This window comes from Oryctolagus cuniculus, chromosome 18 (assembly GCF_051225735.1).
Source record: "Oryctolagus cuniculus isolate XC-2025 breed Fujian yellow rabbit chromosome 18, ASM5122573v1, whole genome shotgun sequence".
Taxonomy (NCBI): domain Eukaryota; kingdom Metazoa; phylum Chordata; class Mammalia; order Lagomorpha; family Leporidae; genus Oryctolagus; species Oryctolagus cuniculus.
Window position 1 is genome coordinate 706,076 of NC_142884.1, and position 144,179 is coordinate 850,254.

Consider the following 144,179-nt stretch of genomic DNA (forward strand, 5'->3'; position numbering starts at 1 on the left):
TGGAGGCTTGAGATGGGTGTGGCCTGAGAGCTCTGCTTGGTTCTTCTGGGTTACGGGTGTGCAAAGGTGACACCCTCAGGTTATGCGTGGTAAATCTCTCTCTCTCTATTTATTTATTTATTTAATTTTTTTATTCAGGAGGTAAGTAATACCGCATGGCTGTGCAGAATTGATGGTATTTAGCTTCCAGTCTCTGGCTTCTACCCAAAGAATCTGTGCGGGCTCAATTTCTCCTGTGGACTCCCACTGGGTTGCCTAGGCTACTGAATTGTAGCGCCTCAGTTCCTTAGCTCTACCCTTTTGGTATGTATATCCAGAGTGGGGCTTGCTCTTTCCCTCTTGCTGGCCCTTTTTTTTTTTATTTAAACTACTCTTTTTATTTATTTATTTATGTTTTATTTTATTTTTTTGACAGGCAGAGTGGACAGTGAAAGGTCAGAGAGTGAAAGGACAGAGAGAAAGGTCTTCCTTTTGCCATTGGTTCACCCTCCAATGGCCGCCGTGGCCAGCGCGCTGCAGCTGGCGCACCGCGCTGATCCGAAGGCAGGAGCCAGGTGCTTACCCTGGTCTCCCATGCAGGTGCAGGGCCCAAGCATTTGGGCTATCCTCCACTGCACTCCCTGGCCACAGCAGAGAGCTGGCCTGGAAGAGGGGCAACCAGGACAGAATCCGGCACCCTGACCAGGACTAGAACCCGGTGTGCCAGCGCCGCAAGGCGGAGGATTAGCCTAGTGAGCCGCAGTGCTGGCTGATAAATTGAATATTGACATGTGTATTGTTTCTATTGCATTTTTTCTGTAAATCTGAAATGAAATCTGAAATGCTGGCCTTTGCAAGGTTGGCAGAGAGAGAAACTCGCCTGTACCCATACCCCCCCCCCCCACTTATTTTTTTTTCCTTCTCTCCTGTAGTCAGTCTGGGGAACTTTCCCGCCTCAAGCCCGCTTCCCTCTAGATTCTGTCCGCCGTTTCCCCGCCAATGTCTCGGGTTACTGAGCTCACCTCCCCTTCCAGCGCCGATGTGTGGACTTGGAGCTGTGGGCATCCCTGCTCTCCCCGCTGGTCGTCTGTGTCACATCCACTCCCCTTCCAGCACTGGTGCAAAGACCCTGCGGCTCCTGCAGCTCGGCTTCCGCATGGTGGGTGACCTTGCTCTCCCCGTAGGTCCTCCGAGTCACTGCCACTAGATCCAGAAGAGTTTCCTCTGCAATTATTTCCTGATCTTTTTTTCTGAGGGTACCGTAACTCCATTTTTATTAAACTAAATTTTCCTGGACTATGGGTGTGCGCCCTCACTATTCTGCCATCTTAGCTCCGCCCTCTTTAAATTCTTTAATAAATCAATCCCTAAGCCTTTCGCCAAATTCCTTGAAATTGTCATTTTTTTAAAGATTGTGGCCCAATTTTTTTTGTAAAACTTCCATGTTGCCAAAAGATTAAACTTTTGAATATTTCTCAGGGAAACCACAGGAGGGATACTCCATCTTCCTTGGGGCATTGTCTTTAGGTAGCACAGGATGCTCTAGTTTTTTCAGTACTGGGTATGTTAGTTTTGATTATTTTAATGTTGCCAGATGTCCTGTCTTTCAACCTACTGTTTTTCTTTTATAGTTATTGAACACTCAGGAGATATTCTAAGTTGTGTAAATATATGGTCTTTTACTCACAGTTTTAGGAACCACGGATGAATTGCTAACTTGGTGTGTTCTTATTAGGTGACATTGCACTGTGGGGTAGACTTCCTATCCCCCATTATTCCGCCTTTCTTTTTTTTCTCGCTTTCACTCATGTATCCGTATCAACAAGGATTCACAGATTCTAAAACTTCTCATTGGGTTATAATCTGGAGTTCTGAAGTTGTCATTATTTACTCTGATACAACATCAGAATAAAGCCAATAAGTACTTCTTCAATCTGGTTTCCTTTTCCTGTGGTCCTGTTACCATGTCAACATTGTTTCCTGGGAACTTCTTTCTGATACAACAAGGCACTCCAGAATCTTTTCCTTGGACAAGAATCAGCTGTTTTACAAACAAGTTTTGCTTCCTTTTGTTCCAAGCATTAGATGGGCTTAGGCTACTGGTATGCCAATGCTTCAAGGCCCTGTCAGAACCAGTGAAATCTGGTCATAAGTGATATCCATGCCATAATATTAGGCAAAGCCATCAATCAGACTCCAGTGTAAGTAACATTTGCATTCAGGGAAATGAACAAACTTTATTTATACTAGAAGAGATGGCTAATACTCTTTTCTTTTTAATGTAAAATTTAAAATGTAACCTACATGCTGCAAAAGATCTAGAACTCCATGATTCCATGATGCCATACATTCCCACTTGTCCTTTTCCAGGAGATTACCCCATAAAGTGACGACTACTGTTCTGCTAGCTTAAATCAGTTTTGGCTTTTGGCTTGTTCTATAAAGTCATAGGAAAGCATAATCTGTGTCCTTTGTAATCCCAGGATTCTAATTTTAGAAGTGATTGAGTGATGGCACCATGAAATTAACATCACTGAAAGCACTTGTTGCTGAGATTTGCAGAGAGCAGAGAGACAGCGCCACACAGGAAGCATGAGACTTTGCTTAGGAGGCAGAAGCAGGAGGAGGGGAGGGCTGAACCAACATATTTATATGTGCTCTGGCAGGCTTTGGGTTGTAGGGATGGCCCCTTGTTGTCTGGTAATTGGTGCTGGCATGGCTGAGGTGCAGCAGAAATGCTGCTTTGATGTGCAAGATTTGGGTAAGGAGATGGGTGGGGTCACAGTCCTGGATCTGGGGTCTTCACATGAAAGGCAGACTCTAGGGAAGCTCCCAGCACTCCTTGGAATTAGTTAGCTGTGGTGGTCACCAGCTTTCTAAAATGCCAAACATCATCACATGCAGAAAAAAAAAAACATATCATCAGAGCTGTTTGATGTCTGGCTTTTTTTTTCTTATTTTTTGACAGGCAGAGTGGACAGTGAGAGAGAGACAGAGAGAAAGGTCTTCCTTTGCCGTTGGTTCACCCTCCAATGGCTGCCGTGGCTGGTGCATTGGGGCCCGTTGCACCGCGCTGATCCAATGGCAGGAGCCAGGTACTTATCCTGGTCTCCCATGGGGTGCAGGGGCCCAGCACTTGGGCCATCCTCCACTGCACTTCCTGGCCACAACAGAGAGCTGGCCTGGAAGAGGGGCAACTGGGACAGAATCTGGCGCCCTGACTGGGACTAGAACCCGGTGTGCCGGCGCCGCAAGGTGGAGGATTAGCCTAGTGAGCCGGGGCGCCGGCCATCTGGCTTTCTTATTCCTAAAGTTAATCAGGATGATGTGTCAGTAAGTCATCCCTTTTACTGATTAACAGGTTTCAACTCTCTATGTTTAGGTATTATTGAAAGGCAGAGTGATGGTGGAGGATAAGAGAGAGGGAGAGAGGGAGACAGACTGGTGTGACTTGAAGCATGTGGTGGAGCAACCATTATATAGCTAAGATATTAACTCCCTAACAGCTGTCCTCAGATGAGCCATGTCTCAGTGAGGCAACCGTCTTTTACCCAGTCTTTCTCTAGTTGTCCTTCTTTCTCACTCTTTATAAAACCGTATCTTGGGAGACTGGTGCTGTGGCATAGCAGATAAAGCTGCCTCCGGCAGTTCTGGCATTCCATTTGGGCGCAGGTTCAGGTGTTGCCTGCTCCCCTTCCAAATAAGCTCTCTGCTATGGCCTGGGAAAGCAGTGGAAGATGGCCCGAGTCCTTGGACTCCTGCACCCTGCTGACTCCTGGTTATGGATTAGCACAGCTCCTGCCATTGCAGCCAATCGGAGAGTGAACCAGCGGATGGAAACCTGTGTCTTTCTGTCTCTCCTTCCCTGTTGGGTGTAACTCTTTTTTTCAAATATCTAAATCTTCAAAAAAAAAAAAACCATATCTTGGGAAATTTCCCAGGGCTTAGATAGCTGTCATCACTAGGGAATGTGCTGTCTGTTGTCTCGGCCACTTCCTGAAGGAAAGGAGTTTCAGTTGTTCTCTGGGACCCTCTCTCATCTATTCCCTACTCTAGTCACTAAAGGTGCTCTTAGGATATGTTCAGGTCCATGATAAAAGTCCTTTGTCCCTGTAGTCCCTAAACACTTCACTGACCAAGTCAGAACTGTTCCTTCCATTATGGCATTAACATTATCAATATTTCAAGCCATATCTAAATAGCAGCACAGTGCTTAAGAAGACCATGTCAACAGCTCTTAGGTTATCTTTCCAAACTAGTGTAAATTGAATGGGTAGGGGGACAACAAACCCAGTGGGTATAGCTTATTATTTACACTGATAGCATAGGGTTACCAAACTTGGTAATAATCTATCAAATTATAATGAACATACTAGTCACCACTAACTTATCTCATGCTCTGCTAACCACCCACCCTTGGCCCTCCCAGCAACCAATGATTTACTTTCCCTTATAATAGGGTAGTGTATATACTCTAGAATTTAATATGATTTGATTCCCAGAATGCTTATTTTTTTATTTTCTGGTATCTTTCATGATACATAATTATCTTGAAATTTTTCAATGATGTTTCTATGAGCTTATTTATTGCTGAGTACTATTTTCTATGGATACACCATTTCTTAATTCATTCATCTGTTTATGGGCACTTAGCTTATTTTTGGGTTTTGATTGTTTCAAATAAAGCTGCTACAAATGTGTGTAATTCTTTATATGTATGTTATTTTACTTGGGTTAACTCAAAGTACAATGCCAGAGACAAGAGATATGTTAATATTAACTTATTAAGAAGCTGTGCAAGGGGCTGGCACTATGGTATAGGGGATAAAGCTGCTTCCTGTAGCATAAGCATCCCGTATTTGCATCAGTTTGTCTCCTGGCTGCTTCACTTCCAGTCCAGCTTTTTGCTAACGTACCTGGGAAAGTAGCAGAAGATGGTCCAAGTGCTTGGGCCCCTGCTACACATGTGGGTGACCCAGATGAAGCTCCAGGCTCCTGGCTTCAGTTTGGCCCAGCCCAGCCCAGCCCTGGCCATTTGGGGAGTGAGCAAGCAGATGGAAAATACCTCTCTCTGTCTCTCTCCCTCTTTCTGTAACCGCCTTTCAGATAAATAAATCTAGAAAGAGAGAGATGGAGAGAAAGAAGAAGAGAAAGAAAGAAGAGAGAGTTCCGAAAGAGCCAGAGATTGGGGTCAGGCCCCTGCTTTTCCAGACTTAACTGTGGTCTCAGGTTGGGGTTGGGCTGGGTGACTGGATCTGGCCCCGGTCCCTGGTCCCACATGTGTTTACACGTTAACCTGCCTAACTGCTGTTCTGGGCTATGCCCATAGCCATGTTTATGTGACTTGGTGTAGGCTGGGTGTGGGGGGGTGAAGCTGAGCTGGGCCAGGGCAGGCTCGGGAAGCAGATTTTCTCCCTTGCCCCTGGCCCAGTGGAAACTAAGCACTGTGCTAACCTGGAGAGACTTAAGGCATAGGGATGAAGAGGCTGTACCCAACAGCAATAAAATTGATGCCAGGATTGGCAGAAAAACAAAAAGCTGCAAGTGAGCCAAAGTGGTTATTTGCTGCTTACCCCCCAGAATTCCAGTTCTTCCATACTCTTGCAAATATTTGTAGGGTCTATCTCATAAATTTTACGCCCCCCCCCCTTTTTTAAGATTTAATTTATTTATTTGAAAGAATTACACAGAGAATTAGAGGCAGAGTGCTAGTTCACTCCCCAGTTGGCCACAACAACTGGAGCTTTGCCGATCCGAAGCCAGGAGTCTCCTCCAGATCTTTCCACATGGGTGCAGGGGCCCAAGGACTTGGGCCATCTTCCACTGCTTTCCCAGGCCATAGCAGACAGCTGGATCAGAAGTGGAACAACCGGTACTCGAACCGGCACCCATATGAGATGCTGGCACTGCAGGCGGTGGCTTTACCCACTATGCTGTAGCACCACAGCAAACTTTACTGTTGCAGTGGATTCGTTTCTAGGAGGAAGAGCATGGTGGGGCAAGAGGTACGGAGAAACCACACAGACCCCAGGGTGAAAGCAGGCCAGAGGAGAGCAGCTTGCAGACTCGTTTATTTCAGTTGCTACAGCAGCTTATATAGCCAAGGCAGCCTATCCAGTCAAGGGGCGGTCTATGCCCTAACCAATCACAGCCTGTTGCCAGGCAGTTTCTGTTGCCAGTGGCCATCTTGGCATGGCCTTCTCATTCCACCACACTTTACCCTTTTAATAAATAAACCAGCTAGTGTTTTTAATTATATTTCCCAAAGATGTCCAACAGTTTTTCATGTGTTGCTTTGCCACCTATATATCTTTGGTAAAATGTTTGTATCTTGTGTATTTTTATTTTGTTAGTCAGTTTGCAATACTACCGTTCAACACCTGGAACAAACTAATGAAGGAAAGGGCTGTTTTGGCTCACTGTTTTGGAGGTTTATAGCCCAAGATCAGGCGTGGCCTTTGGTGAGGTGGGAGATGGCAATGGTAGAGCACAGTACGTGTGGATAAAGGATCACATGGTAAGCCAGAAAACAGAGTCAATTTTACAGACCTATGTCGCTCCCCCTCTTCATGGAGGAACGACACAGGACCCTGCGCTGTTCTTTCGTCTGCTCGGCCCTCCCCGGGTTTGCTGCTGGTTCTTCCCGGGTTGGCTACTATCCCTTCCACCTCCGTGGAAGGGCAGTTCCCCCTGCCACATTCCCCACTTCCGCAAGGGAGCGGCACACCGCCAGCCGGCTCTTCTCGGGGGCTGCACAGGTGTTCCTTCAGCTAGATGTTCCCCTTAGATGTTCCTGGTGCATGCCATCTCTCTCCTCCTTTATAGTCCTCCTCCGCCAATCCCAACTCTGCTACCCACACGCCAAGTACGCTGCTCTCCTCTAATCAGGAGTAGGTCCTACAGTTTATTGGTTGAACTGGAGGCAGCTGCGTAGAAGCTGTTTTCTCCTCTCCCAGCGCCATATTGTGGGAGAGCAGATGCATAGAATAAGTCTTAATTCCAGTAACTCAGTCCAGTCCGGTTGCTCCCCACAGATCCCCCTTTCTTTTTATTTTTTGGCGTTGATACGCGCCTGTCTTCGGTGCCCCGCGGCACACACTCTGCTCTGCTTGCTAGAGTTGCCACAGGTTCTTACAAGTCCTATCAATCAGGCAAACCGAATCTGGGTCCTCTCTTCGCCATATTGTGAGGAGGTTTTTAGGCGCTGATGCGTGCCTGTGTTCGGTGCCCCGCAGCGCATGCTCTGCTCTGCCTGCCGGGGCTTACAAGCCCTAACAATCAGGCAAACCGAATCCAGGCCTTCTCATTGCCGTATTGTGGGGGAGACTTATTGGTGTTGATAATGTGCCTGTCTTCGGTGACCTGCGGCGCATAAGCTGCTAGCCGCCCGCAGGTGCTCACCACTTCCCTAATCAGGCAGACCGAATCCAAGCTCTCTCATTGCCATGTTGAGGGGAGGCCTTTCTATTTCTCTATCTCCGGGCATTCCTATTTCTCCCATTTTACTTCTATCTACCAGCATTCCTATTTCTCTCATTTTACTTCTAAACTTCTGTTTCTCTTATCCCTGCGGCTTCCCGGCGGCGCTCGCCCCGAGGCTGCTTCTCGGCACCTCGCCCCGCGGCAGCTTCACGGCTCTGCGCGGCTTCCCGGCGCCTCGCCCCGCCGGCGGGTTCCCGGCTCTGCGCGCACGCTCCGCGGTCTCCACGCACTTCGCGCCCGCACCACGGCCTCGCGCCAGCCCCGCGTTCCCTATCTATTCACGCCCCGTGCTCTCTCTGCACGTGGCGGCTTCCGGGAATGTTTCCGCCACCACCGGCATTCAGTCCAAGTTCCCCGGACTAACCTGGCGAATTCCAACCTGGCGGCCCACGTCTCTGCCTCTGGTTCCAGATCTTCGCCTCTTGCTCCCCGGGGTGACTTGAAGAATTCCAAGGTGGCTTATATCTCCGCCTCGGCCTGCACTCGCGGCTTCATCCTCCCTAACATTTTTCTCTACCCGGTATGTTTCCTTAAGTTTTCTTCCAACAATATTCTTCTCATTTCTCCTGGCTACTCCCCACAGTCCGTATCCGAGTCCAAGCCTCCTCCAGGTTTCACTTTCGCTTTCAATCTCCTAGCTTCCCCGCCATAGTCCGCATCCGAGTCTATGAAAGCTTTCACTTTCGCTTTCAATCCTAACTTCTTTCCCACAGTCCGTATCCGAGTCTATGCCTAGGCTTTCAATAGCTTCTGCCGGCACCTTTCTCATCCGGCTTTCCCCTAGGCTCTTTGCTAGTCTCTTTCTCCGGTATTTTCCACTTCTTCCCGTTTCTTCCCTCCTAGGTTTCCTATCCGTCCTAAGTTTCCTATCCGAGTCACGGCACCATTATGTCGCTCCCCCTCTTCATGGAGGAACGACACAGGACCCTGCGCTGTTCTTTCGTCTGCTCGGCCCTCCCCGGGTTTGCTGCTGGTTCTTCCCGGGTTGGCTACTATCCCTTCCACCTCCGTGGAAGGGCAGTTCCCCCTGCCACATTCCCCACTTCCGCAGGGGAGCGGCACACCGCCAGCCGGCTCTTCTCGGGGGCTGCACAGGTGTTCCTTCAGCTAGATGTTCCCCTTAGATGTTCCTGGTGCATGCCGTCTCTCTCCTCCTTTATAGTCCTCCTCCGCCAATCCCAACTCTGCTACCCACACGCCAAGTACGCTGCTCTCCTCTAATCAGGAGTAGGTCCTACAGTTTATTGGTTGAACTGGAGGCAGCTGCGTAGAAGCTGTTTTCTCCTCTCCCAGCGCCATATTGTGGGAGAGCAGATGCATAGAATAAGTCTTAATTCCAGTAACTCAGTCCAGTCCGGTTGCTCCCCACAGATCCCCCTTTCTTTTTATTTTTTGGCGTTGATACGCGCCTGTCTTCGGTGCCCCGCGGCACACACTCTGCTCTGCTTGCTAGAGTTGCCACAGGTTCTTACAAGTCCTATCAATCAGGCAAACCGAATCTGGGTCCTCTCTTCGCCATATTGTGAGGAGGTTTTTAGGCGCTGATGCGTGCCTGTGTTCGGTGCCCCGCAGCGCATGCTCTGCTCTGCCTGCCGGGGCTTACAAGCCCTAACAATCAGGCAAACCGAATCCAGGCCTTCTCATTGCCGTATTGTGGGGGAGACTTATTGGTGTTGATAATGTGCCTGTCTTCGGTGACCTGCGGCGCATAAGCTGCTAGCCGCCCGCAGGTGCTCACCACTTCCCTAATCAGGCAGACCGAATCCAAGCTCTCTCATTGCCATGTTGAGGGGAGGCCTTTCTATTTCTCTATCTCCGGGCATTCCTATTTCTCCCATTTTACTTCTATCTACCAGCATTCCTATTTCTCTCATTTTACTTCTAAACTTCTGTTTCTCTTATCCCTGCGGCTTCCCGGCGGCGCTCGCCCCGAGGCTGCTTCTCGGCACCTCGCCCCGCGGCAGCTTCACGGCTCTGCGCGGCTTCCCGGCGCCTCGCCCCGCCGGCGGGTTCCCGGCTCTGCGCGCACGCTCCGCGGTCTCCACGCACTTCGCGCCCGCACCACGGCCTCGCGCCAGCCCCGCGTTCCCTATCTATTCACGCCCCGTGCTCTCTCTGCACGTGGCGGCTTCCGGGAATGTTTCCGCCACCACCGGCATTCAGTCCAAGTTCCCCGGACTAACCTGGCGAATTCCAACCTGGCGGCCCACGTCTCTGCCTCTGGTTCCAGATCTTCGCCTCTTGCTCCCCGGGGTGACTTGAAGAATTCCAAGGTGGCTTATATCTCCGCCTCGGCCTGCACTCGCGGCTTCATCCTCCCTAACATTTTTCTCTACCCGGTATGTTTCCTTAAGTTTTCTTCCAACAATATTCTTCTCATTTCTCCTGGCTACTCCCCACAGTCCGTATCCGAGTCCAAGCCTCCTCCAGGTTTCACTTTCGCTTTCAATCTCCTAGCTTCCCCGCCATAGTCCGCATCCGAGTCTATGAAAGCTTTCACTTTCGCTTTCAATCCTAACTTCTTTCCCACAGTCCGTATCCGAGTCTATGCCTAGGCTTTCAATAGCTTCTGCCGGCACCTTTCTCATCCGGCTTTCCCCTAGGCTCTTTGCTAGTCTCTTTCTCCGGTATTTTCCACTTCTTCCCGTTTCTTCCCTCCTAGGTTTCCTATCCGTCCTAAGTTTCCTATCCGAGTCACGGCACCATTATGTCGCTCCCCCTCTTCATGGAGGAACGACACAGGACCCTGCGCTGTTCTTTCGTCTGCTCGGCCCTCCCCGGGTTTGCTGCTGGTTCTTCCCGGGTTGGCTACTATCCCTTCCACCTCCGTGGAAGGGCAGTTCCCCCTGCCACATTCCCCACTTCCGCAGGGGAGCGGCACACCGCCAGCCGGCTCTTCTCGGGGGCTGCACAGGTGTTCCTTCAGCTAGATGTTCCCCTTAGATGTTCCTGGTGCATGCCGTCTCTCTCCTCCTTTATAGTCCTCCTCCGCCAATCCCAACTCTGCTACCCACACGCCAAGTACGCTGCTCTCCTCTAATCAGGAGTAGGTCCTACAGTTTATTGGTTGAACTGGAGGCAGCTGCGTAGAAGCTGTTTTCTCCTCTCCCAGCGCCATATTGTGGGAGAGCAGATGCATAGAATAAGTCTTAATTCCAGTAACTCAGTCCAGTCCGGGTTGCTCCCCACAGACCTAGTCTGTAAAATTTAACCAATCCTTTCATGAAGACCACCTTCTGAAGGCATGCCATGAGTGACCTTAGACCTCCCATTATAGGTCTACCTCCTAAATACCATAATTGGATTCTTTCCACACTCTTCGGTCCATTAACAGTGACATTCATGTTTAATGTCACGCACGAATTTGAAAGCCAAATCTTGTTCCAACCATAAAATAAAGTAGCTCATTTTTGAGTTATAAATTAGCTCATTTTTGTTCTCCAGTTTTTTTCATGCTATACAGTGTATGAGCACATATAACACAGACTTTTAAATTTAATCTGTATTACATTATTTCTAAATGTAGACATTGAGTAGTGCAGTAAATCAAACCATGGTTTAGTATTTGCCAATCTCCCTGGTATACATCCTCCCATATGGCCACTTTCAAACTGTCAACATCGGGGCCTGCACTGTGGCTCACTTAGCTAGTCCTCCACCTGTGGTGCTGGCATCCCATGTGGGCGCCGGGTTCTAGTCCCGGTTGCTCCTCTTCCAGTCCAGCTCTGCTGTGGCCCAGGAGGGCAGTGGAGGATGGCCCAGGTGCTTGGGCACCTGCACCCTAATGTTTATTGCAGCACAATTCACAATAGCCAAGACTTGGAACCAACCTAAATGCCCATAAGTGGTAGACTGGATAAAGAAATTATGGGATATGTACTCTTTAGAATACTGTACCGCAGTAAAAAAACAATGAAATTCGGTCCTTTGCAACAAAATGGAGGAATCTGGAACACATCATGCTGAGTGAAATAAGCCAGTCCCAAAGGGACAAATACCATATGTTCTCCCTGATCGGTGACAACTGACTGAACACCAAAAAGGAAACCTGTTGAAATGAAATGGACACTGTGAGAAACGGTGACTTGATCAAAATAGCCATGACTGTTAATGAACAACTTAATACGTTATCCCTCTTAGTATTTTTTTGTCTGTTCTACTTAATACTACTGGTTTAATTCTGTAATTAATACACAGTTATTCTTAAGTGTTGAAATTTAACTGAAATGTGATCCCTGTTAAATATAAGAGTGGGAATAAGAGGGGGAAGAGATGTACAATTTGGGACATGCTCAAGCTGACTTGCCCCAAATGGTAGAGTTAGAAACATAGCAGGGGATTCCAATTCAATCCCATCAAGGTGGCATGTACCAATGCCATCTCACTATTCCAAGTGATCAATTTCAGTTCACAATTGATCATAATGAAAGGACTAAGAGTCAAAGGGAGCACATAAACAAGTCTAGTACCTGCTAACACTAACCGATAGAATAAATAAAGGGGAGAGTGATCCAACATGGGAAGTGAGATACACAGCAGACTCATAGAATGGCGGATGTCCTAAACAGCACTCTGGCCTCAGAATCAGCCCTAAAGGCATTCGGACCTGGCTGAAAAGCCCATGAGAGAATTTCAGGCATGGAAAGCCAAGACACTCTGGCAAAAAACCAAACAAACAAACAAACAAACAAAAAAACAAAAACAAAAAACAACAACAACAACAAAAATCACAAAAAACAAAAAAAAACAAAACAAAAAAACCTAAATGAAAGATCTCTGTGAGTGAGATCCCAGTGGAAAGCACAGTCTTCAAAGAAGGAGGTACCTTTCTCCGAAGGGAGGAGAGAACTTCCACTTTGACTATGACCTTGTCTAAATAAGGTAAGAGTCGGAGAACTCAAAAGGCTTCCATAGCCTTGGAAACTCATGACTGGAGGATAGGGAGATTACTGATGCCATAAACAGGAGTGTCAATTTGTAAAGTCAACAACAGGAGTCACTGTGCACTTACTCCTCATGTAGGATCTCTGCCCTTGATGTGCTGTACATTGTGATTTAATGCTATAACGAGTACTCAAACAGTATTTTTCACTTTGTGTTTCTACGTGGGTGCAAACTGCTGAAATCTTTACTTAATGTGTACTAAACTGATCTGCTGTATATATAGAAAATTGAAAATGAATCTTGATAAGAATGGAAGGGGATAGAGAGCGGGAAAGGGGAGGGTTGCGGGTGGGAGGGAAGTCATGGGGGGGGGGAGCCAATGTAGTCCATAAGCTGTACTTTGGAAATCTATATTCATTAAATAAAAGTTAAAAAAAATAACCTTCTAAGAGGGGCCGGCGGTATGGAGCAGTGGGTTAACGCCCTGGCCTAAAGTGCAGGTTCTAGTCCCGGCTGCTCCTCTTCCCATCCAGCTCTCTGCTATGGCCTGGGAAAGCAGTAGAAGATGGCCCAAGTCTTTGGGTCCCTGCAGCCACGTGGGAGACCTGGAAGAAGCTCCTGGCTTCCTGGCTTCAGATCAGCACAGCTCCAGCCGTTGCGGCAATTGAGGAGTGAACCATCGGATGGAAGACTTCTCTCTCTCTCTCTCTCTGCCTCTCCTCTCTCTGTGTAACTCTGACTTTCAATAAATAAATAAATCTTTTTTTAAAAAAATAGCCCTCTAAGATTGGATTTTCGCTAGCCAGTTTTGTGCTGGAGTGGGTAAAATCTGCTGCCTGCCACGCCGGATCCCATGTGGGTGTCAGCTCAAGTCCTGGCTGCTCCACTTCTGATCCAGCTCCTTGCTAATGCTCCTGGGAGAGCTGTGGAAGGTGGCCCAAGTACTTGGCCCCCTGAACCTACAATGGAGACTTAGAGGAATCTCTTGTCTTTGCTTCAGATTGCCCCAGCTCTGGCCATCTGGATATTTGTAGAGTGAACCAGTGGGTGGAAGATTCTCCATCTCTCTGTAATTCTGCCTTTCAAATAAGTAAATGAATCTTTAAAAAAAAATCAGACTTACACAAAGACGAGGGGCAGAGAGAAAGAGGTTTTCTATCCAATGGTTCGCTCCCCAATTAGCCACAACAGCTGGAGCTGCACTGATCTGAAGCCAGGAGTCAGGAGCTTCTTCCAGGTCCCCCACATGGGTGTAGGGACCTAAGGACTCGGGCCATCTTCCACTGCTATCCCTGGCTAGAGCAGAGAGCTGGATTGAAAGTGGAGCAGTCGGGGGCCAGTGCCATGGCTCAATAGGCTAATCCTCCACTTTGGGGCGCCGGCACACTGGGTTCTAGTCCTGGTCGGGGCACCAGATTCTGTCACAATTGCCCCTCTTCCAGGCCAGCTCTCTGTTGTGGCCCGGGAGTGCAGTGGAGGATATCCCAAGTGCTTAGGCCCAGTACCCCATGGGAGACCAGGAGAAGCACCTGGCTCCTGCCTTCGGATCAGCGTGGTGCGCCGGCCGTGGCAGCCATTGGAGGGTGAACCATTGTCAAAGGAAGACCTTTCTCTCTGTCTCTCTCTCTCACTGTCCCCTCTGCCTGTCCAAACAAACAAACAAACAAAAAGCAAAAAAAAGAAAGTGGAGCTGTTGGGACTTGAACCAGCACCCATATGGATTCCAGCGCTTCAGGTCAGGGTGCTAACCCACTGTGCCAGAGCTCTGGGCCCAATAAATGAATCTTAAAAGAAACAAAATTACATTTTGGTTGTTTTCACCATAAATGTTCAATGTTTAAAGTGATAGATACGTTTACTCTGGGGCCGCAATTGTGGTGTGGCAGATTAAGCTGATGTCTGCAATGCGAGCATCCCATATCAGCACCAGTCAAGCCCCAACTGCTGCACTTCTGATCCAGCTCTCTGCTCATGTGCCTGGGAAGGCATTGGAAGATGGCCCAAGTGCTTGTGCTCCTGCTGCTCATGTGAAGGATCCACACAGAGTTCCAGGCTCCCGGCTTTCTGTAGGCCCAGCCCTCCCGGCTCGCTCACGCTCTCGCTCTCTCTCACCCTCTTTCTCTTTCTCTCTCTCCCCCCTTCCCTCTCCCTCCCTCTCCCATAACTCTGCTTTTCAAGTAAATAAATAAATCTTAAAATATAGATACACCCATTACCCTGACTGGACATTATACAAGTGTATATATGTGTAACTGCTTTTTTCTCCCTCTGGAACTCTGCCTTTCGTCTCTGCTGGCCCACTCCCCAAAAAGCTGCAATAGATAGGGCTTGCCCAGAACTCTGTTTGGGTCTGCCACATGAGTGGCAGAGCCCCAAGTACTTGGATCATTTTCAGTGTGTTAACCAGCATCTTAACCACGAGGCCAAATCCCCAACCCCATTCTAATTTTTATAGAGTCAAGTCTGTTCATTAATATTCTTAGATACTTATGTGAGCACCCTCAGCCAATACCAAGTTATAAACAGACAGACAATACTCATAAAGAAATAGCTCAAAAAGCAAAATGTAGGGGCTGGCATTCCAATGCAAAATTGGTAAAGCCACCACCTGCAAAACTGACATTCCATGTGAGTACCAGTTAAAGTCCCAGTTGCTCCAGTGTGATCCAGCTCCCTGGTAATGTGCCTGGGAAAGCAGCAAAAGATAGCCCAAATGCTTCTGCCACCTGTGGGGGCAACCCTGGCCCAGCCTCAGCCCTAAGCCATTTGTGGAGTGAACCAGTGGATGGAAGACCTGCTTCTCCTATTCTTTTGTAACTGCCTTCAAATAAATAAATATTTTAGTACAAGCAAAATGTACACATGTATATCATGATGGTTGTGTGTACTCAGCTTTATACCTGTGATCATCTGAAATGACTGGACAATCTGTCTTTTGGGATCAGTCAAAAATGTGAGAGGTCACCACCGAGTTGACCAAAGAGCTGAGAGTACAGGGAATTTTATCATTCATAAATGCAGAGGTACAAAAAGGACATCTCTTCATTTGTTGAAATTTGAATGCTTTTATGTACATACACATGATAAAACACAAGTCAACATATTATGATAATGCATTTTCACAGAATTGAATCTGCAGAAAAAAATCATACAGTAAGTTAGAGATCTCTAAAAGGTTTTAGATAATTGTATGTCCAGTATTTGAAATGATGTGCAGATAACATACAAAGCAAAACAAATACAATAAATGATGCTGACAATTTAAAATAGTGTGAGAGGTGTGGTGTAGTGGGTAAAGCTACTTTTTGCAGTGCTAGCATCCCATATGGGCACCAGTTCGATCCCGCTGCTCCACTTCTGATCCAGCTCTCTGCTGTGGCCTGGGAGAGCAATAGAGGATGGCCTAGGTCCTTGGGCCCCTGCATGCACGTGGGAGACCCAGAGGAAGCTCCTAGCTCCTGGCTTCGGATCAGCACAGCTCCAGCAGTTGTGGCCATCTGGAGAATGAACCAGCCTTTGGAAAACCGATATATCTCTCTCTGCCTCTCTGTAACTCTGCCTTTCAAACAAATAATTAAATCTTAGAAATTAAAAAAACATTCTGTGAAAAATGACTTTAAAAGATTAAAAAAAAAAAAGGTGGGCATTTGGCATCATGGTTAAGCCATGCCTTGGGACACCCACATCCCATAGCAGAGGGCCTGGGTTTGAGTTGAAACGCCACTTCCAATTCCAGCTTCCTCTTAATGAACACCCTGGGAGGCAGCAGGTGACAGCTCAAATACTTGGGTCTCTGCCATTCATGTGGCAGACCAGAACTGAGTCTGTGGATTCCAGGCCTTTGAGAAGTAAACCTGAAGATTGGAGATGTCTCTGAGCCTCTCAAATAAAGTAAAATTTTTGAAAAAACACACAGGAGCCCTATATTTATTCCTTCTGTTTGAAACAGAAATGTTGATTACATTGATTTCATCATTATACATGATATTTATATATTGAATTGTTAATGTATCCCATAAATATGTACAACTATTCTGTACAACCATTATGTCAATAAAATTTAAAGTAAACAGTAAAGGGGCCAGTGTTGTAATTTGGGGGTTAAGTCACCGACTGAGACTCCAACAAACCATATGGGCACTGGTTCCCGTCCCAGCTATTCCACTTCTGATCCAGCTCCCTGCTAATGGCCTGAGAAAAGCAGCAAAGGATGGCCCAAGTGCTGGGGCCTCTGCTCCCACCTGGATAACCCGGATGAAGCTCTTGTCTGGCCTTGGCCTGGGCCACTGCTGGCTGTTGTGGCCGTCTGGGGAGTGAACCAGCAGATGGAAGATGATTCTCTCCCTCTCTCTCCCTCTCTCTCTCTCTCTCTCTGTAACTCTGATTTTCAAAATAAATAAATAAATCTACCAAAAAATAGACAAAAACACATAAGAATTTGGGGAGAAAAAAGAAAATATGCCTTAGGATAAAATGTGTTTCAGTGTTAGATTACAGGGAATTCCACAGAACTAATTCCTGAAAGATGGCCAGCCTTCCTCATTGCTAACTATGCTTTGAAGTCTTGCATCATTATGGAGAGCTGCATTTTTTCCTTTGAGGCCGTGCTTCTCAGGGAAGTTGTTCACATTCATTTGTTTTTGGAATTCTGCGATGGATATATCCTGGCATGAGCCTTTGCTACTGAATTCCATCATCTGTGTAGTGCTTCTGTGCGTATGTGGAAACTCCTCTTCATACACGTATATTTATAGACCATCGATTTGGTGGAATTCATACTGGGGGCTGCAGAGAAACACCATTTTTAGGTGTCTTCTTAAGGTCAGTGCTGTGGCACAGCAGGTTAAGTGACCATCATCCTGTCCCAGCTGCTTCACTTCCAATCCAGCTCTCTGCTAACACACCTGGGAAAGCAGTGGAGCATGGCCCAAGTCCTCAGGCCCCTGCACCCAAATAGGAGACCTGGAAGAAGCTCATGGCGTCTGGTGTCAACCTGGCCCAGCCTTGGCTGCTGCAGTCATTTAGGGAGTGATCCAGCAAATGGAAGATCTCTCTCTCTCTCTCTCTCTCTCTCTGTCTCTTCTTCCCTTTCTGTAACACTGCCATTCAAATACATAAATCATTATTTAAGTGTCTTTTTATCCTACAGTCACATTCCTGGCTTCTTCAAAAAATACCTCACAAATTCATGAAAATTTCCTGGAATTTCATCAGCTGGAAGGAATGCCAATGCCAGTTGGTTAATTTTAATTTGAAGTTTTCATGGTTGACATATCACATGCCCTGTTCCCATCCCAGAATTTGGCTTTCTACCTCTCTTGCAGAGCATTTTCTCCATGGGAATTGCAGTTTTCTTGGGTTTTGTGTTTTAGAATATCAAAATTCAGGATTTTAGTCTTTCAGGATTGTGCTATCCAGAATTTAAGACTTTATGCATTTTTGATATTTGGGGATTTCAATATTTGAGATTATGACATTTTGGATTTTGGGGGGGTGGGTATTAAAATCAGCACTATTTCCAGATAAGGCCACATTCTACAGACTGGGATTGAGACAAGTCTGTGAATTTTAAGGAATAGCAATGAGTTATCTCATACAGGTAGAGATAAACAAAGACCCAGAAAGGGCATTTCAGAATGGTAAACAAAATCAAATTTAATCTGGCCATATTTCTTCCTAGAAATAGCTATAATTATGAAGACAAGAATATTTGAAAGGAAGTTGATGTAAAAGGCTAGAGGCAGGGGCCAGCGCTGTGGTGCAGCAGGCAAGGCTACCGCCTGCAGTGCTGGCATCCCAAATGGGTGCCAGATTGAGTCCCAGCCGCTCCATTTCTGATCCAGCTCTCTGCTGTGGCCTGGGAAAGCAGTAGAAGATGGCCCAAGTCTTTGGATCCCTGCACTTGCATGGGAGACCCAGAAGAAGCTCCTGGCCACTGGCTTTGGGTCAGCACAGCTCTGGCCTTTGCGGCCATCTAGAGAGTGAACCAGCGGATGGAAGACCTCTCTCTCTTTCTCTGCCTCTCCTTCTCTCTCTGTAACTCTGTGTTTCAAATAAATAAATAAATCTTAAAAAAAAAAAAAACACTAGAGGTAGATCATTCCCAGATCACACGCCTTTTACATCTAGGTAAGTTCCTGACTGAAAAATATGCTAATTTGGGGCCAGCACTGTGGCGCAGTGGGTAAACACCCTGGCCTGAAGTGCCAGCATCTCATATGGGTACTGGTTCTAGTCCCGGATGCTCCTCTTCCAATCCAGCTCTCTGCTGTGGCCTGGGAAAGCAGTAGAAGATGGCCCAAGTCCTTGGGCCCCTGCAGCCACGTGGGAGACCTGGAAGAAGCTCCTGGCTCCTGGCTTCAGATTGGCGTAGCTCCGGCCGGAAGGGCCATCTGAGGAGTGAACCATCAGATGGAAGACTTCTTTTTCTCTCTGCCTCTCCTCACGCTGTATATCTCTGACTTTCAAAGAAATAAATATTAAAAAAAGAAAAATATGCTAACTTAAATCATGATTCAGAATAAAGGCCTATTTCCTCATTCTGTGACAAAAGTTTAATTCTCAGGGATATGAAGGATGAAGTATATATATATATATTTCATATTATATAACATTCATATATATATATATATATATAGTCCTGGAAATTCCTTTAGATTATGAAGAGCATAAGTGGAGGAAACTCAGGGTGGACACTTCTAATACAGTGGTTATGACGTCAGTTGGGATAGATGCCTGCATCCCATGTCAAGGTGCCTGTATTCAAGTCCCATCTCACCTCCCAATTCTGGCTTCCTGCTATTATGCATCTTGGGAGGCAGCAGTTGATGGCTCAAGTACTTGGGTCCCTGCCACCCACCCGGGAGACAGATTGGGTTCTGGACTCCTGGCTTCTGCCTGGACCATCCCTGCCTGTAATAGGTTATTTGGGGAGTGAACCAGAAGATGAAATTGCTCTCTATTTCTATTGCACTGTCTCCTCTGACTCTCTGCTTTCCAAATACATGATAATTTTTTTAAGTGGATGAAATTCCCTGTAGAGAAGAACAAATGCAGAGCAATGTGGTGGGAGGAACCAGGCCATTATTCCCAGTGAGAGGAATCGGGAGCCACCTCATCAGTGCAGCTCTAGGACAATGTAAACAGCCAACAACTAACTGGGTGTCAAGGAGAGGCCAGGAGCTCGGCAGGCAGCAGCAACAAGGGATCATCTAAGCCCTGGAGCCTGCATTCCTGAGGGGCCCAGGCTGCTGTCATGAGCTTGAAACCTTTCTTTCTGAGAAAGGTGTGTGTAGGGGTGTGAGATGTGGGGGAAAGGATCATGGAAGAGAGCCTACCCCACCCTGCACCAGGTGACAGCTCAGACCGGAAGCTTCTCATCATTTGTTCTCCACCCTCTCCCTCAGCCATCCCGTTAAGGCTATCAAACTCAAGGGCTTGCTCAACATAAAATAGTCACTTATCTTTCTTTCCCACTGACATGACCCTAGGCTCAGCCCCCAACATCTCTTTCCTGGGTTAGGAAAACTTCTAGGTTCCTGGAGCCCCCTCTGTCTCACTAGCTCGGGATTGGCACAGAAGGAGAGAACATCAAGAAGCCGTGTTCTCTACGTTTGCAATCTATAAATCTCTGAAAACGAAAAACTTTAACAAGCTTTAATAACAGTCCCTTATGACAAAACTTGACTAGAACGTATGTCAGACTAATGCAAGTCTTCATATCGGCACTTAATATGAATGTCATTACATTTCACTGCAGAAATATTGATGCTTGTTGTGGTCCATTGCCCCAGGCTAGGATTAAAGATTTGGTTGAAAGTTTCATCCCATCATGTATTTAAATCACTGAGCTCATAAAAGGCAGGAACCTTGGGAAGCCACTCCACTTCATAGCAGACCAGTGCAGAAGGCAGCTGGTCTCCTCAGCAGCTCCACATTCTGTCCAGGGTTATCCAGCTTGAGGTTTGACCAAGAAAGAGGTAAGTTTCCAGAATGGAAGAGCAATTTAACTTGTGTTCTGGTGTGTATGCGTGCATATGTAGGCAGTTACTGGGGGAACGAAGCCTATATACAAAAATATGGGAGTCTCCCAGAAGAGGGGTATGGTCTTTCATGATAATTACTCATACCCATAAGGGATTGATGCTGTGGGCTCTGTGGTTCTGGCCTGATTTTTATATTTTTAAGGTTTATTTATTTATTTGAAAGGCAGAGAGAGAGAGAGAGAAAGAGAACATCTTTCATCTGCTGGTTCACTCCAAATGTCCATAAAATGGCTGCGCTAGTCTGGCAAGAAGCCAGGAGCTTAGAATTCCATCTGTGTCTCCACAGGGGTGGCAGGAACCCAAGCGCCTGGGTCATCTTCCATTGCCTTCCAGGCTCATTAGCAAGGGAGCTTAGTCCAAAGTGGTGTAGCAGGGCCAGCACCATGGCTCACTTGGTTAATCCTCCACCTGTGGCACTGGCATCCCATATGGGCACCAGGTTCTAGTCCCGGCTGCTCCTCTTCCAGTCCAGCTCTCTGCTGTGTCCCAGGAAGGCAGTCAAGGTTGGCCCAAGTGCTTGGGTACCTGCATTCATGTGAGAGACCAGGAGGAAGCACCTGTCTCCTGGCTTCGGATCGGCACAGCTCCGGCCGTAGCAGCCATTTGGGGGGTGAACCAATGGAAGGAAGACTTTTCTGTCTCTCTCACTGTCTTACTCTGTCAAATAAATTAAAAAAAGAAGAAGAAATGGAGTTGCTTAACTTGAACTGGGATTTCAGTAAAGGATGCCAGCATTTTGGCAGCAGCATAAACCACTGTATCACAATGCCAGTCCCGGTCCTGGCATTCATTGAAAGAGACTTCTCCTGGGAAAGCCTCTTGGTGTGGCTCTGTTGTCTTGTAAATTTTATGTTACTAGCAGTTTTTTTTTTTTTGACAGACAGAGTGGACAGTGAGAGAGAGAGACAGAGAGAAAGGTCTTCCTTCTCCGTTGGTTCACCCCCCAAGTGGCCGGCGGCGTGTTGCAGCCAGCCCACCATGTTGATCTGAAGCCAGGAACCAGGTACTTCTCCTGGTCTCCCATGCAGGTGCAGGGCCCAATGACTTTTGCCTTCCTCCACTGCACTCCCTGGCCACAGCAGAGAGCTGGACAGAAAGAGGAGCAACTGGGACAGAATCCAGCACCCCAACCGGGACTAGAACCTGGTGTGCCGGTGCCATAGGTGGAGGATTAGCCTATTGAGCCATTGTGCCAGCCTCCTAGCAGTATTTTTTTCATTGCATTTTATGTAAGTGTTGGTCCACAACAGATTGGAATGGGGTAGGGATGAAATTTAAAATGTGCCAACTAAAGTTTTCCTTTATCCACGAGTGATCTATACCAAGACCCTCAGTAGATGCCTGTAACCTCAGTCAGTACTGAATTCTGTATGCAGTGTGCTTCATTTTTATCATACATCTTAGTTTAGTATTTTTTCCCTTACGTTGAAAACTTTCACCTTTTCGCTCAAAGGAAGCACTTTGTGACTGCTTTTTGGAATAGCTGAATTTCTATCATTACTATTATTGTAACTTGGGGTAATTATTAAATAAAATAAGGGTTACTTGGACACAAACACTGTGATTCCATGATGGTAGAGATGATTAACCAAGATGGTATTAAATAATTAATGTGAGTAGTGTGTACAGTGGGGACACATTGTACAAAATTATTTCTGAGAACGGCCGGCGCCGTGGCTCAATAGGCTAATCCTCCACCTTGCGGCGCCGGCACACCGGGTTCTAGTCCCGGTCAGGGCGCCGGATTCTGTCCCGGTTGCCCCTCTTCCAGGCCAGCTCTCTGCTGTGGCCAGGGAGTGCAGTGGAGGATGGCCCAGGTGCTTGGGCCCTGCACCCCATGGGAGACCAGGAAAAAGCACCTGGCTCCTGGCTCCTGCCATCGGATCAGCGTGGTGCGCCGGCTGCAGCGGCGGCCATTGGAGGGTGAACCAACGGCAAAGGAAGACCTTTCTCTCTCTGTCTCTCTCTCTCACTGTCCACTCTGCCTGTCAAAAAAAAAAAATTATTTCTGAGGAGAGAGTAGGACAGCCCAAGATTTCATCACACTCCTCAGAAGGGCACAAGATTTAAAACTCAAATTGCTTATATCTCGAATTTTCTTTGAAAAGATTTGTTTATTTATTTGAAAGTCAGAGTTACACAGAGAGGAGAGGCAGAGAGAGAGAGAGAGAGAGAGAGAGAGAGAGGCAGGCATCCATCCAATGGTTCACTCCCCAGTTGGCCGCTATGGCTGGAGCTCTGCTGATCTGAAGCCAGGAGCCAGGAGCTTCTTCCTGGTCTTCCACGTGTATACAGGGGTCCAAGGACTTGGGCCATCCCCCACTGGCCTCCCAGGCGACAGCAGAGAGCTGGATCAGAAGTTTAACAGCTGGGACTCAAACCAGTGCCCATATTGGGTGCCAGCGCTGCAGGCAGCAGCCTTACCCACTAAGCCATTGTGTCACCCCCCCGCCCATAAGTTTTTTTTTTTTACAAAATTTATTTGAAAGGCTTAGTTAGAGAGAAACAGAGCTTCCAGCCACTAATTCACTCCCCAAATGGTCAAAACAGTCTGGGTGGGGCTGCCTGGGCCAGGGGCCTGGAGAAGAGGTGGAACAGGTTAATAAGATTAGAAAGCCAAGTCCAATCAAAACTGAAGAGATTACCACGAGCAGGAAACAACAACTAGCAAACCAATTAGGTCTTTGTGTGCCCATACATCATTCCCACTACACCCTTTGTTTAAATTTTCTTCATTTATTTGAAAGGCAATGTTAGAGAGAGAAAGACAGAGCGAGGTCTTCCATCTACTGGTTCACTCTCCAAATGGCTGCAAGGGCTGGAACTGGGCCAGGCTGAAGCCAGGAGCCAGGAGCTTCTTCTGGGTCTCACTTGTGTGCAGGGGCCCAAGGACTGGTGCCATCTTCTACTGCTTTCCCAGGAGCCTTAGCAGGGGACTGGATTAGAAGTGGAGCAGCTGTTCTCTACGTTTGCAATCTATAAATCTCTGAAAACGAAAAACTTTAACAAGCTTTAATAACAGTCCCTTATGACAAAACTTGACTAGAACGTATGTCAGACTAATGCAAGTCTTCATATCGGCACTTAATATGAATGTCATTACATTTCACTGCAGAAATATTGATGCTTGTTGTGGTCCATTGCCCCAGGCTAGGATTAAAGATTTGGTTGAAAGTTTCATCCCATCATGTATTTAAATCACTGAGCTCATAAAAGGCAGGAACCTTGGGAAGCCACTCCACTTCATAGCAGACCAGTGCAGAAGGCAGCTGGTCTCCTCAGCAGCTCCACATTCTGTCCAGGGTTATCCAGCTTGAGGTTTGACCAAGAAAGAGGTAAGTTTCCAGAATGGAAGAGCAATTTAACTTGTGTTCTGGTGTGTATGCGTGCATATGTAGGCAGTTACTGGGGGAACGAAGCCTATATACAAAAATATGGGAGTCTCCCAGAAGAGGGGTATGGTCTTTCATGATAATTACTCATACCCATAAGGGATTGATGCTGTGGGCTCTGTGGTTCTGGCCTGATTTTATATTTTTAAGGTTTATTTATTTATTTATTTATTTGAAAGGCAGAGAGAGAGAGAGAGAACATCTTGCATTTGCTGGTTCACTCCAAATGGCCGTAAAATGGCTGCGCTAGTCTGGCAAGAAGCCAGGAGCCTAGAATTCCACCTATGTCTCCACAGGGGTGGCAGGAACCCAAGCGCCTGGGTCATCTTCCATTGCCTTCCAGGCTCATTAGCAAGGGAGCTGGGTCCGAAGTGGAGTAGCGGGGCCAGCACCATGGCTCACTTGGTTAATCCTCCGCCTGTGGCACTGGCATCCCATATGGGCACCAGGTTCTAGTCCCGGCTGCTCCTCTTCCAGTCCAGCTCTCTGCTGTGTCCCAGGAAGGCAATCAAGGATGGCCCAAGTGCTTGGGCACCTGCATTCATGTGAGAGACCAGGAGGAAGCACCTGTCTCCTGGCTTCGGATCGGCACAGCTCCGGCTGTGGCAGCCATTTGGAGGGTGAACCAATGGAAGGAAGACCTTTCTGTCTCTCTCTCTCACTGTCTAACTGTATCTGCCAAATAAATTTAAAAAAAGAAGAAATGGAGTTGCTTAACTTGAACTGGGATTCCAGTAAAGGATGCCAGCATTTTGGCAGCAGCATAAACCACTGTATCACAATGCCAGTGCTGGTCCTGGCATTGATTGAAAGAGACTTCTCCTGGGAAAGCCTCGTGGTGTGGCTCTGTTGTTGTCTTACTAATTTAATGTTCCTAGCAGTTTATTTTTTTTTCTTTTTTCTTTTTTTTTTTCTTTTTTTTTTTTTTTACAGGTAGAGTGGACAGTGAGAGAGAGAGACAGAGAGAAAGGTCTTCCTTCTCCGTTGGTTCACCCCCCAAGTGGCTGGCAGTGTGCAGGTCCCAACGACTTGGGCCATCCTTCACTGTACTCCCAGGCCACAGCAGAGAGCTGGACAGAAAGAGGAGTGACTGGGACAGAATCTGGCACCCCGACCGGGACTAGAACCTGGTGTGCCGGTGCCACAGGCGGAGGATTAACCTATTGAGCCATGGTGCCAGCCTCCTAGCAGTTTATTTTCATTGCATTTTATGTAAGTGTTGGTCCACAGCAGATTGGAATGGGGTAGGGATGAAATTTAAAATGTGCCAACAACAGTTTTCCTTCATCCATGAGTGATCTATACCAAGACCCTCAGTAGATGCCTGTAACCTCAGTCAGTGCTGAATTCTGTATGCAGTGTGCTTCATTTTTATCATACATCTTAGTTTAGTATTTTTTCCCTTACATTGAAAACTTTCACCTTTTCGCTCAAAGGAAGCACTTTGTGACTGCTTTTTGGAATAGCTGAATTTCTGTCGTTACTATTATTGTAACTTGGGGTAATTATTAAATAAAATAAGGGTTACTTGGACACAAGCACTGTGATTCCATGATGGTAGAGATGATTAACCAAGATGGTATTAAATAATTAATGTGAGTAGTGTGTACAGTGGGGACACATTGTACAAAATTATTTCTGAGAAGGAGAGAGTAGGACAGCCCAAGATTTCATCACACTCCTCAGAAGGGCACAAGATTTAAAACTCAAATTGCTTATATCTGGAATTTTCTTTGAAAAGATTTGTTTATTTATTTGAAAGTCAGAGTTACACAGAGAGGAGAGGCAGAGAGAGAGAGAGGCAGGCATCCATCCAATGGTTCACTCCCCAGTTGGCCACTATGGCTGGAGCTCTGCTGATCCGAAGCCAGGAGTCAGGAGCTTCTTCCTGGTCTCCCACGTGGATACAGGGGCCCAAGGACTTGGGCCATCTTCTACTGCTTCCCCAAGCCACAGCAGAGAGCTGGATCAGAAGTTGAACAGCTGGGACTCGAACCAGTGCCCATATTGGGTGCCAGCGCTGCAGGCAGCGACCTTACCCACTAAGCCATTGTGTCGCCCCCCCCGCCCATAAATTTTTTTTACAAAATTTATTTGAAAGGCTTAGTTAGAGAGAAACAGAGCTTCCAGCCACTAATTCACTCCCCAAATGGTCAAAACAGTCTGGGTGGGGCTGGCTGGACCAGGGGCCTGGAAAAGAGGTGGAACAGGTTAATAAGATTGGAATGTCAAGTCTAATCAAAACTGAAGAGATTACCATGAGCAGGAAACAATAACTAGCAAACCAATTAGGTCTTTGTGTGCCCATACATCATTCCCACCACACCCTTTGTTTAAAGATTTTTTCATTTATTTGAAAGGCAATGTTAGAGAGAGAGAGAAAGACAGAGCGAGGTCTTCCATCTACTGGTTCACTCCCCAAATGGCTGCAAGGGCTGGAACTGGGCCAGGCTGAAGCCAGGAGCCAGGAGCTTCTTCTGGGTCTCACTTGTGTGCAGGGGCCCAAGGACTGGTGCCATCTTCTACTGCTTTCCCAGGAGCCTTAGCAGGGGACTGGATTAGAAGTGGAGCAGCTGGGACTGGAAACAGCACCCATATGTGATGCTGGCACTGCAGGCAGTAGCTTTACCTACTACACAACAGCACTGGCCCCCAAACACATATTTTTTTATTATGGCATGAAATGTTATTTTTAATAGAGCAGTAATAAAAAAGGGATTAAATCTGTTAATTTTTTTAACATTTATTTTTTCCAGCCTTTTTGAGATATAATTGACAATTGATATAATTAGTATATAATGTAATGTGTTAAACATTGTGAAATGATTACCACAACCAAGTCAGTTAACATATCCATCTCTTCAGTATTTTTTCTGGTGAAACACTCAGGATCTACTGTCTTATTAAATTTCTAATATGCCAGAACTGCCGTTGGGTGCTTAACCTCCTATGCCACAGTGCTGGCCCCCATTCCACATATTCATCTATTCATCAGTTGACACACACTTAGGTTTTTTCTTTGTCTTTGCTATTAGGAATAATCTACTTCTTCCTAATTCATTATGCAAAGGACATGTTAATGTCATACTACTCTCTTTATTTAATCATACAAAGTCCAGTTACAATCTAGTCTTTTTATTTTATTTAATATTTGTATTTTATTTGCCTGCAACAGCCAGGGCTGGGCCAGGGGAAAACCATCAGTTTAGCGTTCAATCCAGGTATTCCACATGGATGGCAGGAACCCAAGTATTTAAGCCATTACCTGCTGCCTCCCAGAATGTACATCATCAGGAAGTTGGATCAGAATCAGAGTCAGAACTCAAACCCAGGCTCTACAATATGGGATGTGGGTATCTCAAGAGGCATCTGAACTATTGAGCCAAAAATGCCCATCCTACATTTAGTATTTTAAAGAGTTATGTATTTATTTTTGAATGTCAAAATTACAGACAGAGAGGGAGAGACAGAGTGATATCTTCCATCTGTTGGTTCATTCCCCCAGATAGCCACAACAGCCAGCGCTTGGCCAGGCTGAAGCCAGGAGCCAGGAATTTCATCCCGTCTCCCAGATGGGTGGCAGGGACCCTAGCACTTTGGCCATTCTCTGCTGCTTTTCCCAGGCCATTAGCAGGAAGCTGGATCAGAAAAGCTGCAGCCAAGACATGAATCAGCACTCAAATGGAAAACTGGCATCACAGGCAGCATCTTTTACCTGCTATGCCACAGTGATGGTCCCATGCATTTAGTATTTCAATTGGGTATTTTTATTGAAGTCTAATTATATACAGAAAGCTGTAAAAATCATAAGCATATAGCTTGGTGAAAAGTCAGCATGCCTATGGAATTACTTCCTAGGGGAAAAAGCAGTAAAATATTACCCACTAAGACTGGAAATCTAATTTCCTATGTTCTTTAGCCCATGCTGAGACAAGGCTCCTATAAAGCCCTCCATACACCCATCCCAGCCTCTACTATTGCCTCAAAAGTAACTAACATCCTAAAGAGCATTGATAACATTGATTAATCTGGTCACCTATACAAATATTAAATAAAAATTAAAAAGACTAAATTGTAACTGGACTTTATATATGATTAAATAAAGATAGCAGTCTGACATTAACATATCCTTAAGAATAAACAAGGGGCTCTTCCAGTCCAGCTCTCTGCTGTGGCTGGGAAGGCAGTGGAGGATGGCCCAAGTGCTTGGGCCCTGCACCGCTATGGGAGACCAGGAGGAAGCACTTGGCTCCCGGCTTCACATTGGCTCAACATGGCAACCGTGGCAGCTTTTAGGGGGTGAACCAATGGAAGGAAGACCTCTCTGTCTCTCTCTCTCACTAACTCTGCCTATCAAAAAAACAAAAAAATAGATAAACAAGGGGCTGGCACTGTTGCATAGGGAGCAAAGGCGCCACCTGCAGTGCCGGCATACTATATGGATGCTGGGTCAAGTCCCTGCTGCTCCACTTCCAATCCAACTCTCTGCTTCCGATCGGCCCGGCTCTGGATGTTGAAGCCATCTGGGGAGTGAAACAGTGGATGGAAAAATTTTCACTCTGACTCTCTCTCTGTCTGTAACTCTACCTCTTGAATAAACAAACAAATCTTTTAAAAATATAAACAAAGTATTTGGTGTCTGGATTATTCAGTTCACATTATGGTTCAAGATTAATACAGGTTGTTTAATGTAGCAGTTCTTTCTTTTCATTGCTATCATAAATGTTTATATGAATAAATCACAATATAGCCCATCAAATATTACACATTTAGATTGAAATTAGGACTATTCTGATTATGATGGCACAAACTTGAATATATATGAGATGGGTTTACAACCTGAAGCCAGGCACCCATTGAAGTTGGGCTCCTACCATCCCACAAAAATGAAACAGGAGCCTTGTTTTCCTTGATTGCATCGCAAATAAAATGGCTACCAGGCCCTTGAGAAAAACATTTGTGGCTTTCAAACTTGGCAAAAGGTTTGTTTTGCTTTAGAAAATGTTTACACTCTGTCAAAAAGAGGTAGAGAAATTTCTCAATTACAGTTTTTCTAAGGTAAATGCTCTAGTTTGGGAAGGGAAGAAAGTCTTATTCATTTTGCACGAAGTAGAATTTAAGTTTCCTATAAATTTATTTAAATATTAACAATTTTTAACATCTTGCTATATTCAGTTCATATGTAGACCTTATATACAAACACATATTGCTATTTTTCTTTTTTTTAAGATATTTTTATTTATTTATTTGAGAAGTAGAGTTACAGACAGTGAGAGGGAGAGATAGTGCCAGCCCCCTTGATTTATTCTTTTTTTTTTTTTTTTTTGTTGACAGGCAGAGTGGACAGTGAGAGAGAGAGACAGAGAGAAAGGTCTTCCTTTTGCCGTTGGTTCACCCTCCAATGGCTGCCGCGGCTGGCGCGCTGCGGCCAGCGCACCGCGCTGATCTGATGGCAGGAGCCAGGAGCCAGGTGCTTTTCCTGGTCTCCCATGGGGTGCAGGGCCCAAGCACCTGGGTCATCCTCCACTGCACTCCCTGGCCACAGCAGAGGGCTGGCCTGGAAGAGGGGCAACTGGGACAGAATCCGGCGCCCTGACCGGGACTAGAACCCGGTGTGCCGGCGCCGCAAGGCGGAGGATTAGCCTAGTGAGCCTCGGCGCCGGCCATGATTTATTCTTAAATATTGATGTTTAATGCTAATATAAGCGGAAAAGCCTTTTTAAAATATTTTTCCGATGCTTGTGATAACAATAATAAAAAACCCAGTTTATTTATTGGCCTGTGTTTGGGTACTTTGCTACATTCTCTTAGGTTACTAAATGATGGACATATTTGTGTGAACAAAATCAGGACTTCTATAAATAATCACATAATATTTGATATTTTCCTTCCTTGTTTCACTGGCTAAGGAACAGTCCAGAAACTTTTAACATTTTTGTTGTATTTGTTTTGTAGAAACTTTTTCACATCAAGGTGGTTTCTTTATATTTCTAGTTCATTAAATGCCTTTTTCTGGAGTGAGTGCTCATATTCACTTAATTTAACATATATACTGAGATGTAACATTGTTATATTCTCTCAGTGTAATTAATTGACTTTGAACTTTAACCAAATAATCTTCAATTTTGAAAATGAACACCACTTGTTTATACTGTATTGTTTTCTTTAAATTTGATTTGCGAGTATTATGCTTTGGATTATTTTAAAGCACTTGTGAAGTTTGTCTTCAGTGAAGTCCTCAATTCATTAGCCAAAATGGGTAATATTCCCTCTTTTTCTGTGTTCTGGGGGACTGTATAATTTCTTTAGTATCTGGTAGAATTCATCCATGAAGCCATCGGACTGACTTGTTTGTCTTTAACTGTATCAGTGGTGCAATTAATTACATATATCTCTTTTTTTTTTTTTGACAGGCAGAGTGGACAGTGAGAGAGAGAGACAGAGAGAAAGGTCTTCCTTTTGCCGTTGGTTCACCCTCCAATGGCAGCCGCTGCAGCTGGCGCACCGCGCTGATCCAATGGCAGGAGCCAGGATCCAGGTGCTTTTCCTGGTCTCCCATAGGGTGCAGGGCCCAAGCACCTGGGCCATCCTCCACTGCACTCCCTGGCCATAGCAGAGAGCTGGCCTGGAAGAGGGGCAACCGGGACAGAATCCGGCGCCCCGACCGGGACTAGAACCCGGTGTGCCGGCGCCGCAAGGTGGAGGATTAGCCTATTGAGCCACGGCGCCGGCTACATATATCTCTTCTATTTATTGCAGTGTTTAGACATTCACCAACTGTTGAAACATTTTCAGAGACACAAAGAGGGCTGAATGGTTAAATCGGAGTCTGAGAACTCTTAACTAAAAATGGCTTTAGATCTTACAACTTCATTGAAAAGGAAACCATCCAGGAATGATCTTAATCCAGACAACCCAGAGTTGACAACAACCCAAGAATCCGCTGTCCAGATGGAAGAGACATCTGAGGGCTCGAGCATAGTCGACACATTTCAGTACAACAGTAACGCAAGTTCAAGGCAGGAGCTGCAGAGACTCCTTGAGTCTTTTTACTCATGGCTGCAGCCAGAAAAGCACAGCAAGGAAGAAATGATCGCTCAACTGGTTTTTGAGCAGTTTCTGAAGAGTGGCCATGCCAGGGACACATCCACGTTGAAGAAGAAATGGGAAGCAAGAGACAGAAACCTGGAGAAACTAATGGAAGACCTAAATGATGATTGCACGAAGCCACCTGTCTTAGTAAGTCAAGGGATCTGAGCCCTGGGGGGAGGGAACAGGGAGGCGAGAGTCAGGTGGAACCACCTGGAGGTAGAGACAGTTATTGTAGACCCCCTTATTAGTCAGAGTACTCTCCCACCACTCTTCTTCACCAAGGAGAATTTCCACGGGTTTAAGGAAGCAAGAAAAAAAAAGCAAAAAGGTATGTATTTGTTCTGTAGCACATATAGGAGCCAAACATGGAGCTAATTTTGTTTGGTACGGTGGCAAGGGACTCTGAGAAATTAATATTTGAGCTAATAACTCAAGGATGAGGAAGAAATGCCTTAAAAACTGGTTATTTTCCTCAAAAAGGCTTATTGTGATTTTTATCTGGAAAGATATTAAATCACAATGAATCCTCATTCTTTTTTAAGTTGTTTTTAAAAGATTTATTTATTTATTTGAAAGGCAGAGATAGAGAGAGAGAAAGAGTGAGTGAGAGTTTCCATCTGCTAGTTCACTCCCTAAATGGCCACAACAGCAAGAGATGGGCCAGGCTGAAGCCAGGAGCCAAGAGCTTCTTCCTTGTCTTCCACATGGGTTCAGGGACCCAAGGACTTGGGCCATCTTCTGCTGTTTTCCCAGGCACATTAGCAGGGACTCAAACTGGCACCCACATGGGATGCTGGCACTGCAGGTGGAGGCTTAATTTAGACCACAGTGCCAACCCCGAATACTCATTCTTGTATCTCATATTTTAAAACCACTAAAATTCACTCATAACTTCCAAGCCAATACCCAAAGCATGTTGTCATCTGCAAACTTGTGTAGCGTGGCAAAAAAAAATTTATTGAGTCATCTGCTGAGCACATTCCAGATGGTGGTGAACAAGTCTACATTCTGTTTCAGCTCTCAATTATTTCATGCATTTTCACACTTGTGCTTTTTGTTGGTAATTTAATTTTTTAAAATAATGTGTGTGCAGTGCTTAAGTGCTGTTACTACTATTCCTAAAAGCAAGAGGATAGTATATCTTATGAACTCAATACATATATTAGATAGTCTTCCTTCAGGCATGAGTTAACAATGTTTTTGGCCATTAGTACAGTGTTAATTAATTGAGAAAATATATATTAAATATTCATAAACACTTTCGGTATATACGCACATAAAGTTAAGCCGTTGGAGAAAATACTGAGGCCACAAGCTCCCAGGGCACTAACACTGTATTTTCCTAGAAGCAGTGATTCAGTGCTTGCAAACTCAGTGTCCACAGTGACTGTAGAACATAGCAATAAGTTGGCAATAACAAGAAGGACGCCATCAGAAACGATGGCAAGACAAGGAGATGAGCTCGAGTTGAGGGTCTTGTGAAATCCTGCCGAGGGCTGGACTCCCAGAAGGCCTCTTGTCCTACAACAGCTGCAGACTCAACGGTGATCTGACTTTGGTTACAGGTCCACGTCTACATGCAGGGACAGGAAGCCCTTTTTTCAGAGAATATGCCTCTAAAAGACGTCATCTTTTACCTCAAGAGACAGCTGTCAGCAGGAACCCCAACAGCAGACAACACGAGGACACCCTTATGTACTCGCCACGGCACTTCCGTGGCAACAGCACAAGGTGAGTGAGGGGAATCTGCGTGCCAGAGAAGTGTTCTAGTGAGCCCCTTCCTGCGTGCAGCTTCATTGAGTGATTTCTCTGTTTTGCAGAAGAAGATGGCTGCAACGCTTCTTTGAGGACTACTCAAGTAAATGACACTCCTACCAGTCAGAGCGATCAAATCATTTCCCTAGTCATTATCCAGGAAGAGGACAGTCCCAGCAGTTCTGAAAAGGGATGCGTTCTTCTCGGGAACACACACAGTTCTAGAAGTTCAGAGCAAGGCCTCCAGGGGTCCCAGGAAGGATGCCTAGAGGGGCCCTCTGAGCAACACGGCCCCATGGAGGTGAGGACAGGGCTCTTACCCAGTCCAGATGCGTCCTCCCCTGAGCCTGCCCCTACCAATCAGAGTAGTGAGGGAAACTCCACAAGTGGGGGACATCAAGAGAGGTCCCACAGTGCCTCAAAATCATATGAATGTGCGGAATGCTCCAAGGTCTTTAGCTATTCCTGTCACTTGATAGCTCACCAGAGAAGACACAGAAATGAGAGGCCATTCGTTTGTGCTGAGTGTCACAAAGGCTTCTTCCAGAATTCAGACCTGCGTGTGCATCAGATGATTCACCAAACAGAGAAGCCTTTCAAATGCAGCACTTGTCAAAAGCCTTTCAGCCACAAAACCAACTTGAAGGCTCATGAAAGAATTCACACAGGCGAGAAACCCTATACATGCTCCTTGTGCCACCAAAGCTATCGCCAGTCATCCACATACCACCGCCACCTGAGGATGCACCAAAAGATTGCTCTCAAAAATGCTCGCTCCACTCCAGATGCCTCCTCAGCTTCTTCCCTGATGTGATGTGTGTGTTTCCATACTATTTAGAATCTATTTAGAAGACACTGGAAAACTATTTAGAAGATTCTGTGAGAACTCAGAAAGTCTCTGGAGCTTGCTCCCGGCTCTTCTCGGGGCTCTGCACTTAGACGCAGGTGTTAGAAGTGAGTCAGGGAGGTGAGCATTGTTGCCAGAGCTGAGACCGGTTGGCCAGAGCCCACAGGGCTCCAGTTGCTTGAGTCCTTTGGGCGGAACTATCCAGAGGAAGCTGATGGCCCTGAGGTACACCTTTAACAGTGGGGCACACTGCTCACAGTTGGCTAGAACAATGGCTGCATTGTTGCCTGGGATTTTTTGACCAGGGGCATTGCTAAAATAATTAGTGCACAATCCATCCTGGCTGTTCTTTTGCTGGAGCTGAGAGGTAATAAGCTCATCAGTGCTTCCTCCCATCATGTGTCACAGTGGGATGTTCTTTCAGCCTACTGCAACCAGACGTGTCAAATCCCTTCACCGATCTTTTTTTTTTTTTTTAACAGGCAGTGTGGACAGTGAGAGAGAGAGACAGAGAGAAAGGTCTTCCTTTTGCCATTGGTTCACCCTCCAATGGCTGCCATGGCCGGCGCGCTGCGCTGATCTGAAGGCAGGAGCCAGGTGCTTATCCTGGTCTCCCAAGGGGTGCAGGGCCCAAGGACTTGGGCCATCCTCCACTGCACTCCCTGGCCACAGCAGAGAGCTGGCCTGGAAGTGGGGCATCTGGGACAGAATCCGGCACCCTGACCGGGACTAGAACCCGGTGTGCCGGCCCTGCAAGGCAGATGATTAGCCTAGTGAGCCTTGGCGCTGGCCACCCTTCACCGATCTTAAAAGTCCAGTGTCATCCACAAGATCAGAACAAGATTCTCACGTGTCCCATGAAATCTGCTCCTGTCGTGTTGACCCTTTCAGATTCCAAACATGTCGTTCTGCCGGTAGACGATAACTCCGACTTGAACGTGGTGGCACCTTTTGGTAGGTGAGGAGAGTATATCTGTACAGGAAATGCAGAAGGTAAGATGTTGGTCTTACAAGCAGATTCGCAAGATCTTGTTGCTTCCTTCAGAATAACCACTGGAACAAGCAATACCATAGTAATAAGGTCAATTGAGTTTGCCTGGAAGGGGAGTTGCTTTTTAACTAACACAGCAGATTGAATGATCAGAGTTTATCATGACAAAGAAACCTTAACCTGTGGAAGAGATGGGGAGGACTTGGTGAACAGTACCCCCTGGAAGAAGTGTTGTTTCACAGGGGATGGGGAATACATTGTGGTGGGTTCCACCTGGCAGCATGCCCTGTACATCTGGGAGAAGATCGGCACCCTGGTGAGGATTCTCCATGGGAGGAGAGGAGAACTTCTCTTGGATGTGGCTTGGTATCCTGTTTGACCCATCATAGCATCCATTTCTAGTGGAGTGGTATCTATCTGGACACAAAATCAAGTCGAAATTGTAGTGCATTTGCGTCAGATTTCAAGGAGTTGGATGAAAATGTCAAGTACGGGGAGAGGGAATAAGAGTTTGATATTGAAGATGAAGACAAGAGTGAACCTGAACACATGGGCTGATGTTGCAGAAGATGAGGACATGGATGTCACCAGTGTGGACCCATTGCTGCCTTCTGTAGCAGTGATGAAGATATTTGAATAAAGAAGTGAATTATGGAAGAATATACGTCCCCTACCTTCCTTTTTAAGCATTAAGTCCAAATTGGCTCTCAGGAATGAGGATTTGTGAACACGTCAAATAGGGGTTTTTGTCTCGTTTAAATCTTAAAACTTAGTTGTCTTACTAGAGTATAGACGCCTGTATTTTGCTCATCCAACTGTGCTGTGCCCAGGATCCTTTTGCCATGTCATTTTCTATCTCCTGTTTGCTTTCTCTTCTCAATGTATGTCCCCAGGTGACTTGTCTGTATCTGAAGTTTTGTAGCCTAAGAGAACTTGTGGTGCATATTCTCCTTCATTTTTAACTTACTTTCTCCTCGGGTATCTCCTGCATTTCCATACTGGGTACAAAGGATGGGCAGAAAAGAAAAATGCTTGAAATATTAAAGTTTTCGGAAAGTGGAGATAAAGGAGGCAGCCACTCCTTACTCCTGAAAACCCCATTCTTCTCCAAAAGATGGGCAGTAAGAAATGGAGAGCTTTTCCTTGTTCACTGCATGTTTTCTCCCCGTATCGGTTCATCCTCATTAATCATGGCTTTTGAAGATAGCTAATTTTACACATCTCTAGCAGAGAATCATCAATAGTTTATATCACTTTTCCTGTGCTGTCTTCCGGAGATGGAAACAAACTGAGGTATTTCTCAGCAAACTTATTTTTATTGCAGTAGGGGAGTCTATGCAGGGACTAAAGTAAAACCATCCCAAATCAAAGCAGCAGCAGCACAGTTCACATCTAAGATCAAGGCACCTGTGGAAATCTGTCCCCACCTGTCATTGCGTGTCCACTTCCCGTGTCCATGCCCCTTTTTCTCACTGTATTTTCAGTCGCTTCCTTTCTGTGAAAGGTTCTTTAGCTTCATGTCCTCCTTTGCTGTTCTTTATATAAAAAGTAGCAGATTTGATGGATGTGTATATTAGGTGTTTGGAATTTGCTGAAAATCGGAGTCAGGAAGCCAGGACTGGAAAATGCATCCATTGGAGTGAGGGAGACACTAAATCCTGTGCCAACTGGGAAATTCCTGTCCTTTGGTGGATGCTGCTGTAGGTAGCCAAACATGTTGATTTCCTTGTAGACTTTAGGATAGAAATCAAAGAACATATCAGTAGGAGCCTCTTTGTCCCATCCCATCTTTTAGAGCCAGTATATTCAGTAATTGGAGAAAGAACACTCCTTCAGTCAAAAAATGGCTGAGTTTTCAGTTGCCACTACTTTTGACTGCGCATTTTGTGAATTTCCGACATTCTTTTTTTTTTTTTTTTTGACAGGCAGAGTTAGACAGTGAGAGAGACAGAGAGAAAGGTCTTCCTTCCGTTGGTTCACCCCCTAAATGGCTGCTATGGCCAGCGCTGCCCCGATCTGAAGCCAGGAGTCAGGTGCTTCCTCCAGGACAGACTCTTTCACCATTGAACTTAGGTAAAATGTTTGCATTATATTGTATGTATTGTACCTTTTTTTTGTGGAAACTTATTAGAAGTTCAAAGAGGATCCCTTCTATTTCTACTCTTAAAAATGTGAAAAATAGATGCAATTACATCACATTATTTTATTAATTTGATTATTGCAAGGTGTCCAGCACATAACAAATCTTCCCAGGCAGACAAATCAATTAATTCACAAGCTTTTATTGGGATTCCGTTCCTAGGCAAGGTTTCCGGGTCCCGGAATAGCAACCAATGATCCAAAGTGTGGCATTAACCAGGTAATGAAGGATTTCATAGAGAGGAAATGGGGGGGGGGTCTCTGGACCCTTGTGAGGATTGTTTGATGGATGTGGTTTAAATGTGATCCCAGCCAAGACTGGGAGAAAGGCCACTCAACTTTTGCAGGTAGAGGGTTTTGTCTGTAGAGAAATTCTGAATAATCATACAACATTAAGTGGGAGAGAGGACCATCAGTACACACAGGTTGGGAGCAGAGCCATTGATTTTAGAGTAGAAACTATGATTACAAAGGAATGAGACCCAAGTGGGCTAGACAGGGTCTAGAACAAAGGACAGAGTCATTATTAGAGGACCCAAGAAAGGTGCTGTCTAAGCCACGAATAAGTTCTCCGATTGAGAGACAAATAGAAACTGACAGAAGGGGCTTGAAAATAATCTGGTGGGCTTTAGGCCTTGTAAGTTATGACGTCCAGACTTATCTCTTCACATGGGGTGCATTATAAGGGAGGTGTGAACCTCCTTGGGAAGGCACACTGTTGACTTCCATTACCTAACTGGCCTGGGAGGAGAACTGGCCAGGTAAAGGCAGGTGGCAACTCTAACAGGAAATTTACAGTTCTGCCTGCAATGTTATTGACCCTATTTGGCGGTCTCCTCTCAGCAGCGGTGGTCACCTTGGAAGCTGGGGCAAGTGAAGGGCTTTTCAGCTTAGAGCCAGTAAGATCTGTGGCTCTGACCTGAAGTCCTTTGACTCCAGGGCAGATCCATTTCCAGTGATCCAACTCTTGGCAGAGCTGCCAGGGCTCTTCACAAGCTGACTTCTGCTGAAGCCCAGGCTTACCACACTGAAAGCCACTGCAGTGGACTGGCCTGTTGGGTCTCCTCGATGGCAGATCACTGTACAGAGCAATCTTTAATAGGGCTGCCACCTATCTTTACATTGCCTCTGATGCCAGCTTTCTATTCCTCCTGGTTTTTGTTAAAGCAGACCAGAGGATGCAAGTCAAGGGGGTGCTCAAGTCTCATTTCTAATCTTTGGTGGCCTAAACTAGAAGTCTACAGTCACAGGCATTCTAGTAGTGGTTTTTCTGAGGTAGACATGCTCATGAAGAAAGCTACATCCTTACTTTAAAACTTTCTTTCTTTTTGGCCTGAAAGAGAGGTTTTGCCTGTTTACTGTGCCAATGGCAAAGTAATCTAGCTGTGAAATTATAATTTATGCTCTTATTTTGACTATGCTATTACATAAATGTTAGCCAACCCTTTTAGAGATTCCTTCATAATAGAATTAGTTTCCTACCTCAAAGATAATAGAGAAATGAAAGAACAAGTCAGGCTTAGAACAGAGAAATGGGGGTTGCCAGTCCCAGATCACTTACTGACAATAGCAATATCACATTAAAACTTAGAAAGCAGTTTCAACCATTAGGTAACAACTTAGGAAAACATTTACCAGAAGGTCCAAGCCTTCTATAATTTTTAAGAATACATGTATTGTAAGAGTTGGATTGCTCTTGCCACCCCAAAAACGCTCCAAGAGACCTTCTCTCATGCAATTAACAAAGGGTAAGGTTTATTGATGATCCAACAGGTTGGGGCCCCTGAGCGTAAGAAGACAGGCAGCGCCGGGGTAGTAGAGGGTTGGGGTTTTTATACACATTTAAACAAAGAAACTCAATCACTGCATAGATCAAACAGTCGGTGCAGAGTACAAGTTAAGTGATTTTACAATCAGTTGATTTATGAATACAGGGAGTACAGGATATCAAGTAAGGGCTTGATTAGACATCAGAGAACCATATGGCCTATACAGGGAGGATCAAAAAGCCTCCTATTGCCAAAAGGGAGGGCCACACAACAAACACAACAAGGTTGCAGGAACTGCCTTGATGATACCTAGGAATGCAGCTGAATGGTGATAAGGGTCACATGGTGGGTTCAGAGTTCCAGGAGGCAAAGAGATAAACAGTGACTTCTTCTATCTTACTTAGGTGAAACTAAGGTTAAGCTTACATTGGGGTAATTTACTGACTGACTAACTTTATTTTTTTTTTTTTTTTTTTTTTTTATTTTTTGGCAGGCAGAGTGGACAGTGAGAGAGAGAGACAGAGAGAAAGGTCTTCCTTTGCCGTTGGTTCACCCTCCAATGGCCGCCGCGGCTGGCGCGCTGCGACCGGCGCACCGCGCTGATCCGATGGCAGGAGCCAGGAGCCAGGTGCTTTTCCTGGTCTCCCATGGGGTGCAGGGCCCAAGCACCTGGGCCATCCTCCACTGCACTCCCTGGCCACAGCAGAGAGCTGGCCTGGAAGAGGGACAACCGGGACAGAATCCAGCTCCCCAACCGGGACTAGAACCCGGTGTGCCGGCGCCGCTAGGCGGAGGATTAGCCTAGTGAGCCGCGGCGCCGGCCTGACTGACTAACTTTAAAGAGAATGGCTATGCAGAGCAAGTCTGATGAGGTCAGGAAAGTTCACCAGAGGAGGGGAGGGGGTACGGGAGCGGCTTTTAACTTTTTAACCCTTCAGTATTTGGAAACATCTTTTAAATATCAAACATGGTGTAGCTTGTTTAACCAGCAAATTGAAGCACAAGCATATACAATGTTTTTAGTTTCTTTCTACCAACAAATTTAAAACACCTGATACAGAGATTCAGGTCACATGAATTAAAATGTATCTTTGGATAATTTTAGCAGTTTAAATTGATGAGCAATCCTTTATCTATAAGCCAATTAAAATAAAACTCTTAATAAATTTTCCCGTGTAGACATACAATATGTATACACATATAACATAACATAATAGAACAATATAGAAGTTTCAATAATAGCTTTTTAAAAATTAACTCCTTTTTGTAAATTACCAATTGATTCGAATTACTTTCTGTCCTTGTAACCTCAGTTAACCACACTTTCCCTCAGTTGGTACCTGAAATACTTTATTGGCTTCATCTGTTTACAGAGCCATCACAAACTCTGAATACAATAGAAGTGGCTGGGAAAAGTCCTTCAGAGCCTATAGGAGGAAATCTAAGCACAGAACCAATAATGCTTTAGTTTTATGAGCAGCAAATATGTATAAAACTGTGGATGACAAAAGACTTTAAATTGCCACGTTTAAAATTATAAACTTGTTAACCAACAAGAGGCATTTGCTTACTTCACACAGTATTTTTGAAAGCACCTGTAGGATTTTACAAATCATTTAACTCTTTTAGGCCTCTGGGGCTTTCTCATTAAGATAACTATCATGTCTAGTAACACAAGATTATTAGACTTTAATTCTCAGACATCTGTAGCAATACCATTTTATATTACAGAAACTTAAAATTTAGCACCACTTCACAACTTGACAGTAGTTCTAATATATAGTCCAAATAGCCTGATTAGTTGGTGTTTCTACAAGATGAGAGACATATATATCCTTTGATTTTTTCCAGTTGGGCCCAAACTGGAAAAAATGAAGCCCAAATTTACTGGAAATTTCAGAGTCCAAATTCTTTGGAACTTTGATTTTTGATTTTTTTGAATGCCTGTTAAGGATGCCAAGAAGGCTCAAAATCCAAAATATCTGGTTGCAATAAGATTCCTTAACATCATGACATAATATGGACGAAATTTGATCATTGTTACAAGGTGATAATTCAAATGTTTGAAAATAAGCACATATTTAAATAACCCATAGCTCTTAATAAGTGGAGGTCAGAAGACCTGATTTTCCTGTCTGGCTTGCTCAAGATAAAATAAAAGAGCCACAGAAGGGTGGGATACCTAATTTGTTTCTCAATAAGCAGGGAGCCCAAAAGAATGGGATTACCATTCCCTTGCTATTCTTATGGTAAAACTGGAACAAGAGAGGGAGGGGCAAAAGACCAGTTGGAGGACAGGGGCTGGAGAGTGAAAGCATGGAGATAATCATTCCCAAACTGATAAGACATAGAGAGTAGACTTTGGACCAGGCCTGGTTCTAAGATAAAGTCTGAATTCCTAGGTGGGAGGGGAAAGTACAGTGAGATAGTGAAGAGTTGGGGCTGCAAGCATGGAAGGTGGGGGTTTTGGCTTAGGCCCTTGACCTCTAGTGGAAACTCTGGAGGCCAATAGGACCTGGGCCAGAGAGCAGAAGGTACAGATTAGATGAAGGACCAGTTTCAGGGGGCAGAACAGAACATGGTGGGGTGGCAGGGGGCAGAGCAGAATATGACAGCCAGGAGCCAGAGGGAGGGGCAGGATATGGCTGCAAGGAGCCAGAGGGAGGGTCAGGATATGGTGGTGGGGTGGAAGAATGCGCATATGGGGGCAGGAAGTTCCTGGCTAGCTTTGGGTCCCCAGGAACTCAGGAGGGTCTGAAAAGGTGGAGAGTGGAGAGTTTGTCAGTAACACAGAAGAGGCATCCTTAGGAGGTGGGGGCCCGATCTTGGCCAGCAAGACCTGGGCTGTGGAGCAAGCAGAGAGGGAAGTAGGTGAGAAGGGAGTAGGATGGGAGCAGAGGTTTCAGAAAGCCTGGACATATGGGACCTCTGACCATTTTCTCTCCCTGCAGCAGAAATTCTCAAGGTAATCAGGCCATGCTCCTGGGTTTCGGCACCATCTAAAGGTGTCTGGTGCATAATAAATCTTTCCAGGCAGATGAATCAATTAATTCACAAGCTTTTATTGGGATTCCACTCTCGGGCAAGGTTCCCCAGTCCCAGCAGACCCTGGGCCAGGGAAGTCGTGTGTCAGAGGTTGGGAGGGCTCCTTTTATAGATACAGGGTGTGGGGGTTAAAGGTCGAGGTGTTAGGGTCCAAAAAAGCCCACTGCCCAAGGAACGACTCCAAGAGACTTTTTCTCTCATGCAACCAGCAAAGGGTTAAATTTATTGATCCAACATGTTGGGGCCCTCTGACAAGGACAGAGGAGCAGTGAGGAACTAAAGCATAGGGTTTATAAAGGCAAAAACCGCAAAATCGGGAGGAGGGAGAGAATACACGGTTGCTAAGCGGTTGCTAAAATCTTACAATCAGCAATTATGATCTTAAGACATAGACAAATCACATCTTCATTATTAGCCCAGGTAACCCAGGTGCAACCTTTCTACTTTTAAGCTTGAGCAATCATGCTAGGGGGTTTTTGTGCGTTGCCAAGGGTGATGTAGTGCACTGCTATTGTCCGACTATTTGAGATCATAGTTTCAGACCAGAGTCTCACGGTGGGGGGGTTGCTTTCCCAGAATGCAGTCTCAAGTGCTCCAAAATGGAGTCCCTACTGTCAAGGTGCTACTTTACTCTGTCTTATTTTCACAGCTGCACCAGGAAGGTTTAAACCTGTAAGCTTAAGCTTAACTTTTTACACCCACACACACACAAATTTAACTAGTCAGAGGCAGGTCTGATCCTCACTGGTTGACCTTTAGGCACCTGTGGGGACCTTGACAAGGACTTTTCTTCCCTGGAAGTGCGGGTAGGGACTCTCAATTCCTGGAAGTATAGGCCTTCTCTCCTTGAGGATCCCAAAGCTACCAATTATATGATAGATCTTATTTTCTAAGAAGTGAAGCACATCAATTAATTTTTATATTTGAAAATTTCATTTCAGATTTACAGAAAAAATGCAATAGAAACAATATACATGTCAATATTCAATTTAGCGGCCAGCGCCGCGGCTCACTAGGCTAATCCTCTGCCTTGCGGCACCAGCACACCGGGTTCTAGTCCCGGTTGGGGCACCAGATTCTGTCCTGGTTGCCTCTCTTCCAGGCCAGCTCTCTGCTGTGGCCAGGGAGTGCAGTGGAGGATGGCCCAAGTCCTTGGGCCCTGCACCACATGGGAGACCAGGAAAAGCACCTGGCTCCTGCCTTCGGATCAGTGCAGTGCGCCGGCTGCGGCGGCCATTGGAGGGTGAACCAAGGGCAAAGGAAGACCTTTCTCTCTGTCTCTCTCTCTCACTGTCCACTCTGCCTGCCAAAAAAAAAAAAAATTTCAATTTAGCATTTCTAACCTTTTTATCCATTTACTTTATCATTCTTTACCTCTATTTTCTTCACATATATGTAAAATATATACATAAAACATAATTGTATATAAACAATTTGAGTGGAGTTTAGAAATGCAGCTGTTCATATTTAAATGCATAATTCCTAACATAGAGATGTTTTCTTATATAATCACAGTCCTACTATAAAGACCTGGAATTTCAATATTTCCACATTACTATTATTAAACAGCATATTATAGTGCACTACCACAATCTGTCCCAATAGTACCCATCAATATTTCCCTTGTGCAGATCCAAGGCAAATTCACATATTACACTCAGTTTCCATGTCTCTTTAGATTCTTTAATAAAGTAACTCCTAAGCTTTTTACTGAATTCCTTGAAATTTTCATTTTTTAAAAGATTGTGGGCCAATATTTTTGTAAAATTTCCATGTTGCCAAAAGACTAAACTTTTGAATATTTCTCAGGGAAACCACAGGAGGGATACTCCATCTTCCTTGGGGCATTGTCTTTAGGTAGCACAGGATGCTCTAGGTTTTTCAGTAGTGGGCATGTTAGTTTTGATTATTTTAATGTTGTCAGATGTCCTGTCTTCAAACCTACTGCTTTTCTTTTATAGTTATTGAACACTCAGGAGATATTCTAAGTTATGTAAATATATGGTCTTTTACTCACAGTTTTAGGAACCACGGATGATTTGCTAACTTGGTGTGTTCTTATTAGGTGACATTGCACTGTGGGGTAGACTTCCTATCCCCCATTATTCCGCCTTTCTTTTTTTTCTCGCTTTCACTCATGTATCCGTATCAACAAGGATTCACAGATTCTAAAACTTCTCATTGGGTTATAATCTGGAGTTCTGAAGTTGTCATTATTTACTCTGATACAACATCAGAATAAAGCCAATAAGTACTTCTTCAATCTGGTTTCCTTTTCCCACGGTCCTGTTACCATGTCAACATTGTTTCCTGGGAACTTCTTTCTGATACAACAAGGCACTCCAGAATCTTTTCCTTGGACAAGAATCAGCCGTTTTACAAACTGTGGGGAACAACTGAGACTAGACTAAATTACTGGAACTAGGACTAATTCCATGCATCTAATCTCCCACAATATGGTGCTGAGAGAGAGCAAACAACTTCTACGCAGCTGCCTCGCCAATTTGACTAACAAGTGGCAGGAGCCGATCCTGCTCCTGATTGGAGGAGAGCAGCATGCTCGGTGTGTGGGCAGCAGAGCATGGATTGGTGGAAGAGAACTATAAAGGAGGAGAGAGACAACATGCACCAGGAACATCTGAGGGAAACATCTGAGGAACCTGTGAGAGCTGGCTGGCGGTGTGCCGCTCCTCCGCCGAAGCGGGGAAAGTGGCAGGGGTGCTGCCCCTCCGCAGAGGCGGGGAGGGGGGCTGGCAGCTAACCCGGGATGGCGTTGTTCCTCCACGAGTGAGGGAATGGCAGCTAACCCGGGAAGAGCCGGGCAAAAAGAACAGCGCAGGGTCTGGTGTCGTTCCTCCACAAATGAGGGAATGACAACAAACAAGTTTTGCTTCCTTTTGTTCCAAGCATTAGATGGGCTTAGGCTACTGGTATGCCAATGCTTCAGCCCTGTCAGAACACAGTGAAATTTGGTCATAAGTGATATCCATGCCATAATATTAGGCAAAGCCATCAATCAGACTCCAGTGTAAGTAATATTTGCATTCAGGGAAATGAACAAACTTTATTTATACTACAAGAGATGGCTAATACTCTTTTCTTTTTAATGTAAAATTTACAATGTAACCTACATGCTGCAAAAGATCTAGAAGAACTCCATGATTCCATGATGCCATACATTCCCACTTGTCCTTTTCCAGGAGATTACCCCATAAAGTGATGACTACTGTTCTGCTAGCTGAAATCACAGTTTCGGCTTTTGGCTTGTTCTATAAAGTCATAGGAAAGTATAATCTGTGTCCTTTGTAATCCCAGGATTCTAATTTTAGAAGTGATTGAGTGATGGCACCATGAAATTAACATCACTGAAAGCACTTGTTGCTGAGATTTGCAGAGAGCAGGGAGACAGCGCCACGCAGGAAGCATGAGACTTTGCTTAGGAGGCAGAAGCAGGAGGAGGGGAGAGCTGAACCAACATATTTATATGTGCTCTGGCAGGCTTTGGGTTGTAGGGATGGCCCGTTGTTGTCTGGTAATTGGTGCTGGCATGGCTGAGGTGCAGCAGAAATGCTGCTTTGATGTGCAAGATTTGGGTAAGGAGATGGGTGGGGTCACAGTCCTGGATCTGGGGTCTTCACATGAAAGGCAGACTCTAGGGAAGCTCCCAGCACTCCTTGGAATTAGTTAGCTGTGGTGGTCACCAGCTTTCTAAAATGCCGAACATCATCACATGCAGAAAAAAAAAAAAACATATCATCAGAGCTGTTTGATGTCTGGCTTTTCATACTCCTGATATTAATCAGGATGATGTGTCAATAAGTCATCCCTTTTACTGATTAGCAGGTTTCAACTTTCTATGTTTAGGTATTATTGAAAGGCAGAGTGATGGGGGAGGATAAGAGAGAGGGAGACAGACCGGTGTGACTTGAAGCATTTGGTGGAGCAACCATTATATAGCTAAGATGTTAACTCCCTAACAGCTGTCCTCAGATGAGCCATGTCTCATTGAGGCAACCGTCTTTTACCCAATCTTTCTCTAGTTGTCCTTCTTTCTCACTCTTTGTAGAACTGTGTATTATAAATTTCCCAGGGCTTGGATAGCTGTCATCACTAGGGAATGTGCTGTCTGTTGTCTCGGCCACTTCCTGGAGGAAAGGAGTTTCAGTTGTTCTCTGGGACCCTCTCTCATCTATTCCCTACTCTAGTCACTAAAGGAGCTCTTTGGAGATGTTCAGGTCCATGATAAAAATCCTTTGTCCCTGTAGTCCCGTAACACTTCACTGAGCAAGTCATAACTGTTCCTTCCGTTTTGGCATTAACATTATCAAGATTTCAAGCCGTATCTAAACAGCAGCACAGTGCTTAAGAAGACCATGTCAACAGCTCTTAGGTTAGCTTTCCAAGCTCGTGTAAATTGAATGGGTAGGGGGACAACAAGCCCCATGCTTCAGCTTATTTATGCAGATATCAAAATCATGCCAATTCCTACATTATGTCACAGAAGCCAGAAGGAGTTGGAATGTGTGGTGGGTTGATCTACTGGGGCAAAACCACTGATAATCTGGAAAATCTTTTTTTTTTCATTTTGGTCACTTTATTAAATGACATTAAATAGTTTTAAGTTTCAACTACTAAACAGCACTTTGAATGGTGAAAACACAGATAGTATATTGTCATACTTGAATGCTTTTCTTTAAAAACACAATTCCAGTCCTTATATATATTACAAAACAGCCTTAAAGGAAGAAGTGACATCTTTTCTATAGTACTTAAGATACTCAATACAGAACTGAAAAGCAGTCTAACAGAAACAAAGGCAAGGTCTTCACAGCTGTATGATTTCAGCAGCCAAAGCTGGATGATGGACTGAAACATTACTATATAACTGGGACAAAACATATACAATATCACAATACTAAGCAAAAACGCTTTACACCCAAAGAAATAAAACAGGTTACAAAATGTGGAGAATTTAGCAGGCAAAACTGTATTACAAGCAACATTTTAAATCGTCATTTTTAAGCCATTGCAACTATTTAAAACATCTAAAACAAATATAAAAATGAGCCTTTTAGTATCTTATTGACATGATTTTGTCTTTAAATATTTGTTAAAACTTGATGTTATACTCAAAGTACATATTACGTTGCTAAAATGTCAAGTGAGAAGAGTGTATGCAAAGTGGTCCAAGTTTTATTTCGAACTCTCTGATTTCCAATTAATCCTCCTAAGTATTATTCTTTATATCATAGTTTTCATCCATGGTGAAAAAGATTTAGAAGACTGCCTAAAATTTTCACATCTATGTCTTTGAGTAAATAATTTAGGCCGTGTTAAAAATTCCCAAATCTAGTAAATCAGGTTCAAAGTATTCTGGACTTGTAGAAATACCAACTGATAACAGTTAGCCAGAGCATACTGCCTTCAAATATTTATCTCATAAATCTTGTCTCTTTTCATCTCTTCTAAAGTAAACACACACAATTGTCACCCCCCCCATAAAGAAATCTGATTATATGGCTGGCATAATATCCAAATATATGGAATTTGTCAATGACATCTTACCATGGGAAAGTGGGGGGTGTGGGGTAGATCCACTAAACCTCATAAATTCTATATCACAAACTTAGTGCTCTTAGATGTTTTACCGCTAGTTCTTCCCAGATAAAAATGGAAATCTCTTTATCATCCAAACAGCTCAAAACAGTTTTAGATAATGTTAAATTCATTCGAATCCAGTGATACCTACAGCAAATCCTCAGCCCAGCTTTTTTTCTGGAATTCTTTAGCTATTTTTCCACTATCTGTTACATCACCATCTCAAAAATGGTTTTGCCATGTTGAGTTGACTCCCATAGTAAGAAACAATCCTTTTCTTTTTTTTGTGTGTGTGTGTGTGTTTTTTTTTTAAGAAATTCAAGCAACCAAAGTACACATGAATAAAATTATAGGCCATTTTTGTAGACCTATATGAAGATAAAAGAACATGTAATGATTTTCTAGTAAAATATCATGACAGGGTATTAGATGAATTCATTTGGATCAGAAAATTGCCTCACAGAGCTAAACTGAGAAAACTACCAAACTCTGAAATAGTTTTAGAAAATTCAAGTTAAACTGGGGGAAAAGAAAATGATGAGAGAAAAGAAGAGCATAGAAGCCAGTGATCCTTATCTTTAAGAGGAATTATTTCACAATACTGACAGTACTGGGAATTGTTAAAGCACATTCCTCGTGTGAACTTAAAGTCAGCAATGGTTCTGCCATTTTGATGTTGTTTATGAAACAGGGTGTGAACCTAACAACCACACTTCAGTGTCAACCTCCTAAAATGCTAGAACTTGATTTTTCTTAAGTCCACATCCCACTGCCAGCAACAGGATGAAGCACTAGCACTGGCACCATGCAGTTAAGAGATGTGCTTTATATTAGTGCCAGGAGAGAGAAAATTTATGTGTGGAAGATAATCCACAACCCTGAAATTTTACCAGTAATTATTTCAGCACATATAACTGAAAATAAAAAATGGCAGAAAGACTAAAGAAGAAAAAGGAATTCTCTTCTTAGGCTGTACTTAAGGCTGTTTATACAACGCTAAGATAACTGCAAGACTCCTCCAACTTTAGAGCAGTAGTATTTAAGAATATTGCACACATTCTGTGGAAAATCTTTTTAGAAATCTGAACAGTAATACCTGACAGAAGCATCCTGAAGTAGTAGAGCGTTTGGTTGATGTTTGGAAAATAATGACCCTCTCTAAGATGGTCAGGAGAATGGTAGATACATTACGATGAAAAAGTTTTCAACACTATTGCAAACAGTCATGACAGAAGCATGCAACAACATGAGGGAATCCTTTATTTATTGTGCAAAAGAAGATTCAAGCAAGACCCATAAGATATGATTATACATATATAAAGATATGAGAGGAACATTTTAATTCTATGTCAGGGATGTATACACCATAGAGAAAAATATCAGGAAAAGCCAAAAACAGAGTACTGGAGTCTTGTGTCTTTGGAAACTGTAAGATGTAGACCTGTCTGGCCAGTTTGTGATGATAATAGTTTTACATCTGGTGTCTCCCAGGAAGCACTCCAATCCAACAGCTGCCATTGTCTGATTGATCTTTTTGATGAAATAACTAAAGGGTTGGTTGAGGCAAGTTGATTAAGAATCAAGTCTGTGGGTCTGCTTTGGGTCCAAGGACTGCATCATATTGAGACAACTGTGCAAAATCTGAATCCTCACTTGATGTAGAAGAAAGAATTCACACATTTCATTGATGTTAATTTCATAGGAAACTGTACTTAATTTGCTTAACTTTAACTATTATTTTCACCCACAATCAAATCTCTGTTTTGCCTATTACAATACATAAAGCCCCAGAATGCCCACAGGTGTGTAACAGCACCATCCCCTCCTGTGTCCAGGCTGCACCACATCACCTCATGCTGTTCTCAGAAAAGTGGATGTGAGAGTTGAAAAGCCTGCTCAGACAGGTAGATCTTGAATTACACCATGGAAACCTAGTGCTGTGTGTTGGACTGTGAAGGAGGTTTAGGTAAAATGTACATGAGTGCCTGAGCTAGGCTCAATGGACCAGAACAAACCACAATGGAGTTCCGGAGAAGTGCCATGTTAACAGACTTAAATCTTTCAAAAAAGAAAAGGAAAATCCCCAATCAGGCCAATTTTTCAAAACAAAACAAAACAAAAAATGATATTCACAACAACCAGTTGAAAGGGGCCCAGTCTGAACCAACATGATGAGGAAGTCCTCTCTGTTTTAACCTTTGCAAGGTTAAATATATTTAGTCATTCTTTTGAATAACAGAAAAATTAGATTAGTGTTATTTATATACATATATAACACATGAGTACTATTTTGGTTAAATTTTAAAATCTTTCTTTCTTTTTATCACCATGTTCAAACTCTTCTAGAAGAGTTGACACTGGGTGGATGCTTATGTGTGAATACAGGGGGAAAAGGGTCATTTGATGCCCTATAAAGGACAGTATACTCATTCAGCATTAAGGAAAAAACATCTTGACCAGCAAGCCAGCCACAACTTAGAGACACGAGGGTCACGAGTGATGAGCACAACGGGACTGAGAGTTGGGAAACACAAAGCCACAAACACAGAGGTGTTCAACAGCCACTGTGCTGGAATCACACTTAGGGCCACATGGAGAGTCAACACAGAGGAGAGAGAGTAAAATAAGACAAAGGAGCTCACCAGGATTAGGATGGTACATGTGGCCCTGGCCTCATGAGAAGGTTGGTGGGATTGGCTCTTGCTATGAATGTGTTGGACTCGTTGCTTATGTCTGTACAGGACAAAGACCATGGAGCCACTGGCCCAGACCATGAGACCCAAAAGTATATAGTCAACAAAAAATATCATGCCTGCAATCAGTGAGCTTGAAAGTTTGTCTGTAGTGGTCTTAGAACAAGAAAATTTAGGCATGTTTTCCAGGCTCCTATTTTTGTGAGTCACTGGGCCCTTCACCCTGATAGCAACATGAATATTTACCAGGAGATTCAGGATCCAGCAGAAGGAGCAACAGAGGCCAATGCAGCTTGGAATTCTAATTCTGAGCTCCCGCCACCAAGAACTTCTGGAGCAAATATTAACAGCCTGGAAGCCACCGAGGAGGCAGGTGGTGCTAAGAGAAACTCCTCTGCTCACTCTGTGTAAATAGTAGATGAGCTTACATCCTGTACCATCTAGGAAATATTCTAACCCGAAAGCTGCCATTTCCTGAGGGATCCCTTTGGAGACAAGAGCTAAGCAGTTAGCTAAGACCAGCTGGTTGAGAATTTGGTCTGTGGGTCTGAGATTCTGTCCTGTAATTAAAGTGAAGGTATAAAAACAAAGAAGTGAAGCATTTCCCAGGATCCCAATTTTCATCTGAATGAGGAAGATAACCACCCAGTCTAAGTTAGTAGATATCATCACACAATACCTAAGGGATGATTTTTAAATTGGGGTCAGAAGAATCTGGAAAAGAAAGAAACAATATATTCCATTTTACTTTTAGAAATTTTCTTCAGTGCATAACTTATAAATATGCCCATATTAAAAAAACAAACCATTTGTCCCACATTGGAGTGCCAGTTCAGTCTATTTCCAATCTAGTTCCCTGTGAAGTGACCTGGAAAGCAGCAGCTCAAGCACTTGAGTTCTCCTTTTTTTTTTTTATTTGTTTGAAAGACAGAGTTACAGAGAGAGGTAGAGACAGAGAGAGAGGTCTTCCATATGCTGGTTCACTCCCCAGATGGCTGCAACATCTGGAGGTGTGCCGATCCAAAGCCAGGAGCCAGGAGCTTCTTCTGGGTCTCCCACGTGGGTGCAGGGGCCCAAGGACTTGGGCCATCTTCTACTGCTTTCCCAGGCCATAGCAGAGAGTTGAATTGGAAGAGGAGCAGCCGGGACTAGAACTGGCACCCATATGGGATGCCAGAGCTTCAGGCCAGGGCTTTAACCCACTGCGCCACAGCACCAACCCCATGAGTTCTTGGCATTCACGTGGAAGACCTGGATGGAGTTCCTAGCTCCTGACTTCTCAAAGCCAGGGTGTGTGTGTGTGTGTGTGTGTGTGTGTGTGTTTGTCTTTCTCTATCTCTCCACTTTTCAAACAAATAATTTTTTAAAATCTTATCTTTTAATTTATCCATTTTTCCATGAACTCACATGAATGGTACTTTCTGGATCATCACATACACAAGTCTTCAACCTGGTACAATTACAATATTGTTTTAAATGATAATTTAAAATACTCATAGAATGAAGGAGGAAATGAAACCAACATGAAGTAGACTCTGTAGAGACTTGGCAGTGTAACATCGCTGGAAGAATTGAAAGCTATAGAAGCAAAATTGTCACTTTTAGAATCAATGTCTTCATAGTCCTTGACCTGACTGTTAAGGGACAGTTTATCATTGTTACTTTTTACTGTGTATATCCTTTTTGTTTGGTTTTGTTTGTTTTTTTTTCCTCTGTTTTCTTTCTCTCTCTCTTTTCTTCATACTATATGCTTAACTCTCTATGTAACACAGAGTTAATCATATGTATTTTTAAGGCAATTGGAAAAAGATCCTAGTTAAAAATAAGAGGAAGAATAAGAGATGGAGGACATAGTAAAACAGTCTAGTTCTGCATACAGTCATACAGACTTAGCTCTAAGGGTACAGCCTAAGAACTTTTCATGGGGCTCCAAACCCATAAAAATTAGTGCTATAAGTGCCATCTTCATTGCTAAAATGATGATATTAAAAGTTAAAGGCAACATATAGATTAGTCTAAGTTTAAAAGTGATCATATAAATAACATCAATTACTTGGTAAAAATAATAGAATTTAAAAGGAAGGAAAGTCCAATATGGGAAGCAGTCCACACAGCAAACTCCTAGAATGACATTCACTCTAAATAACACTCTGACCTCAGAATCAGCCCTTAAGGCTTCCTGGTCAGACTGAAAGGCCTGCAAGAGCATTTCAGGCATGGAAGGCCAAGACTCGGTGACAAAACAATATCCTACATTGAGGATCTCTGTGAGACTTCAGAGGAAAGAAAGAGAGTCATCAAAGAAGGATATACTTTTCTCTGAAGGGAGGAGAGAACATCCACCTTGCTTATGGCCATGTCCAAATACCAATGGAGTCTATGGTCACAAAAGGCCTCCATAGCCTTGGCAGCCCTTGGCAAGAGCCTTGGATAATCACTGTCATAAATAAGAGTGTTAATCGTTAAAGGAACAGAAGTCACTGTGCACTTGATCCCCATGTAGGACCTCTGTCCCTAATGAATTGTAATGTGAGAATTGACTGCAAATTTTCTCCCTAAACTGTATTCTATATGTTGTGTGTGTGCGTGGGTGCAAATTGTTGAAGTCTATGCTTAGCATGGAGTTGGTCCTCTGTATATAAAGTTAAACTAAAAATGAACCATAATGAAGAAGGAGATGGGAGAGGGAGAGGGAGGTGGGATGGGAGCTGGGGGGGTATGGGGGAAAGAACCACTATATTCCTAAAGTGGTATCTATGAAAAAATGCAATCATTAAATCAAAACTAAAAAAAGAGATTTATTTGTTGATTTGAAAGAGATAGATAGATAGATAGATAAATATTCCATCCTCTGGTTCACTCCCCAAATGGCCACAATTGCTAGGGCTGTGCCAGGCCAAAATCAAGAGCCAGGAGCTTCATCTGGGTTTTTCCACATGGGTGCAGGCGCCCAAGCACTTGGACCATGCTCCACTGTTATCCCAGGTCATTAGCAGGGGGCTGGATGGGAAGTGGAACAGCCGGGACTTGAACCAGTCCCCATATGCTGGTGCTGCTGGAGCTGCAGGGCCACAGCATTGGCCCAGAAAGAATTTTTCAGCTACTTTAAAACACAAGATTTTAATGAAATGTACCAAAATAAAGATTAAGGACAAAAATCTGACCAAATGATCTTCAGTTATTGTCATTATCATGTAGATAGTGAAAATAGAGTTACAGTTTTAAAGCAGATATAATTATGTAATTATAATACTGCCTTTGGGAAATAAAGTTTTCAACAATAAGAAATTTAAATATGACTATAAAAAATCATGAAGTTACATAAAAATTATTTTGAAGAATCAGCACATTTTGCAAAACTATTTTTAATAACTTTTTCAAGTTATTTTCAAGAACATTTATTTATTTATTTGAAGGTCAGAGTCACAGAGTGAGAGACAGAGTGCGAGAGAGAGAGATCTGCCATCTATTGGTTCACTCCCTAAATGGCTGCAGCAGCTGGGACTGGGTCAGGCTGAAGCCAGGAACCCAGAGCTTCTTCCAGGTCTCCCACATGGGTAAAAGGGCCTAAGCACTCGGGCCATCTTTTGATGCTTTTCCAGGCCATTAGTAGGGAGCTGGATTGGAAGTAGAGGAGTCCACAAACTGGCACCCATATGGGAGGCTGGCACTGCAGGTGATAACTTTACCCCTCACTCACAATGCCAGCCCTCCAAGTAGCATGTTTTGCAAGCCCATTTTTCTACCCTTTTTTCACATAAAGGGTTTATTATGAACACCAAAGAACACTCCTATGATCTGGATTATCAGTTTTAAAAGCAAATTTATCACAAAAGAAAACAGAACTTATTTAAAAAAAAATAGCCTAATCTCAAGTCCAGGACAGAAAATGTGCAAGATGAGGTTGAAAAACAAACAAGATAACAAGAAATATTGCTGGGGTCATGTTTGAAGGAACTTGAAGGCAGTTTGAATTGATTGCCATGGAAAAATGAGACGAGCTAAGAACTTTAGAAATTACCTTAAACATATAATTTAAATTAGAAATTAATATGTCCCTAATAATATAAGAATCATAATCTGAAATTGGTTAACCTTGAACTCTTTTTTTTTTTTTTTGACAGGCAGAGTGGACAGTGAGAGAGAGAGAGAGAAAGGTCTTCCTTCTCTGTTGGTTCACCCTCCAATGGCCGCCGCGGCTGGTGCGCTGTGGCTGGTGCACCGCGCTGATCCGATGGCAAGAGCCAGGTGCTTCTCCTGGTCTCCCATGGGGTGCAGGGCCCAAGTACTTGGGCCATCCTCCACTGTACTCCCTGGCCACAGCAGAGAGCTGGCCTGGAAGAGGGGCAACTGGGACAGAATCCGGTGCCCCGACGGGGACTAGAACCCGGTGTGCTGGTGCTGCAAGGCGGAGGATTAGCCTAGTGAGCCGCAGCGCCGGCAACCTTGAACTCTTTTAAAGGAAAAAAATCTAACGACTTATAAATAAGGAGAAAGGTAACAAGCATTTATATATTTTCCTGCACACACTATCTTTCTGGATAACTAATGAGCTATTAATGTTTTTACACATACAAGAATTTAATCCAATGATTTAGAGTCCAGCATGCTTATAAAACAATTTTGACAAATCCTAATTCACTTAAAAATATGGTAAACAGAAGAATAACAGAAAAGTTTTGATGAACAAATATTTAATACAATAAAATATTTAACAAAAATTATATTAACAAAATAAGCTATCATAACTATTTTAGTACCCATATTAATCAGTTTAATAAAAAACAAAAATACTGGTATAAACAGGTATTCTAGGAAAAAAAATCATGTGTTTATGTCATTTATGAGACCATCTCTCTCACTTGCCCTTCTGGCATGGGTAATCCCCTGTCCATTCCCCTTTCATAATTTGTACAAAAATACAAGCTAAATATTAGATGCAACTTTATCTCACCATTAAATATATAATTTCCCATAATTCATATATGTTCAAATTGTTACTTTGAATCCTCTTAGAAATATTTTGCATCATTCTTATTTGTGAAAATTATAATAAATACAATTAATATTATAAAGTTCTTCCCATAGCCTAAGAATTTCCATATATTTCAGAATCCTGAATACAGAATATTATAGATGTCTGTTACCTTCTAATCATTTTAATTTTTTTAAATTTCTTATTTGAAAGGCAGAGTTATAGAAAGACAGAAATCTTCCATCCACTGGCTCACTCCCCAAATGGCCTCAACAGCTGAGGGTAGGACAGGCCAAAGTCAGGAGCCTGGAATTCCATCTGGGTCTCACCTGTGGGTGCAGAGACCCAAACTCTTAAGGCCATCTTCCTCTGCTTCCCCAGGTGCATTACCAGGGAGCTGGACTCAAAGTAGAGCAGCTGGAACTCGAATTAGCACCCACATGAGATGCAACGTCACAGGTGGTGGCTGAAACTACTGCATCACAATGTTGGTCCCAATCATTTGCAGTTTTACCAACTACTAATTCATGTGGCAAATAATGGTAAGCTCTCAACTTTTTTTGTTTTACAGAGCTCTGAAATGACAACACTTTAAAATAACAACTTTTGGGGCCAGCATTTTGGCACAGCAGGTCAAGCTGCCTAGGATGCTGACATCCCATGTAAGCATGGGTTCGAGTCCTAGCTCTCTACTTTTGATCTAGTCCCATGCTAATACTCTTGAGAAGGCACTGGAAGATGGCTCAAGTGCTTGGGCCTTCGCCACCCACGTGGGAGACCCAGATGAAGTTCCAGCCTCCTGGCTTTGGCCTGGCCCAGTCCTGGCCATTTTGGCCATTTAGGAAATGAACCAGCAGAGGGAAGATCTCTTTCTCTGTCTCTTCCTTTCTCTAACTTTCTGCCTGTCAAATAAATAGATCTCTTTTTTTAAAAAGAAATGTTTTATTTAGTCAGAATTCAATTGTTTACATTGCATTAAGTTATATGTTATTAAAATAAAAAAAGTAAAGCTAGAATTAAGAATTTGGGGGAGAAACTGCTGTTGATAAACACAGGGACCTCCAGCTGTGAAAGGAGAAAGAGTGAAGCACCCTCTAAGCCCGAGTGCTTTACAGGATGCAGGCACCCGTGAGTGTACTGTAGCAAGAGAATGGAGAGGATCAATAACTAAGCTGGGCTGGCAGGCAGGTAAGGGAGATGAGGCTGTGTATTTGCAAGTAAGTGTTGCTGATGGAACGCATTCCAGTGATGGGAGTGATCACCCTCTGCACACGGAGGAGGATGGGGGAAAGCAAAGAGCTGCAGGGGGCAGCCTCTGCTCCACCGTCACACACAGAAAGTACTCAAAAGTGGAAGACAGAATTTACACTTAAAAATAAAAAAGAAATCACATTTAGAATTAAAAATGACAGATCAGTGAAGCAAACTAAGTGGGAAAGGGTAAGTCAAAATATTTTAAAAGATAAATAGTGAAATAAATTTGGATAATAAATAGGTCAACTGACTTGGTGTGACACTTAAAGTTCCCATTATTAAGAAATCCACTGAGCCTGAGAAACCAAATCTTGTGATTCTGACTCCCCTCTGTCCATCAGGGCTGCAATTATTCATCAAGAATGAAGGCTTGGCTTATCCCTGCACACAGTGGTTTATGAAGAAAGCACACCACTGATTAGCATTTTACATGCCAGAATAACAAGCCCTCCTATTAGTGGTGAGTGGCAGATGGGTGGCTCCGAGCTTCATTTTTATGCTGAAGAGTCCCAAGGATTTCAGATAGCAGGTAAGTCAGTGATTGCTAAATGAACTGGGACATCAAAGCACACGTAAGATTCAGCTGCAGGCTAGGGTAGGCCTTCCATCTTGAGACAGTCTGTGTCCCTGTGAATGCCTGCTGCTGAGAGCTGCAGGCTTTTAGCCACCTTTACTTCAACGAGACTTGAAACTTCTCTAAGAGAGAAGGGAACATACAGCTGCCTATTGAGGACAGACTTTGAAAGTCCTATTGTGGGCCAGTAAGCACAACTAGCTCTCAGAGATGGAATAATCAAACGTTGGTGCCATTAGCTCCTACCAGGCACCAGTTGTCTGCTCAAGGGAGGGAGCTGACGAATATCTCATTGCCCTTCGTGTGCCGATAGAGGAAACATGTTTAGTGTCAGTGGGTTTGTCAGATCGCAGGGAGAGATTTCAGCCCATGTGCAAGGCAGAGAGCTGACGCCAGGCAGCCTGGTGGAGGCAGACACAGGCAGCCGTGGTTCTCTGACTCCCTCAAGCACCTCTCTTATGTGCCTGTTTGTGTTCATGTCCCAACTCAAGCCAGCAGAATTATTTTAAACACTTACTGTTCACGACTGGAATATGAGGGGGATTCTATTCCTTCTAAGAGCCTAGAGACATCATTTGAAAGGAGCAGCTACTTACCAAGCAAGATGCCCACAGCGACTGCAAGGGCAGCATGTGTGCAGTTCCAGGGAGGGAACATCTGACAGCAAGATAAAGGTCCAGATTCCTTGAGCTCACCTCCTTGTGGGAGGTGATTATCCCATCACCTGTAATTGCACTGACAGTTTCTAAGAAGGGACTTGAAATTATCTCTGAAAAACATGTGATGTGTTCATACTGCTGACAGTGATAAATGGTTGTTAAGGTACTTGCCCAAAAAGGTGGGGTGAGCAGGAATAACTGGAGAGCTTGATTTTTGGGGGGTCTAAAAAGGTTAGAGTGTCAATAAAAGATCAGCAGGGGCCAGCATTGTGGTGTAATCGATTAAGTCACCGCCTGTGACACTGGCATCCCATATGGGTGCCGGTTTGAGTCCCATCTGCTTCACTTCTTATCCAGATCCAGCTAATGGCCTGGGAAAGCAAAGAAGATGGCCCAAGTGCTTGGGACCCTATACTCCTTGGGGAAGCCTGGATGAAACTCCTGGCTTTGGCCTGGCCCAGTCCTGGCTGTTGTGTTGTACCTGAGTGCAAAGGACCACTGTTAGGTAGGAAGTCAGATATGAGCTTACGTCTGTGTGACATAAAGGTCTTAAGAGTTGACATCTAGGTCCAGCATACACAGCTCAAAGTCATCCCAATAACCTTATCTACATCCTGCCCTGCCCCTCCTACCCGATCACCTGCTAGGTGGGGGTCCCTGCTCTTCTGGCTGATAATCTCCCAGGTGCATTTCAAATATGCATCCTGTCCTGCCCCTTCTACCTGATAGATAACCATCCTTCTTCTAAGGCTCCTCTAAGGTGGGGCAACACCAGCCAGGCTTCCCCCTGTCTGATAACTTCAGGGGGAAAACTCAGATAGGAGTTTTTCTATTTAAATCCAAAAAGTCCTTTGTCCCAAGAGGAGCAGAGGTGGAGAGGCAAGACCCATCCCCTTAAAAACCCCCAGCCTCAACCAGACTGCGTGCTCAGCCCTCTGCCTCTCTGCTGAGCCACCTGCCTGGCCTGCCCAGGTGTACTCTCTCCACTCAACCATGTAACCCCGCTCTCCCCGGGTCTGAGCGACTGGGCACTCTCTCTCAGGTTCTGTCTGGAGAGGTGCCTATCCACTCTTACAGATGTCCCTTCCCTAATAAACCTCGCTATTTTACTTTCCACTATTCTCTGTCTCACGCCTGAATTCTTTTTTGCGCAAAGACAAGAACCCTGCCATTCACCAGTAACAGTACCACACATTGATAAAATTTGATGGTCCTTTATTGCTGGCGGTGGAGAGTGGGCTCATGCCCTAAAGAACTCTCAACCCTGAAGCCCAAAGCAACAAGGTTTATAAAGGCAAAAACAACAAAATTGGGAGGGGAATACATGGTTGCTAGGATCGGGGGGAATACATGGTTACTGGGGTCAAACTGACCTAAAATCTATGCGAAACTAATATCAATTATAATCTTAACAATACCAGTTACAATCTTAACAATTTCAATTATAATCTTGACATTAATCCAGGTATTGGTTTTAATCATTTGTAGGACATAGATAAATTACGTTTTTATCCTTAACCCAGGTGCAGCCTATCCACTTACAAGCTTGAGTGATCATGCTAGGGGGTTTCTATGCTCTGCCAAGTGTGATGTAGTGGACTGTTATTGTCCGCCTTTTTTAGATCATGGTTTCAGACCAGAGTCTCACGGTGTAGGGGGGCACCTTCCCAGAATGGAGTCTTAGGTTCTCCAAAATGGAGTCCCTACTGTCAAGGTGCTACTTCAGTTGGAGCTATTTGGGGAGTGAACTAGTAGATGAAGATCTCTCTCTCTCTCTCTCTCTCTCTCTCTCTCTCTCTTTTTTTTTTTTTAAGGGAAAGGGTTTATTGGGGAACAGCCAACAGACCGGAGTGAAGGGGCAGTGAAGGGAAAGAGACAAAGAGTATAAGAGAGCCAGAGGAGAGGAGCTAGTGAGGAGAGAAGATAGAGAAGAGATATGAGAGGAGGGGAGAAACCAAGAGAGAGAGCTAAGAGAGCGCAGGAGAGAAAGATCTCTCTTTCTCTCTGTGTCTCTCCTCATCTGTGTGTAATGCTACCTTTCAAATAAGTAAATAAATAAATATTTTTAAAAAGTCTTTAAAAAAGAAAGATGAGCAGAAGACACTGAGGTCTAAGAAGCCAGAGAATGACATGGGTCCTGCCACACCCAGCTCCTTTGCTGAGGGATCGCATCAAGAGATAAGCCCCAGGGACTGACAGATTTATAGGTTGAAAAAAATCTATAAGTAAGGGCCTTACTAGTAATTCAGTTAGAACTTTGATTCCTGCATGACTCTAAATGTTATCTCCCAATTATTTGATTCATAGATAGGATTTTTAAAATACCAGGTATTATGCAAAAACTTGAAAGCTAGAGTAAAATGAACAACTTTTAGCTTTTCTTATTCTCATCCACTTTAGGTAATTCTTTATTTATAGAAACATTCCAGGGTATTCTGTTATGTTGATAGAATTCAGATTATTTCCCATTAATAAATTCACAAGTACTTGTTGCTAGCTACTTTCATTGTTCCTGGGAGACATAATGAATTTTTTCCAGATCATAAGTACTGATAAATGGAAATCTGTTCAGACACATTAAAAATAGATCTGGAAATCACAGTGATAGTTCAGTTGAATTCAAGTAAGTTGAATTTTAGTTATAAACATTCCAAAGATGTGCAGAATACTTCAAAGAGTAAAATAATATTAAAAGTAAGCATCTGGAAAATCAGCTATGAGATACAGAAAATATAATGTAGGGCTCTACTTGAATTAAAGACTGAAAAAATCTTGAATACCTTACAAAACTACATTTGAGTTGGCTCAAATGGTTGTCCAGTGTTTCCCTAGGAAGACATGCAAAGGTACAGTAAGTACATCTTATTTCCTGTATTCTTGATGCCCTGAGTGGGATAATTTCAATGCCATATATCCTCAATTACCTGCTACAGGGAGTGGTTACTCTACAGACTGTGACCCCTATCAAAATCACTGCCAGGTACCAGGCATCTTGGGATACAGCCTAATCCCTGAACCCACTGAGATTATTAAAACTAGCTAACCCTAAACCTACTCACCCTTCCTTGCCAGTTACTTCCTGCAAAAACTACAATTGAAACCTCTTCCCATTCTTTCCTATAAGTTCCTCTGCTTAGTGAGGGATTCTGGTTCTTTCCCACAGGGTCCCCCTACCAGGTGCATATGAAATTTCTTCCTTTGTCACAATAGTTTCTGTTTCTGCATGCCTTGCTATACCTGATTAAAACACATTCCAGGGGGCCGGCGCTGTGGCATAGTGGGTAAGGCTGCCGCCTGAAGCGTCAGCATCCCATACAGGCGCCGGTTTGGACCCAGCTGCTCCACTCCGATCCAGCTCTCTGCTATGGCCTGCGAAAGCATTGGAAGATGGCCCAAGTCCTTGGGCCCCTGCACCCGTGTGGGAGACCCGGAGGAGGCTCCTGGCCCCTGGCTTCAGATCGGCGCAGCTCTGGTTGTTGCGGCCAACTGGGGAGTCAACCATTGGATGGAAGACCCTTCTCTCTCTTTCTCCCACTCCTCTCTGAGTATAACTCTGACTTTCAAATAAATAAATAAAAATCTTAAAAAAAAAAACCAAGCAGAAGAGAAAGAGAACTGCTGAAATGTCTCCAGGACACACCAGCCACCTGTGGTTTAGAGGACAGAATAAAGAGATGCATCTATTATGCTGTGGAAATCCATTTACGTAGAATGCAAATGGGAATACAATTTTTTTTTTCTAAACAGCAGTTCAGTGTCAATGGAAATTTTATTCTCATTATGATAATATATAATACAAATTCATGTAAAATACGACATAAAATACAGTATTTTTAAAGAAACATATTGCACTAAAACCACACCCATTTAATGCTCACACAGGAAACTACATCATACTTGTCCATTGAAACATTATAAAGTTTTCCTCACAGCAGTATATGATTTGAGATATGTGTCATTTCCTTTTTTTTTTTTTTTTTTTTTTTCTGCCAGGCAGAGTGGACAGTGAGAGAGAGAGAGAGAGAAAGGTCTTCCTTTGCTGTTGGTTCACCCTCCAATGGCCGCTGCGGCTGGCGCGCTGCGGCCGGCGCACTGCGCTGATCCGAAGCCAGGAGCCAGGTGCTTCTCCTGGTCTCCCATGGGGTGCAGAGCCCAAGCACTTGGGCCATCCTCCACTGCACTCCCTGGCCACAGCAGAGAGCTGGCCTGGAAGAGGGGCAACTGGGACAGAATCCGGTGCCCCAACTGGGACTAGAACCTGGTGTGCTGGTGCCACAAGGCAGAGGATTAGCCTAGTGAGCCACGGCACTGGCTGTGGCCGTGTCATTTCCTTTTAAGATTTATTTATTTATTTGAAAGGCGGAGTTACAGAGAGAGAGAAGGAGAGTGAGGGAGAGAGAGAGAGAGAAAATCTTCCATCCGCTAGTTACTCTCCACACGGCCTCAACGACCAGGTATGGGCCAGGCTGAAGCCAGGAGTCAAGAGCTTCTTCCAGATCTCCCATGAGGGTAGCAGGGGCCCAGGGACTTGGGCCATCTTCCACTGCTTTCGCAGGTGCACAAGCAGGGAACTGGATCAGAAGTGGAGCAGCTGGAACTCAAAATGGTGGCCATATGGGATACCAATGTTGTGAGCTGTGACTTTACCCACTGAGCCCTGTTATGTGCCATTTCTATAGTTCACAGTTTCAAACAATACCAATAGGACAGTTTTCAAATAATCTCAGATACACTTCTAATAGCTGTGGTTAAAAATTAAAATTAGGAGCAAGTGTTGTGGTACAAATGGGTTAAGCCCAATGGAAGAAAGACCTTTCTCTCTGACTCTCCCTCTCACTGTCTAACTCTACCTGTCAAAAAAAAAAAAATGGGTTAAGCCACAGCTTGGGGCTCTTGCATCCCACATGGGAATGCTGGTTCAAGTCCTGGTTCCTCTGTCTCTGATCTAGCTTCCTGCTAATGCTCCTGGGAAGGCCCAAATACTTGGGTTCTTGCCATACACAAGGACCTGAATGGAGTTCCTGGCTCTCGGCTTTGGCTTGGAACAGCCCCAGCTGTTATCAGCATTTGGGGAGTGAACCAGAGGGTGGAAACGTGCTCTCTCTTTTTCTCTCTCTGCCTCTCCCTGTCACTCTTACTTTTAAATAAATAATAAATCTTTAAAAAAACTGAATTTACCAAAATGAAAGTTACATCAAAAACCTAGCCTACAGACTATTCTGTATGTTTACTGAGGTTTTCTTATGTTCATAAAATAACACTGGTAAATTCTTCCACTAAGTTATAATAATCTTACAAATTTAACTTTAAATAAAACAGAGATTTAGAAGACATAAATAATAACCATTTTGTGTTGAAAGCATACAAAAAAACTCGATATATGTATGATGAGTGTAATGTGATGAGCATCTTAAGAATAGCAAGTAACTGACAACCACAATACTAAGGCCAGTGATTGTATCTAGGAAACCGGATGTAATGAGGAGTCATACAAAATCATCAAAACACAGATATTGTTCTTTAGGCTTGAGTTGATTAATAATTTGGCCTTTTTTATTAACCTATATACATTACTTATTATTTTAATATGTTAACTTGAAATGCAGCAAGTGCAAATAAAGAATTCCTTCAAATGAGGAACTTAAATTCATTTTAAGTAGCCACAGTAGAGTAACTGGCAGTTAATACATTATGTTAGGAAAATGACACAGTTTTATCTATGGCGCCATCTATACCCTAACACCATCTTAGGCTCTAGCCCCTGCCACCATTGCTGGAAGCCAGGTGGCCACATGGCCCAACCACTGGTTTCAGCTCCACCCCCATCCTAATGGGATTCGCTGCTCCAGCTTCCCTGCCAGCCCTCTGGCAAAGTTTTAAAAGGACCTGTTCCTGAACACGTGGTTCTCTCTCGCTCTCTTGGCTCCTCTCATCTCCTCCTCTTGTCTCTCTTCTCTCTGTTCACTCTCTTCTCTCCTCACTAGCTCCTCTCCTGTCTCTCTGTTACACTGTTCTTTTTGCTATCCTCTTCGCCCCTTCCCTCCGACGTGCTGGGTTTTCCCCAATAAACCCTTTCCCTTACTCCAGTGTTTGGTGTGTTTTGTGATGACCTTACACATTACACAGCATTACTGTAACATGCCACATATTTCATTGCATGAATAGGAAGAATATGCCATCAGAAGGGATGCTCATCTAATGGAAGGAAGCAGCACATGATCTATATCAAGAAGGTATCCAAACAACAAAGTAAAGGGGAAGAATGTCCACAAGAGAGCAATGCAACAAAGGAAGATTATGATCAGACTTTGGCACCCAATTAGGAAGCTTAATGAAGCCATCACAAAGAGGAGACAGTGTAGAATCTCAGTGCTCAGACAAGAGAGGGAAAGACAAAAAACTGCCCACATGTACATGGCCATTTTATAAAAATGGTTTCTGTTGGGGAAGGAAATGCAATTAGGGACCTGGCTGCTACTTCATTAATAAAGGATTTTAGTAGGATGCAGCCCTCTTTGCTATGGGTATACACTTTGGTTTAAAATAAGCACTGAACAGTTAAATAGGCTTTCTGATCCCTTGCAGTTCTTGAGTCCTCCTGCCCAGCTTTCTCAGCAGAATACCAAGACCATGACCACCACTCCTGCTCACTTGGAACGAGAGCCACAGCAGAAAGGCTGCCCATTCCTTTCCAGACTGCCTACTTACAACAGCCTGTCTTGCTCCAGGTGTCTCCCCCGCTCTACAGCCTGGGGCCACCAGAATATCCAGGCGGTCTCTGTGCTTGTCCTTCCCCAGCCCCTGGTCCTTGTGTTGGTGGAACTCTCTCCAGAACTCCAGGCCCTCTGTTCATTATCGTCTGAACAGAATTTGACCCCCCACCCCCCAATGTACACAAATGTTTAAACTGTAAAGCCTCAACAGTTAACAGATTAATGTTTGAGAGATTAAGGGTGGTGGGAAGAAGAGATTGGATTGGATTGGATTAAGTTACTAGGCTGGAGTCCCATGATTGAGCATGATGGCATTGTAAAGAGAGACCACAGAAGGTGGCTGAAGCATGTGCCTCTGTTTCTTGGCTTGCCAGGTGACTGTCCCCTCAGCTGTCTTCCAGCCTCACTAGATGCCTGAATCAATAAATCTTCCTCCTTCTTAAGTAGATCCTCTCGGGTATTTTAGTTAAAGTAATGAAACTAATATTTTGCTCAAGCCTAGACACAGCCCAACTCCATTTTTCCATATTTGAGTATCTTGATGTCATCGTTGATCACTATTATTTGTAGCCATTGCATCCAGGCAACTCTGAGTCTTGTTTATAATCTCCACATAAAAAGCCTTTAAATGGTGGAATTTCAGAAGGGGCAAAGCCTGAATCTGGTATAGAGTTGGTCCCACTGTTAGTAAAATGGTACCATCTTCCTAAGCCCAGCCTGGCTGACTAGAAGTCAGGTGACCAAATGGTCTAGTCACAAGCGTCAGCTCCACTCCCACTTCCTTACCTCTGCAAAGCTATTGAAGGTCTGTTCTCCCAGTACAAGCTTTTCTCTCTGTGCATGGGGAGGCAGCCCATTGGGTCCCCCCGCCCCAACAATAAACCTTTTCCCTCACTCCGGTGTTTGGTGTGTTTTGTGGTGACCTTTCACCCACGCCACACAGGGATTTCAAGCTGCCCTTGTACTTGGTTTCTCAGACTCAACACTCTCACTTCCTTGAGTTTTGTGGACTCTACAGTCCCCCAGGAGGCACCTGAAGATGAGTTTATGTTTTTCTCTCTTCCAACCAGTGTTGTGATTGTGGGCAAGTATTTGTCTGCCAACAGCAGGTATTTCTTTGGAAACGGTGAGATCTTGATTCTCCACAACAGGAAGCAGACTGGATTAAGGGAGATGGGTGTGAGAACCGGAATGGGGAATGGGAGGAACAGGGGATGAGTCACTCTAGAGAGTGAGACCCTTTCTCTCACCCATTTTTCCTAACTCATGTCCTTGGCTTCCTTTCTGTCCTCTCAGGCTTCTTGGCTTGAAGTATTGTGGATAAAGGAGTTACATGGTAATTCTCTGCACCTTCTGCTCAAGTTTGCTGTGAACTTAAAACTGCTCTATTCAATCCTGGGAGAAAAAGAAAATATCCTACGAAACAATTGTGATAAAAGCTTGTACGGAGTGGGACAGGAAGGGGAAAAGGGGAAAAAAGGAATGGAACCTAAGGTGAACAAAGAACCATCTTGGCTACATGAAAGCACAGCAGAAAATGGAAGCAGAGGAAGGACTGTGCTCCAGGAGAGTCTGAAGCGTGAAGAGCCAGTGGTTCAGGAAGGGGCCACTGAGCAAGCGGTCAAACTCTCACGCACAGGCCCAGTACCTCTCTAGTGGGGTTTTGGGAGGAGTCGACTTCTGAAAACGATACCTCTACACGTACCAGATGCCAGTGATTCCTTATGAAGGTTCCACGTAAGGGAGCCAGGACAGCAAGTGGGTAAGAGGGGCTGGGGAGAGCAATTTTGGAGGATTACATCATTAGGATTTGTGGGTCAGAGATCCTCCTCCACAGGCTCTGCAAAGATATGCGGCCCAAGTACTGGCCCAGCAGTTATTGTTAGGCCATCACAAAACACACCAAACACTAGAGTAAGGGAAAGGGTTTATTGGGGAAAACCCAGCAGGTCGGAGGGAAGGGGCAAGGAAGGAAGGAAGAGAGAGAAGGAGAGTATGAGAGATAGAAAGAGAGAGAGAGAGAGAGAGAGAGGGAGAGAGGAGCTAGCAAGGAGAGAAGAGAGCGAGCAGAGACGAGAGGAAGAGAGCAGAGCAGACGAGAGGAGCCAAGAGAACCACATATTCAGGAACAGGTCCTTTTAAAACTTTGCCGGAGGGCAGGCAGGGAAGCAGGAGCAGCGAATCCCATTAGGATGGGGGTGGAGCTGAAACCAGTGGTTGGGCCATGTGGCCACCTGGCTTCCAGCAATGGCGGCCGGGGCTAGAGCCTAGGATGGTGTCAGGGTGTAGATCGCGCCATAGATAAAACTGTGCCATTTTCCTAACAGGTATAAACTCTAAGATGTTATCTTGGGGTAGCATGTGGGAGGGCCAGGGAATTAGTGCCTAAAGGCCATTAAATGCTGAGGAAATTTCCAGGCAACAAGTCATCCATGTGGAAATACCAAAAGTGGGACTGCTTGGAGGTCACAGAGCAGAAAGATCTGTCCCCCCGCTAACAATCCCAGAGAGTCAAGACGGCTCTCAACGGACGTGGGCACCCACCCACTGGGTACCCAACCCACTCCCACCAATGCCTCTGTAGGAATCCAGCCCTGGCAGGCCCTAGCCCTTTTATGCCTGTGATGACCCTGCAACAGGCAAAGCCTCCCTCAATCCCTGGAGTCCCGGGTATTCCTAGATGTTGGCAGGTTGTGCTTTCTGGAGGCTCTTGGGAATGAGATTCCTACTCATTTGGTTTTTGATGGAATTCTATATGGTAGTTGGATAAGGTGTTTCCTTGCTAGTCCTTAGGTGGGTACTGCCTTTAGCCCATGCAGCCTCCTCTATCAGAACCAGCAATGAGGACATCCAATGGCTATATCATGCTACCTTATCTGAGTCTCCTATCATTGTTTTTCTCCATGCAGATTCTCTAAGTGGTTCACATGCATCACATCTGCAACGTTCCACTGGCCAGAGGGCATGGACATTTTTCAAAGCCACTTACTGTTTTCCCTCTGGACCCAAAGATTTACATCTGCCTTGAATGCAAAATAAATGCATTTCATCCCGAGGTCCCCCCAAACTTCCCATCCCTTACAATGCATCAACTCAGAACCAAAATCTTATCCAATCTAATCTCTTTATCTAAATTGTCTCAATCAGGTATGGGTGAGGCAGTAGGTATATATAACCTATCCTGGAGCACAATTTCTATCTGTGGACCTTAAATCCAGAAAACTAGTTCTGTGCTTCCAAAACAAAGGTGGGACAGACCTAGGGTCATAGTTCTAGGAGTATAATACAAAAAGTTAATGGAAATAAAAGACATTTATTTTGGAGCAAACATTTTTGAGAACCATGCAGTTTTCATGTATATATTTTCCATGTACTTTCTGAAGACTCTTGCATGTAGTTTTAAAAGGACAGAAAAAGGAAGAGGAAGAAGGAAAGGAAACCCCATCCTCCCCCCCCCAACCCCCAAGTTCTGAAACTTATCTTGGCAAAGTCCATGAAGTATCACAGCCTGGGAATGTCCATGATTCAGTTTTCCCTCTTGTGCTCATAGCTTTGTATCATACTCCTTTTTTAGGAAAGGTAGTTTAGGGTTTTACAGATCAGATTTCTCAGCCACTTTTTTATATATAGAATGCTGAAAGCCCTACACTCTTGAATTTCATACTAATCCTCCCTTTAGATCAATGGTGACAGTCTCTATCAGTATGCGAGAGGGATTCACCCCATTAGACAGGTTTTTTTTTCCTTAGAAAATCTTGTACCTATTATTAGCTTTTGCTGAGATGACTTAAGGATGTCTTTAAACATCCTACATACTCTCAGGCTGTACTGAGGGGACCTCAATATGGTCACAGCCTCTCTGAACAGTTTTTTGTGTAACAGAATACTGATCTTTTGATATGAGATAGTAGCAAAATGTGCAGTCTTACCCTGCTTCTCTAGAACATACTTTCCTGACGGTAAATTTTTAATTTCTTTCTTTTTTTTTCAGTTAGGAGACTGAGAATTTCTCAAAGTCTTGGGTCTTTTCTGCTTCACAGTACTTCCCTACCTATCACACTTTAATACAACCCATAAGAAATGGTCAGATTTTTCAATACTCTTGTTTAAAGTGTCCTCAGCTAAATATCCAAGACTCACACATGAATATTTGCTGCTGCAGCTCTCCTTTTAACATTTAAAAATTTGGGGGAAGACTCCAAAAGCCAACTAAGATGAACACAGATAAACTGTGATGTAGCCATACAGAATACTTAAAACATGAACTATTCATACAACACAAATCTCAATTATGTTGCATGAAAAAGGCAAAAAATATACTTCAGTTACACATACATAAAACTCTAGAAAAGACAAATTTATCTATGGTGAAAAATAATCAACAGTGGCCTAGAGATTAGGAGAGGTTAGAAAGGACATGAAGAGAGGTCGAGGGGCCATAAGTTACAAGTTAACTTTGAGGGCAATGGGTATGTCCAACATTATTGCTAAAGCAATGGTTTTACAGATATCTATAGATGTCAAGACTTACTATACTTTCTGTGCAGTATATTTTGCACTGATTATACCTCAAAATCTGGTCTTCCACTTCTACTGGAAAACCAGATTGGTTTATTACCTCTACCATTTCACTCCAAATGCCTTAAGAGGTTAGTCTCTTTCTCTGTAGTAAAACTGGTGAAAAAAAAAAAATTCTGATAAAGTCACCAAGAACACTGGGTGGTCATAAAAGCTACATCTTTAGACCACAATCTTTCTCTACTCACAGCAAAGACATCAGGCACAGATTCCAGGGAGGCATAGGAATCAGGAAACCTACATTGTTTCCAGCACCTGTGACTCTGACAGTGAATGATATAGCATTGGGAATAGAATTTCTGCTCACCCCAATTCCATAAAGCCATAGTGACGTTTTGACAATGGGCACTTCCCCTACTAGCTTACTGCAGTCTTCCCAATCCCTGTAATTCACACTCAGTGTCTCTATCAATTATATTTCTCTCCTGGACACTTTCATTGGTGACCTAAAAAAGGAGCTTCTGTCCTTAGGGAACACAACCACTTAGTAGGTCCTTGGCGACAGCTTCCTCTAAGAAATCGTGGGAAATACGGGACATACACTAACAAGACACCCAATCTATGCTGCTCCCAAATATACCGTAGGTTGTAATAAAGCAACCTCCTCTTTAAGGTGATGAATGGGCCCACAAATAATTCAAATCCAGGCAAATCAGCCTCAGAAAGATCTGAATTCTTACCTAAGAAGCTAACAAGTCAGCAATGGAGATAAGAGAACTGGACTCAGAACTCTTCTCCCCCAGTCCATTGTCCCATTGAGGCACACTGGGAGGCCCCCACAATGCTGTTTTATCTTTCCAGTTGGACAGGGCCTAATTTTGTTTCCAATCACTCCAGTGAAAAGAACCCTCAAGATTTTATGTGGCTTATTAAGGCCTTTATTATCACAAACCACAGCAGCACGAGGCAAGTACTTTTCCAGACTGAGTGACTTGGAGGCTGGAAAAAAAATCCATCCCAAGTACCATGTGAAGTCTTCATAGAAAGTGTATCTGCTCTGCAAGTCACCAGCAGAACACAGCTCAGGTCCTCTTGGCTGAAGATGGGTCATTTCCACACCTATACCAGAGAGGATGGAATGAGGACCCTTCCCCCGCATTGCTCTCAGGTGTCCCATGATTCCTTCCAGGTGTTGGAGACAAAATACAAAGTCCCACCTTCCCTGAGGGTGTGGGAGTGACCTGTGGCTTCAGCCACGGATGACAGTAACATTACTCTAGCAAGGAACCTGAGGTCAGAATGTGCAATATAATTCCTGAAGGCTTTTCATGTTACCTGGCACTCATAAGGTATTGCCCTCTGCATTGATGTTGACATATATGGGGTTCTACATCTGCTAGAAATGTCCTGCTGTGTTAAAAGCACTCCTAAAGCCTTCCTGCTGTATGAATTTTCTGATGCCGAATGAGGTGGGAGCTTAAGCTGTAGGCTTTCCCACATTCACTGCACTCATATGGTCTTTCTCCAGTGTGAACCCTTTGATGCCGAACAAGGTGGGAGGTTCTGATGAAGTCTTTCCCGCATTTGCTGCATACAAAAGGCCTTTCACCAGTGTGAACTCTCTGATGTGCAATAAAGTCAGAGCTTCGGCTAAAGAATTTCCCACATTCAATGCACTCAAAAGGCTTTGTCTCAGTGTGAATTCTCTGATGCTTAATAAGGGTGTATTTGTGGCCAAAGGACTTCCCACAATCACTGCAATCGTAAGGATTTTCTCCAGTGTGAATACTCTCATGCTGAACAAGTGTGGATTTGTGTCTGAAGACTTTCCCACAATCGCTACACTTGTAAGGCCTTGCTCCATTGTGAACTCTCTGGTGCACAGTTAAATTGGAGTGATGACTGAAGTACTTCCCACACTCGCCACACTTGTAAGGCATTTCTCCAGTATGGATTCTCTTGTGCTGAGTGAGGTTGTCTTTTCGACTGAAGGCTTTTCCACATTCACTGCATTCGTAAGGCCTCTCTCCAGTATGGATCCTCTGGTGCTGCACAAGTGTGGCTTTGCGGCTGAAGGCTTTCCCACACTCACTGCACTCGTAAGGCTTTTCTCCACTATGAATTCTCTGGTGCTGGATAAGTGTGTCCTTGCGGCCAAAAGCTTTCCCACACTCACTGCACTGGTAGTGCATTTGTCCCGCATCAAAGGCCTCCCCGCTCCCAGTGCTCCTGGATGTCTTCCTCTTTCTATGAGTGGCCTTCTGCTGGTGAGCACTCAAACTAGCCTGGGATTTCTTCTGCTTCTCCGACAGATGAGGCTCTTCACAAACTCTTCTGTTCTTCACAAAGACGACCTTGCTTTCACCCCTCTGTAAATGTTTCTCTACACTGTAATGCTTCTCGTACTGGTGAAAGTTTGCACTGAACCAGAATTGTCTGCCACATGCCCCACATATGTAAGGTCTCAGCTCGTGGTGTGCTCGCTGGTGTTCATCCAGGCATAAAATATCATTCAAGACAGGGCCACATAAATCACAAGGGTGAGCTGTCTGGATGGACGAGCCCGTCTTAGAAGCACTAACATGTGTCACTTCTATAGAAATGTTCTGTGCAGAAGGTGCCTCTTCATCCTTCACTCCTTGTCGACAACCTGAAAGCAGAAAAATACTGGTGATGCACATATACATGTTGACTCTAGGGACAGGGAGGCAACACCTAACAAATGTGTGTCTAGTATACCCAGGATTAAGTCCACGGGGCTTCTGGCAGAATAGAGCTAGGATCAGGTTGAAGACAGATCAGTGGAGCAGTGGATCTGAGGGTCATAAGAAGAATGTCTCATGAGGGACAAAGGGTGTGGGGCAGGGAGGCAGTCTCCAGCTTAATCCTCTGCAAATTACTTTAACCAGGACCTTGGGTGGCTACTGGTACCAGGTGAGCTCTATCGAGAAATGTGCATCCAGGCCCAGGAAAATCTGATTAGAACTGCGTACCTCGTGCTCAAGCATTACTTAAAAATATGTGTTCAAGGCGCCAGTGCTGTGGTATAGCAGGAAGCTCCTGGCTCCTGGCTTTGGCCTGGCCCAGATTCAGCTGTTGTGGTCATCTGAAGAGTGAACCAGCTGATGGAAGAGCTCCTGTCTCTCCCTCTCTATAAACCTGATTTTCAAATAAATAAATCTTTCAAATAAATATACATCTTATGACACATTATCGTAGTCCCATATTGGAGAACACTGCAGAGGGAGCAGTAGGGAGACCTCTGGCAGAAAGTCAGAATTGAAATAATAAGGATATTCAGAACAGAGAGAAAGAGACAGAAATAAAGTATGGCCTTCACATCAATTAATGATGGTACAAGACAGGTTTCTGGTACCACTGGAACACAACCCCAAGTCACACCCTACCCCAGTCCTTACTCACCAGAGCCTGTCCAAGCCCCTTCTGCTGTGGCAAGAGTCATGCCCTCTCAGGCACCCAGAGTTCTTTCCCTTGCTACCACTCAGCAACAAAAGAGAATCTGGAAGACACAAGTCATATGAAACAGAATGTGAAAGCACTAAACCAGAGTAACCTAGCCATGAAAAATCACAAGAAAACAAATCACAAAAAATACTGTTTGTAGGAGCAGCCTAGTGGGTGTCCCAAGAAGTGACTGTGACAACTAAAATTCATGACACAGGAAGACCCAAGGAAACACCAATTAAAGTAAGTCCAGAGGGGCCAGTGCTGTGGCATAGCAGGAAAAGCTACCGCCTGCAGTGCCGACATCCCATATGGGCGCCAGTGAGTACCAGCTGCTCCACTTCTGAACCAGTTCTCTGCTATGGCCTGGGAAAGCAGGAGAAGATGGCCCAAGGCTTTAGGCCCCTGCACCAAAGTGGGAGACCTGGAAGAAGCTCCTGGCTCCTGGCTTTAGATTGGCACAGCTCTGACCATTGCAGCCATCTGGAGAGTCAACCAGTGGATAGAAGACCTCTCTTTCTCTCTCTGTAACCCTTTCAAATAAATAAAGAAATTTTTAAAAAAGATTTATTTATTTGAAAGTCAGAGTTACACAGAAAGAAGGAGAGGCAGAGAAAGAGAAAGAGAGAGGTCTTCCATCTGCTGGTTCACTCCCTAACTGGCTGCAACAGCTGGAGCTGCACCCATCTGAAGCCAGAAACCAGGAGCTTCCTCTGGGTCTCCCATGCATGTGCAGGGGCCCAAAGACTTGGGCCACATTCCACTGCTTTCCCAGGCCATAGCAGAGAGCTGGATCAGAAGTGGAACAGCCAGGACTTGAACCAGCACTCATATGGGATGCTGGCACTGCAGGTTATACCTGCTATGCCACAGAGCTGGCCCCATAAATAAATGTTAATAAAATAAAGTATGTCCAGAGGTGTCACGAATGTGATATGCCAAGCAGAGTGGGATTCAACAGGCTTACTTCTTGGTCCTGACCCCCAAGACCTTCTTGGTAAGGCTTGATAGGTCAGTAGGTGTTGGAGAGCACAGGGAGTGGAGGAGGCAGTACAGATAGCTGAATCTTGGCACTCAAAGGATCTATATGAGGGAATCTGGGAAAACAGCAGTGCCCATGGTCCAGCCATGGAAAGGAAAAGAGCAACCACCTTAGGAAAAAAGGAAAAGCAGAGCCCATCCAAGAAAACCACATTTGTGGGGACTTACTCAGAGAGACCATAAGTGCAAAGTATAGAAAGCAATGTACAGGGGCTGGTGTGCCACTCTAACTCTGCTTTTCACATAAAAAAGCATTTTACCATGATACAAGACTGAGTTTTTGTTTTTTTAAGATTTATTTATTTTTTTACAAAGAAGCAGAGGCAGAGGGAAGCAGAGAGAGAGGCCTTCCATCCGCTGGTGCACTCCACAAATGACTGCAATGGTCGGAGCTGGGCCAATTCAAAGCCAGGGGCCAGGAACTTCTTCCAGGTCTCCCACACAGATACAGGGGCCCAAGGACTTGGACCATTTTCTGTTGCTTTCCCAGGCCACAGTAGAGAGCTGGATCAGAAGTGGAGCAGCCAGGACTTGAACTGGTACCCCTATGGGATGCCAGCACTGCAGGCGGTGGCTTTTACCCACTAGGCCACAGCCTCTCTGAGTTTCTACAAGGAACCCTAACTCCTCCCAAGAGAAGTACACAAACCTGTGCTCCATGGCCCAGCATGATGGACAGCTAAGTGTATAGGCAATCTCTCCTCCAAGATTCTTTATAATCTCCACAAATCCACTTTCCTTTCCAATTCCCCAGTTAACATGGGATACCAGGTCCTAGTGTGATTAGTGCCAGCTCTCTCCTTACATTCCATAATCATTTTGTCCAGCCTAGAATAACAGGCAGCAGGTAGAGAGGCACCATTCACACTCTGGGTCTCACATATGGGGCCCAATCTCCTGACAGTCAGTTCCTCTCGGGGTCCAGTTTATTTCTCCCTTACTGATCTTTTAAAAATATATTTATAACTTCCATCTACTTAAAAGGCAGAGCACCTGTGTGTATGTGAGAGCATGAGAGAAAAAGAGAAAAGAGAGAGAAACCACTGGTTCACTCCCCAAATGCTTGCCACAGCAAAGACCGGACCAGGAGTCTGGAACTCCATGGAGTCTCACATATGGGTGGCATGGGCCCCCGGATGCCTAAGTAGGGATGTGGATCAGAAGCTGAGTAACCAGGACTTGTCCCAAGCAGGATTTTTTTTTTTTTAATTTGACAGGTAGAGTTATAGACACAGAAAGAGAGAGAGAGAGAGAGACAGACAGACAGAAAGGTCTTCCTTCCGTTGGTTCACTCCCCGAATGGCCACTACGGCCAGAGCTGCGAGGAACCAGGTGCTTCGTCCTGGTCTTCCATGCAGGTGCAGGGGCCCAAGCACTTGGGCCATCCTCCACTGCCCTCCCGGGCCACAACAGAGAGCTGCACTAGAAGAGGAGCAACCGGGACTAGAACTCGGCACCCATATGGGATGCCAGCACCGCAGGTGGAGGATTAACCAAGTGAGCCACGGCACTGGCCCTCCAAGCAGCATTTCAACCATTGTTCCACAATGGCTGCCCCTCCTACATAAATCTGAGCTCACGATGCTCTCAAAATCCCACATCAGAGCCCTAGGCCCATGAATGCATACTCTATCTCCATGTGGCTATCACTCTTTAACCCACAACTCTTGTACATCTATGGAGACCCACAGCTCTGGTCTCCACACATACAAATCTGCACACAGCATTCAAAGAATGCATCCAGGATCACATTCAGCCCCAGTCAATGGCTCAACAGCCCCAGTTGTAATGAACTCATTTCTTAAATTTTTCTCTCCTGGACCTATTTTTTGCTACAGTTCAGCACAGAGAACCATATACAAACCTCAAACTCGGCCCTTTTCCACTTTGCTGTTATACTGCTAAGGATGCTACATCATTGTCAGTCACAGGTTTCTTTTCAACATATTCAAAGCCCACACTCATTTGGCCTCTACCCCAGCCACAGTGAAAAACTGAAAAACTCCTCAGGTTCCACCAAAGATCACCAGAGAAGCCTGGGGGCAGATTAAGAGGTTATTTGAATATACAGCAGTTCTGGTCTCACTGCCATCTCACTAGCATGAAGGTACTTCAACAAGTTTGTGCAAAATATAATTAGATGATGTCTATTTTAGCACAGAAAAAGTTTAAAACCCATGCAGTTTTCTTGTAATATGCATTTTCTATTAACTTTTGTAGAACCCCATATGCATGGATCTCAAAATTTTTGCACCAAAATATACTCATCTTTAAATTCCATTCTCCACAAACTTTTTGCAGTTTCCTCAACATTCACTTCATTTCCACTTTCTCCCTCGAATACTTTGCCACCTGCCGGACTCTATTTTTTTTTCCCCAAAGATTTATTTACTTATTTGAAAGTCAGAGTTACAGAGAAAGGAAGAGACAGAGACAGAGCAAGAAAGATCTTTCATTCATTGGTCCACTCCCCAAATGGTCACAATGGACAGGGCTGGACCAGACCGAAGCCAGGAGCCAGGAGCTTCCTCCAGGTCTCCCCCATGGGTGCAGGGGCCCAAGCATTTGGGCCATCTTCCACTGCTTTCCCAGGCATATTAGCAGGGAGCTGGATCAGAAGTTGGGCAGCTGGCACTTGAACGAGTACCCATATGTGATGCCAGTGTTACAGCTGGCAGTTTTACCTACTATACCACAATGCCGGCCCCCAGACTGTATTCTTCCCTCTCCTCCCATTGGCTAAATCCTCCCTTTCCAGTCTCATACATGTGCCTTCTACCACCACTGGAAATGCTACCATGACAAAAAAATTTTCTAAACTGGATACCCAACTCTTACCTGATCCACATACTGGCTGGCACCTTGTGAATGTCTCCAACTTAAATTCCTTCCCTGAACTCCAGACTTCTGTGTTCCCTTGACACCTCCACTTAGGTATCTTTGATACCAGATTCAACTCAGCCAAAACTACACTCCCAATATTAGCTCTGAAAGTTACTTCTATAACCAACTTTGACTTCTCAGTTGAGGACTCTTCAATCTTTATGATTTCTCAGCCTCCTCTTCTGCTCTCACCATCCACATCCAAAAACCCAGTTCTCCTATTAAAAAAAAAACAAAAACAAAAACAGAAGTCAGCCACATTTCCCATCTCCACGCCCACCTACTCCTGCCACTAGAGTCAGAGTGTCAATAAGCTCTTCACTGATCCCCTTCCCTTGTTCTCACCCCCAGAGTATTTTCTTCACTATACAGCCACAGAAAGCCAAGAGGACTAAAAGTCAGAACACTCTCTTCTTCAGCTTTGAATCTTTCAAGGCTGCTATCATTTCCCCAGTAGAAACCTAGGTCCTCAGGCTACTATTCCTGGACTATATCCCATCCCTGCTCTCTGACCCCACCAGACATAAAGGAGTCCTGATATTCCCTGAACACGTCCATTTCAGCCTCAAAGGAAGCATTTGCTTCCACTCTGTAATTCATGGTCTCACTTGCCAGAAATGAAGACCTACACAATTACATAACAGAATCCAGGATACATGGCTTTTGGTGATCCCTCAACCCCTCAAACCAAATGGCAGACAGAAAAGTAAAGATTTCCAGGACATCACCATTTCCCATACCATGTTGCCCAGCTCACAGGGGTAGAACTGGGACTGGGCTAAGTGAGAGCTGGAGATACTCTACTTACATACATGTGGTAACCTGGAAGAAAGAGGAAGGCTGGTAGCTGCTGGTCACCACAGTGCATTCTCATGAAATAACCTGTTTCCCTAATTCCTCACTTGGCTTTTGGCAAGGATGATTTTCAGTTGTGTAACTGCAGAAATTTAGGCCTGACCTGTGAGTCAGTGTCCTGACCTTAAAGTGGGGATAACAATGGCAGTTTTAACATCTTGGCAGATGAAGTGCAAATGATGCAAATGAACTGATGCGTGGTTTTATGTGCTTTTAAGAGAATGTATTTAAGGAAATGTGTTTTGAAGAAACAGTGTTTAAAACTTTCTATTGTAATCCAATACTTAAAGGCAAATTAACATTTCAACCAACAGTTGGTGTAAGTTTCTTATGTACAGATGTTCCTTGACTTATGACAGGGTTATGATCCAATAAACCCATAATAAGATGAAACCACTGTAAATCAAAAACGTATTTGATGAGGCCAGTGCTGTGGCATAGTGAGTAAAGCTGCCACCTGCAGCACTAACACCCCATGTGGGTGCCAGTTTGAGTCCCAGCTGCTTGATTTCCAATCCAGCTCCCTACTGATGCCGCTGGGAAAGCAGTGGAAGACGGACCAAGTCCTTGGGCCTCTGTACCCATGTGAGACCTGGAAGAAGCGCCTGGCTCCTGGCTTTGGCCTGGCACAGCCCTGATTGTTGCAGAGTGAACCAGCGGATGGAAGGTCTCTCTCTGCCTCTCCTTCCCTGTGACTCTTTCAAATAAAGGAATAAATATTAAAAAAAAAAAAAAAGGCATTTGACATAACACTCTACTGAACATCATATCTTAGCCTACCCTAACTAAAGATGTTCAAAACATTTCACTGGTCTATATTTGGGTAGTCATCTAACAAAAAACTTATTTTACAATAAAGCATTGAACATTGTAGTTTATTGAATACTACTCTAAAGTGAGAAACACAATGTTTGCATGGGTATACTGTTGCACCACCATAAATCAAAAAACAATAGTCAAAGTCATTCACTTTTTTTAATGTTTAGATGCCTATATACTTGCTAGGTCCTTTTGCCAAACCAGCCTACTTGAAAATGAACCACCAGTGGTCCTTCATTACAGATGTTCACATCTCTCCTTACCCCACAATAGTCCGTGGAAATGAGGTAACTGTGCCCTGGTTGGGGCTGGGGCTGCTCCACTAAACCAGAATCAAAGGTAGTGCCCATAGGGTGAGATCTTCAGCACCCATGTCTAGGAGAGTTAAAAAGAGGTTTGATACTTGTTCACTCACAATCACATCTAATAGAAACGAAATCTCGCTGGTTCTTTTCATTTATTTATATTTTTTAAAGATTAATTAATTTATTTGAAAGGCAGAGTTACAGAGAGGCAGAGAGGGAGGGAGAGAAAGAGAGGTCTTCCATCCACTGGTTCACTCTCCAGCTGGCCGTAACGCCAGGAGATGGGCTGAAGCCAGGAGCTTCTTCCTGGTCTCCCACGTAGGTGCAGGGGCTCAGGGACTTGGGCCATCTTCCACTGCTTTCTCAGGTGGATTAGCAGGGAGTTGAATTGGAAGTAGAGCGGCAGGGACTCGAACCGGCGACCACATGGGACGCCGGCATTGCAGGTGGTTTTACCTGCTATGCAGTGCCAGCTTCTGGTTCTGTCTTAAAATCTATCCAGAATCTAATGATTTCCCACCCACCCCCACTTCTAGTCATTGATCTGGTCTGGCTGTAATTGCAACACTCCTGCAGTTTGTTGTGGTCTCACCAGTCCCCCACTTTCATTCCCTTCATGCACATTTCACGTTTAAGCTTGCTTTCTCTCGTGAAAACACTGAAACACTAAAAAAAAAAAATTATCCGAAAGAGTTACAGAGAGAGAGAGAACAGAGAGGGGTCTTCCACCCGCGGTTCACTCCCCAGAGTAGTCACCAAGGGCCAGGGCCCAGGCAGGCAGGAGCCAGGAGCTTCGTCTCCCACGTGGGTGCAGGGGCCCAAGCTTGCTTTCCCAGGCCATTGGCAAGGAGCTGGTTCCGAAGTGGAGCAGCTGGGACACGAACCGGCGTCGCAAGTGGCTGCTTTAGGCCTCACGTCAGAACTCTGGCCCCTTCACTGCTTTTAAAATCCCTTTTCCTGTCACGTTTCTCTGCCCTCAAAACCCTCCACAGGCCTCACAAGGAGGGCGCCCCTCCTCTCCCTGCGGCGTCACAGGCCTGACGCCGGCCCCCCGCCCACGGGCGCTGCCGGCAGAGAACGCCGCGTTCCCGACGCTCCCGGCTCAGCCGCACCGCCTTAGCTGCGGCCGGTCCCTTGTGCGTCCAACACCTTCCCACGCCAGACCGCGATGGCCGCCCCAAAGGCTACCCCAAGCATTCCGGTGTTGGACACCAGGGCCTGGGCTGCACTGACCTAAACGGATGCCCCTAGGGCTTTAGGACACGGAGGTGAGGGTCGGGACGGGTGAGGCTCCAAGAACGCAGCACCTACCTAGGCTCGGTCCATCCCTGAGGCCAGTGCCATCACGGCCTGCGGACAGTACCAAGTGGCGACCCGGCACGGCCGTCACCTGCTGATGGTGCAGGCGGAGGCCTTCGGGGGCGCCGCCACGGCCAAGCCTTTCTGCAGTACAGATAGCGTCAGCTCCCGTGGCTTTCTGTCAACTCGGAACCCACCCGACGCCCCACAAGCGCCGACAATATGTCCACCGCGAAGAAGATGACGGAAGTCCCGCCTTGACGCCGCCCGTTCGCACGGAAGCGCAGAGGCTTCTGGGTAGTGTAGTTCCTGTCGAGTAGCCAGGTTGGGGATGCGCTGACGCCCCGCCTCCTAGGCAAAGGCCCAATGGCACAGACACCCCTGAGAAATGGGGCTCTGAGGGCAGGGCTTCCCCCCGCTTACGGGACCGAGGCCTTAAGGTCCTGCTTGGGTGCCCAGAATCCTTATTGAAGTGCGTGGGTTCCAGTCGAGACTCTGCCTGCTTCTGGCTTCCTGCTAACGGGCACCCTAGGAGACAGCAGGTGCTAGCGATAGCTAGCGGCTCAGCAGTTGATTCCTCGTCACCCACGTGGGAGACCCGGATTGAGTTGATCTCCCGGCTTCAACCTGGCCCAGCGCTGGCTGCTGCCGGCCATCTGTGTTGTGCAACGGTGACTGGATGATCTCTCTACCAAACACATGAGTAATAATAATAAAAAATGTTAATGGCCCATACCAGTGGGGATCGTGGAAATGTTTAAAAAGGAATTACTTCATGTATCCCCCAAAGGTAAAAAACCAGATAGACCACTTCGAGTGTCATTCTGAGGCCACTCAGTCCATTCATACTTGGAATAAGAGCAGGATGGAGAGGAGACAAGAAATTCACAGCCAAAACAGGTTTATTAATAAAGAAAAAAATAAGTAAACCTGAGAGAGGCTAACTGCTGGCAAACACCTAGGGCAAACAGGTGGCAGAGGGCCCAGCCCTCCAGCAGGCTGGGTCTTAATAGCTTTGGGGAGGGTAAGGGTCAGGAGCTGGGCTAGTTGTATGGGTTTTGCGCTGGCTTTCCAAACTCAGTGGGCCTCCCTCTGGGTCAGCCAGGTTAGTTGAAGCAGAGTGCAGAGGGTGGGTGGGGAACAATACGGGGCTTGTTGAGCTGGTTTAAGACTGTAAGGGCAAAGGAGTCAGGGATTGGATCTCCTTCTAGGCAAGGAGCTAAAATGGCTGAGGCTTGTATCTTTGCTCCAATACTCTCTTGGTTTTAAAAATACATGTAGAGGGGCTGGTGCTGTGGCATAGCGAGTAAAACCACCGCCTGCATTACCGGCATCCCATATGAGCATGGGTTCAAGGTCTGGCTGCTCCACTTCTGATCCAGCTCTCTGCTATGGCCTGGGAAAACAGTAGAAGATGGCCCAAGTCCTTGGGCCCTGCACCCAGAAGCAAGACCTGGAGGCAGCTCCTGGCTCCTTGCTCCAGTGCAGCCAACTGGGGCGTGAACTAGCAGATGGAAGACCTCTCTCTCTCTGCCTCTGCTCTCTGTAACTCTGCCTTTCAAATAAATAAATAAATTAAAAAAAAAACACATATAGAGGGAAGCTTTAATTCAGTTTTGTGAGCATCAACCGGGTTGGAGGTAAAAGTGAATTGTCCATAGAGAAAGCCATGGAATGGAAGAATTGCCTGCAGGCAGTGACTGTGGGGATGTTAGAGCTCCCAAGTGAACTAACGTGGGACTTTTCCACTGGTTTCTTCAAAGTTTCCCTGACTGGACCATAAAGAGGAAGACATGAGAAGAATTACTGGCTGCTCTGACACAGGTGGTCAAGCAGGCACTTTTATGTTTGAATAGTGAAGGGTGGTATCCAACCAGGGGGGCAACACTCATATCAGAATGGTACTTCCCAGTCCCAAAGAAGACATGCTTATTTTTCTTTGAGAATATGCCACCTCTCCGAAAAGAAGGCCGTTACAAACGTTCTTATGTGCCAAGATGGGGTTGACATGGCCCTAACACTGGTAGCACATGTGCAAAGATGCCATCTGAACTCAGAAACAAAGACTTGGAACACCATGACCTCATTTGTGAGTTATTTCCTGGGAAATGATTTTCAAATTGAAAGTTGAGATTATTTATAGTTTTAAAAGAAGGAATGGGTTCTTTTCTGTATTTCTCTTTTTCACGCTGGAACAACAAACCATTCTCATTTTCCCTTAGCAAAAACATATTCTTCATATCTCATTGCCTTATTTATATTAAAAAGAACATAAGAACACATGCTTACTATTCATGGTTATTTCTCCTATTGTTTTCAGCTGTTGTGTTTTTATTTATTTATTTATTTATTGACAGGCAGAGTGGACAGTGAGAGAGAGAGAGACAGAGAGAAAGGTCTTCCTTTGCCGTTGGTTCACCCTCCAATGGCCGCTGCGGCCGGCGTGCTGCGGCTGGCGCACTGCGCTGATCCGATGGCAGGAGCCAGGTACTTCTCCTGGTCTCCCATGGGGTGCAGAGCCCAAGCACTTGGGCCATCCTCCACTGCACTCCCTGGCCACAGCAGAGAGCTGGCCTGGAAGAGGGGCAACCGGGACAGAATCCGGTGCCCTGACTGGGACTAGAACCCGGTATGCCGGCGCTGCAAGGCGGAGGATTAGCCTAGTGAGCCACGGCGCCGGCCGTGTTTTCATTTATTGATTATAGTTTTTAGCCATTAGTAAACTTTTACAGAGAAAGCCAGGCAGTAGATGACTTTGAATAGTCTGTCACAAAGCAGACTAGAACATTTTTAAGTGACATTTTATGTCACTATTTTATACTTATATACCACTTCACAGTACGGATTCTCAGTGTGGCAAAAATAACATTTATTGACAGATTCATGTATCTTTAGCTTCTCTATGCTGTGTAAAAATAAGAGGACAAAATCATATAAAGTTAAGTTCAGAAGTGAATGTTTCAGTAGTTTATCTTAGAAACTAATTAGACATTTAATGAATACCTATTACTTAATTTAACTTGTCCTAACTTTAAGGTCACAACTTACCAAACATGTTGAAAACTGTTTCATACAAACATTGTAGCATTAAACAAAGCTAGACATCACCTAAATTATTTCCTTATTAACTACTTTTGTAGCATATAATTGTTAGACAAGTATGGAAAAAGCAAAAACCAGGTGGGTATTTGGTGCAGTGATTAAGACACTGCTTGGAATATCCACATCTTATGTTGGAGTGCCTGGTTCAAGTCTTCTCTTCTGTTCCAGATCCTGCTGATACACACCCTGGGAGTCAGCAGCTCATGGCTCAGTACGTGGGTCCCTGCCACCCACATAGGAGACCTGGATGAAGTTCTGGACTCCTGCCTTTGAACTGGTCCAACCCTGGCTGTTGCTGGCAGTTAGGGAGTGAAACAGCAGATGGAAGATCTCTCTCTCTCTCTCCGTCTCTCCTTTCAAATTAAATTATAATAAATAAAAATTAAAAAATGGATTGGGGCCAGTATTGTGGCATAGCCAGTAAAGCTGCTGCCTGCAATGCTGGCATCTCATATGGGTGTCAGTTCGAGTCCTGGCTGCTCCACTTTTTAAAAAAAATTTATTTATTTTATTTGAAATGCAGAGTTACAGAGACACGGGGGGGGTGAGAGAGAGAGAGAGAGAGAGAGAGAGAGAGAGAAGGAGATCTTCCTATCTGCTGGTTCCCTCCCCAGATGGCCGCCAACAGCTGGAGCTGGGCTGATCCGAAACCAGGAGCCAGGAGTTTCTTCTGGGTCTCCCATGGAGGTAGCAGGGGCCCTAGCACTTGGGTCATCTGTGCTGCTTTCCCAGGCCATTATCAGGGAGTTGGATAGGAAGTGGAGCGTTTGGGTCTCCAGCCAGCACCCATATGGGATGCCGGCACTGCAGATGGTGGATTAACCTGCTGTGACACAGTGCCAACCTGCTGAACTGGCTTTCATTTGAGATTCTACAACAGTGCAGCTCTCAGAACAGGTCCACTTAGTAACATGAGCAGACAGCACAGACAGGAAAAAGGAAGTGACCTTCAAAACAGTTATACATTTGTCTTATTTGGGCACAGTGTGATGAGCATCTGCCTTTTGTGGACATCATTTGATCTGTTGTTAGCCTGTGAGTAGCTGAAGCTCAGTTGCTGTGATTGGCTGAGTTTATGCTTGTATTTAACAGTGACAATGCAGAAGACATACCTGATTTGTCCTTACTAAATCAACAGTATTTTTTGGGGGGTAATTTCTTTTTTTTTAACTTTTATTTAATGAATATAAATTTCCAAAGTACAGCTTATGGATTACAATGGCTTCCCCCCTCATAACTTCCCTCCCACCCGCAACCCTCCCCTTTCCCGCTCCCTCTCTCCTTCCATTCACATCAAGAATCATTTTCAATTCTCTTTATATACAGAAGATCAGTTTTGCATATATTAAGTGAAGATTTCTACAGTTTGTACCCACATAGAAACACAAAGTGAAAAATACTAGTTATAGCATTATATCACAATGTACAGCACATTAAGGACCGAGATCCTACATGAGGAGTAAGTGCACAGTATTAAACTCATCTTATATATCAAACATTTATCTGAATCACGTGCACTTGAAAAGCATTTGAATTTGTATATATTTCTGGGAATTTTAGAATTATTTAATTTATACAAGCACTCACTTGTCTGTAAGTCAATTTGAATCGGACTCTTTTAAGAGATTTTATAAGTTAATTTAGTAATAGCATCCAGAGGTAAGAAACATGTCTACATAGCATATACCCATAGATATAAATAAACATACAGACAGATGCTAGTGCCAACCCAACTCAACATATTTCTAGGTCATTTTCTTTCCATTTGAAACACTGTTCACTCATTACACTTGGACAGTGCAAGTAAATCTTTTGTACATTACTTCAAAGTTTAAATCAACAGTGTGTAGAGGGCTGGTGCTGTGGCATAGGCCAGCATCTCACATGGGCACCAGTTTGAGTCCCAGCTATTCCTCTTCCCATCTAGCTCTCTGCTTGTGTCCTGGGAAAGCAGTGAAGTATGGCCCAAGCATTTGGGCCCCTGCACCCATGTGGGAGCCTGGCTTCAGAATGGCCCAACTCTGGCCATTGCCCCCATTTGGGTAGTGAACCAGAGGATGGAAGACCTTTCTCTCTCTCTCTCTCTCTCTCTCTCTCTCTCTCTCTCTCTCTTTCTGTAACTCTGCCTCTTAAATACATAAATAAATCTTAAAAAAGAATAAAAATTAAAAAAACAGTGCATTCCTACCTCAGAGTTCCCAAAATTACTGAAGATCCTGATTCAACATAATCATTATTGCCTGATATTCCCTAGTGACTAATAACATAATTTTATAATGCTATCTTTGAGTCATTATTCACACCATATTCATTTTTTGGCAAGCTTGTAAGCAATATGAGGCCAGATAGTTTTTGCTGCTTTTTTCACTATTAATCCTAATGCGATAACCAATTACATGGCATAAAACATGAGCCTACAAACAAAAACAGTGTGATTTGAAAAATAATAGTATGTTCTGGAAGGCACTAATTGTCCGATGACCATACTTTTTAAATTTTTATTTATTTATTTGAAAGTCAGAGTTACACAGAGAGAGGAGAGGCAGAGAGAGAGAGAGAGAGAGAGAGAGAGAGGTCTTCCATCTGCTGGTTCACTCCCCAGTTGGCCACAACGGCTGGAGCTGAACCTATCTGAAGCCAAGAGTCAGGAGATTTTTCCAGATCTCCCATGTGGGTGCAGGGGCCCAAGGACTTGGGCCATCTTCTACTGCTGTCCCAGGCCATAGCAGAGAACTGGATGGGAAATGGAGCAGCCAGGTCTCAAACCTGCGCCCATCTGGGATGCCAGCGCTTCAGGCCAGGGAGTTAACCCACTGCGTCACAGCACCAGCCCCACAATGGGCATACTTAGAAAATTATTTTTCCCCAACAGGCAGAACAGAACTGAAACACACGGGCGTCCCTGGCAAGGAGCAAAAGGGGGCAGAATGTTGGGAAGCCTGAAGTTGTTAGCATGGAGGTGACCAAGAGCCAGCTACTTGGGTTCACACTCAGGGTTACCAGAAAAGACAGAATGGAAGAGAGAGAATAAAAAGACACAAAGAGGCTCACGAGGATTAGGATGGTGCTCGTGGCTCTCACCTCATGCGAAGATCTGGGAGTAAAGCTGCCACTGTGAATGTGTTGGACTCGCTTTTTGTGCCTGCGCAGGACAAAGACCATGGAGCCACTGGCACAGACCATGAGGGTCACACACACGACATCAGTGAAGGAGAACAAGACCGCATGTAATATGACCACAGATCTGTCTGGAACAGGTGAATTACAGAACCCATAATCTTTCTCCATACTTATGTTTTTGCTCTTTCTTGGTCCAGTAACAATCATAGCAATAAAGATATTTAATAGGAAATGCAAGATCCAGCAGAGGGAACAGCAAAAGCCAATGTACTTTTGGGATCTAATATTGAGTTCCATCCACTTTGGGATATTGGGGTTGAGCTTAATGGCCTGGAAAACACTCAGGAAGCACGTGGTAGTAAGGGAAACCCCTCTGGCCACTCGGTGTAAGTAAAAGACAAGTTTACATCCAGCATCATCCAGAAAAGATCTTAACCCAAATGTCGCCAGTATCTGAGGAATTCCTTTATAAAGAAGAACCAAGTTGTTCGCTATGGCTAGGTGGTTGAGAATCAAGTCTGTGGGTTTCAGCATGTGCCTAGTGATCAAAGTAAAGGTATAAAGACAGAGAAGTGAGGAGTTTCCAAGGATCCCAGCTCCAGTCTGAATAAGGAAAAGGATACCCAAGTCTATGTTACTAGAAACCATTTCATCAATTTAAAGGGATATTGGTGGATGACGTTATTTGAACCAGAAGAATCTGAATACAATAGAAAATGTGGTTACTCTCATTATACTCCCCCCCAAAAAAACCCATCTGATCTTATAACAATTTTTCAACTTAATATGAATATTTAGAGCATCGCTTTCACCCGTGGAAAGCTATTTCTTGCAGGGGCGTATGCAATAACAAAGTCTGGAGCTAAACCAATGTCAATGAATGGGAGAGTGAGTGACTGAATCATGGAACATCTTCATGCCAGGCAGCTGTGATGCGTAAAGCGCTCTCTCTGGTTGTACCTTCAGGACATACTATCAGAAGGAAAATAGAAAATGTAAGAATATTGATGCTTTCCTAATAAACAAGCTATAATATTTACCCATTTATTCATGTGAATGTGATTGTATTTTTTAAATAAAATATATTTTAAATTTATAAAAATGGATCTGTAGGCGATTGAGAAGAAAGGGTAGGGAAAGTACAGAATTTGACTGCTTTCGATGTACCTTATTTGTGGCTTTGGTTCAAAGTTTTATATTTATTTATTTTAACTACAGGGCGACCAAAAGCTTTTAAAACATGTAAACAAAATATAGAGAAATAAACCTTAACAAGTGTCAAATTTATGTTCAACCAAAAGAAAATGAAATAATTCTATTATATTTTATGTAAAATATTTTGAATATATCTCTATTAATAAATTTGAACAAAATAAGAGAAAAGTTTGTAGGATTATATAATGATCCAGTAAAACTAGTATTTTAATTATGAAATTGTATAAACATATAAAATTATATATGCTCTACATTGTGCTGTAATATATTATGTGTTTATTATACATATAATGCACACATATTCTCTACATACTATTTAATTAAAATGAATATGAGCTTCGTGAAGAAATGGATAAAATCATATAAAGGAAGGGGCTCCGGCATTGTGGCATTGTGGTAAAGCCACCGCCTACAGTGCCAGAATCCCATATGGGTGCTGGTTCAAGTCCCGGCTGCTCCTCTTCCCATCCAGCTCTCTGCTGTGGCCTGGAAAAGCAGTGGAAGATGACTCAATTGCTTGGGTCCCTGCATCCACACGGGAGACCGGGAAGAAGCTCCTGGCTCCTGGCTTAAGACTGGCCCAACTTCGGCCATTGAAGCCATCTGGGAAGTGAACCAGCAGATGGAAGACCTCTCTCTGTCTTTCTTTCTCTGTCTCTGTCTGTCTATCTTCCTTTCAGATAAATAAATCATTTTTTAAAAAGTAGGCAAAAAAAGAAGTAATAGGCTAGGAACATTTTAAAAAAATCATATGTGGGATAGGAGGCACAGAAAATGAATTCATGACTTCTTATTGTACAAGAAAATAATGGAGCCACCAAAAAGCAATGGGGCTACACTAACACAAGGGATTTCAAATGGCAAAGCACTAGATATTTTCATCACCAAATAATTTTAATTAATCAGACATATAAACATGTAAAATATGTTACTAACATTAAGAATCTTCATATTCAGAGAATATAGGGGACCAAATGAACACATTGAAAAATGGAGCCGGCGCTGTGGCTCACTTGGCTAATCCTTCACCTGCCGCGCTGGCACCCCTGGTTCTATTCCCGGTCAGGGCGCCGGATTCACCTGGCTCCTGGCTTCAGATCAGTGCAGCACGCTGGCCATAGTGGCCATTTGGGGGGTGAACCAATGGAAGGAAGACTGTCTCTTCTCTCTGTCTCTCTCACTGCCTAACTCTGCCTGTCCAAAAAATAAAAATAAAAAATAAAAAAAAGAAAAATGGAAAACAAAAAAAGAAAGGATTCAGAATTGTGCCTTTCCCTTTTCTGTCATTTTCACCTAAAAAAAAAAAAAAGAATGGGGACGGTGCTGCAGCACAGCAGGTAAAGCCGCTGCCTGCAGTGCTGGCATCCCATATGGGCGCCAGTTCGAGTCCTGGCTGCTCCTCTTCTGATCCAGCTCTCTGCTATGGCCTGGGAAAGCAGTAGAAGATGGCCCAAGTCCTTGAGCCCCTGCACCTGTGTGGGAGACCTGGAAGAAGCTCCTGGCTCCTGGCTTCAATAGGTGCAGCTGTGGCTGTTGTGGCCAATTGGGGAGTGAACCATCAGATGGAAGATCTCTCTCTCTCTCTCTCTCTCTCTCTCTCTCTCTCTCTCCTTCTCCTTCTCTCTCTGTGCAACTATGACTTTCAAATAAATACATAAATCTTTAAAAAGAAAAAAAGGAAGAAGAATAGCCATGGAGCATCACCTACACCTACATCCTACAGATGACAAGTCCATGAAGAATGTCACAATGGATGGGTTCAGAGGGCAACACAGGAACCTATTGTTTTCATTGACTGAACTATGTTTAAAAATCAAGCAAGAAGATATTATGTCTCCTTTTTGTATAGTGAAAAAAGTAGACATAGAATGACTCCACCCAAATGTTGAATCGTAAGATTAGAACTATATGGCATAGAGGATTGTGTGAAAGAACACTGTTAGTAGTCACTAAACCCCATCAGAATGTAATTTGTGCTGGTCTTTATAAAACAAACTTTTGAAGACAAAAGGGGGAGAGTATCCACTGAATATAATGAAAATACACAAGGGATCATAAATGGCAGAAAATGGCTTGGCGTTATGGTACAGTGGTTTAAGCTGTAGCTTGCCACATGGGCATCCCATATTGGAGAGCTGGTTTGAGTTTTGGCTACTCTGCCTCTGATCCAATTTCATGGCCCATGTACTTGGGACCCTGCCCCCTCCCCGCCACTGGGAGACCAGGATGGAATCCCTGGCTTCAGCTTGGCCCAGACCTGGTTGTTGCAGTCATCTGGGGGAATGAACCAGCAAACAGAAGATCTCTTTCTCTCTCTCTTTCCCTTTCTCTCTCTTCCTATCTCTCTGTCACTTTGCCTTTCAAATAAATATTTAAATGCTATAATTTTTTGGGAGAGGGAAGCAAACAAAACAAATCCAAGTACGTGGATAATTTCAGGGTAGACAGTATAAGACCCAATGAAGTGGGTTGGTATTTCCCAGCTCTGGTCAACTTTTGAATTGTATCAGCACATGGTGATTGCTTTCTGCAATATCCTCATTTTCATAAACATGAGGTTCCCATTCAGATAGCATACAGGAACAGGTAGTCAAAACACTATTGGATAGGAGCAGCATCTGTGCTCACGACCACAGGCCTCTGCAATAAAGATACAATACTTGTACATTAGGGGGACATGGCCCGTGTACGACTTTTATTTCTTCCCAAATTACAGGACATTTATCACTGCCTTATTCTTTCTTTGTCTTTTAATATGGTTAAATATTAGCAGCACTTAAAATTGTTCAGAAATATTATCACAATATTACATACTCACTTTTTGACTTACTATAACTCGGGAATAAATGGTCAGTTGATAAGATAAAATATAATCCTATGTAATATTTATGAAAATAATAAAATTTCACTTTCATTGTGGGATATATAAATGTTCTGTGAATTCAGTACTATTGTGTTTTTAAAAAGCAAACATTTGTGTCCTAATAAAACCTCATCTCATTTTTTTTAACTTTTATTTAATGCTCATCTCATTTTTTAAATCAAATTGCTTTTTATAAAGGTGGCACAATTAGGAACTCACCTGTGCAGATCTCACATCCTGGGAAAATATCAGGAATTCACTTTTCCTTAGCTCTTCTTGGATCTTAGTTAAAACAGACAAAGCCATTCCTGAGTAATGAGTTTAGAAACTGTAATGGATACAAAACAGCTCATGAAGCCTGGGGACATCAAAGCATCTTCAAATCTAGCTAAGTGGCAGGGCTTCACAAACTTTAACTTTAATGGTTATTTCCATTCTTTAATCCTTGAAATTCAGACAAATCTATGTCAGAGAACATAAATGACAATGTCAGGCAGACCTGGGATAGGAATGTTTGTTCTCAAAAAACATATCTCCTGCATATATTTCTGTCCATTTCTAATTTCAGGAAGAGAAAAATTTTATTTACAAACAGTCTTTCTTACATTTTCTAAGCAATTTCTATCTAAAAGGAAGTTCTACTTACCAAATATTGTTTCCTGCTGGGACGACAAATGCCATGGTGAGATCTGCGGCATGTGTGCAAGGAGCCTCTTGTACCTGAGAAAAAGCCTTTGGGCCATGATCTCAGCCCCTTTCCAGGAAGTGATTATCATTTCACCTGTAAGTGCAGTGACAGTGTCTGTATGGGGACCTGCAATTAACCCTGGGGGAAAATGTACAAGCTACTGAAAACTGTTAATGGTGATACTTATTCAGAAAGAAAGAGAGGCATGGACAGCAGGAGAAACAAACCTCAGGCATCTCAAGAGCACCACGTGGAAATGACAGATGGGATGAGGATGCTAAGCTGCACAAAGTGATGGGGCAGGTGTTGTACTGCAGAGGGTTCGGCTGCCCCTGGGGATGATGGATCCCATGATGGAGAACCTGGTGCGAGTCCCAGCTACTCTACATTTGGAAATGTAGCTTCCTGCTAGTGTAGCTGGGGGCAGAAGATGATGGCCCAAGTGCTTGGGATCCTACCACCCATCTGGAAACCCACATGGAGTTCTGGGGTCCTGGCAGTAGTCTGGCCAAGGTTGGTTTGTGCACACACTTGGGGAATGAACCAGCAGATGAAGGATTTTTCCCTTTCAAAAAAAATAAAAACTAATAAATAAACATTTTTAGAAGATATAAAAAGTGAAAAAAGGAAGCTTAACACAAGGCTGGGCTGTTTTTGGCTAGCCTGAGATTCTACCTCCAAAATATGATTATTTTTATTTCAGAAGACTATTCAATATATTGTAGCCTGGAAGACAGAAAAAGAGAACACATTATTAAGTAAAAATTGTTGAAGTATTACAAATGAACACAAAGAAAGTGAAATTGCCTTTATTTGTTACATCAGTACACACCTTAAGCACCTAAAGTACATAACATATTATTCTTTGTGCATGTGATATATCAGAGGAGTGAAAAACAGCTATCAAAGAAACTTCCTGATTTGAAGCAATATTGTCATTGGGAATGGGACAACAGACAAAAAGTCAATAACAGATTAATTATGCAGTGTGCTACATGATGAGTGCCTTGGTCTGGGAGAAGCTGATTTGGGGGATGAGCAGGGAATGAGAAGGTGCATTATTAAATAAAGTAGGAATGGGTGACTTTGCTGACAAGTGGATAGTTCAAGCAAAACTTGAAAGAAGGTGAAGAAGTAAGTGAAATGACATTTTTGGGCACATGATCCAAGCACAGGTATCAGCCAGTGTCATATTCAAACCAAGGCCAGGCCTGTGGAACTAGGTGAGTGAGGTAAGAGGTTTAAAAGAGGATATCAGAGGGAAACATGGGGAAAAGACCTGTGAAGCTTCTGTCCTGTAAGTAGAGGTCAGTGTTGGGGTGTAGCAGGTTAGGCTGCAACACTGACATCCCATATGGGTGCCGGTTTGAGTCCTGGCTGCTCTGCTTCTGATTCAGCTCCCTGCTAATGCACTGGGGAAAGCAGCAGAAGATCGCCCAAGTCTTTGGGCCCCTGCACCAATGTGGAAGACCCGGAAGAAGCACCTGGCTCCTGGCTTCTGCCTGGCTCAACCCTGGCTATTAAAGCCATTTGGGGAGTGAACTGGTGGACAAAAGATCTCCCTCCCCCCTCCCCCCTCCCAGTAATTCTGCCTTTCAAAAAAATAAATGAAATTTCTCTAAGTAAAATAAGGAACCATTCCAGGATTACAGCCAGAGATGGACATTATCTGATTCATACTTTTAAAGGGTCGTTAGGCTCCAGCACTGGAAGCTGAGGTGAGACAGGCCGCTCACCCAGCACTGCTGTAACAGCCACCACCGCCCCTCCCCCAACCCACCCTGGGACGGACACTGAGACATGCACAGCTGAATGGGGGAGGAAATAGAAAATGGAACAGAGTGAGTAGCGCCTGCGGAAAGAGCGTGCGATTCAGGGGGTCTAATTGAGGGACTAAACTATCCAGGATCCCTTCCCCAAATCGGAGCTGCAGTGGGTGGGAAGCAGCCATCTTGTTTGTTTACATTTGGGCTTAAAGGAGAACTGCCTCTGCCTCTGCACTAACCTTCAGAGGCGGAGCCCAAAGGTGGAGTGGAGTGACGCAACGCTCCTTGCGCAGGGGCGGGCACTGAGGGAGGGCAGTTCAAAGCCCTAACACCAGTCTACTCAAGTTGCCAGAAAAAAGAAAAAAAAAATTGAATAGCGCCCGCGGGAAGAGGGCAGCATCCAGGGGGACAAACTGAGGGATCGAAAATGCCAGGATCCTTAGGAGCCGCCCAACCCATAATCAGAGCTGCAGTGGGCAGAGTGCAGCCATCTTGTTTGTTTACATTCGGGCTTAAAGGAGGCTGGCCTCTGCTCTGAAGGAGGAAGCAGCAGGGGCAGAGTCCAAAGGTGGTCTGGACTTACTTGACACTCCTAATGCAGGAGGTGCAGTGAAAGAGAGTGGCTGACCAACGAACCCCAGGCACAGACATGTAAGGGCGAACATAGGAACAAGGAAACCGGCCCCCCAAAGGGCGGAGATTGGCACCTCAAAGCCCTGACACCAGCCCACTCAAGTTACAATAAATAAATAAATAAGTAAAAAATAAACAAACTCTAGAAGGCAGAGCAGCCTGCTTACACTGGATATTGGTACAGACTCACAGCAGCCCATAGCAGAGGGAAATCAACCTGAAAAACCACCCAGATGGAATGCCAAAAAACAAAACAAAAACCCACAATAAGAATATAGACAAACATATAAACTCGCCAATGGAGCAGGCTAAACCAACCATAACAGAGGCTGAAGAAGAAGAATTTGAAACTATGCCAGAAAAATAATTCAGAAAATTAATAATCAGATTACTTAGAAATAATGAGAAACAGTGTTGAGAGCTGAACGAAAAACAAGCCCAAGGATTAGAGATCCTAAAGAGAAGCCAGAATGAAATACTGGAAATGAAAAACTCAATTGACCATATAAAAAACACCGTGGAATCCCTCGGAAATCGAACAGATGAAATAGAAGACCGAATATCAGAATTCGAAGACAAACTTACAGAAATAATACACTCAGTTCAAACGCAGGAAGAAGAAATTTAAAAATTAAAAAATATGGTTGGAGACCTACAAGATTCAATCAAACGGTGTAATGTTCGGATAATAGGAGTCCCTGAGGGGGTGGAAAGAGAGAATGGATTGGAAGGTGTTTTCAATGAAATAATATCAGAAAACTTCAAACAAAGGCAGCTGGATAACAACAGGCAAATTCAACAGATAGCCAGGACTCTGAACAGGGTAGACCAGAAGGGAAATTCACCACAACACGTTGTGACAACACTCAACTCAGTGACACACAAAGAACAAATCCTAAGATGTGCCAGAGAAAAACGACAAATCACATTTAGGGGTAAGTTAATCAGATTCACCCCAGACTTCTCATCACAAACACTACAGGCAAGGAGACAATGGCATGATATATTTCAAGTTTTAAAAGACAAACAATGCCAACCTAGAATACTATACCCTGCAAAGCTATCATTTATGAATGAAGGGGAAATAAAGATCTTCCAAGACAAACAGAAACTGAAAGAATTTGTATCCACGTGTGCAACCCTACAACACTTGCTCAAAGACGTGCTGCACACAGAAATACAAAAACAAGAACTTCACTACAAAAAAAAGCAAATGTAGGGTAACCTACAAAGTTCAAAATACATAAACAGCTCGTTTAGGAAACATGAATGGGAAAAGACAGTGCTTAACAGTAATCACACTGTATGTGAATGGTCTTAATTCTACTACCAAAAGACATAGACTAGCTGATTGGATCAAGAAAGAGAATCCATCTATATGCTGCCTTCAGGAGACACACCTTATCAGCAAAGATGCACGCAGACTGAAAGTGAAAGGATGGAAAAAGATACTCCAAGCTAACAGAAATCAAAAAAGAGCTGGTGTGGCCATCCTGATATCAGACAAAATAGACTTTAACATACAAACTACTAAAAGAGACAGAGAAGGGCACTATATAATGATTAAAGGATCTATCCAACAGGAAGACATTACTATTATAAATGTATACACACCTAATTACAGGGTGCCTGGCTATCTGAAAGAATTACTAAAGGATTTAAAGGGAGATATAGATTCAAATACAATAGTAGCAGGGGACTTCAACACCCCGCTCTCACCATTGGACAGATCAACCAGACAGAAATTCAACAAGGAAACAACAGAGTTAATTGATGCTATAGACCAAATAGACCTAATAGATATCTTCAGAACCTTCCACCCCACAGCCACAGAGTTCACATATTTCTCCCCAGTACATGGAATGTTCTCTAGGATTGACCATATGCTAGGCCATAAAGGGAGCCTTAACAAATTCAAAAAAATTGAAACTATACCATGCAGCTTCTCAGACCATAGCGCAGTGAAACTTGAAACCAACAACCCAAGAATCTCTACACCATATGCAAATATATGGAGAATGGACAACATGATCCTAAATGAACAGTGGGTCATCAAAGAAATTAAAAGAGAAATCAAAAGATTTCTAGAAACAAATGAAAATGATAACACAACCTATCAAAAACTGTGGGACACAGCAAAAGCAGTGCTAAGAGGAAAGTTTATAGCAATTAGTGCCTACATCAAGAAGCTGGAAAGGAACCAAACAAATGAACTCTCCATGCACCTCAAGGATTTAGAAAAACAGCAGCAAATCAAGCCCAGATCCAGAAGGAGGAAAGAAATACTAAAGATCAGAGAAGAAATAAACAGAATTGAAACAAAAAAAAAAAAAACAGTAAAAAAGATCAACAAAACCAGGAGCTGGTTCTTTGAAAAAATAAACAAAATTGACACACCATTGGCCCAACTAACCAAAAAAAAAGGAGAGAGAAGACCCAAATCTGTAAAATCAAAGATAGTAATGGAAATGTAACAACAGACATAACAGAAATAAAAATAATCATCAGAAACCACTACAAAGAGATGTATGCTAACAAATTGGGGAAACTGGAAAATATGGATAGATTCCTGGACACATACAACCTTCCTAAACTGAGCCATGAAGATATAGAAAATCTAAACAGACCCATAACCATGGAAGAAATTGAATCAATAATAAATGCACTACCAAAAAAGAAGAGCCCAGGACCAAATGGCTTCACCACCGAATTTTACCAGACATTTAGAGAACAATTAACCCCAGTTCTTCTCAAGTTATTCAAAACCATTGGAAGGGAGGGAATCCTCCCAAATTCTTTCTACAAAGTCAATATCACCTTAATTCCTAAGCCCATAAAAGACACACCAGAGAAAGAAAACTACAGACCTATCTCCCTGATGAACATAGATGCAAAAATACTCAACAAAATTTTGGCAAACCAAATCCAACTGCACATCAGAAAAGATCATTCACCCAGACCAAGTGGGATTTATCCCTGGTATGCAGGGATGGTTCAATATTCGAAAGTCAATCAATGTAATACATCACATTAATAAATTGAGAAACAAAAATCATATGATTATCTCAATAGATGCAGAGAAAACATTTGACAAAATACAACACCCTTTCATGATGAAAACCCTAAGCAAATTGGGGTTAGAAGGAACATTCCTCAACACAATTAAGGCAATCTATGATAAACCAAAGGCCAGCATCATATTGAATGGGGAAAAGTTGGAGGCATTTCCATTGAAAACTGGCTCCAGACAGGGATGCCCACTCTCACCATTGCTATTCAATATAGTGCTAGAAGTGTTAGCCAGGGCCATCTGGCAAGAAAAAGAAATTAAAGGGATACAAATGGGAAAGGAGCAAGTTAAACTATCCCTATTTGCAGATGACATGGTACTATATATAGGGGACCCGATAAACTCCTATAAGAGACTATTGGAACTCATAGAAGAGTTTGGTAAAGTAGCAGGATACAAAGTCAACGCTCAGAAATCAACTGCCTTTGTATACACAGATAATGCCAGGACCGAGGAAGAACTTCTAAGATCAATTCCATTCATGATAGCCACAAAAACAATAAAGTACCTTGGAATAAATTTAACCAAAGATGTCAAAGACCTCTATGATGAAAATTACAAGACACTAAAGAAAGAAATAGAAGACAACACAAAAAAATGGAAAAACCTGCCATGCTCATGGATTGGAAGAATCAATATCATCAAAATATTCATTCTCCCAAAAGCAATTTACAAGTTTAATGGAATACCAATCAAAATACCAAAGTCATTCTTCAAAGACCTAGAAAAAATGATGCTGAGATTCATATGGAGAAACAGGAGACTGAGAATAGCTAAAGCAGTCCTTTACAATAAAAACAAGGCCAAAGGCATCACAATTCCAGACTTCAAGACATACTACAGGGCAGTTATAATCAAAACAGCCTGGTACTGGTACAAAAACAGATGGATAGACCAATGGAACAGAATAGAAACACCGGAGATCAATCCAAACATCTATAACCAACTCATATTTGACAAAGGACCTAAAACCAACCCCTGTAACAAGGACAGCCTCTTCAACAAATGGTGCTGGGAAAACTGGATGTCCACATGTGGAAGTATGAAGCAAGACCCCTACCTTACACCTTATACAAAAATCCACTCAACATGGATCAAAGAACTAGAGATGTGCCACGACACCATGAAACTAATTGAGAGCATAAGGGAAACCCTTCAAGATATTGGAACAGGTGAAGAATTCCTGGAGAAGATCCCAGAGGCATGGGTAATCAAAGATAAAATAAACAAATGGGATTACCTCAAATTGAAGAGTTTCTTTACAGCAAAGGAAACAGTCAGGAAAGTGAAGAGGAAACCAACAGAATGGGAGACGTTATTCGCAAACTACACAACAGATAAAGGATTAACAACTAGAATCTATAAAATGATCAAAAAACACCACAAAATCAAAGCAAACAACCCAATAAAAAATGGACCAAGGACCTTAACGGACATTTTTCAAAAGAGAAATCCAAATGGCCAACAGACACATGAAAAAATGCTCAGGATCCCTAGCCATCAGGGAAATGCAGATCAAAACCACAATGAGGTTTCACCTCACACCGGTTAGATTGGCTTACATACAGAAACCAACCAACAACAGATGCTGGTGAGGATGTGGGGAAAAAGGGACACTAATCCACTGTTGGTGGGAATGCAAACTGGTAAAACCACTATGGAAGACAGTTTGGAGAGTCCTCAGAAACCTGAACATAGCACTACCACAGCACCCAGCCATCCCACTCCTTGGAATTTACCCAAATGGAATTAAAGGAGAGAAAAAAAGAGCTATTTGCACCTCAATATTTGTTTCATCTCAATTCACAATAGCTAAGACATGGAATCAACCTACATGTCCATCAACGGATGACTGGATAAAGAAACTATGGGATATGTACTCTATGGAACACTATACAGCAGTAAAAAAACAATGAAATCCGGGCATTTACAACAAAATGGAGGAAGCTGAAAACCATCATGCTGAGTGAAATAAGCCAGTCCAAAAGGGACAAATATCATATGTTCTCCCTGATCGGTGACAACTGACTGAACACCAAAAAGGAAACCTGTTGAAGTGAAATGGACACTATGAGAGACAATGACATGATCAGCCCTTGTCTAGACTGTTGAGGAACAACTTACTATTTTATTCCTTGTAGTATTTTTGTTGTTGTTGCTCTGTTTGTTCTACATAAGACCACTGGTTGAACTCTGTAATCAATGCACAATCATTCTTAGGCGTTTAAAATGAACAGAAAAGTGATCTCTGTTAAACATAGGAGTGGGAATAAGAGAGGGGGGAGATATATAGGTTGGCACATGCTCATTCAGACTTACCTCCAATGGTGGAACTAGAAATGTGCCAGGGGATTTCAACTCAATCTTACCAAGGAGGCAGGTACCAATGCCAGTGCACTTGGTAAAGTGATAAGTATAAATACACAACCGATCAAAAAGATAGGGTATGTGTCGATGAGATTTCACAAATAAGACCAGTGTAAGCAAATAATGAAGGACAGAATTAAAAGGGAGAGAATGATCCTGTGGGGCAAACAGGACACACAGCAGACTCATAGAATGGCAAATGCCCAAAACAGCACTCCTGCCTCAGAATCAACCCTTGGGACATTCGGATCTAACTAAAAGGTCCATGAGAGTCTCACAGGCATGGAAAGCCATGACACGGTGGCAAAAAACAATCTAAATGAAAGATCCTGGTGAACAAGACCCCAGCAGAAGGAACAGGCCATCAAGGAGAGAGGCGCCTTTCTCTGAAGGGAGGAAGGAACCTCCACTGTGATATGGCCTTGACTAAACAAATTCAGAGTCAGTGAACTCAAGGGGCTTCTGTAGCCTAGACAGCTCATAGCACGAGTCTCGGGTGATTGCTGACGTCATAAATAAGAGTGCCAATTGTTAAATCAACAACGGGAGTCACTGGGTACATGCTCCCCATGTAGGATCTCTGTCCTTAATGTGTTCTACTAGGAACTTAAAAACAACACTACTAGTCGAACAATACCCTATACCTTGTGCGGTTGTGTGAGTGCAGCCTGTTGAAATCCTTGCTTAGTATATACTAAGTTGATCTTCAGTATATGAAGGTAATTGAAAAGGGAACTTGATGAAGGGTGGGATGGGAGAGGGAGTGGGAGAGGGGAGGGCCACGGGAGGGAGGGAGATTGGGGTGGGGGAAGCCACAACAATACAAAAGTTGCACTTTGTAAATTCACATTTATTAAATAAAAAAATCACTATATAACAAACAAAAAAACTTAATACTTTAAAAAAAAGGGTCATTAAGCTGGAGAGTTGGGAAAGTGGCTTGATTCGCAATATATTTTGAAAGTAGAACCAATTAGATATCTTGTAGGACTGGATCTTGGGTTTAAGAAAAAAAATGAATTGAGGAAGATCCCTAGATTTGTCATTTTAGAAACGCAAAGGATGAAGTGAACATAGCCTGAGAATGGGAAGGCTTTGGTCACAGCAGAATTGAAAGAAAGTTCAGAAGAAACATCTGAAGTTGTTGAGTCTGTGATGCCTCATAGATGTCCAAGATTAGGTTGCAAATAGAACACTAGACAGGGGCCAGCGCTGTGGTATAACCGGTAAAGCTGCCCCCTTTGGTGCCGGCATCCCATATGGGCGCCGGTTTGAAACCCGGCTGCTTTTCTTCCAATGCAGCTCTCTTTTATGGCCTGGGAAAGCAGTAGAAGATGGCCCAAGTCCTTGGGCCCCTGCACTCATGTGGGAGACTGGGAGGAAGCTCCTGGCTCCTGGCTTTGGATTGGCACAGCTCCAGCCATTGCGGCCATCTGGGGAGTGAACCAGTGGATGGAAGATCTCTCTCTCCCCACCCCACCCTCTCTTTGTGTAACTGTGACTTTCAAGTAAAGTAAATAAATCTTTAAAAAAATAGAACACTAGATAGAGGATCATGGATTTTGGGATGGAGACGTATCTGCAAATTTTGTGCTTACAGAATGATTGAGATTATGCATTCTGAAGGAAGAAAGGACTCCTTTCTTGAGCTCCCACGAATTACAATATTAAAGGGACACATTTTTTAAAAAAAGCCAACATATCCCCCCCAAAAAAAAGTTGTTGATAGGAACTATTAGGAATTGTGAAGACAAAAACCTTCACTGGAATGAGTATAGAACGATATTACTATTAAGGTAATAGAAACAAAGAAAAAACAGGGATAAGAGAGAGAAAGGATATTGACAGCAGTCTATTATTTGCAAATAGAGGGATTAACTATTTATAGGTCATTGCTGGGACAATTTAAGCTACAAGAGAGGTTCCAAGGGAAATGAGCTGGAAATTGTACTACTAAGTGAAATGAAGTTTCTAATTAGTTGCAAGTAATACAACTAATCAGGAAGCAACATGTAGGTTCTCTTAGCCAACAGGAGCAGTGGAATGTTAGACCAGTGATGGTTTGGCCCAAGGTGTCTTGTGGTTGTAGAGAGCAGAGATGTGATTGTAAGTTCATATGGTGGATCTGGAGTTCCCTTCTCTGTGAAGCCAGTTTGTACTATAAGTGGCTACCACATAAGTCTAAGTACACACTGCTCATTACAGGAACCTGGGATTTGTGCTAAATGGAAAGTCCTCATTATAATCAGTTAGAAATTTTGTATTCTACTATGCAAGATGGGAATATCACTGAGCTCATCAAGAATTCCAGTAGGGTTAGCACGTAGAGGAAAAATAGACTTTTGGGGTGTCCATTTAGCCTAGCAGCTAAGGCATATACTAAGATGCCCACTTCCTATATTGGAGAGACTGTGTTCAGAACTAGCTCCAGCTCTTTTTTTTTAAGATTTATTTATTTATTTTAGGGGTAGAGTTATAGACAGAGAGAGGGAGAGACAGAGAGAGATCTTCCATCCACTGGTTACACTCCAAATGGCCACAAAGCCTGGAGCTGGGCAGATCCGAAGCCAGGAACCAGAGATTTCTTGGGGTCTCCCACGCAGGTACAGGGGCCCAAACACATCTTCCACTGCTTTCCGAGGCCATAGCAGAGAGCTGGGTTGGAGGTGGAGCAGCCAGGTCTTGAACCAGCACCCATATGGGATGCTGGCACTGCAGGTGGGAGCTTTACTGGCTACACCCGAGCGCTGGCCCCATTCCTCAGTCTTGAATGTGTGCACTTTTCAAGAACCCTCAGAAAATATACCTCATACTGATATTAGGGTTCCAAAGCCAGAAAAAGAAAAATAGAATTAAATTTTCACACAATATTTCTTACAAGGTTTTCTAAGAAATATCCGATTTCCATAAAAATCTATTTCTTAACCAAAAGGAAGGTCTGCTTACAAAATGACATTTCCTGAAGAGACAGTGTCTGTCATGATTATGAAATACATGTGGACAGGTGAAATAAACGCAGACTCGGCCTGCGAGGTCCACAGTGCTGGGGTGGGGCGATGCGTTCTTCAACAAGGAGCGCCAGAGACAAGTTATGGCAAATGTGTCCCTTTTATTAACAATCAAGCTCACCTTTTAAAGGGAAGGCAGCTAATTCAGGGCAACACTAATTCTGTAGGATAGAGCCAATACTGACACTGCTATGTTTCTCCAATCAGCTTGAAGGTCACTTGGCTACAGTAGCTTTCCAGGTGGTCCTACTGGTTCTGGGCTTCACCCGGGTGCTGTTTCCCTGACTGGTAATTACAAGACCCTTCAACAGGAATGGGAAGGGGGTGGGGGAAATGTGCCTGGTGCTCCTGCCACCTGCAACAGTCAGGCCATCCTGGGAGGCGTGGTGTATCACACCCTCCGTACCCATGCATGGGGGAGGCAGGCAATCCCCCAGCTAGGCACAGAATCACCCAGAGTGTCAGTGTCTGTCATGATTACGGAATGTGCGTGGACAAGTGAAATAAAGACAGGCCAGTATGAAGTCAACTCTTTCTAGGAAGTAATTATCATTTCATTTAGAGCTGCCATGACCATGTCTAAATGGGGACTTGTGTTTGCCTCAGGAGAAACCATGTGCAGCAATCATGTGAGGGCACAGCCAAAAGACATGGTAAACCAGGAAGCTTTCCCTCAACAGGCACCAAACCCACTGCCGCCTTGAACTCGGACTTCCAACCACCAGAGTTGGTGCAGAAGGTGCTCTTCTTTGTCCAGTCTCTCACCCAGGCCTAGAAAAAGGCCTAGACCTAGACCAGGTTGCCCCAGATCCCACCTGGGACAGAAATCAGAGATAGAATAGGAGGAGCTAGCACAGGGATTTTCATAAGTAGCACCAAAGAATGACTTCTGGGGTGGAAATGCATTACCAACTCTGCCCCAATCACTTGCTGGGACTGTCTAGACTGCCTACAGCCTCTCACAGATCTTTCTCGTTTCCACACTACTTCTTGCACTGTTCCAGAATCTTGCCCTTGTTAGCTGAGATTTCAAGTTTTTGCACAAGACCTGGGGTTTTTCCAAAACAGTGTTCAGCAAGAAGTTGCCAAGTGCAGCGTGAATGCCCAGATGGTGAAGCCCAGTGCCTAGGAGCCATAGTGATCAAGTTCAGCATCTCCCAGGCATGTCTGGAGCTGACATGAACTTTGACCTTAAGGCTCAGCTCAGGGAACCATAGATCATGGTGGTTGGAAATCGAAGTTGGTGGTGGTCAGAAAGGGATCATAATCTTTGTTCCTGTTCCTCAACTGAAACCTCCAGAAAATCCAAGTCCAGCTGGTATGTGAACTGGGGAAAACTTCAGTGGGAAGAATATTGTCTTCATTCCTCAAGGGTGAGTTCTGCCTGAGCCAACCAGAAAAACCTAGAGAAAAACAAGCAGAAGCTTCCCTGGGGCCACACTCCTTACACTCCTTGCCCTCCTTGCAGACACGAGCTTCCTAAGTGAAATCATGGACCACAGGATCCACATGTGATTGGATGGCAGCTAGCTTGTAAAGTTCTTCTGAACAAAGCAAGATAGAACAGTGTGCAAAACAAGGCTGAGTTTTTTCTGGTATCTGTAAGATGTTAATTTTGAATTCCCAGAGTTTCAATGGCCAAAAACATGACTAATTAATGTATCATTCACATTTTTTAAGAATGCAAACTGTTGATATCACAGAAAGCTGTTATTCTAAACTAGTTAATTTATCCAGAGATAGATGAGGCAAGAATGAAAAAGAGAAGGCATTTGTTTTTATTGACAGAGTTAGAAAAGTGAAAGAGAGAGAGACAGAGAGAAAGGTCTTCCTTCCTTTGGTTCACCCCCCAAAATGGCCACTACTGCCAGAGCTATGCTGATCCAAACCCTGAGAAAGGTGCTTCCTTCTGGTCTCCCAAGTGGGTGCAGGTGCCCAAGCACTTGGGCCATCCTCCACTGCATTTTTGGGCTGCAGCAGAGAGCTGGGCTGGAAGAGGAGCAGCTGGGACTAGAACCCATCGCCCATATGGGATGCTGGTGCCGTAGGCAGAGGATTAGCCAAGTGAGCCATGGCACCAGACCCAAGATAAGGCATTTTGTAATATATGAAAGAGACCAGGGCTGGCACTGTAGAATATTGAGTAAAGCTGCCACCTGCAGTGCTGGCATCCCATATGGGCACCTGTGGGATTCTGGCTACTCCACTTCTGATCCAGCTCTCTGCCATGGCCTGGGAAAGCAATGGAGGATGGCCCAAGTCCTTGGGCCCGTCCACCCACATGAGAGACCCAGAGGAGGCTCCTGGCTCCTGGCTTTGTATCAGCACAGTTCCGGCCCATTGTGGCCATCTGGGGATTGAACCAGCAGATGGAGGAACTCTCTCTCTCTGTCTTTCTCTCTCTCTTTCTCTCTCTCTCTCTCTCTTTCTCTCTGCCTCTCCTCTCTCTGTGCAATCTGATTTTCAAATTAAAATATAAATCTTTAAAAAAAGAGAGTGAGACCAGGTGGAAATGACAGATGATATAAGGGCATTAAGATGGAAGGAGTGAGAGGGGAAATCCGAGGATGAAGCCAGGTTGTGTTTCTGGCTGACCCAGGGGTTTGGTCTCCCAATTACAAATATGTTTTGTTCATCAGAACTATGCCCAGTATTTGCCTTAAAGAAAAAGACAAAGAAGGGGAAAGGGGGGATTAAAATAATGTTAAAAATGGATCAGGAGAAAGTCAAGAAAATTTCCTTCAGTGTGTTTCAATAAACACTTGTGGAATACTTCATGTGTATTTACAATTGTCTCTGTGTCTGAGACGTATCTCAGGAAAAAACTACAACAAGCCAATCAGGGGATGAATAGTGCAGGGGTGGGTGTGGGATGTGAAATTGAGTAAAGTGGTAAGTGGAGGCCTGATTGAAATGGTGATACTGGGTGGCTGGCACTGTGGTGCAGTGGGTTAAAGCCCCAGCCTGCAGCGCCGCATCCCATATGGGCACCAATTCGGGTCCTTGCTGCTCCTCATCTGAACCAGCTCTCTGCTATGGCCTGGGAAAGCAGTAGAAGATGGCCCAAGTACTTGGGCTCCTGTACCCACATGGAAGACTTAGAAGAAGCTCCTGGCTCCTGGCTCCTGGCTTTGGATCAGCGCAGTTCCGCCATTGCTGCCAACTGGGGAGTGAACCAGCAGAAGGAAGACCTCTCTCTCTGTCTCTGCCTCTCTCTGTAACTCTGTCTTTCAAATAAATAAAATAAATTAAAAAAGAAAAGAAATGATGATATTGGACTCGAGAATGAAAGTAGATGAACAAGACTTAATGTGAATATTTAGGTGGATATGACCAAAAATAAAGCACAAGTTGTTCCAGCAGAGCCAGGCAGCTGGTGTATATGGAACCAGGAAAATGAGAAGCAGCGTGGACAGCAAGAGGTTAGATAGGCAATGCAGGACTAGCTCTGAGGCTCCATAGGATACCATAGGTTACTTTCCTCAGGAAAACATGGATACTGTGGGACGTAACCAGAAATTATCATTTGTGCCTCATACACTGAGTCACATTGGCTGGATGGTTGAGAGCTGACTTCCCAAGTAACAAAGGTGGTGCAAGGAAGCCAGGTAGACACGCACTGCAGAAACTCAACTGAAAGAGGGTGGTGGGAGGCAGGCATTTGGGATGAGAGGACTTAGTCCTGCAGTTGCTACTGTGCTTTCCCAGGCTTCCTCACCCCCTTACCTAGCAACCGCTTACTTTTGGGTTCTTTCCTAACATTCTATTTTCTTGGGAATCTGAGGAGTCAGGGTCAAACCTCAGCATGGAAATAAGTAACCCCACGGCAAACACTCTGGTTTGCAGTCTCACAACACAAATCTCACTGTGTTTGACCCTGTCCCCAAATGAGAGAGACTGTCAGTTTCAATGGAACACAGTCAAGTTTTTCTCAAACTGTTACTTTCTGATCCTTTGGAGAGACTTAGTAACGACTAGGAATTGTTTCTGGCAATTGGTAGGAGAGACAACAGTTTTTCAGAGTTACCCTGGCTCCCCAAGCAGTCACTCTCATCATTGAAACAGGTGCCAGGATAATCACAGCTCTTAGAGGGAACCCAGGTTAGAGAATTCTAAATGATCTCTTCTGGGTCTTGCGGCCTCCCCACAACCCATGCTCTGTCATCACTGGGCCATCCTCCTGGAAAAAGACATCCTTTTAGGGACTACACCTTCATCTGGGGACAGAAGCTCCATAGAAAATGGCTCTGAATCAGTCTAGAAAGGGAAGATACCTAGAAACATTGAGATCCTTGACAAAGGTGGCACTGGAGTGTTGATAAGCTTCCAAAGAGGAGGGAGGGATGGCTGCTAAGCCATGACCCAGACTTCTCAAGAGCAGCTGCAGGTAAGAAGCTCCTTGTCTGTCTCTGATCTCTCATTTCAGTAGTGTGATCACCTGTGATGCTGGTTCAGTGTGGAACATGGCAATGAGAAGATCGTAGGTTTGGGTTTGCAGGAATTTCAGGAGTCATACGCTTATTATTTCCATGTGTGTGATAAGGAATAATAAAACTTGCTAACTCCTCACCTCATGAGCAGTCACTAGGTAAGAAAGTGATCATCTGTGGAACTTGAAAAACATGTTACTCTGATTCTGAGCCCCTGGTTTGATTAAAAGAGACAGTGATTGTTTCTCTCTCAAGAAGCATGGTCTGTAAAAGAATTTTCCCCTCTTGAATGAGAAAAGGAAAGTAGTCTTAAAGAGACAAACGATTTCATCAATATAGATGTCTGTGCAAAACTATCCAGCATCTTTAACAGGCATTTAATTCTAATATGACCTGTGATATTTTTACCTAGTTTCCAAGATCATGTTTTAATCCATTCTTAATTCCATTTATTTATACCTTAACTCAATTCCTCATTGAATGTTGCCAATGCCTTCCAGTCTCCTTTAATCAGTTGATTCAATAAAGAGTTGAATATGGATGTGCATGAGAGAGAGAAAGAGAGAGAGAGAGAGAGAGATGAGACACAGCATCTGTGTATTGCTAGGGAGAACATATTTAATTTCTCTAACAGCAAAAGTGGAGTGATGCATATTGGTGTATGTTAATCAAAGTAATAGGTTTGGAGAAAAATTAGTGGCTATGAAGCCAAATTCTGAAGTTTTATAAAAAGGAGAAAAAAACAAGAAGATAAAACTTATGTTCAGTTAACTGGTGAGAAACAGGAACTCTGACATATTTCACTGATATTTTGACATATATATATATATGATTCAACAAACTGTCTGAGTTCATCAAACTGCCCCATGCATGACTATATAGTGTGCTTGGTTTGGCCTGAGCATGAATTACCTGTGATATAGAGTGCTTTGACATTGCTCCTCTGAAAAAGCTGTAAAATATATATTTCTTTTAATATTTCCACTGGTGATCTACAGTGCTCAAGAGTTCCACTGTCCCCCATATCACTATGTGCCACCATCTGACAAGACACCTCCTGGGGTATGTCATCTGATCAGATGCTGTCTACTACCCTAGCTGGGTTAAGTAATCAGAATTCCTTCTATTTCTGTAACAAAGCAATATGAACTTACATTATTGGCTTCCTTATGTGTTCTACAAAAACACCACAGTAGAGTGTATAAATTTCATGGAATATTTTGATAAAGGATAAAGCACAAAATGTCTTGCTCACATTTATTTTTTTTTTAATTTTTTAACTTTGATTTAATGAATATAAATTTCCAAAGTACAGCTTATGGATTACAATGGCTTCCCCCCCCATAACTTCCCTCCCACCCGCAACCCTCCCCTTTCCCGCTCCCTCTCCCCTTCCATTCACATCAAGAATCATTTTCAATTCTCTTTATATACAGAAGATCAGTTTAGCGTATATTAAGTAAAGATTTCAACAGTTTGCACCCACATAGAAACACAGAGTGAAAAATACTGTTTGAGTACTCATTATAGCATTAAATCCAATGTACAGCACATTAAGGACAGAGATCCTACATGAGGAGTAAGTGCACAGTGACTCCTGTTGTTGACTTAACACATTGACACTCTTGTTTATGGCATCAGTAATCACCCTAGGTTCTTGTCATGAGCTGCCAAGGCTATGGAAGCCTTTTGAGTTCACCGACTCTGATCATATTTAGGCAAGGTCGTAGTCAAAGTGGAAGTTCTCTCCTCCCTTCAGAGAAAGGTACCTCCTTCTTTGATGACCTGTTCTTTCCACTGGGATCTCACTCGCGGAGATCTTTCATTTAGGTCATTTTTTTTTTTTTTTGCCAGAGTGTCTTGGCTTTCCATGCCTGAAATACTCTCATGGGCTTTTCAGCCAGATCCACATGCCTTAAGGGCTGATTCTGAAGCCAGAGTGCTGTTTAGGACATCCACCATTCCATGAGTCTGCTGCATATCTCGCTTCCCATGTTGGATCGTTCTCTCCCTTTTTTATTCTATCAGCTAGTATTTGCAGACACTAGTCTTGTTTATGTGCTCCCTTTTGCTCTTAGTCCTATCATTATGATCAATTGTGAACAGAAATTGATCACTTGGACTAGTGAGATGGCATTGGTACATGCCACCTTGATGGGATTAAATTAGAGTCCCCTGGTATGTTTCTAACTCTAACGTTTGGGGCAAGTCAGCTTGAGCATGTCCCAAATTATACATCTCTTCCCTCTCTTATTCCCACTCTTATATTTAACAGTGATCACTTTTCAGTTAAGTTTCAACACTTAAGAATAACTGTGTATTGATTACAGAATTCAACCAAATGTATTAAGTAGAACAAACAAAAAAAATACTAAGAGGGATAACGTATTAAGTTGTTAATCAACAGTCAGGGCAAGGGCTGATCAAGTCACCGTTTCTCGTAGTGTTCATTTCACTTTAACAGGTGTCCTTTTTGGTGCTCGGTTAGTTGTCACTGATCAGGGAGAACATATGATATTTGTCCCTTTGGGACTGGCTTATTTCACTCAGCATAATGTTTTCCAGATTCCTAACAGGGATCACTTTTCGGTTAAAATTTAAACACCTAAGAATAATTGTGTGTTAATTACAGAGTTCAACCAATAGTACTAGAAAAAAAATACTAAAGTGGATAAAGTATTACATTGTACATCAACAGTCAGGACAAGAGCTGATGAAGTCACTGTTTCTCATGGTGTCCATTTCACTTCAACAGGTTTCCCCTTTGGTGCTCAGTTAGTTGTCGCCGATTAGGGAGAACATATGATATTTGTCCCTTTGGGACTGGCTTAATTCACTCAGCATGATGTTTTCCAAATTACTTCATCTTGTTGCAAATGACCGGGTTTTGTTGTTTTTGACTGCTGTATAGTATTCTATAGAGTACATGTCCCATAATTTCTTTATCCAGTCTACTGTTGATGGGCATTTGGGTTGGTTCCAGGTCTTAGCTATTGTGAATTGAGCTGCAATAAACATTATGTTTTAAATTGTTCTTCAGAAACTCTTTTATAACTTGCTAATTCATATTCATCATTCATTGGAACTCCATCGAAAATGGTCCCAGCCCACGGCACTGTGCCTCTGTCTTTTTATGAATTTTATTAATGCCTTTAGAATTATGTTGTCACTTTCTGGTACTTTGGTGTTCTACTATGTTATTGCTCTGTATTCTGGTTCTTTTTGTCATGATTCAGGCTCTGGAATTTCAGGATGTACTTAAGTGCCTTAAATAAATTTTTTATGATGAGTGATATTGAAATACATGGATATTATGGACTTTGTCTTTTATTTTATCTGACCATCATTAATTCTACTAAGATGTTAATGAATCTTCTCCAAAAGAGACTTGAATTCTGTACAAATAGAGTCTTTCGATGTTTTTCTTTATAGTATTTTATATTTTAATGTGCATGTGCTGTTATTCTTGGTACATTCTAATGTCTAAGTATTTGCTGTGATTGTGGTCATAGTACATTTGTGTCCAAATGAAATAAGAGTAAATCTTTGGCTTCACAATTTTAATACAGAACTGCACTAAGACTGTATAATTTAATGTTTTCATAATGAATTATTCAGTCACTCTTCTCCTACAAAATTGTGCATCCATGTTGCAATTTGAATTTCTGATTTTTCATACAAATATGAGACTACTCTATGGAATAATGAGGTCAGCAGAGGAGTGTTTGAACAAAGACTATGTAGAAGGATGTCATAACACAATGAGACAAGAAAATGATATATTACAGGAACAAGATAAATAAGGAGGAAAAATGTTAGAAAAACATCACCAAAACACACATATAAACACACACACACACACCACAAGAATACACATACAACAAGCATCCAAATGCATCTTATGAAAATACCAGGGCCAATGCTGTGGCATAGCAGGTAAAGCCACCACCTGCAGTACCGGCATCCGATTTGGGTGCTGGTTCCTATCCCAGCTGCTTCACTTCTGATCTGGTGCTCTGCTAAAGCCTGGTAAAGCAGTAGAAGATGGCCTAAGACTTTTGGCCTCTGCACCAATGTCGGAGACCCAGAAGAAACTCTGGCTCCTGACTTCAGATCGGCACAGCTCCAGCCATTGAGCCCAATTGGGGGAGTGAATCAACAGATGGAAGACTTTTCTCCCCCCTGCTCTCTCTCTCTCTCCATTTATTCCTCACTATGTACAACTTTGACTTTCAAATACATAAATCTTTTAAAAAATACAAAGAACGTATTTTTCTTTTTCTTTTTCTTTTCTTTTCTTTCTTTCTTTTTTTTTTTTTTGACAGGCAGAGTGGACAGTGATAAAGGTCTTCCATTTCCATTGGTTCACCCCACAATGGCTGCTGTGGCCGGTGAACTGTGCTGATCCGAAGTCAGGAGGCACTGATTCTCCTGGTCTCCCATGTGGGTGTAGGCCGAAGGACTTGGGCCATCCTCCACTGTACTCCCGGGCCACAGCAGAGAGCTGGACTGGAAGAGGAGCAACCGGGACAGAATCTGGCACCCTGAACAGAACTAGAACCTGGGGTGCCAGTGCTGCAGGTGGAGGATTAGATTATTGAACAATGTATTTTTCTAGCAGGCTTTTCTGAGTGGGAAAAAAATGGGTGAAAGTAAGAAATAAACTTAAGCTTCCTTGATGAACTACATTAGCTCCATTTCTTTCCAGGACTTACTGGCTTTGCGTGAACTACTGCCCTTGTGACTGCATGCCATCCAGGGCTCTGACCATGGGAATCATCTTTGTCTCTCAGACAGGAGTCAGATTCCTAGGAAACATCCTGCTCCTTCTCTGCTATGGCTTCCTTTCCTGCACTGGACGAGGGATAAAGCACATGGATTTGATTCTCCATAACCTAATTGTAGCCAACTGCTTGGTTCTGCTCGCGAGAGGCATTCCTCAGACCATGGCAGCTTTTGGGCTGAAATATTTCATGGACGATTTTGGATGCAAACTAGTTTTCTATGTTCATAGAGTGGCCAGAGGGGCATCTCTGAGTGCAACTTCTCTCCTGAGTGGCTTCCAGGCCATCACAATCAGCCTTAGCAGCCCCCAGTGGATGGAGCTCAAGGTCAAAACCCTCAAATCCATTCGACTTTCCATCGTCCTCTACTGGACCCTTCACCTGTTGGCAAATAGTATTGTGCCTATGTATATTACAGTGATTAGGGAGAGCAGCAACCACACAGAGAAAAAGCACTTAGGTTCTGTTCTGGCATAATTATTGACAGAAGTATATCCTTATTGCACCCAATGACATTTTCCTTCATTGATGTCTTGTATTTGGTGTTGATGATTTTGGCCAGTGGCTGCATGTTGATCATTTTGTACAGACAGAAGCAGAAGGTCCTACGCATTCACAGCAAAAGCCTCTCTCCCAAATACTCCCTGGAGACGAGAGCCACCCACAGCATCCTGATGCTTGTGAGCACATTTTTCTGTTGTTATGCACTGTCTTCCTTCTTTACTTTCTATATGTCCCTCTTTGATAAACCCAGCTGGTGGCTGGTGAATACCTGTGTCCTTATGGGTTCATCTTTCTCCTGTGTTAGCCCCTTTGTGCTCATCAGCAGAGACCACCGTGTCTCTAGGCTGTTTTATACCTGCGGGACAAAGATCAATGAGTTTTGTAAGTGGGTCAGAGCATGAAAATCTAGAATGCTGCATACTGTCCATGTATCAGTTCACCCTGCCATATTTTATATAGTATTTACATTGGCTAAAACCATTTGTGGATAGGATCAAAACTAGATAGACTGAGTTTGATCCCAAAATTATTTCATTTAGCAGATAGCCAGGTATGGAACAAGGAGGGGCTTCTCATTTCTACTTTGCCTACATCAAATAAGGGTGTTTTTCTTCAGTCTTTGTCCTCATGTGTCCTTAGCTCCTTACCAATGCTACTAATCTTCCCTTTACCATTCACTTTTTTTGAAATCTTCATTTGAGATATTGTGATAGTAAACTCTACTCTCAGTTTTACTTCTATCTTCTGTATATTAAGAGAATCAAAAATGAATCTTGATGTGAATGGAAGGGGAGAGGGAGTGGGAGAGGGGAGGGTTGTGGGCGGGAGGGATAGTATGGGGGGGAAGCCATTGTAATCCATAAGCTGTACTTTGGAAATTTATATTCATTAAATAAAAGTTAAAAAAAGTTTTACTTCTTTGATTAAATATCAAAAGTGTACTTCTAAAGATATAAGACTCCTTCCTTCACTCTGACTCTTTGGGGGCTATAAAAAGATAGTGAATGTATTTTTGATACAGTTTTCTTTCCAGGTTCATTTGAGGAATTCTAAGTGATTTGAGATTGAAGAAGTCGCTATCATTGATTCTATAAGCATGTTAAGTTGTATATCCTCTGATTAATTCCAAACAATTCCACAGGTCCATCTAGAATAGGAATTCTGGAGGCAAAGTATAGTGGAAGAATATTGTCTTCATTCCTCAAAGGAAAGTTATGTGTAAGTCAATTGGTAAAACCCAGAGGAAAAATAAGGGAAAATATCCCTGGGACTGCATTCTGATGACATTTTTGTGAGCAGGGTCTTTATACCTGAGATCATGGACAACAGAATTGTGATATAACTGAATAGCAGATTACTCTGGACAAATCAGAGCAAACTGTGTGCATCATAATGTTGAAACTTTTTTTAACTTTGATTTAATGAATATAAATTTCCAAAGTACAGCTTATGGATTACAATGGCTTCCCCCCCCAAAACTTCCCTCCCACCCGCAACCCTCCCCTTTCCCGCTCCCTCCCCCCTTCCATTCACATCAAGATTCATTTTCAATTCTCTTTATATACAGAAGATCAGTTTTGCATATATTAAGTAAAGATTTCAACAGTTTGCACCCACATAGAAACACAAAGTGAAAAATACTCTTTGAGTACTAGTTATAGCATTAAATCACAATGTACAGAACATTAAGGACAAAGATCCCACATGAGGAGTAAGTGCCCAGTGACTCCTGTTGTTGACTTAACAAATTGACACTCTTGTTTATGGCATCAGTAATCACCCTAGGCTCTTGTCATGAGTTTCCAAGTTTATGGAAGCCTTTTGAGTTCACCAACTCTGATCATATTTAGGATGCTGAATCTTTTTTAGAAGATTTCGCGCAAAGATGTAATTTTGATATTAGAATATCCATGTGAGGCCGGCGCCGCGGCTCACTAGGCTAATCCTCCGCCTAGCGGCGCCGGCACACCGGGTTCTAGTCCCGGTCGGGGCACCGGATTCTGTCCCGGTTGCCCCTCTTCCAGGCCAGCCCTCTGCTGTGGCCCAGGAGTGCAGTGGAGGATGGCCCAGGTGCTTGGGCCCTGCACCCCATGGGAGACCAGGAAAAGCACCTGACTCCTGGCTCCTGCCATCGGATCAGCGCGGTGCGCTGGCCGCAGCGCGCCGGCCGTGGCGGCCATTGGAGGGTGAACCAACGGCAAAGGAAGACCTTTCTCTCTGTCTCTCTCTCTCACTGTCCACTCTGCCTGTCAAAAAAAAAAAAAAAAGAAAAAAAAAAAAGAAAAAAAAAGAATATCCATGTGAAACAAAATTGGCTAAATAAAATATCATATTTTTTACAAAATGCTGACACCACTGAAAGCTATTTTTAGGAACCAGTTAATTTACCCAGAAATAGAGGAGGCAGAAGTAACTAGAGGAAGGTACGTTTGCCTTTTTTTTTAGATTTATTAATTTAAATGTCATTACAGAATGAACGTCCATCTGCTGGTTGACGTCCCAAATGACCCCAAAGTCAGGGCTGGACCAGGCTGAGGCAAGGAGCTTCTTCCTGGTCTCCCATATGGGTGTCAGGGACCCAAACACTTGGGTCATCTTCTGACACTTTCCCCAGGCCATTAGCATGGAACTGGATCAGAAGTGAATCAGCCAGGACTGAACCAGTGCCCACATAGGATGCTATAGCTGCAGGTGCCGGCTTTACCTGCTACTCCACATTCTGGCCCAGCATGTCTGTAATACATGAATAAAGACCAGGTGAAAATGACAGGTGGCATGAGGGCATTGAGGTAACAGGAGCAGCAGAGGGAAGTTGAGCACAAAGCAAGGCTGTGTTTCTGGCCAACCTGAGGGTTTTGTCTCCCATCCAGGATTCTGGCTTATTTCTCAGAAATATGCACAGTCACAGCCTTGAAGAACAAGACAAAGCAAGTGAAAAAGGAGAGAACTGCCAGAGTGTTATAAATGGTTCATGATCAAGTCAAGAAACTTTTATTGGGTCGGCATTGTGGTGAAGTGGGTTAAATCAGCAGCTGTAACACCAGCATCCCACAGGGTGAGGTGGAGGGACTGTTTCCACTCCCAGCTGCTTAGCTTCCAATCCAGCTCCCTGCTTATGCACTTGGGAAAGCAGCTGGAGTTGGCCTAAGCACTTTGGTCCCCACCACCTACGTGGGAGACTTGTATGGAGTCCCAGACTCCTTGCTTAGGCCTGACCTAAGCTTTGGTAGTTGAAGCCATTTGGGAAGTGAACGACAGGATAGACCATCTCTCTTTTGTCTGTAGGTCTCTCTCTGTCACTCTGGTTTTCAAAGAAATAAGATAAATCTTGCAAAAATGGAAACTTTCATTGACAGTTTCAACAAACACATGTGGAATACCTAATATGTATCATCCATTATCAACTGTGTATGGGAGAAAATGGAGAACAAGCCACTTAGGGGATGAATACTTCATGGGTGAGTGTGTAATGAGTTATTAGGTAAGCCAATAGGAAGAGGCCTTATTGGAAAGATGATATTTGAGACTAGACTTGAAAGGAGATAAGGGAGACAGTCACATGAATATTGAGACGATTTGACCATAATAGAAGAAACAAGATATTCAGCAAAGCCTGGAAAGTACATGGAACCAAGAGAGTAAGCAGCAGCATGTCAAAGAGGAGGACTGACAGGCTACAGAGGATGAAGTCTCCGACAGCACACAACACTGTAAGCATTTTTGTTTCTCTCAGAAAAAATGAAGAGGTTCTGGAGGGTTTCTATCACTATGTTGTCATTTCCCAGCCTCATATATTGAGCTGTTAGAGTCTGAAAAAGCCCACCGCCCGAGGAACGACTCCAAGAGACTTTTCTCTCATGCAACCAGCAAAGGGTTAAAGATTTATTGATTATCCAGCATGCTGGGGCTGTCTGATCATACATTAACAGAGCAGCCCCGAATAACCAAAGGTTAGGGTTTATAAAGGCAAAAACCGCAAAACCGGGAAGGGGGGAATACATGGTTGCTATGCACGGTTGCTATACACAGTTGCTAAAATCAAAAGAGAGTACACAAAATCAAAAGAGAGTATATGGTTACTGGGGTCAACATAACCTAAAACCTAAGTGAAATTAATATTTATCATAAGCTTGACAATACCAGTTACAATATTACAATCAGCAATTAGGACTTGACATTAATGTAAGACACAGACAAATCACATCTTCATTATTAGCCCAGGTAACCCAGGTGCAACCTTTCTACTTTTAAGCTTGAGCAATCATGCTAGGGGGTTTTTGTGTGTTGCCAAGGGTGATGTAGTGCACTGCTATTGTCCGACTATTTGAGATCATAGTTTCAGACCAGAGTCTCACGGGGGGGGGGGGGGGTGCTTTCCCAGAATGCAGTCTCAAGTGCTCCAAAATGGAGTCCCTACTGTCAAGGTGCTACTTTACTCTGTCTTATTTTCACAGCTGTACCAGGAAGGTTTAAACCTGTAAGCTTAAGCTTAACTTTTTACACCCGCACATATACAATTTTAACTCTTCAGAGCCATGCTGGCTGGTGAGTGAGAACTGACTTCAGAAGAAATAAAGCTGTGAACAAGGATAGCATTCAGATGAGCAGTGCAGAAAGTCAAGTAAGAGAGGATGGAGGAAGGTGGGTTCAGATCTAGCAGTTAGGATCCCAGTTAGGATGCCCAGAGTCCCTGTGCTCAAGACCTGATTTCGCTCCTGCGCACCTGGGAAGCATTAGGTGATGGCTAACGAAGTTGCATCCCTGCTGTAAGAGTCGGAGAGCTAGACCTAGTTCTTGGCTTTGAAATTTGGCTCAGCTCAACCACAATCACTGGAGTAATCTGAGGTAGTGAATAAGTGGATGAGAGCTCTCTGTCTGTCTTTCCCTGTCTTCCTGTCTTTCTGAGTCTAAATAAATTAAATAGTGGCCAGTGACAGGCATCGCGAATTTACCGGGTCAGCCTGCTGTCGGCCTATTCAAACCGGCGGTGCCAGGCCCGGCACACCCGGTGTGGCCTGCAGAGCGGCAGAGCCAGAGCGAGGCCCGTGGGCTACTGGGCACTCAGCGGTGGGAGAATCGCGGACCAGATGGCAGCGCTCTGGGCGGGGCGGATCTGAGAGGCAGAAGGCAGGAGCGCCGGCTGTCATTCATCCTCCACCGCTCCCCACAGCTGCGGGGGCTCAGGCTCAGCCAGGCGTCGACCCCCGAACCCTGGCGCTGCCTGCCCGGGTCCACAGCAGCAGAAGGCGGGGCCCGGCCTCTGACAGGGACGCCGGCGCCAAGGCCTCCCGGGAATGGGTCCCTGTGCCTGCAGATCGGTACTCAGTCCTTTCCAAAACTGGAATCCCAGGGCTCCTTACGGGAAGCACGATTTCCTTGGCACAGACGCTGTTTCTGTGCGCCTGCTTGCCCAGGGCCCGTGAGGACGAAGAGGAAAGTGAAGCCAAGTCCGTGTCTGTTTCCCTCAGCGTCAGCGTCTTCATCAATTCATGACGAATCTCCCCCTCTCGACCCTGCAACCCCGGCGAAGCACAGGGGGCAAAGGCTCAGTGATGCTCACGGCGGCCACAATGACAACGACAATGACATGTCGGTTCTGTCAGGTGTTTCAGGACCTCTCCGAGCCCTGAAGCCGTGGAACATTCCAGATGTCCTCACGACCACGGCCACAGTGACAACGACAATGACATGTCGGTTCTGACTGTCGGGTGTTTCAGGACCTCGCCGAGCCCTGAAGCCGTGGAACATTCCAGATGTCCTGATGGCCACGTAAAATTGTCCATCCTGACACACACGGCGTCCGCTGTTCCAGGTGCGCCCCAGTGGCTCCAGTGTCGGCCTCTACCTTCGTGGCCTTCTGGAAAACGCTAAGGCCTCGGGGTGGAAGGGCCTTGGGGGAGAGCGCAGCATGGGTCCGGGCCAGTTGGGATCACCGTGGGCACCCACGTCCCCGTGTGTGCTTCCTGCCCCCCAGACTGCATGGTTCTCTGGCTCCCCCTGGACACGGCTGGTCAGAGGCCCAGCCCTCAGCTCCCAGGCAGCCCTAGAGAGCAGGTGTGGACTGCAGGGCCGGTCACGCGCTCTCAGACTCGCTTCTGGACGGTGTGAGAAGCCCTGGGTCTCTGGTCCCGGGCGCTGAGTCCCCGCTGAGGGCCCCCAGCAGCGCCCCGTCTCCGCAGGCTCTGCCTCGGGGCTGCCTCAGCCCCAGCTGCCAGTGCCAAGGCTGCTGCAGGATGTTTCGGCCGAGACTCCCAGCGCTCCTGGGCGCACCTTGGTTTGGGTGTTCGCTGGTGCCCTGCTACCCAGCAGGGAGCCCACGGGGACTCCTGCACCCACAGTCCGCGGCCACAGACACCCTGCGGCCGCCCCGTCCCAGATCCTGATCTTTGTCATTTGTTTGGAGAAACAAATGATATATATAATATATACAGTGTTTTTGTAAATAAATGTTGAAATATGTATTTTCTTCCTTTCCTCCTTACCTTCCTCTTTCCTCCCTCCTTCCCTCCCTCCCTCCCTGCCTTCCTTCTTTCCTTCCTTCTCTTGACAGGCAGAGTTAGTGAGAGAGAGAGAGAGAGAGAGAGAGAGAGAGAAGTCTTCCTTCCATTGGTTCACCCCCCAAATAGCTCACCATGCAGATCTGAAGCCAGGAGCGAGGTGCTTCCTCCTGGTCTCCCATGCAGGTGCAGGGCCCAAGCACTTGGGCCATCCTCCACTGCCCTCCCGAGCCACAGCAGAGAGCTGGACTGGAAGAGGAGCAACTGGGACAGAATCTGATGCCTCAACCGGGACTAGCATCCGTGTTGCTGGTGCCACAGGAGGAGGATTAGCCAAGTGAGCCTTGGCGCTGGCCCGAAATATGTATTTTAAAAATTAGACTATTAAATTTCTATCAGTAAGGACATACATTTTACATTGGGGCATTAGTAAGAATTTTTTTATAGTTTCTTCAGTAAATTTATTTTTATTCTTATACAATTTAAACTGATAGGTGTTAATTTGTTCTAACTTTTATTTGATGAATATTCCCGTTTCTTAAGTAAAATATTTTTGTAGAGGTTTGATAGTATTGCAGGAGACACGAATACCTTTTGCTATTATTGTTTTTTCATGTTTTAAATCACTGAACTTCTGACAGATATATCGTGAAGTTAGCAATTAAAACATAAATTTTCAGATAAACCTCTAAGGCGTATTAGAAGTTCATTAACGTTTCTTTTTGACCACTGCCTACCAAATCTGCTTTCTGTTTATCTCTGCTTCCTCAGTTTCTAGCAGCGGAGAGATGGGAACTGGAAAACCTTCCAGGTCTATTCGCTGCCTGATTTTTTTCTTGGCTGTCCCAGTTGTTAGCATGGTGACTTGGTCACCAACAGAAAATTCCCTATGCTAACGTAACTAAATGGCTTATGCATTTTAGGTTTTTCTGTACGTTTTATAATTTTTTTTTGAAGAACAAATGATCAATTTAATCATGGTGAAATATTTTTTCATAACTAAACTTTGAAACATATATTGTGAGAATTAAATTATTATATTCATAGCAATAAGAATATATCTTTATATTGGAATTGATCAGCATTTTAAGTTTCTTTAGTAAATGTATTTTTATTCTACAGACTTTAAGTTGAAATGTATAAGTTCATAAGAAAGAAACCTGTATTATACTTCATTTATTTTTATTAGTAATTACATTGATAGCATTATTATACAATTCAGGAGTGCTATTGGTTTATATTTTGGCATCAAGATGAGTATTTTTCCTAAAAGACTTTTGAGTACAGAAGATAACTTAGGGGAGGGGCAAGGGTGTATATTTTTTGGCTAATATACTGCATAGAGCTGTTACACAGCTGTTTCTTAAATGTTGCTTTGCAATCTCCATTATTTTAGTGTGTTTTTTAAAATTTTTTTCCCAGGAGTTTCAAGTTCTACTTTAGACTCTGAAAGGACTTTTAATTCTTATAGGTAGGTGAAATACAGAGATGTATATTATAAGATAATGTATAAGATCCAGTATCTTTGAGCTCAGGGGGGCAGAGCCAAGATGGTGGAATAGTGAGGATGCGCACTGATAGTCCAGAAAAAGATAGTTTAATAAAAGTGGAGTTACTGCAGTTTCAGGGAAAGTTTCAGGAAAAATTTACTGTAGTTACTGTAAAAAAAACTGAAAAAGTTACTGTAGTTTCAGGAAAAATTTTTTCAGGGAAAAAATTGCAGAGGAAACTCTTCTGGATCTAGTGGATGTGACACGGACAACGAAAACCCTAAGAAAACTGGGTATAGAAGGATCATTACATTCAATACAATCAAAGCAATTTATGAAAAACCCATGGCCAATATCCTATTGAATGGGAAAAAGTTGGAAGCATTTACACTGAGATCCAGTACCAGAGAGGGAAGCCCACTCTCACCACTGCTATAAATATAGTTCTGGAAGTTTTAGCCAGAGCTATTAGGCAAGAAAAAGAAATTAAAGGGATACAAATTGGGAAGGAAGAACTCAAACTATTCCACTTTGAAGATGGTATGATTCTTTATTGAGGGGATCCAAAGAACTCTACTAAGAGACTATTGGAACTCATAGAAGAGTTTGGCAGGATATAAAATCCATGCACAAAAATCAACAGGCTTTGTATACACAGGCAATGCCATAGCTGAGAAAGAACTTCTTCTTCTTTTATTTTATTTTTTTGACAGGCAGAGTGGACACTCAGAGAGAGAGAGAGACAGAGAGAAAGCTCTTCCTTTGCCGTTGGTTCATCCTCCAATGGCCGCTGCAGCCTGCACGCTGCAGCCGGTGCACTGTGCAGCTCTGAAGCCAGGAGCAAGCTGCTTCTCCTGGTCTCCCATGTGGGTGCAGGGCCCAAGCACTTGGGACATCCTCCACTGCACTCCTGGGCCACAGCAGACAGCTGGACTGGAAGAGGGGCAAATGGGACAGAATCTGGTGCCCTGACCGGGACTAGAACCCGGTGTGCCGGTGCCACAAGGTGGAGGATTAGCCTATTGAGCCACGGCACCAGCGAGAAAGAACTTCTAAAATCAATCCCATTCACAATAGCCACACAAACAATCAAATACCTTGGAATAAACTTAACCAAGGATGTTAAAGATCTCTACGATGAGAATTACAAAACCTTAAAGAAAGAAATAGAAGAGGATACCAAAAAATGGAAAAATCTTCCATGCTCATGGATTGGAAGAATCAATATCATCAAAATGTCCATTCTCCCAAAAGCAATTTATAGATTCAATGCAATACCAATCAAAATACTGAGGACCTTCCTCTCATATCTGGAAAAAATGATGCTGAAGTTCATATGGAGACACAGGAGACCTCCAATAGCTAAAGCAATCTTGCACAACAAAAATAAAGCTGGAGGCATCACAATATCAGATTTCAGGGCATACTACAGGGCAGTTGTAATCAAAACAGTAAGGTACTGGTACAGAAACAGATGGATAGACCAATGGAACAGAATAGAAACACCAGAAATCAATCCAAACATCTACAGACAACTTATATTTGATAAAGGATCAAAAACCAATCCCTGGAGCAAGGACAGTCTATTCAATAAATGGTGCTGGGAAAATTGGATTTCCACATGCAGAAGCATGAAGCAAGACCCCTACCTTTCACCTTACACAAAAATCCACTCAACATGGATTAAAGACCTAAATCTATGACCCGACACCATCAAATTATTAGAGAACATTGGAGAAACCCTGCAAGATATAGGCACAGGCAACGACTTCTTGGAAAAGACCCCGGAAGCACAGGCAGTCAAAGCCAAAATTAACATTTGGGATTGCATCAAATGGAGAAGTTTCTGTACTTCAAAAGAAACAGTCAGGAAAGTGAAGAGGCAACTGACAGAATGGGAAAAAATGTTTGCAAACTATGCAACAGATAAAGGGTTAATAACCAGAATCTACAAAGAGATGAAGAAACTCCAGAACATCAAAGCAAACAACCCACTTAGAGATGGGCCAAGGACCTCAAAAGACATTTTTCAAAAGAGGAAATCCAAACATCTAACAGACACATGAAAAAATGTTCAGGATCATGAGCCATCAGGGAAATGCAACTCAAAACCACCATGAGGTTTCACCTCACCCCGGTTAGAATGGCTCACATACAGAAATCTACCAACAACAGATGCTGGAGAGGATGTGGGGAAAAAGGGACACTAACCCACTGTTTGTGGGTTAAGCCACTATGGAAGTCAGTCTGGAGATTCCTCAGAAACCTGAAGATAACCCTACCATTCAACCCAGCCATCCCACTCCTTGGAATTTACCCAAAAGAAATTAAATTGGCAAACAAAACAGCTGTCTGCACACTAATGTTTATTGCATCTCAATTCCCAATAGCTAAGACCTGGAACCAACCTAATTACCCATCAACGGTAGACTGGATAAAGAAATTATGGGACATGTACTCTAAAGAATGCTATACAGCAGTCAAAAACAATGAAATCCGGTCATTTGCAACCAAATGAAGGAATCTGGAAAACATCATGCTGAGTGAAATAAGCCAGTCCGAGAAGGACAAATATGATATGCTCCACAGGGCTGAAGCCTGTACATTGGCACAGGAGCCCAAAGACTTGGGCCATCTTCTGCTGCTTTCCCAGGCAAATTAGCAGAGAGCCAGGCTGGAAGTGGAACAGCTGGGATTTCACTGGTGCACATATGGTATGCAGGCATCACAGGCAGCAGCCTAAGACTACACTGGCCCGTGAAATATATTTTCATGCTAGTTGATCCTGAGCTATATGGACACAACTGGTTTTTCATACTTATTAAATTTAGTGTTACTTATTCTGTCCTGAGAATCAGCCCAAACCTTTCCTGGTCTGGCTGAAAAGCCAGTAAGAGCTTTTCTGACATGGAAAGCCGACACTGTGGTAAAAAAATATGTGCTACAGGAAGGATCTCTGTGAGTGAGACCCCAGCAGAAAGAAGTGGCCATCAAAGAAGGATGTACTTTTCTCTAAAGGGAGAAGAGAACTTCCACTTGCTATGGCTTTGTCTAAATACTGATGGATTTTGTGCATTCGAAAGCCTTTTATAGCCTAGCAGTTCATGTCAAGAGCCCTGGGTGGTACTGACATCATGTAAGAGTGTTAATTGTAAAATTAACAACAGCAGTCACTGTGTATGAACTGCCCATGCAGGACATCTGTCCTCAATGAGTTGTATTTATGCAAGGTAACTGTAAAAGTAGTTCTCAGGTTTTTTGTGTGTGTATGCAGGTATGTGCACATTGTTGAAATCTTTACTTAGTATAGAGTTGGTCTTCTGGGTTCAAAGTTAGTTAAAAATGGGCCGGCGCCGTGGCTCACTAGGCTAATCCTCCGCCTTGCGGCGCCAGCACACCGGGTTCTAGTCTTGGTTGGGGCGCCGGATTCTGTCCCCATTGCCCCTCTTCCTGGCCAGCTCTCTGCTGTCGCCAGGGAGTGCAGTGGAGGATGCCCAGGTGCTTGGGCTCTGCACTCCATGGTAGACCAGGAAAAGCACCTGGCTCCTGGCTCCTGCCACCGGATCAGCGTGGTGCGCCGGCCGCAGTGCGCCGGCCGCGGCGGCCATTGGAGGGTGAACCAACAGCAAAGGAAGACCTTTCTCTCTGTCTCTCTCTCTCACTGTCCACTCTGCCTGTCAAAAAATAAATAAATAAAAAAAAATAAAAAAAACAAAGTTAGTTAAAAATGAATCCTAATAGAGTGGGACTGGGAAGGGGAGAGAAAAGGGGAGGACGGGTGGGAGTATGGGTGGGAGAGTGCGTATGGTGTGAACAACAACTATATTCCTAAAATTGTACTTATGAAATTTGTATTCTTTTACAAACAAATTAAATTATTAATTAAAAATAAATTTAGTGTTACTTATTATACTAAATTTTTAATTCATCCACTACATATAAAATCACTACATATAAAATGAATATGCTTGGATTCTATACAAAAGTGTCGCTCCCCCTCTTCATGGAGGAACGACACTGAACCCTGCGCTGTTCTTTCGTCTGCTCGGCCCTCCCCGGGTTTGCTGCTGGTTCTTCCCGGGTTGGCTACTGACCCTTCCACCTCCGTGGAAGGGCAGTTCCCCCTGGCCACATTCCCCACTTCCGCAGGGGAGCGGCATACCACCAGCCGGCTCTCTCGGGGGCTGCACAGGTGTTCCTTCAGATAGATGTTCCCCTTAGATGTTCCTGGTGCATGCCGTCTCTCTCCTCCTTTATAGTCCTCTTCCACCAATCCCAACTCTGCTACCCACACGCCGAGTACGCTGCTCTCCTCCAATCAGGAGCAGGTCCCACAGTTTATTGGTTGAACTGGAGGCAGCTGTGTAGAAGCTGTTTTCTTCTCTCCCAGCACCATATTGTGGGAGAGCAGATGCATAGAATAAGTCTTAATTCCAGTAACAGTCTAGTCCGGGTTGCTCCCCACACAAAAGAAATCAGTTAATTATTTTCTTCATTATTTTCTATTTTAGTTGGCATGAGTTATTCATACTTTCAATATTTGCTTTCAAACATTTGCTGTAATAGTATCATTGTTCATTGGGGCTAATGAAAAATGAGTAAATCTTTGGCTTCACCATTCTAACATGCCACGGCACTTAGAATACATAATTAAATGTTGTGATAAATAATTATTCTGTCATTCTTCTCCTATAAAATTGCTCACCTATAAGGTAACTTGATTTCTGCATTTTCATACAAATACCTGAATAATTGGTTAGTTGTAAAAGGAACATTTAAACAAAACACTACTGTAACACAAATAGACAAGAAAATGATACAGGATAAACAAGCTAGCATAGTTATTTTAGGAAGAGTAGCACTGGGGCTGGGGCCATGGCTCACTGGTTAATCCTCCGCCTGTGGTGCCAGCATCCCATATCAGCACCAGGTTCTAGTCCTGGTTGCTCCTCTTCCAGTCCAGCTCCTGCTGTGGCCCAGGAGGGCAGTGGAGGATGGTGCAAGTGCTTAGGTGCCTGCACCCACATGGGAGACCCGGGGAAGCACCTGGCTCTTGGCTTCAGATCAGCGTAGCTCAGGCTGTAGCAGCCATTTGCGGGGGTGAACCAAGAGAAGGAAGACCTTTCTCTCTGTCTCTCTCCTTCTCACTGTGTAAATCTTTATGTGAAAAAAAGAAAGAGGAGCAATGCCATTTGTAAAAGAGACTGAAAGGTGTTGAGGAGCTGTAACATGCTGGTAACCTTTTAGTTTTTAAGATTTATTTCTTTGAAAGAGTACAAGGAGAGAGGAGAGGTGGGGGGAGGGAGGTTCCTTCCACTGATTCACACCCAAATTGGCTGCAATGGCCAGAGCTGCGCCAATCTGAAACCAGGAGCCAGGAGCTTCATCCAGGTCTCCCATGTGCGTGCAGGGGCCCAAGGACTTGGGCCATCTTCTACTGCTTTCCCAGGCCACAGCAGACAGCTGGATCAGAAGTGAAGCAGCTGGGATTCAAAGCGGCTCCCATATGGGATGCCAGCACTTAAACCATGGATGTAAACGCCTGCGTCATAGAGTCGGTCCCAACTTTTGATTATCTGTTCAGAGATTTGATCAACCAAGAGTCAGAACACTCAGAAGGGTGTTTGGGCAGAGGGAAAGCAATAGTGGCCGTCCTCCCAAAAAGAAGAGATTTTCAGTTTCAGTGGAACACAGCAAAGTTTCTGTCACTACTCTTTCTTTCTGATCCTTGAGAGACAGCCAGTAATCGCTGGTAATTGTTTTTGGCAATTGGTAGAAGAGACAAAAGTTTCTTAGAGCTACCCTCAATTCCCCAAGCAGTCACTCTCATTATTGAAACAGGTGGTAGCCTAATCATGCTCTAGAGGGAAGCAAGGTGAGAGAATTTTAAATGACCTCTTCTGGGTTTTGTTGTCTTCCCCCTGCCTCACTCCCATCCTCTGACTGTCATCACTGCTCCAACCTTCTTGAAAAAGCAACACTTTAGGAGACTACATCTCCATCCTGGAGAGAGGCTCTGAGGAAAATGGCTCGGTATCAGGGCTGTAAGGAGAATTCCTGGAAACATTCTGAGCCTTGACAGAGGTGGCACTGGTGCTGGAGCGTGAACATGAGAGTCCACTCAAAGAAGAGGGATGCTTGTTAAGGTCTGATCCAAACTCCTCAAGAGGAGCTGATGGTAAGAAACCCCATGTCCAACCCTGAATCCTCCTGTTTCAGTAGCATGACCATCCATGACATTAGTTTGATATGGAACATGGCAATGAGTAGATCTGATGTTTGAGTTACTTTGAAAGGTAGTTCTTTAGTTACAATTTCAGAGTTTATTGCAAATAATTCAGATGTCATAACCTTGTTATCTCCATGTGTGTGATAAAGAATCATATGAAATTTTCTAATTTCTCACCTCATGGGCAGCTACAAGGTGGTTAAAGGGGACAGCGAGTGTTTCAAGACAGCTCTGATCCTTAGAAGTAATTGTCTGTATTGAAGAAAGGAAATCAGTTTTAAAGAGAGAAATGATTTCATAAATGCAGATATCAGATGCAAAATCATCCAATGACTTTAACAGGTACATGATTCTAACATGACTTGCAATAGCTTCTTCTGGTTTCCAAGAATGTGCTGTAATCCACTGCCAAATATATTTATTCACCCCTTAGTTCAGTTTTCTCATCCACAGATGTCAATGTCTTCCTGTATTCCTTAATCAGTTGATGCACTGAAGGACTGAGTGTGCCTGTGTATGTGTTTTCCTATGGAAGAAGAAAATGCTTAATTTCTATAGCAGCTAAAAGGGAGAGATGTATACTGGTATATGCTAATGAATTGGTTGGGAGAAAATTTTTGGTTGGAAGCCAAATCCTGCCATTTTACAAAAAGTGGGGGAGGAACTCCAAGTTGACAGAGCTTGTGTTGTCCAGCTAACTGGTGAGAAACAGGAACTCTGACACATTTCACTGAAATCTGACATATACATGTATGACAATAGTTTGAGTTCATCATATTACTCCATGCATGGGTGACTGTAAAGTGTGCTTGGTTTGGCATGAACACAAGTTATGGTGATGTCAAGAGCTTTGACCTTACCCATATGAATAAGAATAAAATATAATTTTTTAACATTTCCATTGGAAGTCCCTTAGCGCCAAATGCCACTCTTCCCCAAATCACTTTTAGAACAGCTATCATCTGACAAGAAATCTCATGGGGGTGTTGAACTAATTGGACACTGTGTACATCTCTATCTTGGTTACATGATATTCTCACATTTTTTAAGATTGCAATATGAACTTACATTAGTGGGTGTTAATGTGTTTTACATAACCCTAATTTTTAGCATATAGACTTAATAGAATATTGCAATAAAGGGCAAAGTACAGATTTTCTGTTTACACTTATTTTAAAGTGTTCTTTAAAGAGTTTTAGTATAACTTGCTAGTTCATATTTATTAGTGTATTTATGCTTCTCATAGTTTAATTTTAGAAACTCAGGAATATTGTGAAAGAGAATTAGAATGCAATGATGTTTTAAGTGTGTTGTATAACCCTGGAACTCATCCACAATCCCTATCACAGGATGCTATGTCACTGTCTATTTAGAGCTTTTATTAATACTTTCAATATTATGTTGTCACTATACTGGAACAGAACTAGTTTGGAACATTCATTGTTCTGGTATTATGGTTCTCTTTATCATTCTTCAGGTTTTTCAGGGTTCAGAATATTGTAAAGTGTTTTTAATATATTTTCATGCTAAAGAAGACTTTGGGAATACATTTCTGACACAGTTTCCTCATCAAGTTCATTGGAAGAATCTTTTGACATTTCAGACCCAACAAGATGCTACTGATGATGGCAAAAGCATGTGTTGTAAGTGTGGTGCCCTTAGATACATTCCAAAATGATTTAACATATCTAGCTAGTATAACAATTGGAGAAAAATGTGAGTGGGATGAATATTGTCTTTCTGCCTCAAAGGACAATTCTGCCTCAGCCAACTGGAAAAACCCAGAGGGGAAATAAGCAAAGCATCTCAGGGTGTCACTCTGGTGCCATCCTTGCAGACAGGGTCTTTCTAAAAGAGACTGTGCACAGCAGATTCCACTGTGACTGAAGAGCATGAAGCTCAGAAAGGTTCTTTTGGACAAAGCAGAGCAGAACAGGTTGCAACAGAAGGCTGGAACTTTTTCTCTGCTTATAAGAAGCTCATGGGCAAAAGATGCTCATTTTGAATTCCTGGAGTTTCAGTGGTAGCCAGAAATAAGTAAATATAATATCATTCACAGTTTTCAAAGATGTGCAAAATGTTAATATCGCTTAAAGCTCTTATGAGGAATTAGTTTATGCATCCAAAGATAGATGAGGCAGGCATAATGAAAGGAAGGCATGTTGTAACACATGAAAAAGATAAGATGAAAAGGAGAGATGAGACAAGGGCATTAAGGTGTAGGGAGTGAGAGAAGGAACCCAAGCACAGGACCAGGTTGTGATTCTAGCCAACCTGAGGGTTTTGTCTCTCGTTTCTGATTACATTGAACTTCTCAGGACTATGCACAGTTGCAGCCTTGAGGAATGATGAAAATGAGGGGCACGATCAAAGAGAACTGCCAGCATGTTAGTCATGAATCAGAACAAAGTCAACAAACGTCTATTGAGGGCTGGCATTGTGGTGCAGCTGGTAAGACTTTGCCTGGGATTCTGGCATCCCCTACAGAGGCACCGGTTCAAGTCTGGGATCCTCTGCTTCCAATACAGCTTCCTGTTAAAGCACCTAAGAAAGCACAAGATGGCCCAAGAACTTGGTCCCCTGACACCATGTGGGAGACCTGGATGGGGTTCCAGGACCTGGATTCATGCTGTCCTGCCACAGCCATTGCTGCCATGTGCAAAGTAAACCGGCAGATGGAAGTTACCTTTGTGTCTGTCTCTCCCTCTCTCTGTTATTCTGCCTTTCAAATAAATAAATGATTTTTAAAAACACACAGAAAAATTCATTCACTGTTTCAATAAACCTATGTTAAGTACAGTGGGCCTGTCTTATCAAGGAATTAGGAACCCTCCCAAATCAAGTTTCTAGGTGGAAACCAACAGCAGATTTGTTTTGTTTTGTTTTTTTCACACCCTTTCATAGGTTAGCTATGTTAACTGTTTTCTCTACGCTCCTCCTGCATCAGACCCAGATTCACAGGAGCTCCTAACAAATTGCTATCTTTTGGAAAGAGACTGAGCATTTTCTTTGTTATGTCTATTGTCTCTAATGATATCTTTAATGATATTTGCACAATAATCTCTTCTAACAATTGATTTTAATGTTATACAATTTAATAAGATGGATGCATAGGAATAAAAGTAACAAGCTATGTAGAAAGAATCCATTTTCTAACGGGTGTAGAGACTAAAGGTTTGGTGTTGTTCTCTGAAGGACTGTGTGGTCGAACTGAACAGGAATTGAAAGTGCTACCTGTTGGTTTTTATAATATATCTGGGTATCTAATGAGTTTGTTTATCCTGCTTACAGTTTGTTGAGCAATGGATTTTGTTGAGTAGCATGCTTCTTTCCTGTGCTCAGCACATTTGTCATCTGTTCATATATTTCCATTTCCAAGTTCTTTCCTTCCGTGAACTTTAATCAATTGTATGATAGTGCTTGAGAGAAAGTTTTGTGTGTTTTATTTGATGGCTAAATTAATGTCTGCATTCCATCTCTCCCTTCTCCTAGTAAGAGATTACCCATTCCCAGAGACTTCTCTCTTCAGTCCTAACAGAGTATCTAAGCTTGGTGGGAAAAAAGTATATGGTCATGAAATGCAAAAGTAACTTCAACACTAAAAATATTCATCCTAGACTCTTCTGCTGCCCTGAAGCTCTTTCTTAGTCTTGCAGTTGGTTTTACACTTTCCCAGCCTTCCTTTCCTCCTTACCTACCAACGGTTTATTTTCTGGTAATTTTGTAAGATCCTATTTCTTTGTCCACATCAAGAATAAGGGCATTTCTCTAAATGATCGCTTCTGGGTTTGGCTGCCTCCCCACAACACATCCTCTGTCATCACTGGGCCCTCTTTCCCAGTAAAAGACAATATTTTAGGAGATCACATCTCCATCCTGGAAACAGAGACTCAGAAGAAAATGACTGTGTACCAGAACAGCAAGGTTGTATCTCTGAAAACATTATACTTCTTGACGAAGGTGACATTTGAGTGCTGATATGAGCTTCTGCACATAGAGAGGTGATGCTTGCTAAGGCAGATGAGAAACTCCAAGTCCACTTCTCAGTCCTCCCCTTTCAGGGATGTGATCACCCATGATATTGCTGTGATGTGCAATATGGCAATGCAAAGATGTGATGCTTTACTTACTCTGGGAGGTAATTCTGTCACTAGAATTCCAGGATGTTTTGCAGGAATTTTGGGGTCACACCTTATCATCTCAATGTCTGTGTTAAGGAATCATTTTCTAATCTCTCATCTCATGGGCATCCAATAGGTAAGAAAATGGCCACTTTTGGAGTTGGAAAAGTTACTAAACTGTTTGTGAACCCCTGACATGATTCATGGAGAAAGTGAGTGTTTCTCTTGAGAGAACCATGGTCCTTAAAGAGGATTTAATGCTTGTGAAGAAAGGAAAACAGTTTTAAAGAGGAAAGACAATTCCATGAATACACATGTCAGATCAAAATCTTCAGTGCCCTTATCAGGTATATGATCTTAACATGACCTTTGATAGTCTCTGGTCTCTGAGAATGTGTTTTAATGCATTCTGAAGTCAATTTGTTTGCATTAGAATTCCATTTTCTCATCCATAGTTGCCCACAGCTTCCAGTATTCCTTAATCGGTTGATTTGGTGAAGTGCTGAATTTGAGTGTGTGCACATGTGTCTGTATGTGTGTGTTGCTAGGAAAGAACAACATGTTTAAGTTCTGTAGCAGGTAAACCACAGAGATACATACTGGTATATGTTAATAAAAAGAAGAATAAGTTGGGAGGAAATTTTTGGTTTGGAAGCCAAATCCTGTATTAAAGAAAATGGAATTAAACTACAAGTTGGCATAACTTGGGAGAAACAGAAAAATGGACACATTTCACTGAAATCTACATATATGATTCAATAGTTTGAGTTCATCAAAGTACCTCATGTGTGGGTAGCAGTAGACTCAGCTTGGTTTGGCATAAGCATAGGTTATTGGTGATATAGAGGTTTGGCCTTAGCCATTTGAATAAGCTCTAGCTTGCATTTTTTTCTCAAACATTTCCATTGGTGAGCTCAGAGCTCCATTCTCCCCTGTGTCATTTTAGAGCAGCCCCTGATTATTCCTGATACCATCTGACAAGCTGCCTCCTAGGGGATGCCATTCAATTAGACACTATCCATGTCTCGATCTTGGTTAATTTAATCAGAATTCTTCCTATTTCTTTAAGCTGCAATAGGAACTTACATTAGGGGTTCCTTACTTGTTGTGTGATGACCTAAACACAAAAAATCAACACATAAACTTTATGGAAAGTTTGATAAAGGGTAAAAGCACAAACTTTCTTGTTCACCTTTTAAAATCAATTCTTTACTTTTAAAACAACTTGCTAGTTCATATTCATTCATCGTTATTCCAGGCCAAGCCTGTATGTGGGTGCAGGGGGCCAAACACTTGGGCCATCTTCTGCTGATTTCCCAGGCAAATTAGCAGGGAGCCAGAGTGAAAGCGGAACATCTAGGAATTCAGCTGGCACACATATGGGATGCAGGCATCACATCAGCAGCCTAAGACAACACTGGCCCTTGAAATATATTTTCATATACTTGATCCTGAACTATATGGACACAATTGGTTTTTCATACTTATTAAATTTAGCTTTACTCACTCTGCTCTCAGAATCAGCCCAAAGACCTTCCTGGTGCAGCTGTAAAGCCCATGAGAGCTTTTGTGACATGGAAAGCCAAGACACTGTGGTGAAAAGTGTTCTACATGGAGGATCTCTGTGAGTGAGACCCTAGCAGAAAAAAGTGGCCATCAAAGAAGGATGTACTTTTCTCTAAAGGAGGGGAGAACTTCCACATTATTGATGGCCTTGTCTAAATACTGAGGGAGCTTGTGCATTTGAAAGGCTTTCATAGCCTAGGCAGCTCATGTCAAGAGCGTTTGGTGGTCACTCACATCATACATAAGATTGTTAATTGTTAGATTAACAACAGGAGTCACTGTGTATGAACTCCCCATGCAGGACCTCTGTCCTCAATGAGTTGTATTTATGAGACATATATGTGGAAGCAATTCTCAGTTTATGTGTTATTTGTGCATGGATGTGCACATTGTTGAAAACTTTATATAGTATAGAGTTGGTCTTCTGTGTGTAAACTTGATTAAAATGAATCTTAAAGAGAAGGGGGTGGAAAGGGGAGGGGGTGGAGGGGTGGGAGTGTGGGTATGCTGTGAAAAACAACATATTCCTAAATTTTTCTTATGAAATGTGTATTCCTTAAAAAACTAATCAATTAAATAATAAAATTAGTGTTATGATTTAAACTAAATTTTGAATTCATCCTCTACATAGTAGTTTTTTTGTATGTTCTACTTAATATGACTGGTGTAATTCTGTAATTAATATACAGTTATTCTTAAGTGTTGAAAATTAACTGAAATGTGATCCCTGTTAAACATAAGAGTGGGAATAAGAGAGGGAAGAGATGTATAATTTGGGACATGCTCAAGCTGACTTGCCCCAAATGGTAGAGTTAGAAACATACCAGGGGATTCCAATTCAATCCCATCAAGGTGGCATGTACCAATGCCATCTCACTATTCCAAGTGATCAATTTCAGTTCACAATTGATCATAATGAAAGGACTAAGAGTCAAAGGGAGCACATAAACATGTCTAGTACCTGCTAACACTAACCGGTAGAATAAATAAAGGGGAGAGTGATACAACATGGGAAGTGAGATACTCAGCAGACTCATAGAATGGCAGATGTCCTAAATAGCACTCTGGCCTCAGAATCAGCCCTAAAGGCATTCGGATCTGGCTGAAAAGCCCATGAGAGTATTTCAGGCATGGAAAGCCAAGATACTCTGGCAGAAGATCTCTGTGAGTGAGATCCCAGTGGAAAGAACAGGTCTTCAAAGAAGGAGGTACCTTTCTCTGAAGGGAGGAGAGAACCTCCACTTTGACTATGACCTTGTCTAAACAAGATAAGAATCGGAGAACTCAGAGGGCTTCCATAGCCTTGGAAACTCATGACTGGAGCATAGGGAGATTACTGATGCCATAGACAGGAGTGTCAATTGGTAAAGTCAACAACAGGAGTCACTGTGCACTTACTCCTCATGTAGGATCTCTGTCCTTAATGTGCTGTGCATTGAGATTTAATGCTATAACGAGTACTCAAACAATATATTTCACTTTGTGTTTCTATGGGGGTGCAAACTGTTGAAATCTTTACTTAATGCATACTAAACTGATCCTCTGTAAAAAAAAAAAAGAAATTATCAACTCCCAACTTGACTCTCACTGGGATTAAACATGACAATAGGTCTGATCTGATTTCATCATCATTTAAAAAAATCATCTATTATTTTTCACTTTATGTTTCTGCGTGGGAGCAAACTGTTGAAATCCTTCCTTAATGTATACTAAGCTGATCTTCTGTATATTAAGATAATCGAAAATGAATCTTGATGTGAATGGAAGGGGAGAGGGAGTGGGAAAGGGGAGGGTTGTGGGTGGGAGGGACGGTATGGGGGGGAAGCCATTGTAATCTATAAATTGTACTTTGGAAATTCATTTTCATGAAATAAAAGTAAAAAAATGAAAAAAAAGAAATATATTTTCATTCTACTTGATCCTGAGCTATATGGACACAATTGGTTTTTCATACTTATTAAATTTTGCGTTACTCACTCTGCTCTCAGAATCAGCCCAAAAACCTTCCTGGTGCAGCTGTAAAGCCCATGAGAGCTTTTGTGACATGGAAAGCCAAGACACTGTGGTGAAAAGTGTTCTACATGGAGGATCTCTGTGAGTGAGACCCTAGCAGAAAAAAGTGGCCATCAAAGAAGGATGTACTTTTCTCTAAAGGAGGGGAGAACTTCCACATTATTGATGGCCTTGTCTAAATACTGAGGGAGCTTGTGCATTTGAAAGGCTTTCATAGCCTAGGCAGCTCATGTCAAGAGCGTTTGGTGGTCACTCACATCATACATAAGATTGTTAATTGTTAGATTAACAACAGGAGTCACTGTGTATGAACTCCCCATGCAGGACCTCTGTCCTCAATGAGTTGTATTTATGAGACATATATGTGGAAGCAATTCTCAGTTTATGTGTTATTTGTGCATGGATGTGCACATTGTTGAAAACTTTATATAGTATAGAGTTGGTCTTCTGTGTGTAAACTTGATTAAAATGAATCTTAAAGAGAAGGGGGTGGAAAGGGGAGGGGGTGGAGGGGTGGGAGTGTGGGTATGCTGTGAAAAACAACATATTCCTAAATTTTTCTTATGAAATGTGTATTCCTTAAAAAACTAATCAATTAAATAATAAAATTAGTGTTATGATTTAAACTAAATTTTGAATTCATCCTCTACATAGTAGTTTTTTTGTATGTTCTACTTAATATGACTGGTGTAATTCTGTAATTAATATACAGTTATTCTTAAGTGTTGAAAATTAACTGAAATGTGATCCCTGTTAAACATAAGAGTGGGAATAAGAGAGGGAAGAGATGTATAATTTGGGACATGCTCAAGCTGACTTGCCCCAAATGGTAGAGTTAGAAACATACCAGGGGATTCCAATTCAATCCCATCAAGGTGGCATGTACCAATGCCATCTCACTATTCCAAGTGATCAATTTCAGTTCACAATTGATCATAATGAAAGGACTAAGAGTCAAAGGGAGCACATAAACATGTCTAGTACCTGCTAACACTAACCGGTAGAATAAATAAAGGGGAGAGTGATACAACATGGGAAGTGAGATACTCAGCAGACTCATAGAATGGCAGATGTCCTAAATAGCACTCTGGCCTCAGAATCAGCCCTAAAGGCATTCGGATCTGGCTGAAAAGCCCATGAGAGTATTTCAGGCATGGAAAGCCAAGATACTCTGGCAGAAGATCTCTGTGAGTGAGATCCCAGTGGAAAGAACAGGTCTTCAAAGAAGGAGGTACCTTTCTCTGAAGGGAGGAGAGAACCTCCACTTTGACTATGACCTTGTCTAAACAAGATAAGAATCGGAGAACTCAGAGGGCTTCCATAGCCTTGGAAACTCATGACTGGAGCATAGGGAGATTACTGATGCCATAGACAGGAGTGTCAATTGGTAAAGTCAACAACAGGAGTCACTGTGCACTTACTCCTCATGTAGGATCTCTGTCCTTAATGTGCTGTGCATTGAGATTTAATGCTATAACGAGTACTCAAACAATATATTTCACTTTGTGTTTCTATGGGGGTGCAAACTGTTGAAATCTTTACTTAATGCATACTAAACTGATCCTCTGTAAAAAAAAAAAAGAAATTATCAACTCCCAACTTGACTCTCACTGGGATTAAACATGACAATAGGTCTGATCTGATTTCATCATCATTTAAAAAAATCATCTATTATTTTTCACTTTATGTTTCTGCGTGGGAGCAAACTGTTGAAATCCTTCCTTAATGTATACTAAGCTGATCTTCTGTATATTAAGATAATCGAAAATGAATCTTGATGTGAATGGAAGGGGAGAGGGAGTGGGAAAGGGGAGGGTTGTGGGTGGGAGGGACGGTATGGGGGGGAAGCCATTGTAATCTATAAATTGTACTTTGGAAATTCATTTTCATGAAATAAAAGTAAAAAAATGAAAAAAAAGAAATATATTTTCATTCTACTTGATCCTGAGCTATATGGACACAATTGGTTTTTCATACTTATTAAATTTTGCGTTACTCACTCTGCTCTCAGAATCAGCCCAAAAACCTTCCTGGTGCAGCTGTAAAGCCCATGAGAGCTTTTGTGACATGGAAAGCCAAGACACTGTGGTGAAAAGTGTTCTACATGGAGGATCTCTGTGAGTGAGACCCTAGCAGAAAAAAGTGGCCATCAAAGAAGGATGTACTTTTCTCTAAAGGAGGGGAGAACTTCCACATTATTGATGGCCTTGTCTAAATACTGAGGGAGCTTGTGCATTTGAAAGGCTTTCATAGCCTAGGCAGCTCATGTCAAGAGCGTTTGGTGGTCACTCACATCATACATAAGATTGTTAATTGTTAGATTAACAACAGGAGTCACTGTGTATGAACTCATGCAGGACCTCTGTCCTCAATGAGTTGTATTTATGAGACATATATGTGGAAGCAATTCTCAGTTTTTGTGTTAGTTGTGCATGGATGTGCACATTGTTGAAAACTTTATATAGTATAGAGTTGGTCTTCTGTGTGTAAACTTGATTAAAATGAATCTTAAAGAGAAGGGGGTGGAAAGGGGAGAGGGGAAGAGAGGTGGGAGTGTGGGTGGGAGGGTGGGTATGCTGTGAAAAACAACATATTCCTAAATTTTTCTTATGAAATGTGTATTCCTTAAAAAACTAATCAATTAAATAATAAAATTAGTGTTATGATTTAAACTAAATTTTGAATTCATCCTCTACATATAAAATAAAGATACTTGCATGCTATACAAATGAAGTCATTTACTGTTTTTTTCTTCATAATATTTTATATTTTAGTTGGCATGAATTAATCAAGCTTTCAATATTTGCTTTCAAATATTTGCTGTGATAGTATCATTGTATATTTGGGGCCAATGAAATGAGGGTATCTTTGGCTTCACCATTCAAATTCCCACTGCATTTAGAATACATAATTAAATGTTGTGATAATAATTATTCTGTCCTTATTCTCCTATATAATTGGTCACCCATATTGTAACTTCAATTTCTGCACTTTCATACAAATACCAGAATAACTGGTTAGTTGGCAAAGGAACATTTAACCAAAACACTGCAAATAGACAAGAAAACGGTATGTCATATAGGAACAAGGTGAATATGGATGAAAATTCTTAGAAAAATCTGAAATAGCCAAGTGAGAAGATATACTCAGCCAGCATCCCAATGCCTCTTAAGAAAAAAAAAAGAATGTATTATTCTAGAAGGCATTACTGAGTGTGAAAAAAAAATGGGTAGAAGTAAGAAATGAACTTAAGCTTCCTTGATGAAATACATTGGCTCCATTTCTTTCCAGGACTCACTGGCTTTGCGTGAACTACTGTCCTTGTGACTGCATGCCATCCAGGGCTCTGACCATGGGAATCATCTTTGTCTCTCAGACAGGAGTCGGATTCCTAGGAAACATCCTGCTCCTTCTCTGCTATGGCTTCCTTTCCTGCACTGGACGAGGGATAAAGCACATGGATTTGATTCTCCATAACCTAATTGTAGCCAACTGCTTGGTTCTGCTCGCAAGAGGCATTCCTCAGACCATGGCAGCTTTTGGGCTGAAATATTTCATGGACGATTTTGGATGCAAACTAGTTTTCTATGTTCACAGAGTGGCCAGAGGGGCATCTCTGAGTGCAACTTCTCTCCTGAGTGGCTTCCAGGCCATCACAATCAGCCCTAACAGCCCCCAGTGGATGGAGCTCAAGGTCAAAGCCCTCAAATCCATTCGACTTTCCATTCTGCTCTGCTGGACCCTTCACCTGTTGGTATATAGTATGGTACCTATGAATATTACAGTTATGAGGGAGAGCAACAACCTCACAGAGAAAATAGATTTGGAGTTCTGCTCTGGCATAATTACTGACAGAAATATTTCCTTATTGTATTCAATGATGTTTTCCTTCATTGACGTGCTGTGTTTGGTGTTGATGGTTTGGGCCAGTGGCTGCATGTTGATCATTTTGTACAGACATAAGCAGAAGGTGCTACACATTCACAGCAAAAGCCTCTCTCCCAAATGCTCCCCAGAGACAAGAGCCACCCACAGCATCCTGATGCTTGTGAGCACATTTTTCTGTTGTTATGCACTGTCTTCCTTCTTTACTTTCTATATGACCCTCTTTGATAAACCCAGCTGGTGGCTGGTGAATACCTCTGTCCTTATGGGTTCATCTTTCCCCTGTGTTAGCCCCTTTGTTCTCATCAGCAGAGACCACCGTGTCTCCAGGCTGTGGTATACCCATGGCACAAAGATCAATGATTTTCATAAACGAGTCAGAGCATGAAACTCCAGAATGCTGCATACTGTCCATGTATCAGTTCACCCTGCCATATTTTATATAGTATTTCCACTGGCTAAATTCTTCTGTGTTTAGGATCAAAACAAGATAGACTGAGTGTGATCACAAAATCATTTCATTTAGCAGATAGCCAGGCATGGAACAAGGAGGGGCTTCTCATTTCTACTTTGCCTACATCAAATAAGGGTGTTTTTCTTCAGTCTTTGTCCTCCTGTGTCCTTAGCGCCTTCCAAACCCTACTAAATCTCTTTACCATTAGCTCTTTTAATATCCTCATTTGAGATATTCTGAAAGTAAAGTCTACTCTCAGTTTTACGTCTTTGATTAAATACCTAAAATGAACTCCTAAAGATATGAGACTCCTTCCTTCACTCTGACCCTTTGGTGGGTATCAAAAGAATGTGAATACATTTATGATACAGTTTTCCTTCCCTCATTTGTTGGAGGAATTCTAAGTTTTTTCTAAATCAAGAAGTTGCTATCATTGATTCTATAAGCATGTTAAGTTGTATACCCTCAGATAAAATCCAAACACAACTGCACAAGTCCAGCTAGAACATTAATTCTGGAGGAAAAGTATAGTGGAAGAATACTGTCTTCGTTCCTCAAAGGAAACTTATGTGTAAGCCAACTGGAAAAACCCAGAGGAAGAAGAAGGAAAAATCTTTGGGACTGCATTTGATGACATTTTTATGAACATGGTTTTTTATTTTTTAAAGATGTATTTATTTGTAAGTTAGATTTATGCAGAGAGAGGAGAGGCAGCAGCAGAGAGAGAGAGAGAGAGAGAGAGAGAGAGAGAGATCTTCCACCCAATGTTTCTCTCCCTTATTGGCCACAAGGGCTTTGGCTGCACCGGTCCGAAGCCAATAGCCAGGAGCTTCCTCTGGGTATCCCACACAGGTGCAAGGGCCCAAGGATTTGGGCCATCCTCTACTGCTTTCCCAGGCCATAGCAGAGAGCTGAATTGTAAGTGGAGCAGCCAGATCTCGAACCGGCACCCATATGGGATGCCAGTGCTTCAGGCCAGGGTGTTAACCCACTGTGCCACAGCACCAGCCCCGTGACCCGGTCTTTCTAACTGAGATCGTGGACAACAGATCGTGATATAACTGAATGGCACGTCACTCTGACAAAGCAGAGCAAAACAATGTGCATCACAAGGTTGAAACTATTTTAGAAGCTCACAAGTGAATATGTTAATTTTGATTCCAGAATGTCAATGTGAAACAAAATTGGTAAGTAAAATCTCCTATATTTTACAAAATGTTGACACCACTGAAAGCTATTATTAGGAACCAGTTAGTTTGCCAGAAACAGAGGAAGCAGGAATAACTAGGGGAAGGCATGTTTGCCTCATTTATCCTTTTAAGATTTATTTGTTTGAAAGTCATTACAGAGAGATTTCCATCTGCTGGTTGACTTCCTAAATGACCCCAACAGTCAGGGCTGGGCCAGGCTGAGGCCAGGAGCTTCTTCCTGGTCTCCCATATGGGTGTCAGGGACCCAAACACATGGGTCACCTTGTGACACTTTCCCCAGGCCATTAGCATGGAACTGGATCAGAAGTGAAGTACCCAGGACTGAACCAGTGCCCATATGGGATGCTGCTGCTGCAGGTGGCAGCTTTCCCTGCTACTCCACACTCTGGCACCAGCATGTCTGTAATACATGAATAAAGACCAGGTGAAAATGACAGATGACATGAGGGCATTGAGGTACAAGGAGCAGCAGAGGGAACTTGAGCACAAAGCCAGGTTGTGTTTCTGGCCAATCTGAGGGATTTGTCTCCCAACCAGGATTCTGGTTTATTTCTCAGAAATATGCACAGTCACAGCCTTGAAGAACAAGACAAAGCAAGTGAAAAAGGAGAGAACTGCCAGAGTGTTATAAATGGTTCATGATCAAGTCAAGAAACTTTGATGGGGCCAGCATTGTGGTTAGTGGGTTAAATCAGCAGCCGCAACACCAGCATCCCATGGGGTGAGGTGGAGGGACTGGCTCAACTCCCAGCTGCTTAGCTTCCAATCCAGCTCCCTGCTTATGCACCTCGGAAAGCAGCAGGTGTTGGCCTAAGTACTTTGGTCCCCACCACTTATGTGGGAGACCTGTATGAAGTCCCAGACTCCTTGCTTAGGCCTGACCTAAGCTTTGGCAGTTGAAGCCATTTGGGAAGTGAACGAGAGGATAGACCATCTCTCTTTTGTCTCTAGGTCTCTTTCTGTCATGCTGTCTTTCAAAGAAATAAAATAAATCGTGTCGGTGCCGTGACTCACTTGGTTAATGCTCCACCATGACACTGGCAACCCATATGGGTGTCGGGTTCTAGTCCCGGTTACTCCTCTTCCAGTACAGACCTCTGCTGTGGCCTGGGAGGGCAGTGGAGGATGGCCAAAGTGCTTAGGCACCTGCACCCACACAGGAAACCAGGAGGAGGCACCTGGTCCCTGGCTTTGGATCGGCCCAGTGCAGCAGCCAAAGCAACCATTTGGGGAGTGAACCAATGGAAGGAAGACCTTTCTCTCTGTCTCTCTCTCTCACTAATTCTATCTGTCAAATAAAAAAAATACTGTAAAAAGAAATAAAATAAATCTTGCAAATATGGAAACCTTCATTGACAGTTTCAACAAAAACATGTGGAATACCTAATATGTATCATCCATTATCAACTGTGTATGCAAAAAACGGAGAACCAACCACTTAGGGGATGAATACTTCATGGGAGAGTGTGTAATGAGATATTAGGTAAGAAAATAGAAGGAGGTCTTATTGGAAAGATGATATTTGAGGCTAGACTTGAAAGGAGATAAGGGAGACAGTCACATGAATATTGAGATGATTTGACCACAATAGAAGAAACAGGCTATTCCAGCAAAGCCTGGAAAGTACATGGAACCAAGAAAGTAAGCAGCAGCATGCCAAAGAGGAGGATTGACAGGCTACAGAGGACGAAACCTCAGAGGTCCATAGAACAATCTGAGCATTTTTACTTCTCTCAGAAAAAATGAAGAGATGCTGGAGCGTTTCTACCAATATATTTTCATTTCTCTGCCTCATATATTGAGCCATGCTGGCTGGTGAGTGAGAACTGACTTCAGAAGAAATAAAGCTGTGAACAAGGATAGCATTCAGATGAGCAGTGCAGAAAGTCAAGCAAGAGAGGATGGAGGAAGGTGGGTTTAGATTCTAGCTGTTAGTATTCCAGTTAGGATGCCCAGAGTCCCTCTGCTCAAGACCTGATTTCTGCTCCTGCACATCTGGGAAGCATTAGGTGATGGCTAAAAAGTTGGATCCCTGCCATAGGAGTGGGAGAGCTAGACCTAGTTCCTACCTTTCAAATTTCTCCTGGATCAAACATGATCACTGGAGGATTCTGAAGTAGTGAGTCAGCAGATAAGAGCTATCCGCCTCTTTCCCTGTCTTTCTGATTCTAAATAAATAAAATTAAATGTTAAGAAGAAAATTGTGCTTTGCTAATGCTGGTGGCTGGGATGGTGATGAAAGTTACTTGTAGTCTTGATAAATTTTGTAGATGAAACCAGCAGAAATGCTTGTAGAATGGGATGTATGGAGTGAGGAAGCAATAATGTGCTAAGAATAAGCATGGCGATGGGATTTTGGTTCCGTTGAAGGATGCAGCTGTAATCAACCGAGCGAGGGCAGGATACAGTCAGACAAGATCTAGAAAAAAGCTCAGGAACAAGGTTTGACTAGGTGGAATTTGTGACATGTGTTAGACATCCACGACTAGGATATATGTAGATCACAGATGAATGGGGAGTTGTGGAGGGAGTTCTGGAAAGAGAGAAACTTTGGGAATGTTTGGTTTCTTGTATTTATTGATTCCCAATAGGATTGCATAATTCTAGGATTAATGATTGAGGTGTGGGGACTTTTCTTATTAAGCAATTGGAAAAGTGGAGGACCTAGCCAATCCAATATAAAAATAGAGAGCAATACACCTGTATCTACAGCTACTGAGAAATTTAAGTACAATATTAGATACCATTCTTAGAAGTTTGTCATGGATTAGATTTGCAGGTAAAAATCTCAGATTAGGATTTGTCATGAACTGCAAGGAACTGAAGAAGTAGAAAGAATAAAAATGTTCCAAAATTGTTGCCTTGTGAAAAATGAGAAATCACAAAAGCATGAAATATACAAGATTAAACAGGCTAGTACAGTTTTTTAAAAATTTTTTTTGACAGGCAGAGTGGACAGTGAGAGAGAGAGAGACAGAGAGAAAGGTCTTCCTTTGCCGTTGGTTCACCCTCCAATGGTCACTGTGGCCGGCGTGCTGCGGCTGGTGCACTGCGCTGATCCAGTGGCAGGAGCCAGGAGCCAGGTGCTTTTCCTGGTCTCCCATGGGGTGCAGGGCCCAAGCACCTGGGCCATCCTCCACTGCACTCCCGGGCCACAGCAGAGAGCTGGCCTGGAAGAGGGGCAACCGGGACAGAATCCGGCACCCCAACTGGACTAGAACCCGGTGTGCCGGCGCCGCAAGGCGGAGGATTAACCTAGTGAGCCACGGCACCTGCCAGCACAGTTATTTTAAGAAGAGAAGCATTTACAATGCTATTTGTAGAAGAGACTGAAAGATGTTGAGGAGCTGTAACCTCCTGATTATTTGTTCAGAGATTTGATAAATCAAGAGTCAGAACACTCAGAAGGGTGTCTGGGCAGAGGGAAAGCAATAGTGGCCGTCCTCCCCAAAAGAGAGAAATTTTCAGTTTCAGTGGAACACAGCAAAGTTTCTGTCACTACTCTTTCTTTCTGATCCTTGGGAGACAGCCAGTAATCACTGGTAATTGTTTTTGGCAATTGGTAGAAGAGACAAAAGTTTCTTAGAGTTCCCTCAACTCCCCAAGCAGTCGCTCTCATTATTGAAACAGGTGGTAGCCTAATCATGCTCTAGAGGGAAGCAAGGTGAGAGAATTTTAAATGACCTCTTCTGGGTTTTGCTGTCTTCCTCCTGCCTCACTCCCAACCTCTGAGTGTCATCATTGCTCCAACCTCCTTGAAAAAGGCAACACTTTAGGAGACTACATCTCCATCCTGGAGAGAGGCTCCGAGGGAAATGGCTCGGTATCAGGGCTGTAAGGAGAATTCCTGGAGACATTCTGAGCCTTGACAGAGGTGGCACTGGTGCTGGAGCGTAGACATGAGAGTCCACTCAAAAAAGAGGGATGCTTGTTAAGGTCTGATCCAAACTCCTCAAGAGGAGCTGATGGTAAGAAACCCTGTGTCCATCTCCAAATCCTCCTATTTCGGTAGAGTGACCATATGTGACATTAGTTTATATGGAACATGGCAATGAGTAGTTCTGATATTTGAATTACTTTCAGAGGTGATTCTGTAGTTACAATTTCAAAGTTTATTGCAAGTATTTCAGATGCCATAACCTTGTTATCTCCATGTGTGTGATCAAGAATCATATAAAAGTTTCTAATTTCTCACCCCATGAACAGCCACTAGGTTGTTATAGGGGACAGTGAGTGTTTCAGGACAGCTCTGATCCTTAGAAATAATTGTCTGTATTGAAGAAAGGAAATCAGTTTTAAAGAGAGAAATGATTTCATAAATACAGATTTCAGATGCAAAATCATCCAATGACTTTAACAGGTACATGACTGTAACATTACTTGCAATAGTTTCTTCTGGTTTCCAAGAACGTGCTTTAATCCACTGTCAAATATATTTATTCACCCCTTAGTTCAGTTTTCTCATCCACAGATGTCAATGTCTTCCTGTATTCCTTAATCACTTGATGTAGTGGAGGACTGAGTATGCCTGTGTATGTGTTTTCTTATGGAAGAAGAACATTCTTAGTTTCTACAGCATCTAAAAGGGGGAGATATATACTGGTATATGTTAAAGAATTTGTTGGGAGAATCTTTTGATTGGAAGCCAAATCCTGCAATTTTACAAAAAGTGGGGTGAGGAACTCAAATTTGACATAGCTTGTGTTTGTTCAGCTAACTGGTGAGAAACAGAAACTCTGACACATTTCACTGAAATCTGACATATATATCTATGATTCAATAGTTTGAGTTCATCATATTACTCCATGTTTGGGTGACTGTAAAGCGTGCTTGGTTTGGCATGAACACAAGTTACGGTGATGTCAAGAGCTTAGCCTTACCCATAAGAATAAGATGTAAAATATATTTTTTAACATTTCCATTGGAGGTCCCTGGAGCGACAGTTTGCCACTCTTCCCCAAATCACTATTAGAGCAGCTATCATCGCACAAGAAGCCTCATGGTGGTATTGATCAAATTAGACACTGTCTCTTTTCCTATCTTGGTTACATAATCAGAATTCTCCTATTTTTTAAGATTGCAATATGAACTTACATTGGTGGTTTTAATGTGTTTTACATGAACAGAAAATTTTAGTATATAAACTTTATCGAATAATGTAATAAAGGGTAAAGCACAGACTTTCTGTTTACCTTTATTTTAAAGTGTTCTTTAAATAGTTTTAGTATAACTTGCTAGTTCATATTTATTAGCCTATGTATGCTTTCAATAGTTTAATTTTAACAACTCAGAAATATTGTGAAAAGGGATTAGACAGCAATGCTGTTTTAAGTGCATTGTGTAACACTGGAACTCATCCACAATGGCCTTATCACAGGACACTGTCACTGTCTATTTAGAGTTTTTATTAACATTTTCAAAATTATGTTGTCCCTATACTGGAACAGACTAGTTTGGAACATTCATTGTTCTGGTATTATGGTTCTCTTTATCATTCTTAAGGTTTTTCAGGGTTCAGGATACTGTAAAGTGTTTTAAATATATTTTCATGCTAACTCATCTTGAGCTATTTGGACACACTGACTATTTTATTTCAGCATCACTTCTGTACAAAGAAAACTTAATATTTTTTCTTTATACTATTTTATATTTTACTTTTCAATAACTATTGTTCTTGGTAGATTCAAGTGGTTCAAACATTTGCTGTGGTAGTGGTGCTTGTGCACTTATGCCCAAATGAAACAAGAGCAAACAAACCCTTGGCATCACCAATCTAATATAGAACCGAACTTATATTGGATGATTCAATGTTGTCATAATGAATTATTCTGCCACTATCAAGTCATGTCGCCAATAATGTAATTTGAATTTCTAATTTATCATAGAAATACAACACTGCTTTATGGAATAACTGAATAATCAGCAAAGATGGATTTCATGAAAGCACTATGTAGAAGAATATTGTAACACAAATGGGCAAGAAAATGATACAGTATAAGAAACAAGGTAAATATGAATAAAACTATTAGAAAAACCCAAACACACACAAACACACACAGGACAATATATATACAACATTCATCTTCAGAAAA

General features: G+C 43.4%; 5 protein-coding genes and 2 pseudogenes across 12 annotated transcripts; 4 read left to right on the forward strand and 3 right to left on the reverse strand.

Moving 5' to 3' along the window:
- The first annotated feature begins 23,595 nt into the window (after positions 1-23,595).
- On the forward strand, positions 23,596-36,692 carry LOC100350207 (zinc finger and SCAN domain-containing protein 4). Of its 5 annotated transcripts, none has more exons than XM_089319898.1 (4): positions 23,626-23,725; positions 30,542-31,021; positions 32,440-32,605; positions 32,695-33,588. In XM_089319898.1, exons 2-4 carry the CDS (start codon positions 30,632-30,634, stop codon positions 33,441-33,443), a joined length of 1,305 nt encoding a protein of 434 aa, XP_089176024.1. In that variant the 5' UTR covers positions 23,626-23,725; positions 30,542-30,631; the 3' UTR covers positions 33,444-33,588. The 5 variants fall into 5 exon arrangements, 4 of the variants coding, with proteins under 4 accessions (XP_089176024.1, XP_089176023.1, XP_089176025.1 ...); XM_089319897.1 differs by lacking the exon at positions 23,626-23,725 and adding an exon at positions 24,863-24,994; XM_089319899.1 differs by lacking the exon at positions 23,626-23,725 and adding an exon at positions 36,393-36,692 and having other exon boundaries at positions 30,483-31,021; positions 32,695-32,930.
- On the forward strand, positions 34,102-35,246 carry LOC100349960 (retinoblastoma-binding protein 5 pseudogene; annotated as a pseudogene).
- A 9,299-nt stretch (positions 36,693-45,991) lies between the features above and the next one.
- On the reverse strand, positions 45,992-62,881 carry ORYCUNV1R1643 (vomeronasal 1 receptor oryCunV1R1643). 2 transcript variants are annotated; one of them, XM_089318690.1, is made up of 2 exons: positions 57,111-62,881; positions 45,992-50,425 (listed from the first exon to the last, which is right to left on the reverse strand). In XM_089318690.1, exon 2 carries the CDS (start codon positions 50,378-50,380, stop codon positions 49,445-49,447), a length of 936 nt encoding a protein of 311 aa, XP_089174816.1. In that variant the 5' UTR covers positions 50,381-50,425; positions 57,111-62,881; the 3' UTR covers positions 45,992-49,444. The 2 variants fall into 2 exon arrangements, with proteins under 2 accessions (XP_089174816.1, NP_001160799.1); NM_001167327.1 differs by lacking the exon at positions 57,111-62,881 and having other exon boundaries at positions 49,445-50,380.
- Positions 62,882-69,319: 6,438 nt separating this feature from the next.
- ZNF134 (zinc finger protein 134) lies at positions 69,320-79,389 on the reverse strand. 3 transcript variants are annotated; one of them, XM_051835307.3, is made up of 4 exons: positions 79,084-79,388; positions 75,749-76,011; positions 71,828-71,924; positions 69,320-71,054 (listed from the first exon to the last, which is right to left on the reverse strand). In XM_051835307.3, exons 3-4 carry the CDS (start codon positions 71,865-71,867, stop codon positions 69,832-69,834), a joined length of 1,263 nt encoding a protein of 420 aa, XP_051691267.1. In that variant the 5' UTR covers positions 71,868-71,924; positions 75,749-76,011; positions 79,084-79,388; the 3' UTR covers positions 69,320-69,831. The 3 variants fall into 3 exon arrangements, with proteins under 3 accessions (XP_051691267.1, XP_089176033.1, XP_017193405.1); XM_089319907.1 differs by lacking the exon at positions 71,828-71,924 and having other exon boundaries at positions 79,084-79,389; XM_017337916.4 differs by lacking the exon at positions 75,749-76,011.
- Positions 79,390-85,020: 5,631 nt separating this feature from the next.
- On the reverse strand, positions 85,021-85,941 carry ORYCUNV1R1653 (vomeronasal 1 receptor oryCunV1R1653). Its single transcript, NM_001167352.1, is given in 1 exon segment — positions 85,021-85,941. A coding segment is annotated over 1 exon segment (921 nt).
- On the forward strand, positions 110,082-111,022 carry ORYCUNV1R-PS1566 (vomeronasal 1 receptor oryCunV1R-ps1566 pseudogene; annotated as a pseudogene).
- ORYCUNV1R1506 (vomeronasal 1 receptor oryCunV1R1506) lies at positions 135,869-136,810 on the forward strand. Its single transcript, NM_001167195.1, is given in 1 exon segment — positions 135,869-136,810. A coding segment is annotated over 1 exon segment (942 nt).
- The last annotated feature ends 7,369 nt before the right edge of the window (positions 136,811-144,179 follow it).

Coding starts and splice junctions, on each gene's coding strand:
- ZNF134 (XM_017337916.4), bottom strand. CDS start 71,867: ATGACTCTTGCCACAGCAGAAGGGGCTTGGACAGGCTCTG. Junction 71,055..71,827: donor AGGGGCTTGGACAGGCTCTG/GTGAGTAAGGAC, acceptor TTCTGCTTTCAG/GTTGTCGACAAGGAGTGAAG.
- ORYCUNV1R1643 (XM_089318690.1), bottom strand. CDS start 50,380: ATGATATCTACTAACTTAGACTGGGTGGTTATCTTCCTCATTCAGATG.
- LOC100350207 (XM_089319898.1), top strand. CDS start 30,632: ATGGCTTTAGATCTTACAACTTCATTGAAAAGGAAACCATCCAGGAAT. Junction 31,022..32,439: donor GCACGAAGCCACCTGTCTTA/GTAAGTCAAGGG, acceptor CTTTGGTTACAG/GTCCACGTCTACATGCAGGG. Junction 32,606..32,694: donor TTCCGTGGCAACAGCACAAG/GTGAGTGAGGGG, acceptor TCTGTTTTGCAG/AAGAAGATGGCTGCAACGCT.